At 37.3% G+C, this 144,179-nt stretch overlaps 9 protein-coding genes, 1 long non-coding RNA gene and 1 pseudogene across 15 annotated transcripts; 3 read left to right on the top strand and 8 right to left on the bottom strand.

Moving 5' to 3' along the window:
• The first annotated feature begins 17,528 nt into the window (after positions 1-17,528).
• LOC113274884 (protein RETICULATA, chloroplastic-like) lies at positions 17,529-20,542 on the top strand. The gene is made up of 7 exons (XM_026524297.1): positions 17,529-18,316; positions 18,398-18,496; positions 18,704-18,924; positions 19,115-19,184; positions 19,367-19,446; positions 19,535-19,599; positions 19,928-20,542. Exons 1-7 carry the CDS (start codon positions 17,699-17,701, stop codon positions 20,119-20,121), a joined length of 1,347 nt encoding a protein of 448 aa, XP_026380082.1. The 5' UTR covers positions 17,529-17,698; the 3' UTR covers positions 20,122-20,542.
• A 1,053-nt stretch (positions 20,543-21,595) lies between these two features.
• LOC113274886 (CASP-like protein 4A4) lies at positions 21,596-22,721 on the bottom strand. The gene is made up of 3 exons (XM_026524299.1): positions 22,240-22,721; positions 22,012-22,147; positions 21,596-21,887 (listed from the first exon to the last, which is right to left on the bottom strand). The coding sequence occupies exons 1-3, from the start codon at positions 22,491-22,493 to the stop codon at positions 21,702-21,704; spliced, it is 576 nt and encodes a 191-aa protein (XP_026380084.1). The 5' UTR covers positions 22,494-22,721; the 3' UTR covers positions 21,596-21,701.
• A 348-nt stretch (positions 22,722-23,069) lies between these two features.
• LOC113274885 (bifunctional UDP-glucose 4-epimerase and UDP-xylose 4-epimerase 1) lies at positions 23,070-26,185 on the bottom strand. Its single transcript, XM_026524298.1, has 8 exons — positions 25,637-26,185; positions 25,404-25,539; positions 25,212-25,313; positions 24,433-24,660; positions 24,250-24,331; positions 24,076-24,158; positions 23,870-23,961; positions 23,070-23,578 (listed from the first exon to the last, which is right to left on the bottom strand). Exons 1-8 carry the CDS (start codon positions 25,888-25,890, stop codon positions 23,494-23,496), a joined length of 1,062 nt encoding a protein of 353 aa, XP_026380083.1. The 5' UTR covers positions 25,891-26,185; the 3' UTR covers positions 23,070-23,493.
• Positions 26,186-32,244: 6,059 nt separating this feature from the next.
• Positions 32,245-37,100, bottom strand: LOC113274887 (transcription factor MYB3R-5-like). 2 transcript variants are annotated; one of them, XM_026524301.1, is made up of 10 exons: positions 36,959-37,100; positions 36,364-36,537; positions 35,661-35,730; positions 35,463-35,520; positions 35,249-35,343; positions 35,042-35,145; positions 34,744-34,872; positions 33,305-34,545; positions 32,918-33,060; positions 32,245-32,520 (listed from the first exon to the last, which is right to left on the bottom strand). In XM_026524301.1, exons 2-8 carry the CDS (start codon positions 36,492-36,494, stop codon positions 33,351-33,353), a joined length of 1,782 nt encoding a protein of 593 aa, XP_026380086.1. In that variant the 5' UTR covers positions 36,495-36,537; positions 36,959-37,100; the 3' UTR covers positions 32,245-32,520; positions 32,918-33,060; positions 33,305-33,350. The 2 variants fall into 2 exon arrangements, with proteins under 2 accessions (XP_026380086.1, XP_026380085.1); XM_026524300.1 differs by having other exon boundaries at positions 35,661-35,733.
• Positions 37,101-38,720: 1,620 nt separating this feature from the next.
• Positions 38,721-39,894, bottom strand: LOC113273591 (chromosome transmission fidelity protein 8 homolog). The gene is made up of 3 exons (XM_026523259.1): positions 39,732-39,894; positions 39,395-39,632; positions 38,721-38,972 (listed from the first exon to the last, which is right to left on the bottom strand). The coding sequence occupies exons 1-3, from the start codon at positions 39,879-39,881 to the stop codon at positions 38,908-38,910; spliced, it is 453 nt and encodes a 150-aa protein (XP_026379044.1). The 5' UTR covers positions 39,882-39,894; the 3' UTR covers positions 38,721-38,907.
• A 2,198-nt stretch (positions 39,895-42,092) lies between these two features.
• Positions 42,093-43,330, bottom strand: LOC113273592 (annotated as a pseudogene).
• Positions 43,331-51,803: 8,473 nt separating this feature from the next.
• LOC113273593 lies at positions 51,804-57,559 on the bottom strand. Of its 4 annotated transcripts, none has more exons than XR_003322500.1 (12): positions 57,414-57,559; positions 57,151-57,194; positions 56,462-56,543; positions 55,919-55,997; positions 55,582-55,806; positions 55,166-55,437; positions 54,691-54,976; positions 53,794-53,892; positions 52,972-53,066; positions 52,609-52,785; positions 52,476-52,523; positions 51,804-52,366 (listed from the first exon to the last, which is right to left on the bottom strand). It is a non-coding gene; the product is annotated as an uncharacterized LOC113273593 (long non-coding RNA). The 4 variants fall into 4 exon arrangements; XR_003322499.1 differs by having other exon boundaries at positions 51,804-52,182; positions 52,300-52,366; positions 53,794-54,976; XR_003322501.1 differs by having other exon boundaries at positions 51,804-52,182; positions 52,300-52,369; positions 53,794-54,976.
• An 11,798-nt stretch (positions 57,560-69,357) lies between these two features.
• Positions 69,358-71,973, top strand: LOC113273594. The gene is made up of 5 exons (XM_026523260.1): positions 69,358-69,441; positions 69,617-69,803; positions 69,920-70,040; positions 71,223-71,312; positions 71,423-71,973. The coding sequence occupies exons 2-5, from the start codon at positions 69,721-69,723 to the stop codon at positions 71,489-71,491; spliced, it is 363 nt and encodes a 120-aa protein (XP_026379045.1). The 5' UTR covers positions 69,358-69,441; positions 69,617-69,720; the 3' UTR covers positions 71,492-71,973.
• Positions 71,974-79,423: 7,450 nt separating this feature from the next.
• Positions 79,424-81,438, top strand: LOC113274890 (elicitor-responsive protein 3-like). Its single transcript, XM_026524304.1, has 5 exons — positions 79,424-79,625; positions 80,109-80,174; positions 80,482-80,608; positions 80,851-80,968; positions 81,119-81,438. Exons 1-5 carry the CDS (start codon positions 79,559-79,561, stop codon positions 81,170-81,172), a joined length of 432 nt encoding a protein of 143 aa, XP_026380089.1. The 5' UTR covers positions 79,424-79,558; the 3' UTR covers positions 81,173-81,438.
• A 119-nt stretch (positions 81,439-81,557) lies between these two features.
• On the bottom strand, positions 81,558-90,176 carry LOC113274889 (methyl-CpG-binding domain-containing protein 13-like). Of its 2 annotated transcripts, none has more exons than XM_026524303.1 (10): positions 89,979-90,176; positions 88,305-88,374; positions 87,328-87,410; positions 86,813-86,932; positions 86,550-86,639; positions 86,026-86,151; positions 85,756-85,851; positions 85,176-85,322; positions 84,832-85,057; positions 81,558-84,360 (listed from the first exon to the last, which is right to left on the bottom strand). In XM_026524303.1, exons 3-10 carry the CDS (start codon positions 87,403-87,405, stop codon positions 81,785-81,787), a joined length of 3,459 nt encoding a protein of 1,152 aa, XP_026380088.1. In that variant the 5' UTR covers positions 87,406-87,410; positions 88,305-88,374; positions 89,979-90,176; the 3' UTR covers positions 81,558-81,784. The 2 variants fall into 2 exon arrangements, with proteins under 2 accessions (XP_026380088.1, XP_026380087.1); XM_026524302.1 differs by having other exon boundaries at positions 81,558-84,366; positions 89,979-90,175.
• A 23,731-nt stretch (positions 90,177-113,907) lies between these two features.
• On the bottom strand, positions 113,908-114,492 carry LOC113272144. Its single transcript, XM_026522038.1, has one exon. It carries the CDS (start codon positions 114,490-114,492, stop codon positions 113,908-113,910), a length of 585 nt encoding a protein of 194 aa, XP_026377823.1.
• Between the last annotated feature and the right edge of the window lie 29,687 nt (positions 114,493-144,179).

Consider the following 144,179-nt stretch of genomic DNA (forward strand, 5'->3'; position numbering starts at 1 on the left):
TTGGTTAATAAAAGTTCGAGAACTTAGTATGCATACCGGTATACATGCTGGCTTGAGTTTCAAGTTCGGGGATTTAACCGAGTTTGGTGGTATGCGTACCCGTTCGCGTACTGGCAAACCCAAACTTAGTCCGGCCACTTAGGTATGCGTACCCGTATGCATACTTGAGTAGGTTATGTTCTAAAATCGGTTTGTTCATGAACTAATACATTTATAAGGGAAAAATCAAGCAACTGGGAAACCTAATCCCCACACCTCATGTGTGATACTAGTTGCGACTAGAGTCGATTATCCTTTAATCTTAGGTTTTTTTCCAAAACCCAGTAGGTTAACGACTTAAAGAATTCATTGGGATTGTGAAGCCAGACCCAACTATTTTCTCTGTAGTTGTGTGTTCTGATCTTGCTGTTTTCTATCGTATTGAGTACTATATTCTCTAAGATTTGCTCGAGATTTAATCTCTGATAGGCAAGATAAAAAGTAGTCACAAACATCTTCGTCTCATCGTTTGTGATTCCACAATATCTTGTTTCACTACCTTACGATTAAGATTATTGTGAGGTAATTGATATTTCTAGGCTGTTCTTCGAGAATATAAGTCTGGTATATCAATTTGTTCATGTTCACCTTGATTTATCAAAAGACAGAAGAAAACTCATAGGTATATCTGTGGGAGACATATTTATCTATTAAATAAACTTTTCTGTGTGAGACCGATTGGTTTATCAAGTCTTCGACTTTGGGTCGTAGAAACTCTTATTTGTGGGTGAGATCAGCTAATGGGTTTTTCCTGCATTTGCGGTTTCCTCGTTAACAAAAATTTTGTTGTCTATGTTATTTCTTTTCCGCATTATATTTTCTATATAATTGAAATATCACATGTTGTTCGTAAGTTCAATCAATTGTGAATCCAACCTTTGGTTGTTGATAGTATTGATTGACACTTGGATATTGGTTTTTGATACCGTCCAAGTTATTTTTATATTCAATCGGGCTCGCAAATTCCTATTTGTTTGATTGCATATTGAATTAAGGAATTGAGATATGACTCTTGGATATACTTTTCTTAAGATTGAGTCTGACTATCTAGTTGATTCTCTTGAAAGCATATTGGAGTTAGTCCATACAGATTGTTAAGAGAAATATTGGGTGTGGTTGTTAGACCCCCGTTTTTTCAAAGATAATAACCAAACTGGATATGTTTATTTTAGTTAACCTAAGGATTGGTCCTGCTGGAGATCCATGGGATCGGTCCAAGTAGTGATCCTTGGGACCGGTCCTAGTAGAGATCTTTTGTAAGGCATCGGTCCTATCAGAGATCCTGAGGATCGGTTCTAGTAAAGATTTTTGTTTAAAGGGATCAGTCCTAGGATAAATCCTTTGATTTTTTTCAATTACAAAACGAATTTTGTATGTCTACTTCCTTAAACTCATGTAGTTAAACACAGTCTTTGATGTATGAAATCAACTCGAAAGTTCAACATACTAACTAACAACAAGTTATCAATTAGTGTTATGTAGAATCTGGTACAACAAATTTACTAAAATCATGTTATATTTATTTAGTCTTTAACCAGTGTCATTACAACACAAGTTATTTCTATTTTTTTAATCATAATACTGAAGTCACTATCAGTAGATAATGGTAGAAAGTATGAGTAAATATGATGATCAGTACATACCTTTGTATATGAAGTCCTCGCAAGTATCTCCTTTATTCTCCAGTCTTCAATCTTCAATCTTCATACGTAGGTTTTCCTCAGAATCCTTGTACGCGTACGATAGAAGATGCAAGATCAGATCACACAACTACAAGAAAAGTAGTATCGGTCTGGCTTCACAATCCCAATGAAGTCTTTAAGTCGTTAACCTGGTTTAGAAGAAGAAACCAAAGGTTAAAGGAGAATCGACTCTAGCTTAGCACAACTAGTATCACACAGAATGTGTGGGGATTAGGTTTCCCAGTTGCTAGAGTTCTCCCTTATATACACTTTCAAATCAGGGTTTGCAATCAATGTTAGCTTAGTAACAAAGCATTCAATATTCACCGTCAGATGAAAACCTGATTAGATTCAAGCTAATATTTCTCAACCGTTGGATCGAAAACTTAGCTTGTTACACACAAATGAAATGTCCAATTTTGGGTTTACGAACCATTCCTAAACATTAATATTTGTTGGTTCAACAATAGTTAACCAAATGGTTAGCCATATGACTACTTTCGTATCAACCATATTCTTCTTCACCATAACTAGTTCAAATGACTCAAATGAACTAGTTAGAGAGTTGTTCAATTGCTTAGATCTTTTATAACTACACAAGACACAATCGAAGCAAAAACGGTTTGATTCACTCGAATCGGTTCATGAACTTTATAACCATGGTTTGCAAAAGCATCCCTTATTTTTAAATAAACATGATTTCAAGAACAACCGGTTTTAGATATAACATGCTCAAGTTCGCAGACTTAAGCTCATGGAAGGAGTTCACAAACTCCAGCAGAAATTCTCGGGTCGAGAACTTCCGCCAGTTCGCGGACTTGGCTCACGCCACTTCCATTTCTCTTGATCAACAAAGTTCGCAAACGTTGGTTCAAGGAATAAGGACTTATACATATATGTTTTTCCACAACAATGTTTATATCCTACCAATGGTTATGTAATCTAAACTCTCATTTCAATCATTGAAACATTCTCAGAGGATGGATATAACCGTTATTCACAGACCATTTTTCGTCAGAGCAATTTTCAAAGTGATTGAAACATAACATGACTTTCGTCACTAGGTAAATATAAATTCAGCTAAAGCGAAATCTTACCAACACATATTTCGAGAAATACATAGGCGAGATAAACTCGGCTCGAAATAGCAAATGTGCATAGTGAAAGTCTATATATCAAAACGACTTTTGTCTCAAGAGTAGGAGATAAAATAGATATACTTTTGAGTGACAGATAAGTTCAAGTTTCCACATACCTTTTAGTCGATGAAGATCCACCAGTTCCTTGAGTAGTCCTTCGTCTTGTATGATGATTTCCATGGAGTTCTTGAGCTCAACTACACTTTCTATCATAGTCCGAGACCTTTAGCTATGTAGGCTAGAAATCAAGACTTATAGTTTTGATCACTAAATTGACAAACATGCTTGAGATAGTAACGCATGCGAGTTCGACCGAGCAATGCTCTAATAATTTGGACTTCACGTTCTCCATGAAAAAATTAGTTGGTAAAATTATGGAATTTCTTATTAGCTTGGTAATATTAAGCATTTCTTCTAGCAATTTCTTCTCTTTTTTCTTTTTCTCATATAAAGAATTTTGTACTTACGAGTTTCGAACTCGGGTTATTAGTATTATCACCCAATAACTCTACCATGTACTATCGTCACATTCGCTTTTTCCATGTTTTGGGTGAGCTTTTCTAACATGTTTTGTGATGTGTTATCTAGCATTGCCTCAGGATAAAGAATATGTAGATATTAAACACTTGAGAGCCTAAAAGTAAATTTTCTTTACCCAGACGTATTTTATAATAAAAGAAACTTGAAGAGCTAGTAAATATTTATGATATTTGAAGGTAACTACATATTTTAAAATTTCTTTTAACCCATCTCTTTATCACAACCATCCAAAAACTTTAAGGTTTAAATATAATTTAATAATATATCCATATTTACTAAAAATGATGGCCAAACTTAAACATCAAGCTTATCATTCAAAGAAATAACAAGTTTAAAATAATAACCGGAATTAAACATCAAGCTAATCATCCAAATAAATAATACAATAACATTATTGTAAAGAAACAATTGTGACAAAAAATTGTGTCAAAATATGACTAGAGATTATCTATAATGAAAAATTGAAAGTTGAATAAATATTCAAATTAATTGCATATCAATTGTTAACATCTACATTGTATTTTATATATTATAATATTTCAAATTAAACAACATATAAGATGAATATTTTGATTCATAGAATGTGAAAAATTTGTGATCACTTGGATCCCCTATGACAATAAAGCATGACCTCAAGCGGAGCCAAAATTCTCCCATTTTTAAGTTCTTATGCGAGTGTGCGTCATCATTTTTTTATTGAATCTTGGATAAACATGGTGAGCCGATTTGGACTCATTGTTGGCTGCTCGGTTATTGTTTATTGGGACGTGCAAGCGTCGACTCTTATTATAGGGGTTGTTCGGGAGAAGCCACTCTGATGATGCTGGAAAATGATCTAAGCTATTTGTAATGTAGTTGCAGGAATTCCTACACTACACCCCTCATATGATTTCATTAATACTCAACTCATTTTTAGATTAACAATCTTAATTTTATTGATGAATCTTTGGACAATCTTACAAGAAAAGATAAAGGAATTAAGAATAACCACTGCTCTAGATTTTCTCTCTCCTATTTACTTATTTCTTACTCAAAAAAGACCTCTCCCTTTCCTTTACAATTGAACGACTATTTATAGGGAAGTACCTTAGTGGATGACACCTAATGTGTCCTTTATTTTCGGATATGTCTTGCGACATTCTCGCAACCTTACAAATATTAATCTCGCAAAGTCTCTTATTTTCGCAGAATCCTTACATTCTTCTCATGATTTTAGTTGACGTCGTTTATTATGTCACTTCTAAAATTGTTCTGCGACGCTGTTGTGTTGTTGATAATTTCGCTGAGGCATTATTGCTGCGAGATTCTGATCCTACATCTTTCCTCTTCTCATATCTTCTCTGCAAAGTAGAAAATGATGTGAGAAATGCCGCAACTGTTCATCTCTTCATATTCTGCATTTATCACACGTATTCTTTCTTCCATCTATTTCTTGACACGTCTTCTGTAACCGCTGCTTTTCAACTGCTCATGTCTTTTCATCTTAATGGTGTTTATTTCTTAGAGTAAAAAATCTTCTTTATATATTATTTTTACTCTTCTTTCCACTTTCTTTTTACTTTCTCTTCTCTTTTTATTCTCTCATCTCTGCAACTCTATTGTTCTTCCGTAAGTTCCGCTACTGTAATCCTTCCCTCTTCAATCTTCTTACTTTTTATTCATTCCCATACTTTATATTCAAATATGCCTCCAAGTGTCCATAAACATGAGAAAAACTTAAAAGACGTCCAAAAAGATCTTGTAGAGAAAGGTTTCACACTTTCTACCATTCCCGGTGAAAGTGCCAAATCAATTATTTCTATCAAACTTTTCTCTGATCAATATTTTGATGATCAATCAATCATAATTTCTCTAGGTCAAATTCTCGCAGGTCTCCCCATTCCTCTTTATGACCCAGATATTCCTCTGTTCTATGAAATTCTCGCTCACTCGGGATTTTCGCGAGCTATCTTCCAATTGAGTGGGGATTGCATCCGTCTGATGTTAGAGTTTGCTAATCGTGGTGCTGGTAAAGGATATCTGTACTCCAAAGAACTTAGGGATCCTAAATTCGCCAGACTTGGAGATAATTGCTGAGAAATACACAGTAGCGAGTTTCTTTGAAAATTATGAATTGATCTCCATGAAGAAAGAGAATACTCGCTGGGGTATTCGTTTGAAAAGGAAAGATAAAATTGATGAAGCTAAAATACTCATGCAATACATTGATTGGCATTCTGGTAAAAACACAAATCCTCGCCAATCCAAAGATGATAAATGGTGTGTTTTTCCCTTGATGCTAAAAGGACCTTACATTGCTGGGTCAAATATTCTTCCTGAGAATCTCGCTACCTATCAACCTTGGGTATTCTCTTGTCCCGAGAAGGAGAAAGAGGTATGTTTCTTCCAGTTTTGCTCACTTTATATTTCTTTATTTGTCTTTATTCTTTTGTTCGCTGACTCTTGCGACATTCTACAGATCCAAAAACTGAAAGATAGTTATAACAGGACTGGGAAGGCTAGTACCTTGTTAGCTCTTCGCTCATACACAGATGAGGTAAGAAATATTCTCTTATTTTTAAACAGTATATTGTTGCTTCCATTTCTTATTTCTATCTGTGTGTGAAGATTATTGCTGAAATAGAAGAACCTGCCAATGTTGCGAAGACTGGTGATAAAGGCAAAGGTGCTCTTCGCAGGGAAAAACCAACTGCTCCTCCTTCAAAGAAAATAAAAGTCCGTTCTTCCTCTCCTTCAAATATTCCTTCTCATGAAAACTCCGAGAATGATGAGGATAATGATGACCTTGCTGCAAATGAAGATTCTCCATCTGAATCTTCTATGGCTAAGCTCTCTGGCCTCTTTTCTGATTCTTTGCAAGGAATGGGAGATAGTCAATTCGCTAATACCTGTAAAGCTCTCGCTACAATTTGCGATGTTCCTTTGTTGGATGGTGATAATTCTCTTCGCGGAGTTTCTAGATCAGTGACTCCCAATTTCCTGCATTCTCTTAATAGTCTGGTATGCTTTCATCCTTTTACTTCTTCATTGTTGTAACTCAAAATCTCTTTCTATTTTAATACTTTTTATATTTTCTCGCAGGCTGGAAAAGCTTCTTTCGCTGTTGCCTCAGATCTGGAGAGGAGACGCGAAATTCTTGAAAAGAAGAATCTTCAATTTCGCACAAAGAATGAGGAACTGGAAGCTGAAGTCAAATGTCTTCGCGAGAAAAAGACAACTAGAAATTGATTCTTCTTCGTATAAGAACAAAATCTCTAGTCTTCAGCAAGCTAATAATCAGCTCTATGGTATGTTACTTTTCTCTTTCCCTTCATTCATTCATCCTGTTGTTTTATCTTATTTAATTGATCCTTTTTGCAGACATTTATGGTCTTTCTGATGAAGCTACCATTCTTCGTTCATTTCCTAATGCCTTGGATAATGATACCCTTCTTGAGCGTCTTAATAAATCTTTAAATAGTTTCTCAAATGATAAAATTTCATCTCTTTCTCTGAATGAACTAATCCAAATTTCGCCTCTTAGAAATTGACCATAGATCTAGTTTAGGCTTAGCCAACCGATTTAAGCGTCTCCTTCTTAATTCTAAAGAGAAAATCTGAATTGAGAACCAAAATTAGCGGTCTCATAGATGATAAGGATCGCATCTCTGATCAAGGTGCTAAGGCTTTGGCGAAATTCCAAGAGACCCTTCTTGAAGTTCAACTTGAACGAGATGAAGCTAACCGCAAGAACATCGAGCTCTGCGAAAGAGAAACCAAATTCGTTCTCGTCTTCTTATAAGTAATGAGGATGAATTCGCTTGGGCTGCGAAAATCTTAGACGATGCCAGAAAAGATTTAGGTGTAAATGTTAGTCTCCAAGTTGAGCATACAGCCTTGATTAGAGATATGATTTCTGACAGAGAAGGTTATTAACTGTTCTTCTTACTAATCTTTTGTTTCTTATGAATTTTCATCAAGTTATTAATTGATTGCCTTTTGCTCGCAGATTCTGAAAGTAGATATGCGAAAAATTGAGGAACTTGAAGCTGAAAAGAGGAACTCGCAAAGAATCTTTCTTCTCGCAACGACAAGTATTCTAGATTAAAGAATCAAATCAAGATCACTGTTGCGAACTTTAAGAATGATGCTATGCATTTTCGCAATCAAACTATTCAAATGGTTTGTGATGACCATAGTATTCCTCATTCTGATTATCCTTGTCTCTTGGAGGAGATCCCAAAGAACATTCCCAGTCTGATTATTTCTGATAGCGAAGCTGATGATGAAGAATCTGATGGTGATGAAGGTTCTGATGGAGATGAAAGTTCTGATGCAGACGAAGAAGGGAACAAGTCTGATGAAGATGATGAAGGATCAACTAAGAAGTAGTCTTTGTTTCTTTCTTTATCTTCTGTAATACTTGTACATTTATTCCTTCTTTCTGTATATTTGCGAATTCTTTTGGTTCCCATATTCCTTAATATATGAGTTTCTTTCATTTTGACCTGCATTCATTAAAACAATTCTTCCTTGCAATATTAATCAATATAATCATTAATTTTTGAATTTTTGTAAATCTATCATGGAGACAAATAACATTTTCTAATTTCATTCATTCCCATACTTGCCTCTGTTATTTGTATCCAAATGAGAGATTTTGCAGATTTTTCTTATTTTGTGCCTCAACTTCGCAGTTTTATGTATAATTTCGCAATCTTATGCGAAGTGAATTTTGATTCTTTTCAAAATCTCATTCCTGTGTGGTCTTATTTTGCCTTCCTAATTAAAGGTCTTATTATGCCACCTCTTGTCATTGCGACAAAATCGCAGGACGTTCTTGCACTTTCATGCAAAAACCCATTGATCTTGCCTTAACTTTTTCTTTTGTATTATGGCCTCTTCAGGAATGTTGCGACAATATGACAGGCCTAAATATTCTTGCGAAAATAAAGCCCCATGACATTGCCGTCTTGCGACGAAATCGCAGGACGTCTTCGCACTTTCATGCGAAAACCCATTGATCTCGTCTTATCTTTTTCTTTTGTATTATTGCCTCTTCAGGATTGTTGCACAAATATGACAAGCCTTAATACCCTTGCGAGTAAAAAGCCTCATGACATTTGCGTCTTAAGACACTTATCAGCTCCCTAATGGAGGGTGCCGCCCTTATCTTCCCCCTGGTTGCCCCTTCAAGGAGGCGTACTTCTACCATACAAGGTTAGCTCCTCCCATCCGTCTTAACAACAACCAGTTGTTTTCGCAGCCTCTTATCCCTTTTACCTATAGGGTTATGGTTACGAGACTGCACCCTAAGTGGGGTTTTCTTCGGGCCGAGTGCAGTATAAGCCAAGACTTGTCAAGAATGGCAAGGTACGCTTCAAACGCCCCTGGCACTCTTGACTCAACCGTGTACCTCGGCGCCTTGATCAGATTCTGCACTCCTTGGGAGAGTCCTTATTACCTTAGTCGCCCAACCTAAGTCATATGCTTAAGCTGAGAATCCAAGGTGCCTCTCCCGGATGGGCTTTATTGACCCCAAATCTCCATGACTCAGGTTCCGGTGGCGGTGTAGCCTTTCCCTGAGCCATGCAACAGGTACCCCCTTATATGACGTACTTTAGGTCTTACATTTGCCTCTTGCGAAATTGTATTCGCGAACTAGGGTGTACGCCATAAAGGTTCGCCCCTTTCTCTTTTGTCATTGTTCTCTGATTGTCTTTGTAAATTCATTATCTCTGCGAGATTCTCGCACATCATCATATCGTATTTGCATTTCGCAATCTCAATTTTGTCATTCAATAAAATGTATTTTTGAGAATTTTATTTATTGCGAGAGTGTCGCAACAAATCATTCATACATTCTTATTTTATTACCTTTGCATCCTTGCTTCTTTGTTATTTTCTGCTACTGCTTCCTTGGTAGTGGTATGTTCACATTTTTTATTCTGAGCTAGCATTAGTTTCGCAACATCTCTTCTTTTTCTTTCGATTGCATCCACCATCAACCTCTCACTTCTTTGTGTCTCTTTGATTTTGTCGCCAATTTTCCTTCTTGTTTGCTCTTCCTTCGCAAGATTCTATCTCAGTTTCGTAACACCTCTTTCCTTCAACCCAATCTCCCTTTATGATTCCTACACCGCTGGGGTGAGGGAATTTGATGCACTGGTGGAAAGTTGAAGCTACACCTAGAATCCCATGTAGCCAAGGTCGACCAATTAATGCATTGTAGGGTGATTCTACATCAACGACACAGAATAGGATTTCAGAAGATATTCCCTTCAATGGAATTCGCATAGTAACCTCCCCTTTAGGCTTGTTGGCAGTACCATTAAAACCATATATCTTATATGTTGATGGTATAAGATCATCATCTCTTCCTCCCATAGTTTTATAAGTATGATAAAATAAGATGTTCACAGAGCTTCCAGTATCGATTAGAATCCTATTAATTGCCCATGAATCTTCAGCTTCATCATCCTCATCTTCTTTCGGTTTTGGATTAATTTCTAATTTTACTACCAATGGATTATCATGTACCTCTTCACCTTCGGGGATTTCTTCTGCGGTAAAAGAAATAATTGTTTCTGCCATTCCTCTAGTGGCGAGATTTTCGCAATATTCATAATTTCTCTTCCATCGTTATCTCTTGCGAACACTCTACTCAAAACATTGTCATGAAAATCTTCAATTGTCTTGTATGAATGTACGATAGAGTGACAAATAGATTCTTTGCTTTTGCACCAACTTCTATGAAGAATGTTTCCTTCTTTTTCATCGTGTTTACTTTGTGATGTCTGGTGGTGGTGGCAATGGTTGAGATTGTGGGTGCCCTACCAAAAAGTGGTTTAGTTTTCCTTGATCTATCATTCTCAGAATAATTCTTTTTACATTTCTGCAATCATTTGTAGTATGTCCATGAAAATGATGATAAGAACAAAACTCATGACTTCTGTGGTTTGGAGGTGGTTCCGTTCCCATGTTCCATGGTGTTGGTATATTCTCCATCAAAATTATAGCTTCCCATATTTTCTCCACACTTGCATTTAGAGGTGGCATCTTGATTTCTTCCCATACTACCTTGTGACCTCCTTGTCCTCTATTATAGTTTTGTCTTTGACCTCCATATGTTTCTTGTGGTTGATCGAGTCTTTGAATCTTGTTATTTCCACCACGATTGTAGAAATTTATTTCTCCTTCATACTCCTCTTGATCTCGGCTTCCCATAGCCACCAGTTTCTGTTGATTGTTACCCGTCACCTTCTCTTGTTATACTTGCGAAGTATTCGCTACTGTGTTTATTAGCTTGGCTTGCATTCGCTGTTTGTGAGCTGGTGTTCGCAACTGGGCATGATTCCATTTCATTTTTCCTTTCCTCTAGAGCAATATATTCTTCTTGAAGTTCTCGCATTTCAGTCATTGTGATCGTATTCTTGACTCTGAAAATTTAGACATACAATAGGTTGGTTGCAAACATAGGATTGATAAATGATAATATAAGATATCTCTCATCTACACGGCCAGACATTTCGCTACACATGGTCCTTCATCTTTTAGTTAGGTGCTTCAAACTTTCACCAATCCTTTGTTTTAACCCAAACACGTCTTCAATACCAGGTCGCGAAGAATTATTACTTATATATGCCCCCAGGAATGTAGTCTGCAAATGATTTAAGGATGTTATTGTATTCTTTGGTAGACCTTCGAACCATTTTAACACCTTCCCTGTTAATATGGATATGAAATACTTTCATAATACAACATCATGATTTTCCCATTGCAACATGCACCTCACGTAGGATTTAATGTGTTGAATTGCACAAGTTGCTCCATCAAAAATGATGGTTAATGCGGGAAAATTGCATTTCGGTGGTATTCCTCCTAATTGTACTTCCCTTGTAAATGGAGTTTTCGCAGCTTCTTCTATAGCTTCATCCAATTGTCTTCTGCCTACTTCTCCTCTATTATTTAGCATTCCTCTCATTTCTTCTAACTCTTTCAAGATTTGTTTATTTACACCTGAATTTTGATTCATTGGTCTTTTTAATTTCACCTCCCTTCTTCTGCATTCATGTCTTTCTTCTCTCACGAAATTTTGCATTTCTTCTTCATTATCCTCATCTCGTCTTCTTCTGCGAGTCTCTTCTTCATCTCTATCTTGAATTCACATATGATTATGTCTCTGATTTTCCCCTTCATGATTTTGTTCATTTATTATTAATCTCATTCGCTATCTTTCATCCATCCTATGTATTCTATCATACTCTTCATTGATATTACCGTTATTCCGATTTTGTGTACGCCTTCTTTCTCGATTGTCGTGATTGTTCTGGCGAATTGTCTCCTGAAGCTCTTGTTCTTCCATTTTCGCTCTCAATCTTTCACATTCGCAAATTAAACGTGCTTGTTCAACATAATGTCTTTCAATTTCTTCTTCAATCGTCTGTTGATTTATTTGAGTTTCTCTTTCATGTATAATTCTCCTTCCTTCCTCTCGATTTCCTTCGCCATCTTGGTCATTTCGTCCCTGACGTTGTCCGTTCTCTTGATTTCTACCATTTTTACTATCATCAAAAGTTTCATTTTGTGGAACGTAACGATCATCAGTTCTTTCTCTATTTTCGCGATATTCTTCATTAGGATTTGATATTTCTTCTTGAATATTGTTTCCAGCATTAATTGTGGGTGAGTTTCGCCTCATTTCTCTTCTAATCGATCTTGAATATGATTTTGTAATACTTCTCGATCTTCTAATCTGTAGTCTCATATTTTCCATCCTCAATTCATGATTTTGTCTTGTTAAATTCGCACGTTCTTCTGCGTCGGCTCTTCTTTCTTCGTGTATTCTTCGTCTCAACGTTTCTAACGCTCCTATTTCCTCATCTCCATGAATTATTCCTTCATCTGCTTCTTGATTTCTCTCTACCTGTCTATGGTTTCTGGTTTGTTGCTCTTCTTCTACTTCTTCTGCTGAATTTGATTTCCAAGTGTGTATACTCACCCTATCATAATCTGTATTCCTCCCTTGTACTAGTGTTTGTTGAACTGGTGGTTGAATTTGATTTTCTCTATTACTTCTCATTCTAGTGGATTCTCCCATTTCACTTCTTTCCCTTCCAGCAATTCTCTTGCTTCTTCTAACAGTAGTTGATTGTTCTGATGTATTTCTTCTTCTAGCTATTTCTTCAATATTAACGAATTGCAAGAAATTATGTAAAATTCTTAATCAATCACTCCAAATCTTCACAAATCTCAATATTAATCTTCAATTTTTTCTAGAATAATCTTCAATATTCCCTGTTTCTAGCGCCATTATGTAGTTGCAGGAATTGCTACACTACACCCCTCATATGATTTCATTAATACTCAACTCATTTTTAGATTAACAATCTTAATTTTATTGATGAATCTTTGGAAAATCTTACAAGAAAAGATAAAGGAATTAAGAATAACCATTGCTCTAGATTTTCTCTCTCCTATTTACTTGTTTCTTACTCAAAAAAGACCTCTCCCTTTCCTTTACAATTGAACGACTATTTATAGGGAAGTACCTTAGTGGATGACAACTAATTTGTCCTTTATTTTCGGATATGTCTTGCGACATTATCGCAACCTTACAAATATTAATCTCTCAAACTCTCTTATTTTCGCAGAATCATTACATTCTTCTCATGATTTTAGCTGACGTCGTTTATTGTGTCACTTCTAAAATTGTTCTGCAACGCTGTTGTGTTGTTGATAATTTCGCTGAGGCATTATTGCTGCGAGATTCTGATCCTACATGTAAGTTATCCACCCCAACCACCCACACGACCATAAAAGTTATCTCTTTTGATATCCAGCATTTGGTCTCTAAATTAAACAAGAACAATATTTACAGCTCAACTGAGAAATTTTAAAAGAGCAATCAGAGTTTCAGCACAAGAATGACATTATCGTCAAACATATTACTAATAAATCAGTTCATGAGTGAAAGGTAACAATATTTTTGGCTTTATTCAGTTTTTCAAATTTGAAGATAATAGACAAATTAAAAATGGATTTTATTATTTCGGGTTAGGTATACGGGTACCAAAGGTTTTCTTATTTGATTTAAACTAGATTGATGTAGTTTTTGGTGGATATTTTTCATTGGTTACTCAAATTCGAATGAATTCATTCTGTTTTTGTTTCAGGTATATAATCAAGTCAAGGAAATCTTCTGATTTAAGTTGGATTGTTCAAATATCATTGGAGGAGAACATTCCAAGTAACTACATTTTGTCAAATAGTTGATTTTCATATTTGTAGTGTAAAATTGCAAATGAAGTGGTTGTGAGAGTCTTTCTAAATGACATTGGAATTGGTTTGTTAATGGAATCTTGAAAAAACAAAATAGTCCCCACAAATGAGGAAAGAAAGAAGCCAATTTTGTTGTATCACAGCCTCATGTGTGTTATCATTTTTTTTATTAATTGAATCTTGAAAAAACATGGTGAGCTGATTTGGACTCACTGTTGGCTGCTCGGTTATTGTTTATTAGGTCGATGTGCAAGCGACAACTCTTATTTCTGGGGTTGTCCGGGAGCATCCACTCTGATGATGCTGGAAAACGATCTAAGTTATTTATAATTTATCCACCACCACCACCCATACAACCACAAATGATATCTCTTTCGATTTCCAGCATTTAGTCTCTAGATTAAACAAGAACAACATTTCCATCTCGACTGCAAAATTCCATAAGAGCAATCAGAGTTTCAGCACAAGAATGACATTATCATGAAACATATTACTAATAAATCAGTTCGTGAGTGAAAGTAACATTATTTTTGGCTTTATTTATTTTCTCAAATTTGAAGATAATAGACAAATTAACAATGGATTTTATTGTTTCGGGTTAGGTATAAGAGTACCAAAGTTTTTGTTTGATTTAAACTAGATTGATGTAGTTTATGGTGGATATTCTTCATTGGTTACTCAGATTCGATTGAATTCATTCTATTTTTATTTCAGTTATATGATAAGTCAAGGAAATCTTCTGATTCCAAGTTAGATTGTTTAAATATCACTGGAAGAGAACATTCCAAGTAACTACATTAGGTCAAATAATTGAATTTCATATTCGTAGTGTAAAATGGCAAATGAAGTAGTTGTGAGAGTCTTTCTCAATGCCATTTGAATTGGTTTGTTAATATTCATATTCATAGTGTAAAATAGCAAATGAAGTAGTTGTGAGAGTCTTTCTCAATGACATTTGAATTGGTTTGTTATTGGAATTTTATGCAATATTTTGTAGGTTGAGGTTTGAACAGTAGATGGTTTGAAAACAATAAAATATTGATCTCAATCAATAATTGGCTCCAAATCTTTGACAAAAACCTAACCCGGCAAATCAAATAACTGAATTCGATGATGTAGACAAGATATATGGTTTATATATGGAGTTAACAATTTTGATAATATATTCAAATCCATTCCTCTATAATCAAAATGAATTCCGATAAACCCAATATACAAAGTAACGAATCCTAATATAAGAAGGGGAAAAACATAATATTTTCCGATTCATAAGGATATGGATTATTTTCTTTGTTTCTGAAATGAGTAAATGTAATAAGGTGTTGCATTCCTTTCCTCACATTCCTATCAATTAAATATGCTTTCTTCGAGAGAAAATTAGAGTAACTCTTTGATTCTTTTTTGTTGTTGATAAAAAAAACTTCTCTAGTAAAGTTTAAACCAAAAATAAAGGATTAATTATTAAATATTGATGAAAGTATCCCAAAATAGACCGTGAACTAGGAAAACTAATATAAGCAATAAATAATCAATCAATAATTCTTTACAGCCCACTTTTAAAACCCACGGTCAATCCCATCAGTGATGTGGCATTGACTCGGTGTTAACATATCCTAGGGTTTCGTTTTTTTTTCTCTTCTGCTCTCGTTCTTCTCTCGCAGCCAAACTTATTTTTTCATATTCTCCTTTACTGTATAAGTTTAATGGAGTTTGAGCACCAAATCAATCATTGTTAAAGTATAGATCAATATAGGATTAAATTGGTACAGTTGACAATGGTCCTCAATAGCAATAGGATCTACCCACTTCTCCTGAGTCATAACTCAAGATATTAACATGAACCTAGTTTAATCAAGGAATGCAGGGATGAACAAACACCGAATCTCGTAGAAACTTTTATGTTGATGTAGTCATGTTTCTATGGTAGCAATTAGTCATCTAATACCATTTTTTTCATCTCTCTATCTCCTTAGAAAAATAAGATACTCGAATCTCGTTCGCAGATTTGCTTCAACCCTGAAAAAATCTCCGGAAAAATCACAAATATCCCACAGAATTCATCTTCACTCGTAACTTTAGTTTCAATCTCACTAATCCGACAGAATTTATGTTCACTTATAACTTTAGTTTCAAATTTTCAATCCCATTAAACTATGATGTCCTCAAAGATGACCAAAATCAGCTAAATCTTCAAATCAGATAATTAACAATGTAAAAAACACGGTACCTGAAAAAAGCTTTCGGTGGAATGGTATTACCATTTATTAATTACTATCTTCAAAACACGTCGGAAGAAAGAGGAAACCTAAAAGGGATTAGTCAACCCACGTCATCGCCACATCAGCAGTGGGTTTGATGGTGGGATTTATTTGTGGGATGAGTAGAATTACTGATAATCAATACATCAAAACTAATAAATATACATAAATACTACCTATGTTAATGGAAAAGAAGTACTATCACTTTCCAGAAATGGAAGGAGTATATGCTAGTGTTTGAGCTTATGCAAGTAATCTTCGATATATATGAGAGAAAATAAAAAATAACCCGATTTAAAAAATAGGTTTAACTTATAGAAAAATAATAAAAAAAACGATAAATCACTTTTGAAAATAACAACAATAATAATAATAATCAATCGTAATTAATTACTTAGTGATCAGAACGTGTTGATTACGTGTTATAAATAACCATTGAGTATGAAAAAAAAATATGCATTAGAATACCTTTACGCTGCAACATATCCATAGTATTGATCTTTCCCTAAAAAACACAGTGTACGATCATGATGACAAATTATATTAGAAAAAGTCGCTAAAAATGACAATAATATATAAATAATATAAGAAAATTGATCAAATCAAAAAAAAAAAGCATAAGGACGGTTAACAACTGCATCCCAGTTGTAAAATACAATTGAGAAAGATAAACCATCAAAAGTAGAAGTGTGCAACCAAATGAACAAGGTGTATTTAACTGCCACAATCAGCTAACCGCTGCTTATGAGTTTATCAAAGAAACATTTGTTGTTTCTTTCATACCATATGCTCCACCAAACTTCAAAATGAAGCATTATTTATTTTTTCCAGGATTTTGCTTTGGTAGAACTCCGGTTCTAAATGACAGACTTCACTTATTTAAACAAAATCCAATACCGACCAAATCTCTTTAAAAAATACCTCCACACTTGAGAAGTGTGCTTACACTGTATAAACAAGTAAGTATTTGATTCTTGGTCAATTTCTTCCTTGACCATGTCTTTAAATGTAGGCAAACGCAACCACTCATTTCTAATAGTTAGCTAAGCCATAACAATTAGATACTGCAGATATGCAACATGCACTAGCCCTTGCCTAACTCGCAAAAACTAAGTATATGACAACACCATCGGCCTCATACTTTGGCCGAGACTCATATAACCACGACACATAGTGATTGTATCTTTTTAGATTCATAACTTAGCTATATTTAGAGTTTTTGACTAACACCTTGTTTGTTTGGGTCCAACTCGCGGTTCGAATCTGACTTACATGTTGTTTGTTATTTTTATATTTTTCTGATGTCTGACTCGAGATATGCCCGGCTCACACATTTGACTCAAAGCTATTTGATTCGGGTATCATTTTGTACCTAACTCGAAGCTATTTGACTCGGCTTATACCTACACCAATTAATAAGTTTTGAATCAGCCGTTTGATTCAGATATAGATGACTCAAATCCAGACCAGCCAGTTAAGTCCGGAAGAAAAAAGAAAAAAAAAACCGTAAGCCATGGCTCACCCTACTTGGATTCCAAATGAACCTTTCTCGGAAACCCATAGGCCATAGCGCTTTCAGCCTTGGCAATCTTTGCATTTAAGGACTCAACACTGAACAAACCTGAAGTACTGTATCCACTCTCTTTCTCTTCTCTCTCTAATTTTCTGGATAGAGAAAAGAAAACCCCAAAATTTTAATTTCTTTTGATTCGATCAGATCAGGGTTTCATCCTTTAATCACCCCCTAAAACACTTAATTTGTCGACTAAATCACAGAAAAATGGCAGTCTGTTCACAGAGGATTGGATTATCAAGTTTTGGTTCAGTAAATCAAACAAGAACAAGTCATATGATTGTCAAAGTTAGGGCATTTCAGAGTTTGAGAAATGGGGTTTTGGGGAATTCAGTAAATGAGGTTACTCTTAGTACTAGTTGTTTATACAATACAAGTAATGGTAGGCATATTGAGAGAAAAGAGAAAAATGGGTTTAGGGTTTGGAATTCGTTGCAGCCGTCAGATTCTAGTGAATCATCATCGACTTCACCTGTGATTGCGATTACGAAAGAGGAAGTAAAAGATGGTGTGGTGGTGAAGGATGTTGATGATTCTGAGGGTGTTAAGGTGAACCCAGCTGTTGATAATGGAAATGGTGGCGCTGGTAATGGGAAGGCTGGAGGTGGTGGGGGAGGAGGAAATGGGGGTGGTGGTGGTGGTGGTGATGATGGAGAGAATGAAGAGAATGGTAGAGAAGAGAAGGAGTTTGGGCCAATTATGAAGTTTGAGGAGGTGATGAAGGAAGCAGAAAAAAGGGGTGCAAGTCTTCCTGCAGATATGTTAGAGGCTGCTAAAACTGTTGGTATTCGCGAAGTTCTTCTTCTTCGTTACTTAGAATTGCAGGTAATGTGGTTCAATTGCGATTTTCACAATTGGGGATTTTTTCTTTATTTGATATGTATTTGTATGATGTTTTGATTGTAGGGTTCATCTTGGCCCTTGGGTTTTTTAATGAGGTCGTGTGCTATGCTTCGGAACCGAATGCTTGCTGATCCTGCTTTCCTTTTTAAAGTTGGAACCGAGGTTTGTTTACGATGTGTAGTCGTCTTTTAAATTCTTTATGGAGCTCTTTGTTAGACCCAGAGAGATATGTTTATGATTAGCCCCACAGAGGTTAATAATGCGGAGCGCCTGCATCGTGACCATTCAACAGTTATGCCTGCAAATTGATCATGCTTTTCTATATATCCTGGTATACACACATTCACACCAATTTTTTTGTTTCTGTAGATAGTTATTGATTCTTGTTGTGCAACCTTTGCTGAAGTTCAAAAAAGAGGCAAAGACTTCTGGGCAGAATTTGAGTTGTATGTTGCAGATCTTTTGGTTGGCATAGTTGTGAACATCGCTCTTGTCGGTATGCTAGCACCCTATGTCCGCTTTGGGCAAGGGTCCGCTTCACAAGGATTACTTGGACGCATGCAACATGCTTATGCAGCTTTACCTAGCAGGTGAGGGGAATCATGCTTTTGCATTGGGTCAAATTTTGTTGTGTTTTCTCGGATAAAAAGTGTCAGTTTGAATTGGATTTAAATGGCAATTTCGCCTGCAAGCTTAACGGTTAGATTTTCAGAATGTTATCTGTGCTGTATTATCGGGTATTGGAGGATTCTACTCATTTCCATGATACCTTGTTTGCAGTGTGTTTGAGGTTGAAAGGCCAGGGTGTCGGTTTTCAGCTCAGCAAAGAATTGCAACATACTTCTATAAGGTGAGTTTTTTCCTTCAAATGTTAATGCACACACACAGGCGCGCCCGCAGACTCCCTTTTCTATTTCTTTTCTTTTTCCATTTCAATGCATGGAAGTTGTTATTGCACGCATCTGTTGTCCCGTTGAACGGAAATGCTATCTTGTTTCTTTCACTGAAATTAACATACATGTCCTGTACTAGGGCCTTATGTATGGAGCTGTTGGTTTTGGGTGTGGTCTGGTTGGGCAAGGCATTGCAAACTTTATCATGACTACTAAACGGTACTATTCACTTGTGTCTTGACATTTCCACCATTATCATTTAGCTGATGGTTTTCTCTTTGCTAATTTTGTTTATTTTTGTGATCAGGAGCATTAATAAAGCAGAAGATGACATCCCTGTGCCACCTCTAATAAAAAGTGCAGCTCTTTGGGGTATGCTGCCACTCTGTTTTTCAGTGTCTTGTTTAAATGTTACCCTTACTGGATAGTGTTGTTCTTGTGCTGCACTTCAATTGAAAACTGAAGTAATTTTGACGTGTGGTCAAAGCCTACGAGGCTGTTGAAAACAAGATATCGACCCCAAAATAAAGAATAAAAAGTTGAGAAAGCCAAATGTGTTAAATCTAATTCGTATATTTTAAGGCTCGTGATACCATGAAATTGTTGCAAAAGATTTGAGCTGTTTGCTCCAATTTTTCAGAATTTTGGATCCTAATCTTTGTATTCTCTTCTGCTAATCACTTTGGGCATTATCTTTCAGGTGTATTTCTGGCAGTTTCATCCAATACCCGATACCAGGTTGTGAACTTACTGGAACGACTGGTTGAAACATCCCCTGTTGGAAAGCGGGTCCCTGCAGCGTCTTTGGGATTCACTGTTGGTATTCGATTTGCAAACAATGTTTATGCAGGCATGCAGTTTGTGGATTGGGCCAGGTGGAGTGGATGTCAATGAGAAAGCAAGTATCACGCCGCACCAGTGCTAAACTTTCTATCGAGTTCTTGCGCTGGAAATTCAGCACCAGAGTGTTTTCTTGCTCCTATTTAAGTTAACCTTCGGAAACAGAATGGATGTTAGTTGTGGTGCAGCATGAAATACTTCAGTAAAAACACAGGAAAACGTTAGATAGCTCAAGCCTTGTGGTTGAATCCTTGTAGCGCTATTTTGTTAAACCGGCAATCTACCTCTTCATTCAGTAGTTAATATACTTATATCTCTGGTTGGGATCTAGTAAACCCATTGAAATAGAAGTAGTTAAATGTTTCTTTTAATTTGATATGTTAAAGAAGATCGACTATGACCATTACAGTACAATTCAAGTTGTAGTATTTTCCATTTTGTTGTATGAGTTATATTCATGATCCTTCATTTAACTTTTTTAACAAATCTTTGGTTTTGTTTAGTCAATGAGGTTTGGTACAAGGCTTGCTATAGCCAAACCTGAAAAAAGCAAGTAATTCTGGTTTGCATGTAGTAACTGCAAAAATCACATGTACAAAAAGTCTCACATTGTCAACCCAGCATCATCTCATTTCCACCAAATTTTATGTATTTTTCTTTTCATTTTCAGTATGCATCGATTTTATGTATTTCTAGCTTTTATCGACACCACCAACAAAAGACAAGGTCAACTGATCTCAGCATAAGATCATTTCCAGACAATGGATATTTAGAAGACGAACACTCAAGGCTTGACAGCAAGGGACAGTTCGAACCTGGAAGCCTTATCCAAGGCCTTAGTGTCAAACTCACCAGAAAGTGTCAAGAAGGACTTGCGTTTGAGCTCGTGTTGCATGAGAACAGCAAGCTTCCCATGGTTGTGACTTGAGCCTGTATTTACTTTTTTTCTATGTAAAATTACCTATACCTATTTTACTGATCACAGATCAGCTTCACTTGTGCATTTTGCCAAAACGAAAAAAAGAACAAGAAAAAACACAAAATCACATCAACAACAACAACAAAAAATGGGATGGGTAAATTCGCTGCAAAGTTGCAGCTATGCACTGGTCGCTCGTCATCCCCGCAAGGAGCAAGCTCCGGGTTAAACTACAGATCCTGTACGCTTAACTCGATGCTGGTTACTCTGGTCTGGCGGAATATAAACCAAAGGAAAATGAGTAACCCACGCGGTGTGGGACTAAACTATTATAAGCTAAATAAAATACCACCAAATATCTGTCTGTTTTAACTTTTAACTTTCCTCCCGAGCACAGGGGTTCTCAAATTAGGAAAGGGATTTGTTTTTTTTTTTAATGATTTCTCTCTTTCGCACACATATTTGGAAGGATCAAGCGAAATGATCGACTTGTTCTACATCTATGAGTGTGTGTTTTGGTTTTGGAGTCGTCTTATTGACAAAGCAATTTTCAGTCAAGGACATGGTGAAGAATTCTTCAAATCTTCAGAGGTAAGAAATTACCAGCAGTAGTGTAAAATTGTATTGGATAAAATTGTTGATTGACGCCATACACAGAAGAAAAAAATGGATTTTAAGTTATACTCAATCCAACCTCTAGAAATGGAGGAATACATCACCAAATAAGTCTTTTACAAAGTTTGTAACCTGACTGAAGTGTAGAAATGGCGATTATAACGAACGTGATGCACGACATACTCGCAGACACAACCGCAGACTTCCAAACCGATGTTGTAGGTATAATTCGATGTATAGTAAGTACCAATATTGAAGATGATGAAATCAGAAGATAAGCCACCAACTGCAAGAAACCAAGAAATATATCAAAACCATATGGTATAATCCTGGTTTCTACTACTAATAGAAATTATATTCAGCACTTGGAGCATGATTTTAAGCTTGCAGAGATTTTGAATTACCCTCACCTGATCAAGAATGAAGCTGGAGTAATCTGACATCTTGTCAGAGATAAAACGTGCTCTATATGCAATGTCACATACTCCTTTGAAGAGTTGGTAAGCTGAGTAAATAGAAGCCAATATTGATACAATAAAACAGTACCTGCAACAACCAACCATGTCAAAAGTTCATACTCCATATTGGGCACTTTTTTGCAAGCCAAGCTCAAAAAGTAAGAAGATAGAATTACTTACGTTAGTTCAGCGGTATTAAGGAAAGTAGAAGGCTCATAATTTCTGTACTGAGGTGATGGAAAAACAAGACATATTGCAGAGATGAAAGAAAAGAGCAAGCCAGCAAACCGAAGAAAGAGATTTGCGTAACGAAAAGCGGGTTGAGAACTCAAACTCAAGGTGGTGGAACCTGCAACGGAGAACGTAAATGGCGAAGGTGTGGGCAAGGGTTCTTGAGACGGATAGAAGATGATACGCTGTGATTCCCCTGCCATTTACATTCCCCTTGTGTTACTTTCATGTATACATAATCAACCTATCATCATCAAAATGGAACAAATTTGGTTGATTTGTATAGTCTTCTTCAACTACTCCCTCAATTCATTGGAAATTTCCTCAGAGAAGTATGGCCTTTCAGTTACGGTAACAGACAAAAAAACTAAACTTGTAATACATGATGACTGAAGAAAAATATGAACATATCAAGACTTTTTCTTCAATCTGTACCACTTGTTGCCGTCATATCATAATGACCGACGGATTGTCTTACTTTTGGTGTATGATGCTTTAAAATGATTTAGGTTTTTGATGATATTTTAAACAAACTTTGTTAGGTGAAATGGTTGAATCACAGTGCAACTTTTCCTAGAGTCCAAAATTTCTATTGTAGTCAATGCATTATCTCAATGATGTGTAGCTTGCGTATGGTTTTTCATTCTGCAACGTCCTGCCAGTTGGATGAGTTGTTGCCTCTGTGGTAGGGTGTTGCAGTTGGTCCTGCAAAACTACTCATCCATGTCCTAATTTACCTGACAAATTTTTTTAACTGTGTACATGAGCTCTATGATTTATTGCACAGCATAAAATCTTGAGATTTACTCTGAATTTCATTAATAATAAATACATACAAGTTGGATGTTACAAGTCTAGAGGAGTAACATTGGAGGTAGGCTAGGAGCACTGACATTTTAGACTCCTGAGAATTCATTTCATAACATTGAAATTCTGGATACAAAGTGGAATATACACATTGGTAAAAGAACCTCATGCTTTCAGCAAAGGATGGATTAGAACAGTCCACTGTAAAAGTAGGAAAACTGAAGTAAAATCTTCGTGTCTTTTTATTTCTAAAAGGGTCGGTAAAGTTGGTCCAATACCCTTACCCATACATCATACCGATAAGAACGGAGAAAACGTTATTAGTTCCAAGTAGATATTTGACATTTATGTAGGAGTTCATGAAGGCGCATTTGTATCTCTTTATTTGATGTATCTTCAAGGTTTGCCTTGGTAACCCCATGGGTTATTGCTTGCCCAGTTCCACTGGTCTCTGCACATGTCCTCTATTCCATATTTTGCCCTGAAAACGGTATTTCAATGTTAGCTAATCACAAATGCAGAATAATCACTTTGAAGTTTCCATGTGGTCATTTTAGCCAGAGTCCTAATTCCCCCCTCTTGTAGGTTCTCACCTAAGCTTAAGATATTGTCAAAATGGTCTTAGCTAAAGATACTAAGCTCAGAGTTACATTTTGCTATAGACTAGTACAAGAAGAAGCTTGCATATGAATTCGTATGATAGAGCAAAACCACACAAGGCAGACAAATTTTAGGAAAGATACTTATAGGAGGCTTAAATGAACAAACTTACTTCCAACCAAGTTCTTTTTCAGCCTTCTCTGTAGAGGCATAAACTGCAGTTGCATCTCCTGGTCTTCGTGGACACAGCTTAATCGGGATTTTCTACAAAAAGATAATTTGAATTTAACAGATTGAAAAAAGACTACAATCTAGGTACGTCAAACAAGTACTAAACAACTAAAGAACCTAGATAGAGAATGTTGGGAAGACAGATACCTTGCCAGATGCCTTCTCGAATGCAGAGACCATTTCAAGCACAGATGTTCCACATCCAGTTCCTAGGTTGTAGGCGGTACAACCTAAACCAATATACACATCAGTATCATAACCGATATTTTTTCAAAAGATGCCTTTACATTGTCTATTTCAAGAGGGACAGAAAGGAAATACCTATATCCTCGGAGATGAAAAGCTTTTTCAAAGCAGCTATATGACCGTCAGCTAAGTCCATCACATGAATATAATCTCGTACCTATACATTACAGGATTCAGGCATTAGGAACTGAATTCTTTACAGAACTACTAAAAAAAATAAAGAATATACGGGAAACAAATCAATAAGTTCATTCTTACCGCACTACCATCCTTAGTGGGATAGTCATGACCATATACATTCAGCTCAGGCAATCTACCAACAGCCACTTGTTGGATGTATGGCATAAGATTGTTTGGAATACCCTTGGGGTCTTCACCAAGTTTACCACTCTGATGAGCTCCAACAGGATTGAAGTATCTAAGCAAGATAATTCTCCATTCTGGTTCTGCCTTTTGAATATCACGAGCAATTTCTTCAAGGAAAAGCTGAGAAAGGAATTTGAAAACAGATGAAGAACTATTAGATAGTCGAACTAAATACCAAAGGATGACAAGATATGTAAAATTCTCATTGAACGCAAAAACCCAACATTAGGATAAATATGGCTCTTGGTCTGGGAACATTTCCGACATCAAAAACCAAACCCAAGAACCATGTTTCATAGATCCTTTATACAAATAGGAAGAAATCTTGGAAACGCAGGATGGTGGAAGGTGTCAATGTCATATCCATCTCCACAGCAGCATAAATTTTATTCCAAAACATGTTTGGAAGATTAATATTAAGAAAGAACACTTTAGAAATTTGCAATTAGGTACAATCCTGTGACGAAGAAACCAAACTGTGTTGTTGCATGTTTTTTAGTTAAATGTCCTCATCTTCACAGTTGTGCACCAATTATGCATTCAACAGTAAAAATACAGCTAACATATCCTAAATTTGGATTAAATCCTACTTCTTACCAGAAACAACCATATCCTTCCATTTGATTTAACCATACAAAGAACATTAGGTAATTAGCTAGTCAAGACGGTACCTTGGTCCGACCGTAAGGATTCATGGCAACTAAGTTGAAGTCCTCAACACATGGAATCTTCTCCGGTTGCCCATAAACAGTTGCAGAAGATGAGAAAACCATCTAAAATTAGACAAAACAAACACCATATTAGTTGGTAATCACTCCGCTAAAAACATGATTTGTGAAACAAAAAACCTACAGAAATCTTACATTTTTGCATCCATATTTAGCCATAACCTCATAAAGATTAATAGTTCCAACCAAATTGTTATCAAAATATCGTCTAGGATTCGCAACACTCTCTCCAACAGCTTTAAGTCCAGCAAAATGAATCACAGCATCAAACCTGTCACAATTTTTTCACACACCCATTTCATCAAACTACTCATATTCATTCAAAAACAAAAAACAAAAATCAAAAAATCCCAAAAACAAAAATTTACCTGATGGTAGAAAACAATTTCTCAAGATCATCTTTAATCCTAAGATCACCAAGATGAAACTTCAATTTCTTAGATAATTCCTCCCCAACTAAACACCTAACTCTCTCAACAGCTTCTTCCACAGAATTATCAAGATTATCAATGATATGAACATTAAACCCTTCATTTAAAAGCTGAATAACAGTATGTGTACCAATAAATCCAGCTCCACCAGTAACTAATATAGCCTGATCAAAATTACAAGCAGAACCCATTTCTAAAAATCAAATTTTAACAAAACCCAAGAAGAAAGCTTTTCAAAAGAAGTTGAAACAGGAGAGAATTTTAAGAATTTGAGATAAGAAGAAGATATGAGAGAATAGAAGAAAATATATAGGAGAGTGGTTTGAGCAAATCAAGGAACAAAATGGATAAACATCATCATAAATTGTGTTCTGTTGTTGTTAAAAACAACAAAAGCGGCACAAAGTATGAGTTGGCAATAGAATTTCATTTAAGATTACTCCAAGAATAAAAATTTGTTATCATGATAAAAGTAAAATTGTTCTGTTTAGACCAAAAATAGTAAAAAGAATTGATTTATTTTTTCTCTATATAACTGTGAGTCAATTTGATGATAAAACAGACAGTGGTGGGACAAAGCTAATTTAAGGATACTCAACTCTTAACCGTATATTGAAGGCTCCAGAAGGGGTATGCCGTGCAAGGACATACACTTACAATCTGTCATTGCAAACTCTGATCAATGTGCACTTGCATCTTTAATGGTTGATGGATGTTGTCTAGTACATCATCTCTTATCAAAATGTTGACAAGGTTGTGAAATGATTGCAATTCTGTGTACGCTCTTTTGAAAGCGCGTTGATGAAAATGTCATTGGTTAAGTAACTAACAATTGGTCTGATATGTAAACACTCGTTAGAAAGTGTGCACAAAATTTGGTTTTATACCTTTAGATTGGTTTTTGCAGGAGAGCCAGTGTAGATAGTTGGTAGGCAGAAAATGGCTTCGGTAGAGCCTGTGACTAATCGGAGTTGCAGGTTGATCTAGGCATCAAAGGACTAACTAGAGTACTAGACTGGCTGCTGCAATAGGACATGTTGGGGAATCCAAGTTGCCCCGACCCTTTATCAGATGACTTATGGGAAAGTTTAATCTACAAAATCCATGATTAAATCAAGAAAATGAGATGACTAGATGAATTTTTTATTTTATTTGATGACTTAGCCTACTGACAAATTGTGGAAACATTCTGCTTTCGAGTTTAACACAAGATATATTATAATATTATGCTGTCACAATATATTCAAATGATTTTCAAAGTCACTCGTGAATCATGATAGGGAAAATTGGAAAAATGTCCCAATTCGGGGTGTAATCTTGAAAAAGTGCCCCAACGTTAAAAAAATGTTAGAAAACTACCCCACCGTTAGAAATAGCAATTAAGTCCACACGTGTGAGTTCCTACGTGCGGGAAAAAGACAGAAATATCCTCCCCGCTAAGATATTGCAATGTATGCGAACAATCCGACGGACTAAGAGGAAGACGAGAAGCACGCGAGTACCACGTGTGTGTGGGAAATACCTTAAAATCGCACTAAGAGGGAAGGGTCGAGCATTTTTTCATTATCGTTTTAGATATGAAGATGAAAAAAATACAGAACGTCGAGAGAAAAGAAAGAAAAGAGAAGATCAGGTAAGGTAAGGTGTTGATTTCAGATCGATTATAACGTTAATATTAACAGTTCACTATTAAGAATCGTTCACTTTACGTTTCAGTGATAAAAGCTCGAGAAAATGGCTGAGAAATAATTTCAGATGAGGAAAGTTGAAGAAGAAGACGATTGGGGTTGATTTGATCATCGAAACAAGTAAGTAAATATAACCCAATCCTTTATTTTGCTTAAATTCCATGATGTGTTGTGTTAAAATGAATTTGTGTATTCGTGATTGGGAAATTGAAATTGCAATTTAGGGTTTATTTCTGTAAATGAAATTGAAATTGTAATTTAGGGTTTAATCAAAAACAAATTTAGGGTTTTCTGTAATTGATGGAAGGAAGTGTTCCATGCTTACTATTGATAATATTTTTTTTTCTTTTTTGAAAATGATTTCCAGAAATTTCCTTAAGGTATTAATCACTGTCTCAATTGCCAAGCCGATTGCCTTCTTTTTCTCAAACTGTAAAAATGTTTGGTTTTGAATGAGCTTTCTGCATTTGGGGAAAACAAAACAAATAAACTAAATGACTGATAAGCAGTGGGGGGCCAACAAAGAAATGAATTAGGGTCCAGAATGTTGTTGTTTGATACCTTCCACTTGTGCGAATCTCCCTATGTCTTGTGTTTTATATATGTTATTATATCCCTTTCTGTAACTGAAAAGTTAAAGGAAAAGAAAGTAAGAAACGCAACTTCATCTTAATGCTTTAAAAAAAACAACTTGATCTTTATGACTGAGTGTATAATCTAGAATGGGGTTTAGTCGGATAAGAAGCTAAACAACTTGTGAATTGAAGACAAGAAAAAGTTCACTGACAAGAGTTTTTCTCTCTCTCAATCTAATAAATTTAATGGATATGAATCATATGATGTTGTCTCTAGTGTGATGAAGCTATGGGTTTGTTTGTTTTGCAAAACTAGTTTGTAACATGAATTGATTTTGTAATTCAGGAACCAAGCTAAGTCATTTGCCATTGAATCAACTACTTTTGTTTAAGCATGAATATTTGATCCTTATTTTAATTAGATCATGAAATGGGTGTGTTGATTTTGTATTCTAAGATATGAATTTGTGATTTTGATTCTTGGTTTGACGAAAATGATGAATAATGAGAGGAGAAAATGATGATTTAACTCGTGTATTAGGCAGCTCAAATTCTTTGATTGAACCGGCACTGACTTAGAAATTAGTGACTCAGTGCTTTACTTTACTCGTGTATTGGGAATTTTTATGGGCACGGGTCATAGTTGGGTTACCCCGTCTTCTCCGCCCGGACTCCTGCAACTTATTTCTGGTAATTGTTCAATCAATAGCTTTTAAATGTTGTATCTATAAAAATGTGAAGTAGAAGTCAATTATATTGCCTAGATATGCTGAAATTAACAAAAAAGAAGAAAATTAGTTTCAAAATTTGAAAAACTTGAAGAAGAAATCAATTGATACATGAATTTAAGTGTCAGATGTTTGTATTAAAGCAGATAAAATGGTTCAGTTGTGAGTTTTTTAATGCTTGTGGGGATTTTGACATGATTACATTGAATTTTGGTTATATGTATATCAGGGTAATATGGATAGGAATATTAAATTTGCTGTGAGCAATGGGAAAGACAAGTGCTACTGCTGCTGCACCATCTAACTCTGCTGCGCCAGCTGCCTCTGTTTCAAAGAAGGTTACTAATGCTGCAGGTCCTACTGCTTCTGCTGGTGCTACTGGTTTTTTTTAATCAGACTACAATGGCACAGTTAACATACAAAACCAGGAAAACAATATTAGTGCACCATCAGCAAAAAGGCAAAGAAAGCCTAACTCAAAGTATAGCTAGTTATGTTCTCTTTGTTCTAGTGGTGATATTTGTAGTTATGTTTATAAGATGTAAGACAATATGGTTATATTATGTTATGGTAGAAACAAGTTGACAATGTGGATGTTATGTTTCATTTGAACTAGTAGTGATAGTTATGTTTCAATTTCGTTGAATGAAATTCAATTTATGATTGCATATACGATTGGCAATTAGGTTTCATCAATAAAGTCATTTTCCTTTTGAATTGTTCACATAGTTTATTCAATTTATGGTAGCTTGTTTAATGAAAGGTTGGATGCAAAGATGGATCCACGTGCAACAATCTGGGAGGAAGGACATGAAAGCCATATCTCGAAAATAATATTCTAAAATGGTATTTTGTGAAGCTGTCACATGTCTTTCACGTGCGTGAAATCCTCCTCTTAGTTCGTTGGATGATCTGCATACGTGGCAAGATCTTATGGGAGGTGGGTATTTCTGTCTTTTTCCTGCACGTGGGAACTCACACATGTGGACTTAACCGTTGTTTTTAACAGTGGGGCATTTTCCCAACCTTTTTTAACGTTAGGGCACTTCTCCAAGATTGTACCCCAGATTGGGGCATTTTCCCAATTTTCCCATCATGATAAGGTTGATGAGCTATTTCTGTTAAAGCTGACATTTTGGAACCGTCATACTTGTGTATAGGTCGTTGAGTAAGACCATCAAATTATTCAACTGGGGTAATAAAGTCAGCGAGGTGAGCTCATTGCTAACTAAGCAATCGTCTTGTTGCCATAGGCAACACTTAAGCTAGTTTATCCCAAACCCACGATATATCTATCAAATGTGGAATCCACCTGAATAGCAACCGGGACAGGTGACTCATTGTTCATTTCTATGATCAACGTACCCTCTAAACTAGACAACATGCACTCATATTCCGTCATGCTTTTCTCCATTATATCACCAGCGGAAGAAGAAGACAGGATTTCAACGGCCTCCTTTGGAGTTAAACCTATCTGACGTTGCACAATATTGTGGTGGATGAGAACCTCGGAAGTGTAGCTCCCGTCTTCAAACAGAACAACAAGCTCATACTCTGAGCTATCATCAAAAGTAAATCTAGATAAACCATACATGCAACCCTGGATTTTAAACTGGGTTCGTGCTCCGGCATTATCCGCCTTCTTCCACTCACATTTTTTGAACAAATCAGCCAAGTATACGTAAGGCATCTCTTTCTGTTCAGGGGTTCATCTGTCTGAGTTGTCTTTAACAATTTCATCATGATATTTGGGTTCCCAAACAGCGATAGTAGCGACATCCGCCTTCTTCCGATCCCATTCTTTGATCAAACTAGCCATATGTGGAGAGCGCATCACTTTCTCTTCAGCAGGTGTTGAGGCCAAAAGAGGAGTAACCCCTGTTTGCGTTCTCTCGCTCATAGGAGGCTCGATTACTTCTTCAGCTGGTTTCTTGCGTGCAGTTTCCAAATCTTGCGCCATTCCAGCAGTAATAACAGTATTGATTAGGGTTAGGGTTTAAGTTTGAGGAAAGCTATTAGGGTTTAATGGTTTGCCTACTATACCATCTCAGCATCTCTACCAAATGTTTAAGGTTAGACATTTGAGTCCAATAATTTTATGTGTACACTCTATAAAAGGCGTTAATTTGATATTAATATTTTTGGTTAAGTAATTAGCGACTAGTCTAATACGAAAAGTTTTGTGTACACACTATGAAAGCGTGTTAATTTGACATTAAGTGTGCACAAATTAGGATACTAATATTATTATTATTGGTTAACTAATTAAAGACTTGTCTACTACCTAAAAACTCATCAGAAAATGTGCACAAAATTGAAGTTCTAATGCATTTTTTATAGCTATTTTCAATCCCGTTATGTGGCGATGAGGCTTCCGACTGAAACTCTTAGCAGAAGAGCCAGAATTAAAAAAAAAGGCTTCTTTGAACAATAATCCCCGAACCTTCCCCTTTATCAGATGACTTGTGTACAGACTAGGCAACTTTACCTGTAATCAAGAAAATGGGCTGTTTAAATGAATTTTTATTTACTGACAAATTGCAAAAACATTCTGCTTTCGTGTTTAACACATGTATATTATAATCAATAATCAAATAATTTTCAAGGGTCACTCATGAATGATTATAAGGTCCATGAGCTAATTCGGTTAAAGATGACATTCTCATATCCGTCATTCAAGTGTGTTGAGTAATATGACATTTTCATATTAGCCGGCAGCTCTCTGAAAGCATGAAGCCACCCAACTCCTAGGTGTTTTGAATAGTACATTTGATTTACAGAAAAAAAGAAGAAGAAGGTTTTACCTATTCACCACCTATGCTTTTCCTAACTGCCACCCACTCTACATTTCCCTTTCAATTGTGAACCAAAGTTGTTATGAGTAACCATAACCCAACCTGGTTATCTTCTTCCCTTTATAGTGTAAAGAGATGTAAAAGCCTCCCAACTATTGATATTACCATCGGCGGCCGCCGCTTCTGTTATTAGACGTAAACAATGGTGGTAGATGGGATGTTTATAAACTAAAACTCCATTAGTTCGTCTGCATAAGCAAGATTGATTCAAGAAACCATATTTGAATTCACCTCAAAATCTTTGTTAACTCTTGATTTATTGAAATCAAAAATAGAATAGGATCTCTCGAACTCTTTTCGGATACAAATCAAATTAAAAGACGAACATGATTATATATAGATCTAAAAACTAATGGCATGCGTTTCCTAGACCTACCCCTTAATTTACAAACATATTTGAGCACTGTGATCACATCCATGTTTATCATTTAAAAACTAAAATTTATGATCGACCTGAGGTGATGGTGGAGGGTTCCGGCGGAAGCATCGGTCTTAGGATTTAGGGTTGGACGAAAAATATTACGGAGTAGTAGTTGTTAATGTGGGTTTTTGATACTCACATTAAAGAAGGTTACAAAGTTTAAGTTCTTTTTACTGGAGGTGGTATTTAGGTAAAGTGTGGGTGGTGAATAGGTAAAACCAAAAAGAAAGAAACTGTAATAAGAAATGATGGAAAGGTAAAAAGATTGAGGAGGAGGATAACTCATAAAGAATAATCTAGCATCCTTTCTTTGCTTTTATTGTATTCGTATAAACGCAAAGATAAATATAAGGTTAGCAAAATAATTTATAATGTTAATGTCTGTACAAATTTACATAGATTATTAATAAAGATAATTCTATAAGAAATATAGACTACTTTTTGGTGTCCCGACCTAAAAAATTAGAACAGTAAACGTTTCTGCCCAAAAACTTTTGACCACCATTCCTTCGGAAAAGGGCTCGTTTGAGTCGTATACCCTGCGCTATCATAATCTGCCAATAAGAAAAGGAAGTCAGTAAAGCTGACACTAGTTCTAGTGATGTGATACTTTGCTTTTTGAATAACAGAATCGACACTAGTTACATCCATGTAAAGTGTTGCAAATCCTAAATCAGAAAATTACTAATGCCATCTCTTTTTGGAAGTTTGGTAAGACTATGAGCCGCCTTTAATGAAGTCGAAGGCCCAGATATGTTTGGGTTCATTTTTTTTTTATGAGAGACTTGAAATAACTACATTGAGGGGACCAAGATGGCACAGATCTAGCTCAAGTAAAGTAAAACGAAAGCCGAACAGCTCTGAGCAATGACTTCAAGAGAAAGATGGTTTTATTATAATATAGTTGCTAAACTTATGTCACGCTTGTGTTAAAAAAAAGGATAGACATACCTTCACTAGCTAATGGATGCTCTGCCGCTAGACAGCAAGTCCAGCATGAAGCTTTACCACATGAAAATTCTAGCAAGGGCAACAAAAATCCCGCTTTACAATAAATACCACGTGAAGGTGGATCCTCCTCGTAACAATGATTACTGAAATAAGAAAAATGAACTGTTAGATTTTACAGCATTATAAAGGTAGAACAAAACAAAAACCAATGGCTAAGATAAACAAGCTCTTCTAGCAAGTGCATGAGATAAGTGGCCTATACAAAACACAATGGCAAACAAACATCGAAAGCACACTACGTTTTTAAGACATTGCCAGCAGTAGTATTTACTTGACGACAGTTACATGTTAAAGATATCATGGATAACATAGACATAATTTACTTACCAAAATAGAAATTTGTAGTTGCAATTCGCTCTAGAATCAAGAATCACTAACTTCTGATTGAGCCCGATTTGATGTCTCTTGAAGACGTGTCTGAGTGCCTAACAGCTCTGGAGTCATCACATTCCATATCAAACGCATGTTCCAAGCGCACAGATTTTACAGTGGCAGCCGCTTCATGTTCCAAAGCATTTGGAGTCGAGAGAGAAAGCCACTTGACATTTAGAAGATCTCTACTGTTGAGATCTTCTCGACCACTATGTGCATGTGGGCTTGACTCCATAAAACCATTTATGTCACTGAAACCATGAGTTCTCACTTCTGGTGTGCAAGCGCCATCAGAATCACATGCATATGGAGCCCAGCCACATATCTGACGTCCACGTTTCCTTATGATGGAAGGGGTATTTTTGAAACTTTTTGCTGCACTCCTTAACACAGCTTCGGGACTACTGGCATCTACAGAAAAATTCCGCAAGCGGCTAGGTGGTGTAGAACAAACTGGACTTCTTGAATTTAGGAATCTACTATTTTCAGAGAGAATATCGCAACTCGTCAACTGGGGTGGTTCATAATACAATCCTCCATAACCAGTACCATCGTGACTTGGCGACGCGTTGAAGACTTTGCTTTGCCTACCATCATGATCTCTGTAATCCCCATGCTCAGATGCCACATTTGGGGTAGAACAATATTTTGCCCTTTTAGGAGTTTCGGGAAACCTCTTTGCAGTAGTAGCTGATTCATCCTCAGTAAAAACAGCTTGATTTTTTCTAGTATCAGAGGGATTTGGATCCAAGGAAAGAAAATGAGGAGGCGTTGAAGTAACATGCTCCGAAGGTTGCCCAGGTGGTGAAAGACTGAAAATGGAGAGCTTCAAATCTTTGGGAGGAATGCCTCCAGTAGCACTTCTATCAGCACCTTGGATTGGTTTTGTTGCAAATGCGACCTGTTTCTGCAAGGCTCTAGATTCAATGGTCTGAAAAGGTTGCATTTGTTCTCCATTTCGTCCACCATTAGAATTTCCAAGAGTTAAATTTACCAAATGATTTCCAGGTCTACTAACTGGTAACATTTTTGTATCAAAAGCATATGTTCGCCCAGGACCCTGCATGGTCGTATCAACCCTCACATTTTCATGATTGAGTACACCAGGATTTATCTTAAGTAGATCTGAAGGTAAATATGAATCCAATTTTTTCTTCACTGAGCAGTTCCAATGATTCTTTATCGAGTTATCAGCCCTGTAAATTTCAATGAGAAAGAAGGAGAAATGAGAAACTGGCAGTTACCTACATGCAAATATCGTCTATCATGTTTGGAAAACCACTATATATAATCTCACGACATGCATAAATCATGCACAATGTGATGGCTCCTTAAGCTTGTCTCAGTTTGATTTATGTAACTAGAATTTATAGACATCTTTGTGTGTATCTTACCTTCCAGGTAGGAACCTTGCTATTTCTGCCCATTTATTACCATAAATTTGGTGGTAATGTATAAGAGTCATCTCTTCCTCATGGGTCCAAGCATCTTTCTTTATAGCAGGGTTTAAATGGTTATGCCACCTGAAAAAAAAAAAAAAGACAAATTTTCAACTCACCAAAATCTAATAATGGAAAATCAAATGCAAACAGAATTACTACCCAAACCGAAAAAAAACACTACAGGATTAAACCAAAAGTTTTAGGGGATATCTTTTTAACAATCAAGAACAGGTAATATTAGGCTTATTACCTTTCTCGACATTGCTTGCCTATCCGACCTGGTAAAGACTGTGCTATAATAGACCACTTCTTAGAGCCATATTTTCCAACCAGCTCAAGGATAAGATCATCTTCCTGAAATTTACAACCACACATGGATTCAGAATCACAGAAACATGCCAGTACCTTTTTACTTTTTAGGAATCTAAACGATTATCAAAAAGATCATTGTCGGTACCTGTTTGGTCCATGGTCCTTTAACGAGTTCTGGATTAAGAACCTTCTGCCAGCGATGGAGACACTGAACATCAGTCCTATTTTTGAAACAAGTAGCTGCAGCAGAATAGTACACCATGTAATAAAATTAGTTAAAAGCAGAACTCTATGGGACTATAATAACAAAAATCTCAAAGCGACTAAGAAAACAGAATGACAGACAGATGAGTGTGTACCAATTTTCTTCCAATTTTTCCCGCCGTGCGTTTTGACTGCGGCAGTTAACATACTATCCTGTCCCCATCACCAAAATAACAAAAATGTGAGAGGTATTTTAACAACGGTCAACTAATTCTTACTCGCGTGCCAATGTTATATGCTTATGATGTAGCTAGAACATTTTCTTATAGCAAAAACAAGGCTTAGCCACTCACCTCTGACTCCGTCCATCCCCCTTTTTTCGACCTTCTGGTTGGACCTGTTGTCCTTTTCGATATCAGAGAACTGCTGTCATGAGAAAATTTTAACATTATATAATCCTGATATTAGTTTATAATCAGAAAATAGGATTAAAAAAATAAACAAAAAGTAATCATACTAAAGCTAAGTACTTTTAAGACACCACTCAGCTCAGTGATCAAGCAATCACCTCCAACAGAGAGACCTCGTTAACTCAATGTGCAAAAGGTAAGTAAAGTAAGGGTAACGGATATAACTAGGACACCTGAATGTAACTGCCAAAAGGGCATAAGTAGGGGTAAAACCCCCGATACATCACTGTGTTTGCAGGAGAGCACCAACTTCTCTAATTTTACTACTTCCTCATCCTACTAACTATATTATTCTAATTCATAGTATCTCCATAGAATTCCTGGTCTTTATTCAGTTGACTCAAGAAAGTCACTCATCCGTCTCTCAAGTATTGAATACCAACTAATTAGACAGGCATTTACATCCACATAGCTAGAGTAAAGTCAATTTGGAGCTCACAATCTACGCAGCCAGCTCCTCTAACAAGCTAACCTCTACTACTTGACATCCAACAATTTCACATTCCCATATGTACCGAAGCAATAACATCACAGAAAATAGCCAATAATGAATAACATATATGAATGAGGAGACATCAAATCATACCCTTTAACAAAGGCCGGCTTAGGAAGTGATGTATCAGAACTACTATCCGAAACAGACGAACTTGAAGGGGCAGCAGCCGTAACTTCTTTAGTCACACTTGAATTCCCCTCCTCTTGCTTAACATCTTCCATATTTATCCACCAAATTAACTCTCCAACTAATTAATAACCGAACCTGAAATTAACAACAGAAATAACAAAACTAACTTCAGAACACCGACACAAAACCCTAATTGAACTTCACCTCCTACATTAACTCAAAATCCAACTTTTTTTTTGTTTAAAAAAAAAACTAACTTTTAATCAATTCAAACAATCAAAACCCTAAAACCCACCCCCAGATCAATCCAAAAACACACACACCCCAGAACTCAAAATCACATCTTTTCCAAATCAAATCCTAAAATCAGTCCAACTTTTGATCTTCACACCCCTACGATGTACAAGTCCGAATCAACAAATCATCAAATCAGAACCAAAATCAACCCCAAAAAAAACTAGGGTTTTTCTTGTAACGGCTATAATAAGAAGCTAAACGTTGATAAAAATTTAAACAATTGAAAAAAAAGATTCAGTCTTTACACACACAAACTAACCTTGATTTTCAGGGTTCATAAACAGTTGAATAAGCGATTGAATCTTCTAAATCTCCTGGGGTTTTTAATCGCGGGAAACTGATGGAGAGAGAGCGGAGCAGTGAAGAGAAGAAGAAGAAGAAGATTTAGATGTGGAAAATCTGGAAGAAAGAAAACGGAAATAGTTAGACGGTTTAATTTTTGACCTTTTTAAACCAAAACCTTACGTTAGAAGGAAACAAACAGACGGGGACGGCTCTATTAACGGAAAGATTTCCTTCTTATCATAACGTATTTAAACGCCGTTGTTGTGTTTTCCGTCTACACGTGATTATATTAATATAATAATGAGGGTTTTTGTTGTGTTTCGGAAGTTTCTATTTTCCACCCAAAACCGTTTTTGGTTTTGTTGTTTGTTTGTCACACTTTGCATAAACCTTTTGTGTTCGTGAATGTTGGATGAATAGTGTTATCATGCATTCGAGTGTATAACAAAAAGTCGGTTTCAAGTCATTATATTTATTATTTCAGAGATGCATATACACACTTGAAATTTGGCATCATGATATAACTTTACTTACAGTCGGGATGGGCTCAAGTGATTTGAGGGTACTCTAAATCGTGAAATTCTTACACTTTTGCTTGTACAAGTTATTGAAAAGAATTGAAGATCTCTACATGACAAGAAAAACTTTATTGATCAGGTGATTGTGATTTCAATATGATATTTAAGTGAATCAGACGGATTCCAGTCCAGTTAGAGATTGTCAGATTGCAATGTGATACAGATTGAATAGTCTAAAAAATATGTAAAAATATTTTGTGGTCCAATTAAAATTTTATCTTAGTGCAACACAGGGAGTTGTCTTGATTAAGCGGATTTTTATTCTTCGGTGCACATAGGGGCATGTATCTAAGCATGTCGACGTTTAACCAGAAGTTATCTTACATGTTTACGCAAGACAAACTTTCCTCTTCATATGTCGGGAGTTCTAAACAGACCGAGAAAACTGAACTCCACCAAAATCGATATATACAGATTTGGATGGCTGGCCCTATCCCGAGGCAAACAAGGGTTCACTTTATCATGTCTATCGGTTTAGGCGAAATTTAAGTCTGCAGAGCATTGATGTATATGCTTTTTAAAGAAAAAAAAAATTGGAGTATGAAATGTATATTAAAAAAAAAATACTGTATATCTTGAAGTAAAATTTGACATTCTGGCTGCACCCAATGATATCCTTTGGTGTGCCGTGCACAACCCAGGAGCAGTTCAGACTCAAGACTAGTGTAGAAAACAGTAAGTTGGGTGGAAACAAAATTCCTGCATCTTTTCAAATAACAAACGTATCCTTTTCTTTGGGATTTTGGATGCTTTTTAACTCCACAACGTCTACATGACTTTGTTTATTATTCATATCTTTGTGGTTAAATGTTGGGTTGGGTGGACAAAATTTCAGTGACTTCCCCTGAAATCCACATTAAGAGCAGCTGTATTTCTTTGATTAATTTATTTATTTATTACCTGCACAGATATTTTAACATAATAAATATTTCGCATTTATTATAATGAAAATAACTGAAAAGTCTTTTTCCTCATCCCATTCACTGTCACCTTTAACAAACAAATCAATACTGATAATAATTGGAAATGAATGTTCGTATGATGACCAAATCCAAAACGGTAAATTGGAATCTTGATTCCGACTAGTAATTCCGGCCTAGTCGCATTCATGACCATCCATTCTCCGGTAGTTTTTATTGTCAATGTTGGTCATTCCAATAACACAAATTCAGTATGTAATCCGCAAACTAAACAACAAAATCAAGTAGTACTCAAAAACATATTCTCGGAAATGCCGATTACATGTTCGAAACTGAAACAAATCAAGTATCATGGTCACAACAAAGAAATCCTTCAACCAAAAGGCAGAAATTAACAGATATAAGAAATGTGATGAGGAGAAGTTTTATTGAACCATGGGCACTGTTGTTGTTGGACCACTCTTCTTCTCTTTTACCACTACTTGCGGTTCTGCACAAAAAATTCAAAATCCAGACATGAAAAACGGCTACTAGCATTGAGTGACTATAACATCTAAGAGATCCCAATTTAGGTACTTCCGACACTCTTTGCAACCATTTTGCATAGACATTTCGATAAAATTGACATATGGAGTGAGGCAAATAAACCTTATTCAGCCAGTCCAAAACTGCCGAATAACATTTTTGCCTCATCTAAAAAGCCGAATGACTGAGATTGAACGCATGTGGATTTTAAGACCACCAAAGACATCGTCTTAGTTAAAACTGGGTTCTGGTTCCCAAGAAGTAGAACCAGAACCCATAAATGGTTTCAGTTGAGTTCCTACCTTTGTTTTGAGTGTTCTTCATTTGGGGGTTTTGTCTATACTAGAAATTATACAAAAAAACAACGGATTAAAATTGAAAACTTACTTGAAATTAGGGGTTTGGGTCTGGTTTTAAACAGAATGCGATGCCGAATAATCCCAATTACTTCCAATTCAGTTTCAGTCTTTGGCGAATTAGCCTTACTAATATCTTCTTCTTCTTCTTCATCATCTGGAATTGATTCCAAAATAGTTCTCTTCTTCTTCAATATCAAATATGGTTTCTTTAGTTTCATCTTTGTTCCTGATAATTCATGGTATCCAACTGTGAAAGTATAATTCTCCTGAAAATCAAACAAAATGAAATTTTCAATACTGTGATTCGAATGAACTATCAAATTGGAATCAATATACATAATTATAGAGAGGGGAAGATATATAACCTCAGAGGAAGTACGACAAAGGATACCGATTTCAAGGTTTTGTATACGATCTTTGAAACACGGTTGAACTTCAATCATGCCTTGTATTTCTACGATTGCCCATTCTGGACAGTTTCCATCACTACAACTGCATTTTACTTCGATCTTCATTTTTAGATTTTTTTTTCCCCAAGAAGAAATAAAATGAAAACAAGGGTTTTCTATGGCGGTGGTGGTAATATAAACAGGATTCATTACTGTGGATAGGGCGGGAGATTTGAAACGTTTTGTAATTTTCCCGCCAATAATTGTAGTTGTACTGTTGTAGAAATCAAAACGGCCTGCGACCCGACAGGCCGACCGGCCCTAAAAAAATTAGTTCGAATTTACTGAAAGTTTTTCCAATGCAGTTATATGGAAAGACAAACTGTATGCAGCTTAGATTTTTTTTGAGCCATTGAACTCCATATTAAGTCATGGCCGTAGGGGTACCAATTTGTTTCCGGGTGTACCATTTCGAAGGGTAAAATCTTGGTACCTCTATTACTATTAGCAATCTAGCATTTAAGTGACCTTTTTCTTGATATTATATCTCAAAAATTAGTGTAAAATGTTCTTATGACTCGCTGATTCACCATAATAAAAAAAAAACGTTAAAATAAATAAATTGCACCATCATTAATCAATTTCCCCATAAGGCCTGAATCTAAATTCTGCTTAGTGACTCAAAAATGTAATAGGTGGCAAGAAACCTATCTCACACATTCATATTTGAACCCATAATTCAAAAAGTGCAGTGATACATAAAATCTGTCTCATGACCAAAATCCCCCTTACAAATCTATCTACATTGTAACCTGAATCTGCCTTGTTGCCCAAAATCTGCAATGTATCGTAAAATTAACCCATGACTTAGAAATTGTCATTTGTCTATAAGTCGTTCAATGACTCAAAATGTACAGGTTCTCCAAAATTTACCATATGACTCAAAACATGTCTTGCGAGTTTTGACCCGTTGTGATCCGTAATACGGTTAATGATCCCAATCACATAATAATTACATAAAGCTATGTACCACCCCTGATAACTTACAGCCAATAACTCACACGTTTAGCTTGCAAGACATAAGCCTATAATACTCATCAAGACGTTTGTCCCGGACAACCTCAACCTACAAGAAGAAAAAAAGCCTCGTCAAGTTGCAAAAAGTAGCAATAGAATCAATTCGAGCAATTGTTATGCTGCAGTAATTCAGATTCAGGGTAAAAAGGACTCACGTTACTGAACGATTTACAGGTTCTTACCACCCGAACTGTATGCATTCCATCTGCCGCAAATTCTTCAGGAATTTTGTAGTTCTTGACGCTCTGCAGTTCAAGATGTGTTGATCAGTTGCAAATTTGCATTCACTAAAACTAAGAAGATTATATTTGTGTACATGACAAATTTTAGCAGTCCCAAAGCCTAACTTACAAAGCCGGAAAACAGAAATGATAACATCGTGGGAAAAAAATAAGGAATCCAGACATATTTGTGACTTGGTGCACGAAGCTTATGGTCGTCGATGTGACTTGACCCAATAGTAAATGACCATGTAAAGCAATCAGGACTGTCAGAAATCTGGGGGCATGTAATTGATAATTATCTGAGCATATCACTGAGTGGAAGAAGAAAGAATCTATGTCGTTTGGGGCAAGGTGCTGAGCACAAATCTGAGGTGGCACTGTGGCAGTGCTGAAAATGTTACTTAACTTTATGAACAGGAAATTCCAAATAGTCATGACGATAAGAGTACGGGTAGCTTCTAGGTACCTACTATACACAATTCTAATTTATTTTTTATTTTCAAATGATTGAATCCATTGACACCTTACACAGGAGCGCTTCTAGGGAAAGGCGCCCAATGTAGAAACACTACCACTTCAACACCTCGACTATGCTTCAAAATATCATATGAGTAAACTATAATAGCAACACATTTTATCTTGGTCTGTGCAAGTCTACTATGTGTTCTGTTCTTCCTTGCACAAGTTGGGTTCAAATCTTGTGACCTGTGGGATCCTAGAGAAAAAATGCTGCATGCATATAATCGGCCGAATAAGATTCAACGAAACTCAGTGACAGAAATAAGAAACCAGTCGCTATGGACTTCATTCTTCTACTTGCAACAGGGAGTAACACTAATATCTATGTCTATGCAATCAGATCATAAAACAACCCCTAGTGGGTTCATTCGATTTGCTGTTTCAATACTAACAAACAACAACAATAGCAATAACAATTGCCACAAATTGAATTTTGATGGGAGCTATTTACGCACTAATTTTAAGCTAGTTGATTTGAAAAATAGCTGTTTCAACTGAGAACTAATATTACCTCCAATAATTCGGCGTTACAGGGATCATTAGGATCCCGTTCAGGGCCGCCATTGACAGTGAAATGGTTGCCTTCAAATACAAGCACGTGCTCATGATGTGGAACGTTAGCTAGTGAACCACTGCAATAATAACATGAAACCCAAACAAAGTGGTAAATCTAGGGTTTTGATATAATTTAACACTCAAGGGAAGGACAAAATTGATATGAAAATTGAAAGATACATACTCAAATTTGACATCCACTGACCCGCAGGTGTATGCTATTGAACCAAATGAAAATTCAGAAAAATCGATTGGGGTACTCGTGATGGAGGTGGATTTGTAGAAACAGATAATTCAGAAGTGGTAGATGCCATAGACTCCATTATTTACAGAAGAAATCTGGAATAAAAACAAGAACAATTGAACGCAGAAAGGTTTACCTTGGGTAAAAAGTGAGGCAGTAGTCAGAACTAGCCATTTCAACCATTTTAGTATAAGCCTGATTGAGCCAGTCCATATAGGCTTCAAGCTATCCTGAGAAAAGGAACTGCCAAATGATACATTTGCCTCAGCCAAAAATCCCCAATGATTTTCGAGGCAACAGGACATGTTCTAATGACTGATATTGAACACTTGTGGATTTTCAGGTCACCAAGGACATCATCTTAGTTCAAACTGAAAAATGGTTTTAGTTAGTTCCGACCTATATTATGAGTGTTCTTCATTTGAGGTTCTTTATACTACAATTTGTACCAAAAAGAACAAATCAAAATTGAGAACTTACTTGAACTTAGGGGTTTGGGTCTGGTTTTGAACAGGAATACGATACCGAATAATCCCAATTACATCCAATTCAGTCTCAGTCTTCGACGAATTAGCTTTACTATTATCTTCTTCTTCTTCATCTGAAATTGAATCCAAAATGGTTCTCGTCTTCTTCAATACCAAATATGGTTTCTTCAATTTCATCTTTGTTCCTGATAATTCATGGTATCCAACAGTGAAAGTATAATTCTCCTGAAAATCAAGCAAAATCAAAGATTCAATACTTTGATTCACATGATGTATCAAATTGAAATCAATTTATAGAGAGGGGAAGATATATAACCTGTGAGGAAGAAGTACGACAAAGGATACCGATTTCAAGGTTTTGTATACGATCTTTGAAACACGGCTGAACTTCGACCATGCCTTTTAACTCTATGATTGCCCATCCTGACAATTTCCATCACCACAACTGCATTTTACCTCGATCTTCATTGTTATATTTGTTTTTGGGTACAATATTGTGGAGGACAGCCCTCATCTGTTTTGTTGGGTGTCATAGTACAACAAAACCCTTAAGTAATTAAGGGTCAGGATAAGCCCACGTGTAGGTAGATCTCAAATTCTCATGCTACGGCTCACTGTTTTCTTCTTCTTTTTCTTCTATCTTTCTTCCTCCAAATACTCAAATTGAATCTGTTGATTGATGTGATACGTAATGGCTACTGGAACCATAACTATCGCATTACGTGTTTTACGTTCTCGTTTCGACGATCAGATGTATTTGTGTAACGATTCCAGATTAATATACCGTCCAGCCGGTGCCCCTGCATATTACACTGATTATAACGCAAAAGCTCAAACTATTGGTCAGTACTTCAGGTTACTGTTTACCCACGAGTGAGATTCTCTCAAAAGTCAGAGAGGACACAAAAACACATACTAGTTTAAGGAATTTTTGTGATTCGAGGAATTGTTTGGGCAAAAGGAAAAGAGTGTGTGAAATGGTTAAGCTTTATAGAAGCCACCTATATGTTCAAACCATTTCATAATTGGTTGTGTAGCAGCGGATGAAACTGGTCAGTTCAAAGAAGATAACTTTATTACAATTGACACTGATAATTATCTTGTGGAGGAGACAAATGATGTTTTAGGAGATGGTTATGCAACAGAAGCGATTAAACATCATTTCATTTGGGAAAAAATTGATTGGGCAACAAAGTCTTCAGGTGAAATAAGAACATTATTTGTTGAAGTATTTTCAACCTCACTACTTGATTATACCTGAATTATATTTCGCCAAACATAAAATTCAGTTTGAAAAAGGTGGAAGCTCGGAGGTGAAGGTTAGTGACCAATGTTTGTTACCTTCTGGGATCACTAAAGAAAGTGTGGCGCTGGAAGTTAGTGATCAATATTTGTCAGATTTTGGATTCACTAGGGAAAGTCTAGGCAAGCTGTTAAAACTTTGGTAAATTCTTTTCTTATCTTTATTCATAGTATTCCATAGATATTTATACATGACCGATAACTTGAGATTTAAAACATTCCTAAGACACGGATTTGAGACTTTCCTTATAAGTCTCAAATTCATGACTTACATGGACAATCCTTTCCTAATATATTACCACAATTTCCTAATATATCACTTACCTTATCGGTCTCAAATTAATGACTTACATGGACAATACTTTCCATAGACTGACCACTACGGTCTTGGAAAGTATTACGACATTTCCTAATATATCACTTTCCTTAATACCCCCCCTCAAGACGGAGCATGCAGGTCACAAATGCCCATCTTGGACAAAAGACCTTGAAACTGAACTCGGCCTAATGATTTGGTGAAGATATCCGCCAACTGCAACCCCGTAGGCGTATAAGAGGGAGAAATAATTTTCTGTACTATCGCATCCCTGATGAGATGACAATCCACTTTTATATGTTTAGTTCTTTCATGAAAAACGGGATTCTGAGCAATATACAACGCCGACTGACTATCACAAAGAAGACTTATTCCCTGTGTATGACAAACTCCCAAATCACTTAGTAATTGCTTCAACCACTTCAATTCACAAGTAGCTGCAGCCATAGATCTGTATTCTGCTTCAGCTGAACTCCGAGAAATTGTGTACTGCTTTTTGGTCTTTCAAGACACTGGTGAATCCCCAAGAAGCACAAACCATCCTGTCAACGATCGTCTAGTCAAAGGACATCTTGCCCAATCTGAATCACACCAGCCTTTTAAACTTAGACTACTATCAGAGCGCAACAAAATTCCTTGCCCAGGATTCTTTTTCAAATATCTAACTACCCGAAGTGCAGCTTCCCAATGTTCTTGTATTGGATGCTGCATAAACTGTGACAAAATATGCACAGAATAAGCTAGATCCGGTCTAATCACAGCCAGATAAATCAATCTTCCGATCAGTCGTCGATACCTTTCTGCATCACTCAGTAACGACCCTGTTGCCAAAGCTAGACGATGATTAGTTTTCATTGGAAACTCTGTTGGTTTTTCTCCTAATAACCCCGTCTCCATAATAATGTCCAATGCATATTTCCGTTGACAAATATAAATGCCTTGCTTACTGCGAGCTATCTCCAAGCCCAGAAAATATTTTAATTTTCCCAAATCTTTCATCTTGAAACACTGTCCCAAATATGTTTTAAATTTATTTATCTCCACTATATTATATCCTGCAACAATCAAATCATCCACATACACCAAAACATTTAGTTGTATCTTTCCTTTGATCATAGTGAAGAGAGAATAGTCTGAATAAGATTGCCGAAAACCATAATTCTTCAAAGCTGTTGATAGTTTTGCAAACCAACAACGTGGAGCCTGTTTCAAACCATACAACGATTTCTTCATTCTACATACCATATTAGGATTACCTTTCGCAAATCCAGGTGGTATTTTCATATACACCTCTTCCTCCAAATCTCCATGTAGAAACGCATTGTGTACATCCATCTGATGTACTTCCCAATTTTTAACAGCTGCAACAGCTAGAAAAGTGCGCACTGTTGTCATTTTTGCTACAGGTGCAAAGGTCTCTTTGTAATCTAAGCCTTCCACCTGATGATTTCCAAAGATCACCAATCTTGCTTTCAAACGAACCAAATTCCCATTTTCATCATACTTCTCTGTATATATCCATTTACTTCCTAGTGCTCTCTTGCCCTCCGGCAATTCTTGCAAAGCCCAGGTATCTTGTTCTTCTAGTGCTCGTATTTCTTCTTCCATGGCTTTCCGCCATCCTGGATGTTTCATTGCTTCTTTAAAGTTGCGAGGTGCAGAACCCGCAGTTATAGCTGCAAGAAATTTCTTATACGGTGTAGAAAATTTATCACAACTAACATAATATGTCAAAGGATACGGCGTACCTGAGGAGAATGATTGTGATGGATGAAGATGAGATGGACTATTTTCTCTAATGGTGTGCGTCACAAATCCCTTAAGCCTACTTGATGGAATTTTCGTACGCTTTCCTTTACCCATATCACCTTCTACTACGAACATCAATGCCCGGACTCATAAGTTCAGCAGATCTCTCTGAACTGCTACACGTTCTCCTTCAGTCGCAGTCACATCTTGAACTGCTACACCTTCTCCTGTTGTCGCAGTCACATCTTGAACTGCTACACCTTCTCCTGTTGTCGCAGTTACGCCTGGTATGCCTACAGCGTCTCCTGTTTGCTGTTACGCCTGGTACTGCCACTTTCTCCTGTTGTCGTGTTACATCTTCATCATCACTCCATTCAAACTGGATTCAACTGATCAGTCTCAGCTGATACACCAGTCACCTCGGTCTCAATAGAATGACCAGGCTGATCACTCTCTGTGCGAGTCGAAACTGTTGGCTGCTGCAACACAGATGTTTCATTCTTATATGGGAAACTATTCTCACAAAACTGGACGTCTCTTGACACTAGAAATTTTCTTTCATCCAAGTCATATACTTGCCATGCCTTTTTACCAAACGGATATCCAAGAAAAACACACCTCCTTCCTCTACTTGCAAATTTATCCCCTTTATTACTTTGATCATGCACATAACACAGGCATCCAAACACTTTCAACTGATATACGGAGGTTGCTTTCCAAACAATATTTCATACGGCGTTTTATTTTCCAGAATAGGTGTAGGAGTACGATTAATCAAATACGCAGCTGTCAATGCGCATTCTCCCCAAAACCGTATTGGCAAGTTGGCTTGAAATCTCAAAGCCCTTGCCACATTCAATATATGTTGATGCTTTCTCTCCACTCTTCCATTTTGTTGCGGAGTGCCTACACACGATGTTTCAAAAACTATCCCATTAGTCTTAAAATATCCACGCAATGAATTAAACTCGGTACCATTATCACTTCTAACAATTTTGATATCTTTATCAAATTGTCGTTTCACAAGAGCAATGAAATCAAGAAACGTTCGTTCAACTGCCGTTTTATTTTGAAGTAAATGAATCCACACACCTCTTGAAAAATCATCTACTATTGTTAAAAAATATTGTGCTCCACAAGACGATGTAGCCCTATAAGGACCCCATAAATCTATATGAATCAACTCAAAAATACAACTGGATTTACTTAGACTACTAGCAAAGCTACTCCTATGTTGTTTCGCTCTTGGGCAAATGTCACAAACTTCATTATGCTTCTTCAATCTACTCACACCCGGCAACTTTTGCAATACTTTTTCTGATGGATTTCCCATTCGTCGATGCCACAGCTCGTATGATTCTCCACTGACTGCCATAACTTCAACTTGAGGCACACCACAGAAAATATACAGTCCACCTTGTCGTTCACCCATTCCAATCACCTTCCTCGTCAACCGGTCATGTATAAGACATAAACTGTTAGTACATTGTACAGTACATACTAATTCATCAATAAGTTGTGTGACTGAAATTAGGTTACAAGTTATTTGAGGCACATAAAGCACATTATCAAGTCTCAAACCGCCCTGCAGAATAATAGTCCCTATTTTCTCAGATTGTGCATATTTTCCATCTGGGAGTCCAAAAGTACACTTCACAATATCTTTCACATCAATCATGTCATCTCTTCTACACGTGACATGATTTGTAGCTCCCGTGTCAATAATCCAATTTGGTTTAGTTTGCTTACCTTGAAATTGGGACGTATTTTTCTTTGCATTCAAAAACTCAAGCACCTGTCTGAGTTGTGTTGCGGTTACTCCCATCAAATCTGAGCCGTCTGATGAATATGCACCATTTGACTGCTTTGTCTCTGATATATTTAGATTATGTGCTCGAACTTGATTGCTCGTTCCTTGTCCTCTACCTCCTCTGCCATTCGCAAATCCACCACGACCTCTACCACCGGTTCTTCCACCTCGACCATATCCTCTTCCACTTCTAGGTTTATCTCCCCACCATTCAGGGTATCCAATAAGCTGAAAACAACCTTCATCCGAGTGTCCTTGTCTGCTACAGTGCTTGCAATATTTATTAGGATCATAAGTGTTATTGAAAGTACGTTGATCAGATTGTACCTTGAACGCCATCACATTGTCATGAACTTCCGGTGTGGCAGCTACATCTCCTCTTCTGAGACGTTCCGAGTTTATCATTGTTTGATATGCTACATCTATTGAAGGCAGTGGATCTCTTGCCAACAATTGTTCACGCAAGGAACCATAGACAGCATCTAGTCCAATTAAGAAATAATGTAGTAAATCTTCTTCTCTCAAAGTACTAACCTGTGTTGCAATATCACACTCGCACTTGCCACACTTACACGTTGGTACCTTCATATATGTGATCATCTCATCCCATATCTTATTCAATCTTCCAAAATAAGCAGCCACACTTTCTGTTTGCTTTTGTTTACACTCACTTAAAGATGTCTTTAGCTGGCATGTCCGTGTTCCACTTACAACACAGAACCGTCTCTTCAAGTGGTTCCATAATAAGTTGGCATTATCATAGTCTCCCAAACTCGATCTGAGTGATGGCTCCAATGTGTTGCTGATCCATGAGACAAGCATTGACTGAATTGCCACCCATTCTTCCAACTGTTCACTTTCTTTAGGTTCTTGGATTGTTCCATCAATGAAACCAAACTTCCTCTTAGCTATTAATGATCTTCTTATGGCTCTAGCCCATTCATCATAGTTATGTCCTTTTAGAACAACCGGTGTGATAATTATACCTGGACCATCACTTGATCCTAGGTGATATACTGGATTCTTCTTTTGCGTATCATAATCTATATTCTTGTCTTTGCTTGATTCTCCATCACCACCCATTCTTAATGATGATTTATTTATTTTTCAGTTTTCAACTGGCTCGTGATGCCATGTTAAAACTTTGGTAAATTCTTTTCTTATCTTTATTCATAGTATTCCATAGATATTTATACATGACCGATGTGAGACTTAAAACATTCCTAAGACACGGATTTGAGACTTTCCTTATAAGTCTCAAATTCATGACTTACATGGACAATCCTTTCCTAATATATTACCACACTTTCCCAATATATCTTTACCTTATCGGTCTCAAATTAATGACTTACATGGACAATACTTTCCATAGACTGACCACTACGGTCTTGGAAAGTATTACGACATTTCCTAATATATCACTTTCCTTAATACAAGCAGATATGCCTTCTTCAATATAGTGATACCGTGGACGACATGCTGAGCAAGCGATATATAGGTTATGATGGAGGAGAGCCCATATTAGAAACTAACATTGAAAATATATTTAGCGGTCTATTTACTAAGGAAGCATTATATAAGTTATGATGGAGGGTTCGTATTATAACTTAACATTGAGCGGTCTATTCATGTTGTGAAGGTTAATAGTATCGGATGGAATTATTCAGAGTTCTGAAAACTTATTTATTTATTTGTCTTTAATTTGTACAACATCTCATTTCTTGAAAATGTCATGTAAAGAACCGAGTTATTTCAATTATAATATTATTATGATAGATCTGTTGCTTATTATGTTGAATTAGCTATCTAGTTTTGTGCACTGGGAAATAAAACAGTTGGATTTCGAAGATCCTACAGGCCAGTCAAATAACAAAAAACAGTCCTCCAGGCCGATGTCAATGCCTGCAGTAGCAGTTTCAAGTCTTTCAAGAAGGGTGTACAGTGTACACAAAGAACCAAATAGAACATAAATAACCCATGTAATGAAATGAGAACTTGTAACCAATATATAAAACTGCAACATTGTTTATAAACACCATGACAAACCTTAGTTCTGTGAGTTCTACAACAAGTGGACAATGTAAATGTACTACATACAACCAAAGCCACAATCAATAACAGGGGAAAACCTAAACAACTCCAGAAAGCAGGTTTCAGATCTTTCCAGAGGAGCCCTTGCAAAATTGAGAGAGAGCTCTAAAAGCTGTCCAAGAAGCACAGTCTCTGATGCGCGCAGTGACGTATAAGGCTCGGTTGTGGCCTTCTTCGGCCATCATGTCTTCATCAGTGAAGGTGACACTGCCTACGGTTGGGTTGTTCGACTCCGTATCCGTTTTCATTAAAGACGGCGCCAAGTTCATGTCAGCAACACGATTGAGAGCCGCAAAGGTATCAGCATGTTGATCTTTGGTGAAGTGCAGAAGTTCACATAGGCTCTTAATTAGAAAGCCGGCCTCCTGTTCTGCAGGTTTCTCCGCGGTAGTGAAGCTTCCAATGTGGTGATGAGGCGAGTTGGAGAGGTCTATTCCTGGTTCAGTCGATTCCGGGTCTCGTACAAAGGCATTGCGATAACCTCTGTGGGTTTAGGCTCCTATATAAATCAAATATCAAGGAACAACACCAGTGCAGTCTGCCCATACTCTACAGAACATTTTGAATGAACACACCAGTCCAAATCAGGGAATGAGCTTGTTTTTTGAAGCTTAGCTGATTCTTTTGGTCGGGCGCGGTGCAGATAGTAATATCTTATCCAGCTCCTGCAAGAAACGGAGAGGAAATAGCCAATGGGATATAGAGGTAAAAACATGAGTAGCTAACTGTTCTGAATCATCGGAACTTATAAACAAATTGATGAACGAAAATTACGCCTCTTTGGAAAACAGCCAGATGAAAGAGGACGCAAATTTGTGAGCGAACTTATGTTTACAGCTAATGCAAAATCAACGGGTGAATTATAATCCCGCACATTGTGTAACTCTGAAAGATGCTGGTTCCATAAAAGAATGCTGATCTTGGCCTCTTTGGATATGCTTTGTATTGGGACTTGGTGATCAGGACACTAACATGGACTAACTTTTGGAGCACCATTTATTTTGTTGCTAATCACTAATTTGTAGGACAGTTCAGAAGAGATTAATAACGTAAACATGTAAAAAGCAACAAACATTAACTTCATCACAGCAAAGATGATTAGTGCACTCAATCAGCATTGTTCAGGGGGATAAATATTATGCTGGGAGTTGAAAAGATGAAGGTACTGTAGTTCTCTATGACAATTGGCGAGAGCTAAGAAGCATCTTTCTTTGTTCACAGCTATAAATATTACATAATAGATGACAAAGTGGTTATGATTCCAACTTGGAAAGGTCCTAGACAAAGTGGTTGTATCACAACTAGCATCAAAACTACTCTTAAACAAATCCACAATCCCCGGGCTTAGAAACTCGAATGACAGTTTCATAGGCGACACATCAATTGCAGGGTAAGAATCCCAACCTTCTGCTTAGACAAATTTGGTCGGACCTATACCACAGGTGCATCCCTAACTTTAGAATTTGAAGTCTCTTTATTTCAAAAACACTCAATCCAATTTAAAGCCTCCAAAAGAAGAAGGAACTGGCAATTTAGCATCCGAATTATGACAAACTGAATGACTAAGTCAAATGCTAGGTTTCAGTATTCATATATTCTTCTTTTAGTCATAATATGCATTAGAGCAGACCGCTTGAGTTCAATTGTAAATCCAAATATGAAGGTTAGTTAATAATCAATATAAACTACACTAGATATCCACTAGAGGAGTCCAAGAATATATGGATTGGATCAGTCCCCTGGTGCACTAGAATTACATAATAACTAAACAGAACGTTGTTGCTGAAAATAGTCAAAATTAAGAGCAAGCGGATTTTGCATAGTAGTTACTAACAGATCCTGCAGGTGACGAAAGCAATGAAGACCAGCAAGCTCCTCGCTATGACATGGATGAAGAAGGTTGACATAAGATAAAATTGACAGAAAAAGACCCAGGGCACTTCATACATCCATGTTTTTACCAGGACATTCCATGTTTGTATGGTGAGCTAAATTATCAGTAAATTCCGCAAGTCATCAGTTGCATCCAAAGCTCTTGCTTGGTGCAACTAGCTGTGAAAGACAGGAAAAACATGCCCGTTGATATGGGTATAAAAGTTTCAACTTTTATTTTATTACCAAATATTTGAGCATGCTGGATGACGGATACTAGTACTAGACTATGCCTACCCCAGATTATGCCTCCATAGTCGACCTTCATTCTATGGCAGAGTAGTAAAAATGGCATCCCACAATGCTGCTTTATCCCAAAAATCAGATGCCAAAAATAAGTTCTTACATGATACTCAAATATAACCAAGAAGAGAAAAAACATTAGCGCATCATCAATTTGTCATAAACCTCACCAGTTCGCAGATACTCGTAGGTCATCAAGCAAGTTCCTTCAGCAAGCTCTGCCAAACCAAAACTGGATCAGCAAAGTGTTTTCAACCTAAACTCGGTCGCAGGCACATTTTGAGAAATAATGAGAATATCTACCTTGAATCGTTTGCATTGTGTAGTCTGGATGAACACTACTTTGTGGTAACAAACCCTTAACCAACTCTCCTTTCATCAATTGGAGAAGTCTCTGGTGCTCAATGATGGCATCTACACACTCTTTTATCAAAAGGAGTTGCTGATTGGACGGTTGCGTATTGCTTCAAGGTAACTTCACTGAGAACAAATAAAAGAAACACACATGAATATCTGCAAAGACCATCTGAACTTGACATAAACTAGCTACTGGTAGCATGAGTTAAGGTGATGATGCAAGGATGAGTTACACTCCATCCCCTTCGAGAGGCTATACAAGAGTAGCACGTAGATTATGAAGATGCTCTTTGTGAATATGCTGGTTACCATTATTTTTCCTTCAGCTATGGACACAGTAGGATCTCCAGTACTTGGAGAATCACTACCTGCAGAGCTAGCTGATAGTTGAAGACTGGAGAGTCCTGCAAATGAAACATAGCAGTTAAATTCAAAACTCGCTAGCTAGAAAGACCCCCACCTTCAAATTCTCTTGAATGTACCAGCAAAAAGTCATAATCATTAGTATGACATCCAACTGAGACACATCAAAAAATTAGAGGCATGCAAATGATAAGCAAAGCCAAAGGAAACTAATTAAGTAATTATAGAAAAATAAATAGTGAAATATGATTGAATAATACACTTCCTTGTCAAATTCTACCTCTATAAACCCACTCATCTAGACAACCAGATTCCAAACATAGTATGGTAGAGTTCAATTCAAAACCAACTCTTCTACACAACAAGATTCCAAGCGTAGTATGGTAGATTTCAATTCAAGATCAACTCCTGTATCACTACAATTACAAAATATGAATGCACCCTTATGCGGTAATTAATAATACACTACAAAGAAACATAACTTTTCTCATTTTTGACTCAGTCTTGACAAGCGAGCTGCTAGGAAAGCAAATATGGCAGATCTATCTCAAATTGTGAATCATTTATTTGCAACATCATTAGCTGCTAGATATCTTCAGGTGAGGTAATAAACCAGAAAATAGGGACCGTTATAGTTCTGTGACTCTGCGAGAAGCAGCAGCAGGGACAGGTTACCCTCTATTAGGATTTAGGAGAACACTTGAGTTTCTGGACCCATTAAAAGATGTGCATATAACCATAAATTAATTAATTACTCAAGAAACTAACCTCTACATGGAAGAAGAGCTTATCCTTTTGTTCACCATCTGTGGTAGGGCTGGGACCATCTTTTGCAAGTCTCCTCCAGATGACAGTTCACTCCCATCTCTGTACAAAAAGTAACATTTAAAAGAGGGGATTGGGATAATAACCACATGAACTAGAAATACATCATTCTAATACGAACTCAGAAGAATTCTAAGATTAGGATCCGACCTCGATCCATGAAATCCAATCATTGTAAGACTTAAAATGCAAATACTATTCTTTCTGAATATGTTTTACTAAAACTAGAGTGACCCTGTACCAACTTTATGATACAGCTGTTACAACTTTTTCAAATATATCCAGAAGATGTGTAAGGAACACATTACGTATACCTCCGAGCATTGCCATCATCTTAATTCACTATATTGACAAAATTGAAATGAGTCAGTGTTCATTGAATAACATAAACCACGTAAAATAAACCTCGATTGTATTTCTGCAGATTTATTTTTGAAACAAATGAAGTCATCTTCTCATGCAATCTTTCGCCAGCCTATAATAATGTACAAAGATCAAAACATAATCCTCCTGATTTCCTACAAGAATATAAACTCTTAGAAATCAGACATACATCTGCAATATGTGCATGGCATAACTCGAGCCACACAGGACTATGATCCCCCAAAAAAACATCCTTCTAATCAGGTTCAACACCTGAGTTACTTGGAACCTAACAGCATATTCGTATCAGGATATGTAAAGTAAACCTCAAATTACACAAACATTAATAGCGCGTTCGGTTGGGAGAATTAGAATCCTAGGAATTCAACTATGGGGTAATCCAATTCTTGGAATTGGATTCCAAGGAATTTGATTCCAATCCAAAAAATTCATGTTCGGTTGAGATAATTCAATTACCTTTGTTATTACCTCGGAATCCAAATTCCGTTGCATCATTGGACCAATGCAATGGAAATCTATCATTTTAAAGGGAATTGGATTCCTAGGAATTGAAATTCCCAATCACATAGAGTTCATTTGCCCCGTTCGGTTCAAGGAATAGCAGCTCACATGTTTCTGACAGAGGCATGATGCTTTTGAAGTTAATACAGTTCCACACAAATGCGGCAAGCTTTATATCTCGAAATGTCATCTCTGCGGAACCATCAACCTTGGCAGCATGATACCAAACAAATGAAAGTTGCTGAAGAACGTCAACAAACAACAAATTGAAGTTGATTAAGTATCATATCCCTTAGGATGGTTAGAAATAAGTCATATACATAGCTCAACATTTGTTCGTTGTATATAAAAGGACTGCGGATATGTTATACTTAACATGCAGACTACAGTATTTGGATGGAATCAATGTACATAAATTTTAAATCCGTACTCTTAATGAAGCAAAGACTGTAACAATCCGAGATGCCATCGCATTCAAACAAGCCTCATGTGGGTAAGTGGTCTGCATGTTTTCCCCATACAGCTCCTCCAGCGCTCTCTCATTATCAGGGACAAACCCCTACAGGATAAATCACTAAACAAAAACAGTTACGAAAAGTGAAATAACCACTAGCAGCTCCCTGCCTAATATGTTACACATGACAATTATTTATCACAGGTCCTTGGTAAGTTAAGTTCCATTGCCAAGTACTCCAAACTCATCTGCAAGGTAATCAAAATGGAAACAAATCAATATATAGTATAAATTTCTAAACCAACAAGTTGATATGAAACAGCCAAGGGATATATCTCCAAGTTCCATGTCTCCAAAAGCATTAAAAAAATGAGCATAACAAGAAACTTGACCTCTTCCAATGCACCAATGTGATGTGAGGCCTTACACTCGTATATTCTTGATAAGATTAACCAATTCCTTCTGAATTGGCGAACTGAAGAAGGCGTTTGCCCGGAAACAAATCACTAAAAAATTAATTACTAACTCCAAAAAAAAAAAAGTTTCTGGAGATGTCCTTCATATACTTCTTGTACAATGGCCCCCTTCCCAACATGTCAGACAATACCTTAACAGCACTGCACGATGCAAAAAAGAAGAGTCAGAATCAAACTTGTCAACCCCTACAGATCATTTAGGCAATTCAAATGCATCGACGAGCAAATAGAATAATGAAATAAACAAAGTTACTTCTGTCTTAACAACTGTATGAAATATATAGCATCCATGGAGGGAAATGGCTGCCTTGGCTTGTGAAGATCTTCCACCACTGCAATTAACATTGAAAAGTAGTTTAACATTAGGGAATTCAAAGCAGTAAATTACTTGAAAACTGCTACTGCTACGCCCACTAGAGATCCCCCAGGCAACCAGAATGTAGACCAAGAACCATTTCCTAAGAATTTGCAGCATACAAGAAAGAACCTTTGACTACTCGAGTACATATAACCTAGAAGACTCTGGTATATACTTAGCATCAACTGCAGATCAGAACTACCAAGCAGAACTCAGATTACTAAGTTGCCAGGTTTGCCTAGTCGATTAAAAAATCAAACAGGTTGACCAAAGCTGTCTAGCTTTGGTACATAAACAAGCTCGAGACAGAGGCTTATAAATATTGACACCCAAAGTGTTTCAGAAACACATATAAAACCATTTGACATCCAAAGACATATGCCATGAGAGAAACATACAACTACATAAGGATTTGAGAAATGCATCCATGTTGCTTACATGAGACTCCTTTGTCTGTAATATCTGCCATGTTGCAAGAGCAAGACATCACTTTGGCTGTAACTTTGTACACGACGGGAACCTGCATAATCAATTAAATTGACAAAATGAGCCCACTGAGTAGTGGTCAAAGCTCTATGAAAATCAGCAAATCAGATTTTACGGTGTACAGATGTAATTCAAGGAGGTGTAAATGTATCAAATCTTATTGATGTTCATTACATACTCAGGTCAAATTATAGAAATTATGTTGATAAGTGATGATTGATTGACTTCAAATATATTAGCCAATGGCTTGCATGCCAGACTAATACAGAACCTTAGCTACCATGTTAATCACATGTATTTTTACTTTTGATGATTGGTAAACTACCCAATTAACTTACTGGGGAAATGTAATACCAACCTGTACAATAGTAAATAAGTGGGAGTGGCTATATCTCCTAAAGCTATAGACCAAGCATAACTTTCATTTTTCAACCAGAAAATAAAAAAAATCTGCCAAGCAGAGGATGTTTTGTTGAAAAACTATATATGCAGCAGAAATTTACATCTTGCAGATAAACTTTGGAGTTACCAAATTGTGTCAAAATACTATGTTTGTATTTGTGAAAATTTACATGATACAAAACATGGCCAATGTGAAAAGTATAGACAGTATGTTAACAATTGGTGAGAACGCAAAATACCTTCCAAGTTAATTTTGTCGAATGAAGCATTTCCTGCAGCAAAACTGTAAACAAAGATCCATAAATATATATACAATCCCAACTTTAACAAGGAAATCATAAATGGATATATCATAATCATCATGTATTCATTACAAGATATAACACAAATTTCTCAAAAATTCATAAAAAATTTCTGAGAAAAAACATGGCATGAGACATGGTTTGAAATTTCTTTGATGCCAAAATTGTGTTACCATATCAATCGATTTAACGAGGTTCACCTTAATTGTGTGTGAGGGAGTGTGAGGGAGAGCGTTTCATTAGATCGTTAGAGACATTAAATTCTTCTCGAAGATGAATCCCCAAACTTCTAGGGTTTATGTTGCTTTCTTGGCGGGAAGAAAGAAAAAAATGAAGTGAAAAGGGGGAATCAGGTTAGGTTGGAAATCTTGTTTAAGAGTGTGCCTATTTAATGCCTCCCTCCGCCTGTCTAGTAGAAATTAACGTTTAGTCCCAAATATGTTGGGCTTTAGACACTCTAGTCTTGCTCTCTCAAGCCTAATACTAGGACATCCAAATTCACCTTATTTTAGACGAGTCAAACCATTTATGAACGGTGCAGTCCAAAGTGTGTTTTTTTTATGACCGAAATATCCATAAAATAAAATCTGATATTTGCTCGTCGTAATCATTTTTGATGTCTTGGTTTCAAATATCGAAACTCGAGAAGAGCTCTCCTTGTACTCATGTTGAAGACGACAGTCATAAAAAAATTGGTAAAATCTCAGCTCGAATTTGATTCATGATCCGGTTTAGATCATTTTATTTAAGCTTCTAGAGTTAGTATAAGAATTTTTCACAGGGATTTTATTGGGAAAGATTGCATACCTTTTTGGGTTATTGAGCCTTGTATTTAGTTCGAATTAGACCCTCAATCCCAATTTCGAAATAAGTATAATTTCCTTAATTCCATTGCATGCCTCCCTGCATTAATATTCTGCATGGCTCTGGCACAACTGGCCCTTGCATGCCTCCAGTCATGAATAACATTGACTGGCCCTTACATGCCTCATGCAATAGCTGGCCAGTATGATGATTGCATGGTTCTGGAATTGCTGGCCCTTGCCTGCCTCCTGGAATGTTCCAGAAATCTCCTCTATGGTGATGGAACTAGCCAAGCCAAAATGATGCAAAAGATTGGCCCAAATAAGCTTACATGCCAAGCCTATGAGAGAAGTGGCCTAAGCCCACAGAGGGGTAAAAATATCCGCAAGGAAAAAAGAATGGGGCGTGAACATCCGGGACTACTGAGCTAAGTTGCCTCGCAGCACGCTGAATCAGGAGTACGGAAATAAGTTACACCATGGTACACTGAATCGGGACCACGGTATTAAGCTGCATCTGCCACACCGAATCAGATTCACGATACTAAGTTGCCTCCTGCTACATCGAGTCGGGATCATGCTATTAACTTGCTTCGTGATACACGGAAGAATTGATGCCGCTGCTGCCGGACGAAAATCAATCCAGCCGCCGGACACCACCGCTGTTGTCAACGCCGCCGATGGCCGTCAACCACCGCCGGGTGTACAAACCTTATGAGGCCTAGCTAGCTATTTTGTTTACTTTGTTGCACATGGGCTTGCACATAGAGTGGTTTTAGGGCCCAATGAACCATACTTAGCTAATAGGAAGAGCTATGTAGGCCTAAGTTAGCCCATTTTTGGTGTAGATTATTTAGGGTACAAACAGTTCTTATACCTTATAATTTGGCGGTTCTCTCTAGCCTAAGGGTCGAACATAACCTCTTTAATTTGGCCGTCATCGCATCTAGAGCCAATCTCATATTTGTCAATCGACGATTATTACCGGACTACGGAATATTGTTGAACTCGTATCTCTTAGCTATAGGCTCCTCGGGTTCGGAAAGGTTTTTGATCTTCAAGAAGGGGTAGTTCGTGAACAATGTTGGAAAGTGTTCATAAGCCCACACCTATACCAACGTGGAATGATACATATAAGAAGCAATAAATTTTGTTTCTAAGTTCATAATAAGAATTATGGAACATGTGAACAATTTACAAAAGAACATATTAAAAACAAAATTACCCGGAGTATAGTGAAATTCCCGACAAATTGATTTGTAACCGCCTTAGAGGCCCTTCTCATCTCCGCCATCAAATGTGTCATTACCACGGTGCCCCAAGAATAGGTAAAGACCTCTTCCAACGGATCCAACTATTGAAGCAGCTTTGCACTAACCCTGTTGCCACTAGCGTCAGAAAATACCTTAGTGCTCAAGATGAATAACAGGTACGCAGCGGCTGTATAAAAAATCTGTGCGGGGTCTCATCCATCCTTCAAACTTCTTCAGTTTGATAGTCTTTGTCCTTTTCGGAGAATGATGTCTATGTTGAATTGAAGCATTCTTAGGGTTTATCCAATACTAGAAAACACAAATTAAAACTTGCGTGTTTAGTCTTTCTAATACAATAAAAGAAAAATAAGAAATTGCATTTAGTGAATTGAAATTCCAATTTAGTTTCGGCGTAGAATTAAATTTGAATACAATGCCGATTTTGTATCCCTCTTTTATAGCATGTCACTACCGGCATAAAATTCGATTTACAGTGCCTTAACAGGATACCGCCATGGTATTCCTCTAAATTAGAACGCCGGCACTGCTTCCGGGTTATGTTTAACATCCAAGTCGGTTTTGTTTTCCTTATTTTTTTGAATCTCTGTAGAAATTTCCCACGATACCGGCATTTTATTTCAGTAATTTACAACGCCGGCACAGTCGTCGGCGTTGATTTTATGTTTACAATCAACGCCGGCATTTTGTATACAACTCAGCCATCATATTGTGTTTTAATTTCTTGTCTTTGTACGTATGTCTATAACGACAAAAATGAAGAAAGGAAAGGGAAAATATGTTTAAGAAGGAACACCTAAGTTGTCTCGGCCTCGACGTAATCGAAATGATCCGGAATGTGGTAAATTCATCATTCGGGAGCTTACGGGAGACACAAGCAACGGTGATGATTAAGAGTGGGAGAATTTTGTACTTCCTGAACCATCCCGAGCAGGTGGCTCATCCTCACAAGACTTAGGACAACCTGAAGTTGAAGCTAGTGAGAAAAAGGAAGAGAAACCACCAAAGCACCTTCCTAAAACCTATGACATGATTCCAGAACACAACGACGGCAAACAGTGGGGTCAGCCGAGAGATCGCAACTCTTATTTGACTACAAGGAATCTTGGGCTCGTTGGATCTATTCAACTTATGTAAGACGTTTGGATCTTGTTATTATATTATTTATTTATAATCAAGTGAATTTAAGTTAGTTTGGTGTGTTTTTATAATATCAGGAGAAAGCCTTCCGTGTTTGCCGCCATCAACAAATGGATGTATGGTCTTTGGAGTGGGAGTGTGATGTTGTTAGAGCATCAGTCTTAGCATCTGGAGTGTATCACGTGGTAGAAAATTATGTGGCCACTGATCAAGTCACGGCGAATTTCTTCTTGGAGAGATTTTTTGGTTCAACTGATACCATGCATTTTCCTTTTGGCGAGATGACCATTATCCCTGAAGAGATCATACTAGGTCTAGGGATCCTTGGAAAATCCGTTAAGGAAGGAGATCACCGTAAGAACCTAGAATGGACCAAAATATATCAGCTGACTAAAAGGTTGTTTGGTTGGGACGAGGCAACGACTAAAGAAAATATGTACGTGTCAAAGAATACCCTGACAAAGACTATCAAAGTCGTCAAACTCAAACAATTGTTTGGAAATATGAGGGGCAAGGAATTGAATCCCGAACAAATTCAGCAAACTGGCGTTGTTTATCTGTTGTTCATCTTAAGCATCGCAATATTCCCTGACGCTAGTGGTAACATGGTGCATATTAACAACATACAATACTTGGATCCCTTGGATGAACAACATACAATACTTGGATCCCATAACAAATTGTAATATATGAAATTATAAATATTAATACTGCAAAAATCATCTTCCAAATGAACTTTAGAATTTAAACAAATAAATCTAAAAATAGTGCAAGATGAAATCGTTGGAAATAGTAATGTGTACTCACAATAATGTCTATTCCAAACCCTAGTTATCCTTCTTAAGCAAAATAAGAATAAATTCTCTTAAGAAGTTTCCTAGACAAAATCAAAGTTCTTTGAGAACTTCATACCTTTCAATAAATCAATCATACAAGGTGTCGCTGGCTTCCTTGATTTTCTTGAGCGTGGATACCCCATGTTCGTGAGTTAGAACACAAACTTTACGATCAACAACACGAGCAAGTTTTCTAGCCTTAGCGCAGTCCACGATGAGCTTCTTCTGATTCAGTATCAGAATATTTTGATTAACAAGGATTCTGGCATGTCCATCTAAGAGATGGTTTATTTGCAGTTAAAGATTTGTAAACTCGACCTTTGAATCATCCTGAAAACGATTTAAATCCTTGACATAATCATCAATCCAGAAGTTGTGTTCTTTTCTTGCAAGCATCTTCTTTAGAACCAGCTCTTAAAGCGAATCGCGTCCTTGAGTGTCTTCCTCCATATCAAGATTCACAATCTCTTTAGATTTTGCAGAGTTCTCCATGATTTTTGTTAGGGATGGATCAACACAATATAGAATATATATATATGAAAAGCAAGATAAAAAAGACTCTTGTCATGGAAACCCTATTTGTTATCATGACTCAATAATTTAGAATAAATCTCTTCAAATTATAGTATGATACACGATTAACAGAATCAAAATACTCAGATAACATAAAAATGCATAAAAACATACGACTAATGTTGAATACCCAAATCATCATCCTTGCAACTCTCAAGATAGATATAAGGAAGAGATTACCTGAAGTCAGGTAAAGAAGTGAGAAGTAGCCTCACTACGATTTATGAGAGGAGGGTTGTATAAATCTTTTGTGCGTGTGTATTGTATATTCCCTTTTTTCCATCCATTATAACTTATTTCAGAGGAATTTGTCACAAACCTTTTCAAAAGTCCATCAGAGGGATTTTTCTAAGGACTAAGTCTAAGACCTCTAGATATTGGATCCAGGAGCGGAGAGTTGAAGAATTTCCATCTTCTTGAACTAGACTTGCCAGATTTATTTTTATAAGCACAGATAATGTGTTCATTAGTGGCACAAGAGTTTATACCATTAAAAGGAACTTGCAACATGTGATGATTTCTTGAATATAGATCATTCTTATAAGAATTCTGGTTTTCTGTAGGAAAGAGATTCACTGTACATGTCGTCAGACGATTTACTATGTTGACTGTAGAAAGAAGCAAGTTGTGAAGATCAGAAATTTGTTTATTTCTAGCAAAACAATGAAGAGCATAATGATTCTTTTTCCCATCGAAGGAACAACATCGTGGATTAGAAACATAAATGTCATGACTCATAACCTTTTCCGACACATGCGAATTTTGCACGTGTTTCACAATGGGTAATTCCTTGGAGGGAATTTTCTTCACGCTTGGTAAAGTCTTGTGAGACTCATAAATAGGTACAGAGGATGATTTATCATCAATACAGAGTTCTTTTTCAAGGTGTTAATTACACTGTTCTTGGACACATCGAAGATATGTAACAAGTTTTTATTTTTCTACACGGTGGCTATTTACTTCTGATGGACGAGCCTTGATTAAACGTTCTTCTCTAACTGAGTTATGTCTAACTGTGTCTTCAAGAAAACCAATCTTTTCACGCTGTAGAGAAGTTTCTTGAACCAATTTTTCTATATTTTTAAAAAGAGATTCAATAAAGCAATAGATCTCACGTTCTCTTTCAAGGGTTTTCTCGAATTCATCAATGAGCTGATTATTCTTTTCTTCAAGATTCTTGATTTTAGAACCTTGAAAATCAATGATATCAGCAGATTTTTTTAACGATCTGGTGAATTCCATTTCAGATTCTGACATGACATCAAACCTCTTGTTTTTCCCTTGGGATTCGGAGGAATCTGCTAAGGAGTTATCCTTTGAGGGAAGCTTAAGAAGTTTGGCATAATCAGAAACTTTGGAAGACATTGCTATGTGCGTGATTTGCAAGACACTTCTAGGTCTACAGAAATCAGATTGCTACAAACACAGACTTATAAGGTCTTAAGCGTGTTTTCCTGCTCTGATACCAATTGAAAAAGATGTTTTACAATCTAGAAGACTTCCCTCTAAAATGAGCCCTCTTGATGCTAACTGGACAAAAAATGAATATTGATGCTGCATATAACAACTTCAAGGCAGTCTAGGAAGTTGTTGTAAGAGATTCTGTTGTTATGTTCAAAGGTTGTGATACTAAATCTCATGAAGTTTTAAATCCCATTGAGGCCGAAACTAGAGTAGTCATGTTAGCTTATGAATTTGATGTGGTGACTGAGATGCAAAAAGTCATTATTAAAGGTGATGCTGAGAAAGTGATCAAGATGCTAAACGTGGAGAAAGCTCACATCCCTTGGAGATTGGTTCAGATTGTCAACCAAATCAAAGCTCGGACTAGGAAGCTCGCTGCTGTTAAATTCGTCTACATCAAAAGAGATGGGAATTCCACTACCAATACTCTGGCCAAACCCCAAGAAAATAAGTCTGTTCTTTAATTTGTTTTTAAAAATTCTTCTAGCTAAAAAAAATAAAAAAATAATTTTAACCGTCCATCGGATCCATATTTCAAGCGTTCCTGGGTCTATGAATATGGCCCATCAAAAAAAAAAACAAAAAAAAAGGAAAAAGTGACAACAAATTTTAAGAACTATAATTTTTGGCATACCAAAATCTTTTAAGGCATACTGAATGAAGACAAAAAAAGTTGTGAAATAGCAAAATCAGATAACCCCTTAACCCAAATTTTTTTAATGGCAAATCTGCCCTTTACGTATTAGTGTTAATAATCTTGATTAGTGATTAAATATTTTGTTTAGTGAGTAAAATAATTTTCAGAATTATAAGAGTTGTTTAGATGAAAAATTTGAGGAAAAAAAATCAAAGTTTTGGTTTGGTTAAGAAGGAGAGAAAGAGAAGGAGAAAGTGAGAAAATTTTAATTCTTGATTCAATAGAGGATGAGGAGGGTCACCATTCATCTAAAAAACCTAGGAAAATACATATCAACTACAACAATGATCCAGAAATGGCTGATTTCTTAGATTATGAGAATGATTTTACACCCACTCAAACTCAAACTCAAACTCAAACACAAACTCAAGATGATGATTTTTATGAGCCAAATCCTGATGATGAAGACATTGATGAGGAAACCAATGCTTCTAATACACAGGTACACTTATATCCTATACTTAATCTCACTTCTATAGCTCTCAATTATCAAAAGTTAGGTTTTTCGAATCATGGTTCGGCGAAACAGGTTGAGGTTCGGCTCACATCTATGAGCCGAATCTACCAATTGATGAACGGTTCGGCTTACTGAATCTGTTTACTGCATGCGCCGAACCTATAATTTCCAATTCCAACCCTTTTGCTAGACACTAGTTCGTCTTATATGAAAGTTTCATAGTAAGCCGAACAACATCTTGAATAGCCCGGAATAGAATCATTACTAATTCGGCTTACATATCCAAAATCGTATGTGCCGAACATAATTTTTTAATTTCTGGATTGAAATATTGTTACTGGTTCGGCACATATGGAGAATATCGTATCATCCGAAACCTCTTATGTCCAAGGTTCGGTACATAATATGATTATCGTCTGAGCCGAACATGAATTTGTTAATTTTTGGGTTAAAATATTGTTCGTGGTTCGGCACATATTGAGGATATCGTATAAGCCGAAACCTGTAAATGTTTATAGTTCGGCACATAATGTGATTATCGAATGCGCCGAACCTTGTTATTATATTCCCTTTCTAGTGTTTAACCTTGTGATATTCTTTGTAGATCGTGCTTGGACCCATGGAAAATCAACCTGATCCAGTAGACATAATTCACGAGGATACCAAGGATCACTAATACATGAAATTGAGGAACATCAACCTGATCGTGCTTGAGGAACACCAATACTGGGTTACACCAATAATGATTTTTAAGGCTCGGATTATAACTCAAATTATAGAAAAAGCCGAACCTGAAGGACAAATGATTCGGCGCGTAACTAACATTAGAGGATAAGCCGAACTCTATAAATTCGGCGCATAATTGTTAAGCTATTCATTAAAACATGAAATTGAAGGTGTCCATAACCCAATCCCAGCACCATTAAAAACAAAGTTCAGCACCTAAAAGCAAAGGTGTTTGCAACACCATAAAAGTGTACATAAAACTTAAGAAAAAGTGTACCATAAAAGTGTACATAAAAGGGCATTTAACCACGACCCCTCTTCTTAGTTGCATGACCACCTCTTCTTCCACCTTGGTCTTCATCTTCCGACGCATCATTACCGGGTTGGACGGTAGCACCACCTTGGCTTGTACCTTCACCAACTTGTCGAGACCTCTTAGTGGTATGCCTTTGCTCGGGTTCCTCGGGTCCTTGTCCTTTGTTGATGATTGCATCCCACTTGTTGATGAGGTATTTTTGTTCTTCCACTGTCATTGGTGTTTTGCAATCAAGTTTGGCCTTCATTTTTTTCAACATCTCCCTACCCGCGGCAACCTATTTTTTCATTTGTCAACAACTTATATCCATGAGGTTGAAGACATTTTTACCATAACTAATATATGAAAATAGTATAAAGTGAAGTCATTCTTACCATAATCTTGAAAGCCTTGACTACATCTTCGGAAGTAGACTTGTTGGTGATCTTGATTGGCTTCGCCTTCCCCTTATCAGCTATCTTTTGCCTTTTTATTGATAATGAACGGATGAGAAATTTGGTTATACCAATCCATATTGCCCGGATAATCTTCAATGGATCATCAAGTAAGGTGTTAACTTGGACGCATCTAATGTGTGATTGTTTAAATTATTCCAAAACTCAACGGTGGGATCAGGATCATACTTTGGTTCCCAAGATGAAGTGGTGCTTTTAGTTCCCTTACCACTCTTTGGTAACAACCTGAATTTCTCGTCAAACAAAGGAACCTTTTGGACGCATCCTAATTGACGGAGTACTCGCCTAGGATCGTATATAACATAACCACCGGGATACCACAATGGCCCATGATACATACCTACCGGCATATCCTCATCTTCAACAACTTCATCTTCTTCATCTTCCTTCTCATATGGTTGAAAAGTGACATCATCAACACCAAGACGGTCTAACGTCTCTCTCAAACTTGCCACCAACTTCTTTTTGTTCCTTTTCTTGGAGTCCTCGTACGCGTACCGTGCTGCAGTTGGCTCTGTATCAACATAATCGACATCTTTCTCAAATACTTTGGCCAAGTTCAAAATTGGGAAATGGTCATATATCCACACCTACATCCAAAGAACCACATTAAAAAATCAAAGGAATTGAATTGATAGAAACAAGTTTTACTTGGAAACATCAAAGTAAGAATAAAGTTTGCAAACTCAGAGAACTGTTCGGCTTATATGGATCAAGTATTATAAGCCGAACCAAGTAAGTAAAAACTTCGGCTTAAAAGATTTTATGGTTATAAGCCGAACCATACTCTGAACTCCCAAAAGTTACCTGGAGCAAAGTGAAGTTCCCTCCGATGTTTGTACTTGTCAACCTAGACGCGGTGGCAAGTTGGTCCAGCAGGTAAGCGAGCGTAGCCGTTCCCCAAGCAAACTTGTTACAAGTTTCAAGATTCTTTACCAATTGGAGATAATTAGCATTTACCTTGTTTCCGGTAGTGTCGGGAAAGATGTCTCTACCAAGAGTATAAAGCAAGTAGGCAGTTCCGGTTTGCTTCACTTTGACGGGATCCATTATCAACAAACCTTGTGTGACTCTTTCCTTTGTGTTCTCAAACTCCTTTTTCAAGTTAGTCAACTTGATCTTCTTATTCTTCTTATTTCTGCCACCTGGTATGCAAACGGTATCGACATCTTTAACTGATCGACAAAACTCCAACTCAGTTTTCTGTGAACCCCAACCAAGGCATTCCAGGTACAAATTGTATAGCTCATCCCAACTCATGTCATAAAAACCAGCATCCACACTTACACCCCTTGCTTTAAGGCCTGTAATCTTACTAGCCTCATCAGGAGTGATTGCCATCTCTCCAAAAGGTAATTGAAATGTGTAAGTTTCTGGACAAAAGCGCTCGGTAAATGCAGAGGCCGACACACTATCATATTCCTTATGTCCATAATTGATGATAGGCCATAAAGCACTGCGTTGTACGTAAGCAATCACCTCAGGAACCTCTTCATCAAGACTCCATTCCGCTGCCCTCTGGTGTCTCAATACTCGGACTGCACGGTTGTGATCAGGAGTCTCATAAATTTTCTTCGCCCAAGAATCGGCATAACCAATCAACACATTTCCTCCATCTTCCGGAAGACCATGAGGCAAACCATCTGATCGAGGTGTAATTACGTCATCTTCATCAGGAATGTGTAAACCAGTGATCCGTCGATCATCATCGTCCTTCTCTTTCTCGGGTTCTGCCACCTTCTTACCTTTCTTGTCTTTCTTGGGTTTTCCTTGGGGTTGTGTTTCTTGATGAACTTCTTGATTATCATCAACTTCTTCATCTTCAGCTATTCCTTCTTCTTGTCTTTCAATTCTTACTTGTTCAGCTTCTTCTTCTAAAATTCCTCCTCTAGCTCCCGCTCCCAATTTTTTCTTACCTCCTCCTCTAGGATCGGGAGTTTTATAAATAGAAGGTGTTACCTCCATCTTCTTCCTCTTTGTAGCTGCATTGGTCCTGACACAAGTATGAAAGTTATAAGACTAATTCGAACAACAAAGAGATTTGGAAATCCAAAAACTTGTAAGAAAATAAGAAGGCTCGGCTTACCCGAAATAACACATATGAGCCGAATCATGTCTTGAAATTTTTATTAGCTTACACAGAGAGTGGATCGTCTCATACCACAAAACAATTATAAGCCGATCCTATATATTCGGCTCACAACCGATACCGTCGAATAAGCCGAGTCTATGGTTATGAACTCAAACATGTATTCGGCGCAACATGATATCATATAAATAAGCCGATCCTATACACTTGTAAAATTTATGAAATTTTAACAATGATATTCGGCGCAACCCTAATACTATCGAATAAGCTGAATCTAGACTTATGAATTGAAACCTTTATTCGGCGCAAAACTAATACAACCATACAAGCCGATCTTAAGCACATGCAAAAATTCTGAAATTCAAACAACAATTATTCGGCACAAAACTAATACTACCATACAAGACGATCCTACGCACATGCAAAATTTCTGAAATTCACAAAACATATTCGGCACAAAACTAACACCATCGAATAAGCCGATCCTAAATATAAGTCTCTGTGTCACTAAGTTCGGCTCAAAACGGATTTAAGATATACGCCGAGCCGTTCATATGCACTTTCATGGTTCAGTTTCAAGAACAGCTCGGCGCACATCTAAGATTTGTTTTGCGCCGAACCATGCCCTGTAACCGCCGCAGAAACATGATTTTGACGAATTAAATCAATCAAACCAATCAAAAACATCAAATACGAGATGGGTTTGTAAAACTAACCTTCTTATTCTCATTTCTGGAGTTGGTTCTTCTTCAATCTCTTCTTCCGGTTGATTTTGTGGTTGATTTTGAGTTTCTTCTTCACTCTCTAAATCTTCTTCTTATTCAATGGGTTGTTCAATCGCTCGATTAGAACGAGATATTGGCTTACGGAGAACCATTATATAGATGAGTTTAATCGTCGACTAAATTTTCACGAATCGACGATTAAATTTCGGCGATGATACGATGAAAAAAAAAGGAGAAGCTGGGTTCGGCTGTGGAGGATGAGGAGGAAGAAGAAGGGGTTGAAACTGATTTTAGGTTTATGATTATAGATTTTTGTATTAAGGTTAGAGATAGATTAATAATTTACAGGATTTAAGGGCATATAGGTAATTAAACCACTCATAGGGTACCTCTTATAAGATCACCCAAGTTAGAACTAGTCATTTGTATGCCTTTAAAGTTTTTGGTATGCCCAATATCATGGTTCAATTTTAAACCATTAGATCTGGTGTCCCCGTGATTGGATTGCTCCTGTATGCGTGTCCCGTATTGTTCCCCGTATATATAAATAAGGAGATATGCTTCAGAAAAAAAAGTATATATAATATAAATACGGAGATAGAAGAAGCTTTCCCAATTCATCATCGAAAAAAGATTTAACCTCTCTGTCGATCTAAAAAACCCTCTCTCTGTCAAGGTAAACCTCTTTCTAGATCTGCGTTCAATTGTTTCAGATTCTAATATGCAGTTTTATCTGTTTATCGTGGGTTAGTTATGGATTTGATCCGATCCCCTTTTTGTTCCCGATCCTTCTGTTATAATATCAACTGTTTCATATCCCATGGCTTTAATTTTTCTTGTTTTCATTCCAGATTTCTTCTGTAGCTAATGGGGCCTGTGGAACGGGCATCTACCGCTCGCGATTTTTCTCGATTATCTGTTTCTGCAAATCCACCGCCATCATTGCTTGAATGGGATGATGAAGAACCAATCGATTTTGATGATTTATCATTTGGTTCAATATCGTACACCTGCGGGGTCAGTGGATGTCAAATTTGAGTATGTATCTTTCAACTTTCATATGATTTTTTTTCCTTCCCGTAAGTGTTAAATTATATCAAAACCCTAAATCTGATTTATCACTTTGTTCTGGTTTGATATTATTATTGCTGCAGTGGTTCACTTGCTAACGTTCCACATCATGAGCACGTGCTTGTATTTTATGGAAACCATTTCACTGTCAATGGAGGCCCTGAACGGGATATGAATCATCCCAGTAACGCCAAATTATTGGAGGTAATATTATTTGAAACAGCTGTTTTTCAAATTAACCAGCTTCAAATTAGTGCGTAAACAGTCCCAACCAAAATTCAATCTGTGACGATTGTTGTTGTTTGTTAGTCTCGTTGTTGTTTGTGAGCGGTAGGGTTGGCTGATGCAGTGGGTTTTAATATGCGTTCTTTCAGATTCATGATTCAAATATAATCACCGTGTCTTCCGATTGCATAGACATAGATATTAAAATTCTGCCATTATGCTTGTATGATGTTAATAACAGACTGTTTTTTTAATTTGTAATAAAAATTAGAGACTTCAGCCACTGATGTAGTGTTACTCTCTATGCAAGTAGAATAATGAAGGACATAGCCACTAGTTTCTTGTTTCTATCACTCGGTTTTGTTGAATCTTATCCTGCCGACTATGCAGCATTTTTTCTCTAGTACCCCACAGGCCACAAGGTTTGTACCCAACTTGTCCAAGGAAGAATAAAACACATAGTAAATTTGCACATACCAATAGAAAATGTGTTGCTACTGTAGTTTACTCATATGATATTTAGAGGCATAGCCGAGGTGCTGAAGTGGTAGTGTTTTTACATTGGGTGTCTCGCGCTCCTGTGGAAGGTGTCAATGGATTCAAGCACTTGAAAATAAAAAATAAACTAGAATTGTATGTAGTACCCTGAAGCTACCCATACTCATATCATCATTACTTATTCACTTCTTTAGTCGGCCAGCTGGAGAGAAGAAAAAATATTATATCTTCTTTCTACTTCGCGAGTGAGGCAGTTGTGTTTGGAATTTCTAGTTCATAAAGTTTATATAAAATATTTCAGCACTACCACCCTAGATTTGTACCCAGCGCCTCCAAAACAACATAGATTCTCTCTTCTCCCACGTAGTGGTATGCTCATATAATTATCCATTACAGACCCCCAGATTTCGTGGAAGTAGAGAGACGTTGGAGATTTTTGACAGTACTGAGTTATTTACATGGTCATTTACTATTGGGTCAAGTCACATCGATGACCATAAGCTTCTTGCACCAAGTTACAAATATGTTTGGATTCCTTAATTTTTCCCATGATGTTATCATTCCATCATTAGTATAGTTTTTACTGCTAAAGTTTGTCATATACAAATATGTAGTTTTTGGTGAATGCAACTTTGCAACTGACCAACACACCTGAAATTGCAGAGCGTCAAGAACTACCAAATTCCTGAAGAACTCGCGGCAGATGGACTGCATACGATTCGGGTGATAAAAACCTTTAAATCTTTGAATAACGTGAGTCCTATTTACCCAGAATCTGAATTATTGCAGCGTAACAATTGCTCGAATAGATTCTATTGCTACTTTTTGCAACTTGATGAGGTTATTTTTTTCTTTTCTTGTAGGTTAAGGTTGTCCGGGACGAACGTCTTGATGAGCATCATAGGCTTATGTCTAGCGGGATGGGGATGTGAGTTGTCTATTGCTAGAGCATGGACAATACAAGATGGCATCCCAATTAAAATTCTTACTAAGATGTTTTTTTTCTTTTGCTAAAGTGTCTGCGACATTGTTGGCTGTTATAGGTATAAAAGAAAAACCCAGAAAATTCCCTCAGAATAGCTTGATTCTGCCAGGAGATTGTTACGGTCACCTTCCATGCCGAAAAAGAAAGATTAACTCCTTCGCCCACTGAGCCGCATAGTACTTCTGCTTCTTCTGGGGATTCTGTTGTAGCAGGCGCTGTTTTCCCTTGCTCAAATTCACTTGTATCATCTCTCAGAATTAAGGAAAAAAAAAGGGTTTATTCTTTGATGTCCGGCTGCGTCTGCGTTTATTTTGTGAGTAGTTGTATCCGGTAATTTCCAATGCTCTTTTGGTTGAGATTGTGTTCCTGGACTATGTCTCTGGATTTCTAATGCTAGTTGAGTGCATGATTTTTGTTTTCTTTGAAAAGCCCTATTGCATCGTTCCTTCCAAATGAGCCATATTTTAGTCAAAACTATCTCTAACGAAATAATGTTACTCGGTTTCTCTATCCAAGATTTACAAATATCTAAAAATGGTCCGCGAGTTATAATCCCAAAGGTGTCCCTATTTATCCACAAAAAACCCATCAAAACAAAAGTAACACAAAAATCCCATCAAAACAAAAGTAACACAAAAACCCCAAAGAATTTGATGAAACCAATTTTGAAATTTGGGGTTTTTATATCAATTTTTAAGAATTTGGAGTTTTTGTATCAATTTTGTTTAAGATGGAGTTTTAGTGGATCCCAACATTTGAATGGGGTTTTTGTACCACAAGTTTGGTCACCTTGGGTTTTTATGACTAGTTCTGATCTAAAAATGATAATAATTATGGTATTGGACTAATAGCTCGTGATCAGACAGGAAATTGATAAGGCATCAGCGGGATATTCTGCAATGGAGGACTAGATGTTGAACAAATAGAGTGCTTGGCGTTCAAAGAAGCGGTGTTATGGGCCAAGACTCTTAAAGTTAACTATGTTATTTTCGAATCGGATTGTTTAAATGCAGTCAAGTCCATTAGGAAACAATGCAGGCATGCAACTCATAGATTAGCCTGGCTAAATTGGGAGCTATGCCACTTAATTGGGGCCTATAGATTTCTTCATCCCAAAAAGAGAATGATAAGGGATGTCTAAATTTATGGAAACTACCAAAATTATCATCAAAAAAAATATTAATATTACTAAATTATCCCCATCAATCCTTAATAATAAACCTAACTAATTAAAATCAGTTTTCATTCTAACCTAAAAAGCGATTCTTCATCTTTCTATTCCCTCTTTTTCCATTTTTTTGAAACAAAAAATCGTTGATGATCGACGATCCAAAAACGATTAATCGTTTTGTTTCTTCTATAAAATGTCTAAACCATCAAGAATGAAACATCCTACTAACAAGAATTATTCTAGTGATAACAATCCTGGAACTGTTGAAGCGATTCGCAATAAAACGAAGGAAGTGCTCAAGAAACAAGAAGCGCCTCGTATCACACAAGAAGAGGAAATGAGTCGAATCATGTACTTTTCTGTCAACACAATCCTCTAAACTAGGTTTTAGTAACATGCAATAGGTTAGAAATCGAGAATTTTGAAATCAAAATATTTCAATGTTCACAGAATCAGATTACGTTAACGGGGAAGTAACCCAATGCTTGTTAGAAACAGATTATGTTCTTCAACTTATAAACCGATTGTTCTGTATGTGAAAAGGAATTGGGGAACGTTAGTGTATAAATAGCCCGATTGTTGTAGCCAATATTCCAAGAACTTTATTTTTTTGGAATCGGATTACAAAAACCTATTGTATAGTCTAGAATCGGACTTTATATGTATATCGAGTAAACCGATTTCTGGAATCGGTTTGCATTAGCACTTTCAAAAATCCGATTGTAAATTTATATGTTAGGAATCAGATTTCATATGTATATCGAGTAAATCGATTATATACCTTGACTTAAAAAAAATGCATTCTACAGGAAACAAAAGCAAGCCGAAAAAAAATATAAGCGGAAACATGACCTTGTTACTCCTAAGGCTTTGCGACCTCGTCGAGAAGACGGTAAAAATTTGAATGCTTCTCACCGAAACCAAAGGTCCACGGGGAGTAAAGCTAAAGGGATCATCATCAATGACCCACCACCTCAATGGGAGCAACTAACACATGAAGAATATGATTCCGATAAACCTACTGAACAAGAAGGTGGTGACAAACAAGTTGAAGAAGAAGAAATTCATGAGGAAGTTAATGAGGAAGAAAGTGGTGGCAAGGAAGGTGATGAAGAAGAAAGTGATGAGAGTGAAGGTGATGAAGAAGAAGGTGGGGATGAAAATGATGAAAAAGAAGGTGATGATGAAAGTGATGAAGAAGAAGGTGAGAAGGAAGTTGATGAAGAGATAAAAGAAGTCGTTCAAGAACAAGTGCAAGAACAAGACCAAGGAGGAGACGCTAAAGAAAAAGGTAAGAAGATAGAAGCTCCAAAGAAGAAGAAAGGTGGCCACATTCCCGACCCGCTGAAGATGTTTGCTCGCGACCCTGATGATCCACCTTTAGGGATACCCGGTGATGGAGGACAGGTATTATGGGGGTGACAAAGGAAGTTGGGCCTCCTTCATTTACAATACCATAGTAAGTACCTAAACCTTATGCTATGTAATGTAAACATTATTATCCGTGTAGTGTTTTGATTGTTGTCCATCGTGGTTGTTTTGTTTTATAGGATCACAAGGATGTCGTTCGTCGTATGAAGCCAGGAACTTCAGTGAGTATGATGAGGCAATGGCCACTTATAGAACCAAAATCCACCCTTGGAGAAGTTCCGGAAGTAGTCAATCTAGTCAATTCTACGGGGTTGGTACCTGCGGTCGACGTTTTGGATCTTGGTTACGACAAACGTCTCTGTTCCGCCTTTGCCGAGAGATACTACGGGGAAATGGATACTTTACATCTTCTGTTTGGAGAAATGACGATAACTCCAAATGATGCGAAGTTCATTATCGGGCTAAGCATAGAAGGTAAATCCGTGAAGCACAAAGGGTACGCGCAAGAGCTTGATTGGGACAAGATTTATGCGTGGACTAAGGAAGTGTTCCAATGGGATGAGGAGAAGACCAAGAAGGAGATACTAGTAGGCAAGGCAAAATAGAGGATATTCCATCTTTCGAGGCTCAGGGACAATTTTATGGGAACAAAGGCGCTTCGCGTGAGGGAAAAGAGGTGACGCCGCAACGTATCATCGCCACGGCCAAAGCAAATGTCCTCTACGTCTTGGGAGCTGTTATCTTCCCTGACGTTTCTGGTGCCCGTGTGAGCGCCAACTTTATCCAGCTGTTGCAACCATTTGAAAAGATTCAAGAATACTCTTGGGGCACTGCCATCCTTGCACACTCGTTTAAGGAGTTGAGAAAGGCTTCTGGGGCTCAAAGGAAACAAATCGGAGGGAATATGGCTTTTCTGCAGGCGTGAATATATTTGCACTTCCCAATATTTGCTAAACGGGCTTTTGAGAACAAGGAATGGGACGGAGAGCATTATGGAGACAAGTACACCTACAAAAGTAAGTCAAAGAAACAAAAAATGGATTATCTGAATTTGACACGGCAGTTAGACAACTTGACGACGAATGATGTTGTCTTTGATCCTTAGAAGGAGGCTTTGGCTAAAGGAAAAGGAAAGAAGGTTGGGTGCCCAAAGCAAAGTTCGTATTCTGGCCCTTTGTTTCATCCAAGAGGATATGTAATGTACAACCCAACGAGAGTCGCAAAACAATGCGGTTACGTACGGAAAATCCCAAAGGTGCACAAGATGTTCAACATCAATGAGACAAAAAAATAATAATTTGATAATGATATTGCCATTGTTCACAAGCCTTTCCCATCATGTGATTATTGGGAAAACAGAGCCTTTCACAAATATCCTTTGGATGGTCCATCTCGAACAGATGACGAGGCAATTCCGGGTTACATGCCGTGGTACCTCAATGTTTCGCATACTCGAGTGATACGAGTATATGAGAGGCCCAAGATAGAGGACAAAGATACGGCTCTCGATTACTTGGTGCGTATTGTTACTCAATTACGATTTTGTTAATGGTTTTAGCATTATATATTGAATGTTTGTTATTTAAAATTGAAACAGAGAAGAAGAGTCAGACACTTGATAAACCAAGCAAAGTTAGAAATCAGGGAAGGGAAAAATGTGAAGGCCAATGAAAAGCTGATAGATGAATTGAACGGTCTCGAAAATGTAGAAGCTGGTGCAAATTTTGGGGAGCAAGATGATGATGATTATGAGGAGGAGGAGGATCCAAAGAAGAAGAGGACGTTGTTACACCCCCCCCCCCCCCCCCCAAAAAAAAAAAAAAAGATGTATGAAGGTGCATCAAGCAGCGCCCAACCTGGTAAACGAGGACGCAGTGGATGGGGTCGTGGTGGGGATGTTCATGAATGAATCGTTATATTCATGTTTATGTATTTCAGTGTGGATAATTATGGAGTCAAAACTTATGTCTTGCCTTAAACTTATTGTCGAATCATGTTTGGTTATACTCCTAGTTTATGAATGACTTAATCTGGTTTCTAGTTTATGAATGACCTATTGTGTGTGGAAAAAATGAAGGATTCTGACATTCTTTCTGTCAGAATCGGTTTATATATAACTATATGTAATCCGATTCTGACAGTTTCCCAAAGGTTCAGTTTTATAATCGGGTTATATCTACATCTATGTAATCCGATTGCTAAGAAGAAAAGTTCTGTAACTTTAACAATCGGTTTATATGTATAAATATGTAATCCGATTTTTAGGAAGAATAGTTCTGTAACTTTGAGAATCGGATTACATGTGCATTACAAAAGCCCGATCTGTTAGAGGCAAATTTATATGATTTTGTAAGGACAAAATTGGTTTATGTGGTCATATATAAAATTCGATTGTTTGAATTGAATTCAAAAAAAAAAAAAATATCCGTTAAGCCTTTATCTATATAAGGACAACCTCTTTGAGGCAATCCCACATCACACACTTAGCCTAGAAAATGGAATGGGAACCGTTTGAAGATTTGTGTCTGGTTAAATCGTTTGCTAATACGTTCCGTGAACGTCCGAATGAAATCTATTCAATGTTTTGGAAGAGAGTTAAAGAGTTCTTTTATGGGCGTACCGCGAATCTCAATAACCGAAAATGGAGAGACATGACTTTTCAATTCAACTACATAAAAGGCGCAATGCGAGAGTATGTAATAGTTAGAAATATGGTGTACCACTATCATCCACGAGATCGTCTTAGGGAAAAAGTGAGTAATGCGATCATTTTTATACCTATGTCAACTACACTAGTTCACATACTAACATATAAGAATTCATTGAATTTCAGCTGGAGCGTTTCAACGGGCTATGGAGAATTCGTAATGGGAAAAGAAATTTCATTCACCACAAAGAATACACGACGTTGTACCGACGTGCTCGGAGGTTCATTGACGAGCATTTGATGTGTCAAATTTTCCCGTACTGAATCCTACATATGTAGTGCGCTAATTTCCTAAACTATGTAATGAATATTTTGTTTCTGAAAATAAGGCATAATCGGATTATATAGATATATATATAAAAACCGATTTTAGAAATCGGTTTATATGGGTATTGATCAAACCCCGATTCCGGGTTTACATCGTCACTTGGAGAAAACTCAACCCAGAATCAATTTACAAATGAACTAATATAAATCGATTCTGGATCGAGTCTTTTGAAAAAAAATTAAAATTTTAGAAGTGTTGATTCATAGTTGATCTCAGGATTAACACTAATTGAACAAGGGCATATTAGGCATTAACGAAAATAGTGGATAAGGGGTTTCCATGAATTACTTTTTAGTGACCCTATTTTGTCATGTAGTTATAGGCCCCAATTAAGTGGCATATGCCCCAATTTAGCCAGGTAAATTAGCTCACAAAACTAGAACTGAAAGAGCTTCTTTTGATTTTTGGAATACCATCCCTGATCCACTATCTCTTTCCTCACCTCTCTTTCTCTGCTTCTTAAACGAAAAACTCGTCGGCGGATCCTCCTATTCTGCTCAGATTGGCTTCATTAGGAGAAGATCTGGGCTGATTCCTTTGTTTTATTGCTTTCCAAATCTGTAATATCCTCTCTACTGTAATTTTTACTCTATTTTCTGACTTTTTAGTTTCCTGTTTTAGTAGTTTAAGTTTACTTTTGTTCTTCCTATGAGGAATGGCCTCTCTGGACATTCTCTAGAGGTTTTCTCAGTTTGTTGTTTATTTGGGGCTGAAACGTTCATGATTGGTTTGGATCTTCATCGTCACGACGACTTTTCCGGCATGTGCATGATTTTGAAGAAATTCAAAATTTGGTCGTATCAGTTAGAGAAAAAGGTTGGGTTGTATTGGGTGACTATTTTATCTTTGCAGTGATGAAAAATCAAAGCTTATCATCTATCTCAGTGTTGTTCTACAAGCAGAAAGAGGCATCAACAACTAGTTTTTGTTTGACATCATTTTCACCTAAGCTTTTCAGTTTGGGATTTTCCTTTGATGGTGCAGATCGGTTTTTAGTTTATTTTGTTTTATCTTTTGGTGTTCTAATTGTTATAGGTTTGTCTATTGACCTAGTTACAGTTAGGTGTTGTTTACTTTTGGATGTTAGTTTTAGGCTTATGCTATTTTTTATCCTTCCTTACTTAGTTCCTGTAATCCATGATCTTGTGACCTTTTCTTGGGTATCTGGGTTCGTTGTTTCTCATCTGATGGTTGCTATCCTCAAGAGTAGTGTTGATCTATGTCTTTTCTGGTGGGAAATAAAGTTGTGTTGGTTTCTCCGGCACACTTTCTTTGTACCATCCTTTGAAGATGGGATTCAAGATGAAATTTGTGGTATCTCTTCTTTTGGAAGAGATTTCGCTCAGATGGGTTTGGTTATTAAAAAAATTGTTGTTCTTCTGAGCTGTGAATCAAGTCTCATCGATTCAAGTTCTCCCGTAAAGGCGGGTGGTGCTGTTGTTCTACTGTTACGGTTTGATTGTCCGGTGGAGATTCTGGGTACGGGATTCAGGTTACGGAATACTGTTTGGAAGTCACTTAGTTATAAGCCTTGTTTTTGGGTTCTCATTGTAATTTCGGGGTTTCCCTGTTTATTTATTAAAAAAAAGGACTTTTGGAATACCATCCCATCTTATTTGGATGATATTATAAGGGATGATGAAATTAGTCTGATGTTATGTAATTTTTTTTTTTTTTTTGGTACAATGGTGTTATGTAATTCTACTTAAATAATATATCTGCTTCCTGTTTCGGGGGTGGGGTGGGGGAACCCTATCCAAAATCACTTTTTCACACTATGTACAGACTTTGATTTGTTGGGGTGCCAGGTTTAGTGGGGGTGTACCAAACCAAGACAAAAATTGTTTTGTCTTATATGACAATCTGTTTTGTCTTATCATAATTTTGGTACACCCCCACTTAATTTGGTACCCCTATTAGCAATGTTGTACAAAACTCACTGGCCAAGCTAACTATGCCATGCCAACCAAATTGATCAAATTACCCTAGACAAAAGACTCGGCCAAAAATAACAACATTACTAATAGGGGTACCAATTATCTTATTTGGTTCTTGGTACACCTCCAAGCAATATGGCACCCCATTAACAGCCATGAAAAATAAATAGTAAAATGTAAAGCCCCGGCCTCGCTATCGGATGAAAAATGACCTTTCCGTTGACAAGAACATGACCAGTCAAGGTCAAGGAGATTCCATAGTCCCACCCCAGTAACAGTTGAACATAATGGACAACGGGGTCCACCATCGTGACTGCCAGTTTCAAAAAGAAGGAAATGGAAAAGGGAGGACATTATTTCCTATATAAACAGGCCAAAGCTGCAATTTTGCAAAAGTTGTGAAGAAAAAACTTCTGCAAAATTTGTCTTTTCAACAAAGCGGAATTGGATAAAATTATATTGAATCAAAGACAAACTTTTGCAGAAATTCATTCACAAAGATGCCTTCAGGAACATTGGATGTAGTTTTGATCAGTGCTAAAGGTCTTGAAAACACTGATTATCTATGTAAGTTTTTTCTTCTTTTTTCCCATCATTTTGATCATTCTGAACCTTTGATTTCCACATTAGATTTTATCATTAGATCTTGATTTGTTTGTGAGATCTGTTTCTTGCTTTAATTATTTTGATCAGATCTAATACTTTATGTTATTGAATTTTGATGGGATCTTTTGAGTATTATTGATTCAATGAATTTAGACTTTTGGTCTTTGGTGGTTGACTTGCATAAAGTTTGATCACTTTTCCAAAAAAAAAAAAAATCTTCTCAATTATGCTTGTTGAATACAGAGTTGATGAATTTGTTGTCATGATCAAAGGCAAAATAGAGATAACACTTTGATATTTTTTCCTGAAAGATTCGAATGTGAGGATCCATAGTTACATTTAAAAGTGTTTTTTTTGGCATCAAGTAGACGTGTGCTGGAGCTTGATTTTATTTTAGTACTTGGTTGCCTTGCTTATGAGATTCAATTGTTTATAATTGAGCAGGTAACATGGATCCATATGCTGTCCTAACATTGCGAACTCAGGAAAAGAAAAGCAGTGTTGCTGCAGGTAAACTTCCTAGCCATCTAGTTTTCCTTTGTGCTCTCTATTTCATTTGATCGTAAGTCACCTAATTGTGGATTCTGTGTGAGAATGTAAAACATCCAAATGAAATTGCACGTCTGTGCTTTGAGGCCGTAATGTGATGGAACTATAGATGTTACAGATTTGGCTATCACGACTCATCTCGTGGAAAACACTCCCTAATAATTTTCAATTCACCACTATGATTACAATGGTGTCGAGATTGGATTTGTTTTTTAACATTTAGAGGCCATGGGTTATAATCCTTTCTCATTTTTATTTGATGATGCAGGGAAAGGTTCTGACCCAGAATGGAATGAAAGCTTTGTCTTTACTGTCTCAGAAGGCGCATCCGAGCTTGTTATCAAACTATTGGATAGTGATGCTGGTACTGAGGATGATCTTGTTGGAGAAGCAACGTGAGTATTATCTTTGCATGTGCAGTAAATCATCAATGTAAATCTTATACATAAAATTTCTCGACACTAATTCTAAGTAGGATTTCCATCAATTATCTATAACAATCAAAATTCATGAGTCAAGAGATATCTGCAGCTGTTCGCATGGAATTATGAATTCTTTGTAGTATAATTGTCACATATATAATGAAAATGATCATGGTTTCTATGTTGCTTCTGAAAATTTTATATGCCCCTTGCAGCATTCCTCTGGAACCGGTGTTTGAAGGAGGAAGTGTGCCAGAAGCTGTTTACAATGTGGTGAAGGACCAGGAATATTGTGGGGAGATTAAACTCAGCCTTGTATTCAGATCTGAGGAGGTTCTCTCTCTGCATATCTATTTCTTTCTACTAGTATAAGATTGACCTGCCTGTTGTGTATGCTTTTTCCTTTTGGCGAATTATCAAATACTTTTCAAGCGCCTGGTGCATTGTGCTTATATATTGTTTATTTTCTATTTGCCATTGCAGAGCAGGGGAGTTGGTGAAGAGGAAGAGACTTATGGAGGCTGGAATCAGTCTTGATAGAGAAAGAGTCTGCACATATTGTGCATTGTGCATTTTCTTCCTGTCCAAATAGATTTGATCGTTTGATGATACTGTGTGCATTTTCTTCCTGTCCAAATAGATTTGATCGTTTGATGATACTGTGTGCATTTTCTTTGGGTTAAAAACTCTATCTTGTAGTGCTAACTATCCGAGGAAGAACTTGTTTGAAAAGCGCCTATTGATGCTGCTTCTTTACTCCTGAGTTCATTTATAAGAAATGATTTTAGCAACAATTGATAGTCTTTTTGGATCGTTCTTTTTTCTTTGCTGCAATATTACGTTTTTGATGAACCCAAATGATATTATACTTGATCTAATTTTGCCTCCAATGCACACAAATGCGACAATTACAAACTTATGCTTGGCCAAGACAAGTAATAGACGTTAAGTGTGAAGTGTCTGCCTCAAACTACAACAACTCGCAGTTCGCTACCACAACAGTTGCGTCAAGAAATATAAGAAAACATGGTTAAGGATGAAGCTCCAAAATGATACTCAATAGTTCATCTGAAACACCCTTTTGTCATTTGTACATATTTTCTTTTCCTACATTTGATTTACAAAAAAGGAAAGACTATTCTGTTCACTTTACCTGTTTATGGAGTTTTGTCCATTACCAGCAATATGTTTTTGCTGGAACCCATTCTTTGCTCCATAAGTTGACCTATTTGCATTACCTTGAGCTGAAAACCCTGGACTCTTCTGCAACTGAAGCTGGGACGCTGACTTTTCAGGTGGATCAAACCTGAACTGATTGCTAATTTGGCAAGACCCATTTACTCCATTGTCTCTTGTATTTGGGGTTTGACTTGGATGGAAATAATCTTGAATTGTCAAATCACCTTCCATGGGAAAATCCCCTGTAAGCGTTTTGATTGCAAACTCTAAGCATGGATCAGGCCAGGAATCGCCAAATGGCAAGTTCAACGAACATTCTGGTTTCTCTTTGGTCTTCTCCATGTCTCTAGCTGTGCAGGTTGCTTTTTCACACTGTGACTGGACTTCAACACTTCCATTACCTACAAATATGGTTTTGGATCCCCCTGTAAGTGTTTCAAATGCGAATTCTAAGCACGGATCAGGCCAGGAATTTCCAAATAGCGAGTTCATCGAACATTCTGGTTTTCCATTGGTCTTCTCTGTGTCTTTATCTTTACCTATTGCCTTTTCACAATCCAACTTATCTTCTCCACTTTCCTTACCTGCAGATATGGTTTTGGAATCCCCCGTAAGAGTTTTGAATGCAAATTCCAAGCATGGATCACGCCAGATATCTTCAAATGGCAAGCTCATTGAACATTCTGGTTTCTCATTGATCTTCTCCATGTCTCTATTTTGATGGATCGCCTTTCCACACTCCAGCTGAACTTCTCCACTTTCATTAGGTAAGATTTGGGGATCCCCTGTAAGAGTTTTGAATGCAAACTCCAAGCATGGATCTGGCCAGGAATCTCCAAATGGCAAGTTCATCGAACATTCTGGTTTCTCAATAGTCTTCTCCATGCCTCTATCTTTATGGATCTCTTGTTTACACTCCAACAGAGTTTCTCCATTTTCCTTGCCGCCACTTAGGATTTTGGTTTCTCCTATAAGAGTTTTGACTGCAAATTCCAAGCATGGATCACGCCAGATATCTCCAAATGGCAAGTCCATCAAACAAGCTGGTTTCTCACTGATCTTCTCCGTGACTCTATCTGTATGGATTGCTTTTTCACACTCCAATTGCACTTCTCCACTGTACACACCTTCAGTTATGGTTTTGGGCTCCAAAGCAAAACCAATTCCGTTTACCAGCTCATGAGTATTTTCCGTATTTCCATCTATATGATTTGTTCTTTTACAGTCTAACTGAACTTTTCCACTTTTTTTACCACTAGTTAAGGATTTGGGTTCCGAAGCAGAACCAATTCGGTCTACCAGCCCATCGATCATCTCCGCACCTCCAACTTTACGGCTTGTGTTTTCACGCTCTAATCGAACTTCACCACTTCCCTTACCTCTAGTTACAAATTTGGGTTCCAAAGAACCAATTTGGTCTTCCAGCAAATTGGTCTTCTCAGTGTCTCCATCTTTATGTCTTGCCTTTTCACACTGCAATCCTCCACTTTCCATACCTCTGGTTAAGATTTTAGGCTCTACCAGCTCGTGAGTCTTCTTTGTGTCTCCATCTTTCTGGTTCGCTTTTTCACACTCCATCTGAACTCCTCTACTTTCCCTACCTCTGATTGCGGTTTTCGGCTCCAAAGCAGAACCAATTTGGTCTACAGGCTCTAGTACCTGATGATTGGAATTAGTTGCTTTACCTCTAGTTACTTCACGTAAAGATGCCACCACACTCTTTCGACTGCCAATTTCCAAGTCAAGCATGGGTTCAACTTCAACTCCAGACAGTCGTTTAGAAGCCTGGAGAGGGGAACCGGATTCTTCTTTAGTTTTGCTAGTTTTAACATGATTTCTTTTGTTTTGTCTTTTTCCGACCCTGCATTTAATTTCCTTCAGTTGCTTCTTCGGAGAGTTCTCTTGAGCAAGTGAAGCTGTACCAAGGGTTTTTCCACAACGTAGCAGTCGGCCTTTATTTAAATCATTGGAGTCTGGAGAGATCTTTGGTGCAGGTAAAGCTGTACCATGGGTTTTTCCAGAACGTAGCAGGCGGCCTTTCTTTGAATCATAGGAGTCTGGAGGAATCTCTGGTGCAGGTATAGCTGTACCAGGGGTTTGTCCAGAACATAGCAGTTGTCCTTTCTTTGAATCATCGGAATCAGGAGAGATCTCCGGTGCAGGTAAAGCTTTGCCAAGGGTTTTTCCAGAACATAGCAGTCCGCCTTTCTCTGAATCATCAGAGTCTGGAGAGATCTCTGGTGCAGGTAAAGCTGTACCAAGGGTTTGTCCAGAACATAGCAGTTTCCCTTTCTTTGAATCGTCGGAGTCTGGAGAGATCTCTGATGCAGGTAAAGTTGCCACAAAGGTCTTTCCAGAACGTAGCATTCGGCCTTTCTTTGAATCATCAAGTGAAGCTGTAACATGGGTTTTTCCTGAACGTAGCATTTGGCCTTTCTTTGAATCATTGGAGTCCGCAGAGATCCCTGGTGCAGGTAATACTGTATCAAGGGTTTTTCCAGAACGTAGCACTCGGCCTTTCTTCGAATTATCGGGACTAACAGTTTCTGAACCTACAAAACAGGAAACTTTAATCCAACGCAAATGACCTCAAATAAGGTAGTCTAAATTGTGATGCTAAAAAAACCCTTTCGATTAGACTTTTCATATACCACATACGAGAAATGGGAATCCAAATGGCAAAACCACTTGCCGCACTCAACATCTATTTGACTGGTTATAAAACTGGTAACATAGTTCAAGGAAGCAACAAAACGATTACTGATGTAGGATTGACCTCTACGCTAATTATCTTGTATTGCTTCAAGTTATTCTAGGAGAAGTTTTACAGAATACAGCCAAATGCTCAAACAACTCAAACTAGAATGAGGGGCGTACTGTATATCTTTACAGCCAAATGCTCAAACAACCCAACTAGAAAGAGGAGTGTACTGTACACATCATCCTCATGGTAATAATGGTTATAAAAAGAAGAAAAAGAGAGCACATATTTTTTCCCCTTCAAAAAGGTTACGTACCTTGAACTGAGGCATGATTCGAGATTGGTTCTTCCTTAATTGCAGGTGGGTCTTGCATCTGGTTGCTGTCCACTGTCATTTCATTCGAGATTGGCTCTTCCTTAATCGCAGGTGGGTCTTGCATCTGGTTACTGTCCACTGTCATCCCATTTGTACTCTGGCCTGTGAAAAGGCATCTTGTCACTGTACTGTCTTCTACTTTCCGCCGTTTGGCTGTATTTGATGGCTAAGAAAGAAAAGAGAGAAGGATATAGTTAAAGGCAAAAAAAGATAAAGACATACTATTCAAAACAATAAAATGAAACAGTTTTACTGCAAAGGTCCCGCAGACACAGCGTACTTACAGAGTCGTCCTCATCTGTTAGCTGCACGGTGTCGGAGACTCCATTATTTGGTTTTGATGCATGTATTCCAATCTCCCCTGTAGCTAGATAGCGAAAAACATCCTTTCTTGAGTGGAAAATGTATCCGGTTACAGGATCTATGTAATACTGTGGCAATTAGATACCAGTTACAACATGTTTTGCCGATGAAATTAATTTACACATTTGGTTGTATATGAGCATATCAACAATAAAAGTGCCATATTAAATAAGTTTAATTTTCCATGCTTCCTGACCAGAAAAGACACTAGATTATGGCAACTTAAAGTTCTTGTTGTTACAGATTCCATGATTTCATTAAGTGGAGAGGAAAATATTTTCACTCATCAAGGGGGTACTGGTATCTTCACTACATCATAAATTTATCACGAAATGGTAAGTACGCTTAATGTTAAACTGCAAAGCGGGTGTCTGCAGCTAGTATGAATGAAGGAACGAAACATAACCGATAAAATTCATAGAAACTGCTGAATATCATACAATCTGACAGACACAGAAGGATGCTATTAATGAAGAAAGTAACATTCAAAGTTTTCCATACCGAGTCTTTTCTGGATTTGTCCGACTTTCTGACTTTCACTCCTGAGACCCATCCGGCTGGTAACGCGTCCCCTGTATCTTTGCATGGAGTTGTAGCCTAGAGGATAGATGAAAAATTAGAATGTCTGCATATAATTAGGTATATATAACAGCAAAATAATCAAATGCAAAAATGTGAAAAGGTAACATATAAATATACGAACTTGGCTTGTGTAACAGGAAAATAATCAAATGCCAAAAATGTGAAAAGGTAACATATAAATATACGAACTTGGCTTGTGGACACATCAGAGCCTCTTTCACTTGATCTTGAGCTGTTGCTGGGATCTTCAATGTTGAGAAACTCAAACACTTTTTTCCTGGCGTTGAACTTCTGCCCGGATGGAGCAATGTACCGCTGCATTAACAACAAATTATATTTTTTATCCATGAAGAGTTGACTACTTTATGACGACAACAAGAGAGCATCGATCAAGTCTCTGGCAACCCTTGTGATGCTTGACTATACCATAAGATAAAAAACAAAAAGAGAAAATGAAGGGAAACCCCAAAGTAGAACCAGGTAATGGAGGATTACCGTAAATTACACACATGGACGATGAAAATTAGTCTAAGGAATTTGGTTATCTATGAGGTAAAGCGGGTAGAGGCAAATTTTGCATACAAAGATTCTGCGAAGCACTGATGAAAAATAGACCCAAAGGTGGTACAATGAAAGGTAATCAAAGCATGACCAAAAGTGGTAAATCGATTAACAGATAAAGGTAAGTTGATATGCAGAGAACATGTACGTACCTTATATGTATCACCATTTTGTTTCGGTCTGATTTCCACTATCCAACCTTTTGGCAAGTAATCAGGTGATTCCTCTGTTTTCCTCGCAAGCTAGTAAAGTCAAACAACACCGACACACCGTACTTTAGAGAAATTTCAGAATGACTAGAACTAAGAACAAAGAAACTGGCAGATCAAATCCATTGGCATCTTTTCAGTTAACTGAGCAAAGTTAAAAATCACAAGAAGCTAACTGCAAAGAAGTATCAAATAAATATACGAACTTTGCTTGCAGCGCCTCTTTTACTTGAACTTGATCTTTTGCTGAGATCTTCATTGTTAAGATACTCAAACACTTTTTTCTTGGACTGGAACTTCAACCCGGAGGATGGAGCAATGTAAACCTGTATCAACATCCAACAATATAAGAATTTTATCCCGAACAGTTGACAGCTTTATCACCAAAACAAGAAAAGGCAATGAGTTAGCATTTGGTCTTCCTCTTGTGGCGCTTGACTACACCATAGAAGAGAAACAAAAAGGGAAGGAAAGGAACAAAGGAAAACCCCAAAGGAGAACCAAGTACTGAAGGATTACCCTAAGTTACTCAAAGGAATCTAGAAATCTACACAGTGATGTCGCGGAGCTAAATCACGCATACAAAGATTATTTGAAGCACTGACGAAAAATAAACCCAAAGGTGGCACAAACTGAGGTGATTAAAACATGGCTAGAAGTGGTAAACAGAAAGGTGATCAATAGATAAAAGTAAGTAGATATGTGACAGAATTGTTGGTACCTTATATGTAGTACCATTTTGTTTCGGTCTGGTTTCCATAATCCAACCCTTCGGTAAGAAGTCTGGTGCGTCCCCCATTTTCCCTACAAGTTGGTAAAATGAAATACCGCTGTATCTTAGAGAAAATTAATGGTGAATGAAATAAAAGAGTACAGCGATTGGCAGATCAAACCCAATGGCAAACTCCTTTCATTGAGTAATTAATAATCTAGGCATGCTTTTTCTAAGTTGGCTTCTCTCATATTAGTATAATACTTCAAACGACACAAACTGATAGCTTTTGTCTCCAACTATTGTAACTTATTATTTGATCGATGGCTTCTATCTACAACTGTGATTGTATCATTTTTCCTCAAACTTCGTACATTCTAACTTCCTTACTATGATGCAAATTAAATCATCAAAAAGTGTTGCAGACTAAATGAGTATTAAGCTAACATATTGTGATCATTTATAACCAACAACACATCCGCATCTGTCGTGAATCAATAATCGATGTATTATGTTTAGCAAAAGTAGTCTTTGAATAATATGAATTTATTGAACTACATTAACCCACTTGAAGAAGATCTAGCTGAGTAAGAACCTTGGCCACCAACCTAAAAAGGACATTCATGGACATTTGCCCTACCACCCTGGTCAAGCAACCAGGCACTCTGATTGAAAAACAAACATCTCACACAGATGGAGGTGAATCATAAACACCACATCAGCATCGTAAAAACACAAGTAGATAAAGAAATACTGAGCACAGAATTTGTTATACACAATATCCTTGCTTAGATAATGATAACTGCAGGCACCTTAAATAAGGAATGTTTATTATGGCAGTTCATTTGACATCCATTTGATCCATAGGGGCATACAGTTTCACTATCGTTGAAGCTAGATAAGAAAACCAATGAATTCTAACCACTCCTACATTGCAATTTTATGCCCTCAACAGAAACTTCTCAACTCTCGAAAAATTAACGTACCTGTCTCCACGAGCCACCTTATTAAGAAGGCCAGCCAGATAAATCCTCTTTGTTCTTGATCACAACAACTCTGGAATCAGCAAACAGCACAATGAAAAAAGTATCAAAGGATCATCCTCAAAGAAAAAAGGACCTAATTCTTCGTCTAATCAACTGATTGAAGGTAAACATATGTCGCAACACGTTGAAAAAGCAATAGCTAGATTTCTTTTGTATGCAAATATATTATTAACTTATTATGAACATGTATGATGCAAGAACGAACACTTTTCCTAATAAACCTTATCTATGTATTTAGCCGATCATCTACATCAGCATGCAGTTAAGGAGCTATCAGATATAGGAAGTATATAAGCCAATTTTGAAGTGTCTTTATACAATCAGTTCCGAGAAAAACGGCAGTGATTAAAAGAGAAAAGGAAAACAAAATGACTGCATGAGTTCCGTTACTTTCCGTTACTACAGCCAAAAGTACGAAACTCATACTGAACATAATATTCCCACTTATGGATACTGGTTTAGTTTCGACGGGATAATAAGCTCACAGTCAACAAGAAAACTTCAAACAAAGTTTCCTATCAAAACAAGAAATTTGAGAACCATAAAAATAAGCCGCCTTACAGTGGGCAGTAATACTATGCGGGGAAAAAAACATGCACAAAAACATCCATGTGTTCATGTATACCGGTAATAGCAGAAACGACCAACTTTTCCAAGTGGCAGGCCTGATTCGGAACTTTAATAAGTCGTTATCTGTCAGAGATAATAATCTCCCAAATGGGATGAAATCTTTAGTAATTATAAATAAGCAATTTTCTTCTCTCAGCGCAACCGAACTTTCCTAAAGTAAAGAACGAACAAAAATCCAATCTACGTGATCAAATCCATATAATGCCATCATACCACAATGTTAACAGGGTTAGTTTGTTAACCGGCATATTTCACAAGAAGCATCAAGGATCCACAATTTCCGCTTATATCAATCCTAACGTACATGCACATCTGTTCGGCGGTCAACACAAACTAGGAGGAACGACGTAAGATTGTCATGTGTTTCCTATACTAAATCCTCCCACATCCGCGGAACAAAACTTTTATCCTAAAAGACTAGTGAAGTATTTACCAGAGCTATTCCATCCTAAAACAAAGAACAAATCTCCCCTCTCAATATCATCAAACAACAACAACATCAATCAATATGTCCATTTATATATATCCAAGGATCCATCATTACAAACACCCAATTTTGACATGCAACAGTTGAATTTCACTCAATTAACATGCATGTCTCATAACTAACCCTAAATCATGACAATCACTAACAACATGCATCCCTCAATTGATTCATCAACAGAAAACTCTCAATTAAATAAACACTTGAACACAAGACTAATCAAAAACCATGATTTGAACAGATCAAACAAGTAATTTAAACAAATCTAGCTCAAATATTCCTCTTCATAAACATAAAATCAGTAACCCAGTACTACTAATAATAGAAATGAATCAAATGATAAATTCTTGTCTCTAATCATCAAATACAAACAAGAAACAATCACAGTCTTTATCAATCCAAAACTCAAAAAGAATTGAACTAAAAATGAACAACAATCACTATCAATCAACCCTAAAATTCTCCAAAAAAAAATCTGAAAAAAGAAGCTGAGAATTTACCTAATCTTTGTAAGATACTTTGGAGAAGATGAGAATGATTTGAAGGAGATCACTATCTGATGTTTTCTTTGTAGAGTGATTTGCAGTGAAGCTAATTTTGGTAAAGATCTGAGTTTTTCTGTTATGTGATTGAGATATGAATAATTGCTTTGTGTATAGTATATTTTTCAACCCAAAAAAACTACTACTAGTTTCTCTCTCTGTATTGTCCACAGCCGTTAAATAATGAAACTGTACTACTTTCTCCCTTGGGCATTGCATCAGGCAACAAAAGGAACTCAAAATTCACCACCACGTGTTCCGGTATACAAGTGTATTACTACACGTGAAACGTGTCGGACTTCTTGCTAAAATATTAAAAACGTATAATGGGCGGATGAGAGATCTAACCAAGATGGGCAGTAGAGTCAACTTTTTACATGAGATGTGATCTCATCGTAAAGTTGGATAAAGCATTTTTGCAAGTTGTATTTTACTGGTTAGGGTGCCGAATTCCATATATGACGAATTAAAAATGGCTTTTCTATATCATATTATGTCTGAGTATTTATTAGTAACCATGATTATTGAGATGTATTTTTAAGTTTTATAAATATGTGTATATCTAGAGTGTAAATGTTATGGATTATCAGGTTGATCGACAATACGTTGCGGATTTGATATATAACTTTGCCGGTTGGTTGGAATGAGCATGCTAATGGGTGTAGACTGGTGGTCCTCTGGTCCTGGCTTCCATGGGGATCAGCTCTCTCTAACTGACTATCAAGGTGTAAGAAGACAATTATATTCCTAAGTGGTGAAACAGGGGGCATCACGTGATCATGAAAACGTAATCCTCGAAGAAATCAAAGGAGTAAATGAGCAAAAAGATCCATTATTTTCACCGCGGCTCAGAATTTCTAACCAATATAAATTCACCAGCAAAGATTGAGCGCCAGAAGGCCCAGCAGAAGTAGTCTCTGTCTTTCTGACCAGGCAGTTACTTTACAAGTAGGTGAACAGAAAAAGCACTCTCGGAGCTAATGTCTATATACAATAAAAAAAATAATTTCAAATGAGAGCCGAATGTGGATAGGATCTGGCTTTCACTCATCCTATTTGTTCCACTCATGTTAAAGGGGCGGCATGATCCATTAGAGGGTCGGCAACTTAATAAGATAAAAAGAGTCATTCCATGGTAATTCATGCCACCTTTTATCAAAAAAGATATGGAAATGACCAATTAATCCTTATTATTAATAATCAAAATTAGTGATGATAATCAAGATTAGTGTTGATAATTAATTTTCACTTATAATAACTATAAAATCAGATTTTTAGAGTTGAAAAAAAAAGTTGTAAGGAGAAGAAAAAAGACATTTTTGTGAAACCCTAGAATTTGATTCACTCAACCAAAATGAGTGATTCCAGTGACAAATTTGAGATGGGTGAATCTCTAAATTAGTTCCCATTAGCTTTTTGTCGCTCAAAATTATCTAAAATACGTAAAAAAATCGAAACTTTTAAAATTTCAGAAGAACTTACGGTTGGAATTTAGCTTGTTACCAACCGTAACTCTCAGTTACGGTTCCAAAAGTATCGAATACCAACCGTAACTGGTTCAATCTGGGGAAAACCCAATCGTAATACCAGTTACGGTTGGTAGAATGACAACATATAGCAAATGTAACAAATTACGGTTGGTAACTAATGAATCAAGATCAACCATAATTAACCTACGGTTGGTAAGATTATTTGAGTTACAAGTCGTAACTCAAATATGGTTGGTAACAGTGATGCAATTACAAACCGTACGTAAAAAGAAAATGAAACATCCAGGACAACTTACGGTTCGTAACTTAAATAACGAGACCAACCGTAAGTAATTTACGGTTGGAAAAAAAAATCGTAACTAAATATTTTATCTCAAAATCAAGAACTTACGGTTGGTATTTGAGTTAAATGAACCGTAACATCAACCAAATCTATAGTTACGGTTCCAATTGGAGTTATTACCAACCGTAACTCACATGCAACACAAAAATTTCAATTTCAATTTTGATCCAAAACCCTAATTTTTGATACAAAACTAACTTAAATCAAACACAATAAACAAAACTCTAATTGGGTCTTTTCGAAATATAGTTTTCAATCAACGATTATCAATTTTTCAAATCGCTGATTAATCGAGGACGATGAAAATTTCCATTTTAATGGAGGAGGAGAAGAGAAGAGAAGATGAAAAAAATCAAAAAAACTGTTTTGATTTTTCTGATTCCATTAGGTTAAAAATAAGAGTAGGGTAATCTGGTCAATTTATATCCCCTATAGGACATCCCCTAACCAATAAGAGGGACATTGGTATCACCCTTGCCGCCCCTCCAATGGACACATGCCGCCCCTTTAACAGGATTGATTTGTTCACGAATGTGGGTAGCGTTTGAGCTATATAGTATTTGGCTTTTACTCATCCTATGTAAGCTGCTGTTGATGCACGCATCACGCGTTTTTTTTTGTTCGACAAAGAGAAAAATATATATATATATATATATTAAATTGTGGATACATTATTAGCTAGTTTTACAGAGAGAGCTGTTGATGGAACAAACCACCATTTTCCAGGATTACAACTTCTAAGGACAGATTTAGCCAAACAATCTGCCGCCTTATTACATACTCTAGGGACATACACACAGGACCAGCTGTTATGACTATTACACATCTTAACACACTTATTTAACAGAGGAGAAGATTGCCAGTAGGGAAGCAAACCTTCATTTACAGATAAAACTACATTCTTACAGTCAGACTCAAAGATGACTTTGTTCCAGTTGTTTTGTATTGCCCAGTGCATAGATTCTAGTAAGGCCCAACTTTCAGCCTGATGAATATGATTCACTCTTCTAAGAACTCCTTTTCCTGCAACATAAGAGCCTGTAGAGTTTCTTGTTAACATAGCAATTCCAGCCACATGAAAATGCTTATGAAAAGAAGCATCCACATTGATTTTTAAAGAGTCTGGTGGAGGAGGATTCCAATGATATACATGCTCTACATGATGTCTAGTATGTGATGCATGAGTACTGTTGACAATATCAGCGAGATACTTAAAAAGAGGCAGTAAAGCAGAGTTAGAGTTAACAATTTCTTGCTGAAATTGAACTTTACACCTGTATTTTCATATATGCCAAATAGTTGCAATCATTCCATGTAAAGAAGGAGTGTCTGAAGTAAAGTTGATGATCGAATCTGTTGGCCACGAAGCAATCCATTCTTGAAGAGTAGAAAACTGTTGAACATAATTAAAGTGCTGAAGTAGACAATCTTTCCATATTGCATTAGAAAATGGACAGGAAAAGAAAACGTGATTGATATCTTCTATTTGCTGAGTATTACACAGGATACATATATTATCATCTGCAGTTGTTATGTGCAAATTCTCTTTCACAGGAAGTGCATTATGTATAACCTTCCACAAAAAGATCTGTAATTTGTAAGGAATTCTCATTTTCCAGAATTTCAACCAAAAAGTAGTGCTTAAAGTAGTTGGTGTTGATGGAGAGTTAATATCACATAAATGATGGTAAGTTGAAGCAGTAGAGAATTGCCAAAATGAAGTAAGAGGCCAAATTAGTTTATCCTGAGTTGTCTTACCAGCCTGATTGATAATCTTACTGCTCCAACCTTGAATTCTTGCAGAAATGTGCTCCACAATAGGCCGACAATTTTCAGTTCTTGATCGATGCAGGAGTAAAGGTATACCTAGATATTTTTCGCCAAGACCCATAATCTTCACATGCAAAATGTTAGTAAAATGATGCCGAAGAGAAGGGAAACATTTTTACTAAAGAAGATAGTGGATTTTTGGAGATTCACTACCTGACCAGAAGCCTTAGAAAATTGATCCAAAATATGCTGCAAATTTCTAAGATAAGACGAAGAAGCTTCAAGAAATAATAAACAGTCGTCTGCAAAGAAAAGATGGCTCACCTCCATGCTATTTTTTGCTACTTTGATTCCTTTTAAATTTCCTTGTAAAATTTGAGATTGAATAATTCTTGAAAAGGCTTCCATAATTATAAGAAATAAGTAAGGTGATAGTGGATCACCTTGACGAATTCCACGTGAAGGATTGAAGGAAGAAGATGGTCTCCCATTGACAAGAAGTGAAATGCTTGCTGTGGTAATACATTGTCGAATTAGCTGAATCCAGTCTTGATGAAATCCTAGCTGTAGAAGAATATCAAAAAGGAAAGGCCATTCGAGTCTATCGAAGGCTTTAGACATGTCTAACTTGAGACCGATAAAAGAAACTTTGCCTTTTCTTTTTTCTTCATAGTATGAATGATCTCATGTGCCATGTTGACATTGTTTTGAATATGTCTGCCAGGTACATATGCACATTGTGTAGGGGAAATGAGGTTATTGAGTAATGGTTTTAGTCTATTAGAGATGATTTTTGAGATAATATTATAACTTACATAAACTGATAGGGATATTCATTGGATGTTTGTGGATGTAATGTTTTAGGTATAAGAACTTGAAAAGTCTGGTTAATCTCTCTAAGAATAAACTTGTGAGTAAAGGAATGTTGAACCATTGATATTACCTCTTTACCTACAGTAGACCAGCATTGTTGATAAAAAGCTGCTTGGAATCCATCCGGCCTCGGTGAATCCCATGGCTTGATTTGAAAAACAACTTCTTTTATTTCTTGTTCAGAATGTATTTGGAGAAGTGCCCTGTTATCTGCATCTGTAATACAATTCTGAAACTGAGATAAAATAGAAGTATCAGTGGTTGGATGAGTAGTTGTTGAAATAGCTGAGAAGTGTTATAGGAGAGTATTTTCAATCTCTTCTCGAGAATCATTCCAAATGCCAAAGGAATCCTGAATTACATCAATCTGATTTCTTTTCTTGTTGTAATTTGCAGTAGAATGAAAAAAAGAAGTATTCATGTCTGCATCATGAACATGAGTTCGAGCTTTTTGCATGTAGAAATCTTTCTGAATCGACATCCAATTCTCAAGAGATTTAGTGAGATTAATGATGATGGGATGAGAAATGAGCATATTTAAGCTAGTAAAATGATGCATCTCTTGATGAATTTCTTGAATTCTAGATTCAATATTACCAAAACAATGTTTTTTCTAAAGCTGAAGTCTTTGTTTAGTGTACTTCATTTTAGTGGTAAACTGATAAGAAGGGGAACCTAAAAAGGTTTTGGGTCAAACTATCATTAATACTGCTAGAACATGAATCTTGAGAAAACCAGCATCTGCAGAGACGGAATGGGCTATTTCTTGGGCCAAAATCTCGACAAGTAGATAGTAAAATTAGAGAATGATCTGAAGCAACAAGTGGAATATGCTGAAGAGAAGCAGTAGTATAAGCATTCATCCAAAAAACATTGGCTAAAGCCCTGTCTAGCCTAACAGCAGTATGAGCATTATCAGTTCTGTGATTAGACCAAGTTGTGGCGAACCTGGAAACCCTAAATCAATTAAACCTAGTTGTTGGATAATAGGTATAATTAACCTATAGTGCTGGTGAGAAGAAGTATGTGAACTTTGTGTTTCTGAATCATTCATTGTGAAGTTAAGATCTCCAATTAGAACCCATGGCAGATCTACATGAGGTTGCATTTCTAATAAATAGTGCCATTGTTCTTGATTTTCAGAAGGATCGTGAGCTCCATACATACAACTTCGCAAAATATCAGGATTATGAGAATGAGTACGCACAATGGCATGAATGTTATGTCTAGTCGTATGCATAATCTCAAGGTCAACACCTAACTTCCAAGCTAAAGAAATTCCACCAGACAAACCAACAGAAGATGCAGTCCAAAAGTGAGGATATTTAAATTGTTGTAAATAAAAATGCATCTTAGACTCCATAGTTTTAGTTTCTGATAAAAAGAAAACATCAGGGTTGTACTTATGGATACAAAATTTAAGATAGTCACGAGTGGAAGGGTTTTCAAAACCTTGACAATTCCAAGAAAGGATTTTCATTAAAGGAAAATTAAGAAAGCGAGATAAAAATAAAATGCAATTAAAAGCTAGAGTAAAAGTGATATCCAGTACTTGTTGATCTGCATCAGTGAGATTTCGATTATAAAATCTAGTCCTTGCAGCAATATCTGAATCTGTTGGCTCAAAATTTACATTGGCTTGAGGTGCCCAATTTTCAGGTTGATGACTTGTAGAAGCTTGAGCAGTGACATTTTGATGATTACTTGTAGAAGCATGATTGCTAGTGGTAGCCTGGTTTGTGTCATCATCAGATAGAGCAACATTGGCTGTGTTTCTGCTTCTTTTACGACGGTTGAAAGTACGACTAGTCGTTCCAGAATTAGAGCTTGCTGGAACCAAAGCAACCTGAGCATGAGACATAGCCCTGTCAGCTGGTGCAATTGAGGAGTCCGATTGAGAATTTGCAGCCGTAAAGTAGGAAATTTGCATTCCATCTAAGTGGCCACGCGTTACCATAACCATAGACACCTTTTGTCATTAGTCTTCTCAGACCTACCCAAAATGCTTTGAGCAGTCCCTATCAACGACAAGTCGTGAACAAATTTTAGTTGACTCTAGAAAGGAAAGTATTAATTTGGTCTATGATTGCATGCTCCATAAGTAAGACAGAAATTCAAGATAGGACTGGAGGTGTCAAAGTTTCATTTGTGAACTTGAATCAGCAGTATATTTAGGTAAATGATGTCATGACGAAGACCAACAGAGTGAACATGTCAAAAACATCCTATGCTGAGAATTGAATCAGATGAAGAAGGTTTGTGGTGAGCCATTGTTTTGGGGTTCTCTGTTGCGTTTAAATTTGAATTGCTTGGCTGATTAAGAGTGTTTGGATCTTGATGGTGACAATATAACGCAGTGTTTTAGAGTAGCTGGGTTAGTTACAGTTCCTGGGTTCAGACAAAGATAAGAGTTGACTGTACTACTTTGTAGTATTGAATGCTCGACTCTTTTGAGTAGTTTGAGGTAACTCTAAAGGGTTTTGGAAAAAATACAATTGCATATATTTGGGGTCTTGGGGAGAGGTATGAGCTGATTAAGAGTTAAAGGTTTGTTTGTACAATGGATTGTTTTAGTCGTATGATTTGGATTTGACGTTACAGTTATGTTATTGTCCTCTAATTGGCCATATCTACTTGAGTAATTCAAAATATTGTTTATGGTGTTGGAAATTTTATGGTGTATTGCTCGAGTAAAAGGCATATTTGAAACCAGAAAATCTAGCACCTATGCGGCTATGCCACAACACAACTGGAACCAAACCGTAATTGGCAGGCTCCGCAGTCTAAGCAAAATAATCATGGACGTTAAGAAAAATCGGAACCTAAAGACAATGGCCTCTATCCTTGCTGGCTTGGTACAGATCTCTCCCACCCACTCCCTGGACATTCTTGTGAGCCAATCTTGAATGGAGCTAGTATTTGAAAGTCATTATCCCGAGCATTCAAATCCAGACCTTAAAAAGTCCAGCAGTTTGTTGGGATTCTTGGGAAAGACATGTTACTTATCTCTTAGAACGTTGTTCAAGTTAACCATTTTAGTTCGTAGTATTTTGAGTGAAAGATGGCACCGGAAAAACAAGTGGCAAAAATTCAAGCAGCAACAAGTTATATGCCAATCCATTCTACTAGTAAGTCTGGTATCCATTAGTAGCCATGATCTCCTTTAGGGTTTTTTTCCTTTTCTTTTTAACATGATTTCATCTAGCCTGCAAATGTTATAAATCACCGGCTTAATCGACAGTGCAGTGTGCTGTACAACTTTGCCGGTTGGTCGTAACGACCATGCTAATTGGTGTGGACTTGTGGTCCTGGGCCCTGGCTTCCCTGTGGCACAGAGTATCAGCTCTTTTGAACTGACCATCAAAGTGTGAGAGACGACTATATTCCTAAGTGGTACAGGAGGTATCAGTCACGTGATGAGGATGTAATCATCGAAATAATCAAAGGAGTGAGAAGACAACGGGGAATCAAAATTTCAAACCAATATAACTTCGAAATATGCCTGGCACGTGTTGTATTATTATTGGCGTGACGTGAGGTGATGAATGCGAACCGGTGTAAATAAGGAAATGCCACCCGGTGTAAACCTGTTTCCTAGCTGAAGGAAACCCGGATTCCTAGTTGAAGTTACCTTTCTCATCTTGTACAAATAATACCACATACATAAAGAGAGTTCATACCACTTGAAGAGTAACATAATGACTCCTACTTCCTCTCCTTAATTGGTTATCCTTGGTCCAAAAATGCCAACAATAGTTGGCTACACCACTTTAACTAAATAACCACTGGTTAAGGTTAGTTTTTTGGTTTTCTTCCTCCCCAAACATAAATATATCGAAAGGAATAACAGCGAAGCGAAGCAACATTAGAAAGATAAACACGGCTGTATAACAACAAAACTACAGCCCCTCCGAGAATCGTCTTCAGGGAAGAATTTTAGATATGCACAAAAAAAAAAAATTAGCCCACCCAGACATAGAATCCTGATTCGGTCGCTGGTAGATAGATTGAATGAGATGAGAGATTTCAGCGAACTAGATTCGATTTATGGCCGTGCTTTCGATGATATAGTGATATTACAAGGAGATGATGATATTATGGATCAAAAAGAAGAAGAAGACGTCACAAGTCATCTGAAAAAGATCATTGTTTTAGATGATGCCGAAAATTGTTCAATTTGTCTTCATCGATATATGAATGGTGGTGATGGTGATGCCGTGGTTTTGAAGTGTTGGCATGTTTTCCATGAGAAATGTATATTGGAATGGTCGAAGCGGAAACCTAGGCCTGTCAACGGCACTTAACGTAACAAATAATGGCTCTGCCGCTACCGTTGCCGTTTAAATTAGCGGTTAACCGTTATCCGTTAAATGCCGACGGAATTGTAAAATCCAAAACCATTGCCGTTACGTCGGACTTATCGGCTAACGGTTAATTTTCCGGTATTAACCGGTATGTCACATCCACTTTTCTGCCTCCACCTCCACCGCCAAGGGTGCCTACAGTCGACGCTTATGCCGTGAGGAAAGGTAATAATCCTTATGCCAAACCAATGAGTGACGTTTGTTACCGTTTTATACAGCCGGGACATCACTCCAACGAGTGTCCAAAAAGGAGTCAAACAACACTTGTCGAGGGAAGTGGCAGTAAGTCTACAGAACATAGCGAGGAAGATGAAGTAGTTGATCAAGTTTACGTTGATGACTTGGAGGGGAAATGTTCTGGTGGTGAGGAAGGTGCTGCAACGTGAATGAAGGAAAGGAAAGGTACTCCTTGCCTTAAAAATAATAGAAAAAACCCAAAGAAACAAACTATTTGAATTTAAGGGCATCATTCTTGAAAACGTTTGTGACTTTATTATCGAAAGTGTGAGTACTGAGAATCTTGTATCATGGAAGCTTGTCCGAGAACTCGGTTTTCCAACGGAGCCACACCCCCATCCTTATCGTGTTGGCTGGATCAAGACTAGGTTGGAAACGCGAATAAAAAGAGTTTGCAATTAAACTCGAAATAAAAAGTACAAGATAACCCTAGTTTTCTAATCGAATGAAGATGATGATTATGCTCAAATTGAAAGGAAGGAGATGACCCTAGTTTTCTAATCGACTGAGGGGTGAGTTTTTCTTCTCTCGTTTGTGAGTTGAAGAACAGAAGAAGATGAAAATCATGTTCATTCGAGTATAGTATAGATGAATGTTACACGTGCTAGGCACACGTTAGCGGTTAACGGAACTAAGGCTAACGGAAATAGGTCTTTCGTTGCCGTCACCGTCGGATAAAATTAACCGCTACATTATCGGTAACGGATAACGGATAACGGATATAATGGAACTAAACGTAACGGCAACCGGGTAATCGGATTCGGCTAACGGTTAACGGATTTCCATTGACAGGCCTACGGAAACCTAATTGTCCCGTTTGTAGACATGATATGCGGAAAGAAAAACACCAAAGTCAAACTTGATGACGGCAGAGAAGGCATGGTATCCGATTTCAAAAGTCAAACAGATTAACAAAAAAAGTTAAACGCCCGAAAGCAACAATGACGGCACTGTCCTAAACTGGGGCATCGAACAGTTTCCAAGAGTTTGACTTCTTCTTTATGTTTTGTTTAGGTCAAAAGAAGAGCTTGGAAAAAATTCCGCTATGGACTCAAAAGGTATAATGGCAATCGAAATTTCATTCACGAGTTTCCATGACAAAGACTAAGATAGTTTTGTTGTAGAGAGTGAATATGATAAGAACCGTTTGGAATTACGTGGTTGCTATGTTTGCCATATACATACGTCATAGAAAAGTTCATCACATTATAGTGACGTGAACTTTATGTAATGCTACTATGTAGGAGAATGAATGAGCACTAACGACTTGCCTGCAAGCCAACGCACAACCACCTGACTAGCATCGTTTCTTGAATAACATTCATATCAATTCCAGCCGGTGCCTGCGCTATAACCAAGGTCGACGTTATTGCTACAATAATCTGTAGAAGTATTATCACACTAAAAGCTCGAAAAACTTTTTTTTTTGATCGGTTAAAAAAATAATAATAATAAAAAATAAAACTCGAAAACTTAGAAGTGTAACTATGTATGGTTCACTGGCTAATCTCTATGCCATGCTGCTTAGCCGTGCTCTGAAGGCTTATGACAATGTTTGGCTGCTATCAAATATTGATAACCAAGAAAATGATGAGGCACAGGTACTATTTCAAGGGATTGAGCTGCCGCCAGTCGCCAGATATGACTCTAATGCCATCGCCAAAGGTGATTATCAAGAATTCAACCTTCATCTACGTATATGAATCAAATATGAAGAACTTAATTTGCATGTGCCATTTATGTTCTAAATTAAAGAATATCAAAGAACCAGAGAGTGTATCTTGCTGGTGAAAGGTTAAACTCTAAGTTCATGGCGCTATACACGTCACCACACGACTGAAATTGAAAAGAAAAGGTGGGCTTATATATCAAATAATTGAAGATTGGATTTCTTTGGATGGCATATCATATCATTTATATGTCAATTTGAAACAATCCTCTTAATGGGGGTGCGGATTTCATTAGAGGGGCGGCGGGCATTAGGACAAAAAGGGTCATTACATGGTAATTTGAAGTGTCCCTAATATAAAAAAAAAACTGAAAATGACTAATTAATCCTTACATAGTTTAGTTTAGTGTTGATAATCTAGTTTAGTATTAATGATTAATTTTCATTTATATTAACTCTAAATCAAAACAAAATCAGATTTTAGAGCTTAAAAAAAATCCATTTTTTTACATTTTCAGAGCTAAGTACGGTTGGAATTGTGCTCATAACTAACCGTAAATCTTAGTTACGGTTCGTAAAATATGAACTACCAACCGTAACTGGTTAAATTTGGGGAAAACCCAATCGCAAAACCAGGTACAGTATATACGGTTGATGAGTGCTAAAAAGTGCATATTTCTATATATTTCTCTTGGCATTTAACTCATCTTTTGTGCATTAATTCTACATTTTATCCCATATTCTGTATTTTCATTGTTTTCAAGAATAAATATTTTTCTTACTTAATTTTGCATTTTTAGGTAATAAATAAAGTTTGGATGAATAGCAGAGCGGAAAAGAGCAGAAAAGTAGTGAAAAGCCGGGAGGAATTACACAAGGAAGCCGCGAAGAATGTTGTGCACAAGACCAAAAGGCTAGAAGTGGGCTTGAAGAAGAAGAATTGTCCTTAAAGAAGATATGGGCTTGGCATACCCAAGGCCCAAAACCCTTACCCAAACCCATTTTCTATATCCAAACCCGCCTCCATTCTCAGCCGTTAGATCGGATCCATCTCATCATCCAATGGTCGCTTCTTCATCGTTCATCAAAATCTGAAGTCCCTGCAAAACACCATAGTACCTAAATTCCAAGCCTTCAGATTAGATCACATTTAGATCCTGCGGTCGCTTCTTTGCCTGCGCATCAAACCTCGATACTTCCGATTAACACTACAACACCTAACTCCATCTGGTGTCGTTAATTTTGTTGTATCTCATAATCCAACGGTCGTCACATACCTCTCCATCGTAGCCGTTCGATTCAATCTATATGGGATCATCCAACGCCTTCCACTCGTTGTTCATCAAACTCCGCTGAACCTGCTTCACACCCTAGTCACCGAACCCTATTACCCAACCAAACAGACCCTTCTTCTCCATCGGGTTCTTCCTCTCTTCTTCCCAAATTCTCTGCAAAACTCCCTTCTCGTCTGCAACACCACCTCCTCCTCTGTCTCCTCTGCCGCAACCATTTCTATCACTGCCACCACCTCCATCAGCTCCGTCCTTCCCCCAAAACCCATCCCTCTACTAGCCTAGACATTTTACAAAACTCGCACCTCTTTCTCTGAACCCTAGGGTGTGGGATTTGTAAAACATCTCGAACTAGTATTTCAGAGACGACAAGAAGCGCAGGAGAGGAAGCAGAAGACAAGAAGAAAACCTGGGTCAGAGACAAATTCAGATCAAAATCAGTGGGTAATTTTCAATTCAAAAATTTAGGGATTTTCAAATTAGGGTTTGTAATTTAGGGTTTTGGTTGTAAATTATAAATAGGAAGTGATGTAGGATGTTAAAGGGTGTTCTTGGTTAGCCGAGACACCCCCTAATTGGGTTAATTTAATTTAATTTCACTGTTAATTTTTAGGGTTCTTGTTTTGCAATTTTCATTCACTGTTTAGTAGTTAAATGTGTGTTGTTCCTGTTAAATGTGTGTTGTTTAAATGTGTGTTACTGTTTTGCCATTGTAGTTTAAATGTGTGTTGTTCCTGTTAATCATGTTTAGTTCCATTGTAGTGTTAATTATGTTCTGAGTTCACTGTTGAGGCTCAGATGAAACCTTAGTGCACTAATGAATGATGAATTGCTAGGAAGGCCTGTTTTGCTTGAGTAATGGGAAGAAGTTGGTGCTCTGATATGCCTGTGATTGATTGTTCTGTCAAAAGACAGTCAATGCTAGGGGCAAATCAGTGAGCAAGCTGATTCTCTTCCCATTCTAGTTGGATGCTTAAGTTTTTGCATTGTTTAGCTAGGACACAAGGTGGATTCTAAGCCTTAGCTTAGCCACAACTGCAACCTCCTCTCTGCCCTTGGCTCATAGCCTTGGTTTACTTCAATACCATTGCTTCACATCATCTTCACTGCCACCTTTCTTTTACCACTTTCTTTTGTAACTTACTTTGCTTCGTTGGCACTTCGCCACTGTTAACAATCACCATTTCACTGCCATTGTATATGCTTCCATTGTTTCATTGTCTTTACCACTGTCACTTTAGTGTTTTTGTCTCACTGTTTTCTTATTCACTTCATCTGTTTTCTTTCTCTGTTTCTTTTCTGTTTTCATTTCACTGTCACTCTTTGATACACTATATCTTTGTTACTCTTCACTACTGTTTCTTTACCTTCACTGTTCTTTCTTTGCCATTGTTTTTTTTGTCCTTCCTGGTTTGTTCTCTGTTTCTTTGTCATTGTAGACTGTTAGGTTAAGGCCAAAAGCCCAGCTCATTGCTAGGGTGAAGCAAAAGCCCAGATCACTGTTAGGGTGCCCAAGGCTCAGTTCAGTCCATCTGTAGTCCAAAGGCCCAAAGCCCAGTTCATTCTTATAGAATAAGGCCAAAGCACAAACTCAATCAAGAGCCCAGTGCACTTCAAAACCAAAGCCAAGCCCACTGTGCCTAGAAGTTACCAAAGCCCAATAGCAATTTAGAGCCCAAATAGCTAGAAACTCCAAACACCCCCAGTCTCTGTGGATCGACCCGTACTTGCACGAGCTACAACTGACGACCGTGCACTTGCGGTATTACTGTAGGCCCGTTTTCATTTCACTTCAATTTTATACGCTTTCCCGGGTCCACCAAGTTTTTGGCGCCGCTGCCGGGGACTGGTGCTGTGTTTTTCTTGTAGTTTTCTTGGCTATTTTGCATTTCACTGCATAGCATTTGCATCTGCATCTGCTTCACTTCATTTGCTGTTAGACCTGCTGTTCTGAACCAGTTTTTCCTCTGCTGGGACGCCACCAAGGAAAAGAACCAAAGCCCAACTGGGTTTTTGCAACAATATCAGAGCAGCTGGGCTGTGCTTAAAAGGTAACCCATTTAAGAGAACCCGAATTGTGGGCTTCCAATTTTTAATTGTGGGCTTGTAATATTAAAGCCAATTTTTGGGCTTTTTATTTTCTGTTGGGTTTGTAATTAATTTTTGTGGGCTTGTTTGTTTAATTTGTGGGCTTGTATTTAATTTTTGTGAGCTTGTTTAATTTGGACTTGTATTTTGTATTCTGGGTTTTTAAACCCAGCTGAGCTTGTAACCGATCACGCTAGGTTAACTCGTTAGTGGGCCGAGTACCCAAATTCTAGGCCGAGATTTTGGACTCAGTTTCACCAAACGTTTTCAAACCAGCTGAGCCAAAGCAAACACAAAACCAAACAGTGGGCTTGCTCCCATTCAAAAACCAAATTTTATTTTCTTTTTTAAAAAAAATAAAAATAAAAAAACCAAAATTTTGCTCCTAATTCAAAAAAAACCAAAACTTTTCTCCCATTCAAAAACCAAATTTTACTTGCTCCCATTTTAACAACCAAATTTTTCTTCTTTAACCCATTAAAACCAAACTTGCTCCCAAAATTTTAAAAAACCAAAAATCTCCCACCAAAACCAAATTTTTCCCAAAAATCCAAACCCTTTAAAAACCAAATTCTGAGCTTTGTACATAGTTACTTAGCTTTTGAGCCAATCATGTCTAGATTTTGCCTGCTTCGGGGAGTGGAAACAAAACACTTAGAGAACTTGCTTACGGGCCAAATTCACATTGTGATCCTCCCCATTCCATGATGTCAATAGTTATAGGAATTATATGACATTTTCAAAGTCCCGAGCCGCAATACATGAACCTAATACTATTCATACATGCATCATTCATCGCAACGTGAAAATGAACATTCTGCTAGAGCCTCACTCACACAATCATCACTTATGGATCAAATAGAAGCTCGAATCACAACTTTAGAAATGCAATCACATGAGGAATCTGTCACATCTAATTTTCTTAGGCAACCTGAAATCTATGCATGTTCCCGCATGTGGTAGTTTAGACCACCCTGTTGAGAATTGTCATATTTTGCATAATTTTAGGCAATCTAGAGAAAATCCAAGGTATGAAATGCCCATAAATTGTGAGAATGGTAGTCATTGGGACCATAATCAATCCTTTGAGGGTTGCGATCAATATTTTGTAAACCCTAATGACCATGCACACATGTACCATTCACCACAATTTGAACATGAAGAATTTGGTACTCCCATGAATTTAGACTCCACCACAGAAGCTTTAAGACTCTGCAAGCAAGACTATGATAGATCTACATCACGAATTCATGCATATTTAGATCAGATTTTGCTTCACCTACAAAAGGAGGAAATTCATGAGGAAATGTATGTTGTCCCTAATGAAGTGTCTAGTCCCATTCATGTAAATAATGTTGAATATGAACCTAATTTAGAGGAACATGAATCGACTAATGACACCACCACTGTTAATGAGGACCAATATGCATGCTACCATGATGATGATTATGATGATTATGATGATATGTTAGAAGAACATGAAAATATTGTGGAACCTGTTGGTTCAAAAACATATGGCTTCTCGCCCTCGACCTTCATGCATGTTGTTCTTTCTAATACTCATTGTAATTCATATGATTTTGATATTGACATGGGATTCGTACAATTATTCTGTGAAGATGAGCATGACATAGGAATAGTTGAATCTTCTGTAGACACTAATATGCATGAAAATATATTTGATGTGTCTGATTCTCTACCTAGGTCACATTGTGATATTTCTCCTGATTTGCCGATGCATGAGAATAATTTTTGATTGTTGATGATCTTGATTTGTTGATGATTGTGAGCATGTTGTGACACTTGTAGAAGACTTAGGAGATGTTGATGTGATTAGTAATGATGTGCCTATCGTCCTACATAAGTCACAATCTGATGGCCTTCCACCCAACCTAGATTTGGTTTGTACCCATATTGTCAAACCGACTTTTCTGAGAGTCCCTAATCTAGGTTTGGAACTGTGTGCTTCCCAAGTCCTCTTGGACTATTTTGCTTCTAAGTATAATACATTTGAGGAACCACAGTTGGAATTAGCATGTTTGCCCGTCCCTAGCACAGTTCATTTCGAGCTAGACCTTGTGCATGATGAACCCCCGAAACTGCGCGATTTTGTTTTCAAAATTTATCTTCTGAAAAATCCAGGTTTGGGGGTAGCTCATTTTGTTTCACAGCTTCACTTGCATGCCTATCATATTATTATTGTGTGAAGCTGTTGAAACCTCTACACTTTGTCTTTTGGGTTGATCCTCAACTCTTTAGATTGTTAGTGTATGGTGAATTTTTGTATATAATCCAGTAGATAAAATTTCTTAAAAACCTTTTTGTTCCTTTTGTATATATTTTGCTAATCCAATATGATCTCGGCTGACATATGTTGGATTCTTGCCTTGAATAACGGAGTTCTAATATTGCTTTCGCCGAAATCGGGTATTTCTTTCCTTTTTCTCTACTCAACATGATCCTCTTCATATGTTGTATTATAATTTTGTTCATATTTTGAAACATTGAGGACAATGTTTAGTTTAGGTTTGGGGGTGAAAAGTAGATACTTTGATAATATGCCATAATTGAAAACAAGAACTCCTTCTTTTTGAAAAAAAAATAAAAAATTAAAAAAAAAAAAAAAAAAAAAACATAAAAATGGAGCTCATTTACCTTGAAATGTTGACTCTTGTGCAAATATGTAATTATTAGGAGTCTTAGTCTAGATATTTAGGCACCCTGATTCTAGCACAATTCACATAGTGATAAGAAATTTGCACGCGCACGATCTACCAATACATGTATAGCCTCGATCTTCAAGGTGTTTGATAGGAAGTCACGATTGCCAATCACTTTAGAATACTGAACGAAACTTGACTAGCTTGTTCTTTGGTTGGTTGGGATAGAAGGTGGAGGTTACATTAAGAAAGACAACCATCGAATTTAACTGGGTGCATCAAAAAGGGCTACCTCTTGCAAAGTGTCATGTAATCTTTTGTTTCCTTTTGTATATGTATCAAAAGTGTTTCTTTTCAAAAAAAAAAAAAAAAAAAAAACGATGTATATATTCAGAAAAAAAAAATATCAAAAAAACAAAAAAATCAAGTATTTATCAATTCCATCTCTCTTGTTCCAAAATAAAAGAGAGTAGTCAATGTAAATAAGAGTCATGTAAATATCTTTTGTGTTTCATTGTAATAAGCAAGGAAGGGTGTATGCCATTGATGTACAACGCGAGTAATTGTGAAATACCTCCAACTCATTCACAATTCTCGTAAAGTCCGGACAGCTAGCTAGATTTCGACCTTGGTTCTTAGCCTGAGAAACTATCTCTTGGTGATTAGTAGTCATAACATCCGATCTTTCTTTACACATGTGTAGATACACTTTACACTCTTATCACATGTCTTTATTTGTTATCAGTGCTAGGATTGTGCCTTCGATAGCTAGATTGACATCTCCATTTTGCTGTGAGCTTAACTGACTTGCACATGTCACATTTGATGGAATCTGAGCTTATATTTTGACCTAGAACTTTGTAGGTACGTTCTAAGCAAACCTTCACGAGACTTCAACTCGTCCACTAGGGACACTTAGTGGTTTAAAAGGCTTAGTGCATACGCTAAATGCATTCGAGAGACCAGCGACAGTGGTATAGGTAGGATTTCCTTAGTTTTGTTTTACTTGAGGACAAGTAAAATTCAGGTTTGGGGGTATTTGATGAGTGCTAAAAAGTGCATATTTCTATATATTTTCTTGGCATTTAACTCATCTTTTGTGCATTAATTCTACATTTTATCCCATATTCTGTATTTTCATTGTTTTCAAGAATAAATATTTTTCTTACTTAATTTTGCATTTTTAGGTAATAAATAAAGTTTGGATGAATAGCAGAGCGGAAAAGAGCAGAAAAGTAGTGAAAAGCCGGGAGGAATTACACAAGGAAGCCGCGAAGAATGTTGTGCACAAGACCAAAAGGCTAGAAGTGGGCTTGAAGAAGAAGAATTATCCTTAAAGAAGATATGGGCTTGGCATACCCAAGGCCCAAAACCCTTACCCAAACCCATTTTCTATATCCAAACCCGCCTCCATTCTCAGCCGTTAGATCGGATCCATCTCATCATCCAATGGTCGCTTCTTCATCGTTCATCAAAATCTGAAGTCCCTGCAAAACACCATAGTACCTAAATTCCAAGCCTTCAGATTAGATCACATTTAGATCCTACGGTTGCTTCTTTGCCTGCGCATCAAACCTCGATACTTCCGATTAACACTACAACACCTAACTCCATCTGGTGTCGTTAATTTTGTTGTATCTCATAATCCAACGGTCGCCACATACCTCTCCATCGTAGCCGTTCAATTCAATCTATATGGGATCATCCAACGCCTTCCGCTCGTTGTTCATCAAACTCCGCTGAACCTGCTTCACACCCTAGTCACCGAACCCTATTACCCAACCAAACAGACCCTTCTTCTCCATCGGGTTCTTCCTCTCTTCTTCCCAAATTCTCTGCAAAACTCCCTTCTCGTCTGCAACACCACCTCCTCCTCTGTCTCCTCTGCCACAACCATTTCTATCACTGCCACCACCTCCATCAGCTCCGTCCTTCCCCCAAAACCCATCCCTCTACTAGCCTAGACATTTTACAAAACTCGCACCTCTTTCTCTGAACCCTAGGGTGTGGGATTTGTAAAACATCTCGAGCTAGTATTTCAGAGACGACAAGAAGCGCAGGAGAGGAAGCAGAAGACAAGAAGAAAACCTGGGTCAGAGACAAATTCAGATCAAAATCAGTGGGTAATTTTCAATTCAAAAATTTAGGGATTTTCAAATTAGGGTTTGTAATTTAGGGTTTTGGTTGTAAATTATAAATAGGAAGTGATGTAGGATGTTAAAGGGTGTTCTTGGTTATCCGAGACACCCCCTAATTGGGTTAATTTAATTTAATTTCACTGTTAATTTTTAGGGTTCTTGTTTTGCAATTTTCATTCACTGTTTAGTAGTTAAATGTGTGTTGTTCCTGTTAAATGTGTGTTGTTTAAATGTGTTGTTTAAATGTGTGTTACTGTTTTGCCATTGTAGTTTAAATGTGTGTTGTTCCTGTTAATCATGTTTAGTTCCATTGTAGTGTTAATTATGTTCTGAGTTCACTGTTGAGGCTCAGATGAAACCTTAGTGCACTAATGAATGATGAATTGCTAGGAAGGCCTGTTTTGCTTGAGTAATGGGAAGAAGTTGGTGCTCTGATATGCCTGTGATTGATTGTTCTGTCAAAAGACAGTCAATGCTAGGGGCAAATCAGTGAGCAAGCTGATTCTCTTCCCATTCTAGTTGGATGCTTAAGTTTTTGCATTGTTTAGCTAGGACACAAGGTGGATTCTAAGCCTTAGCTTAGCCACAACTGCAACCTCCTCTCTTCCCTTGGCTCATAGCCTTGGTTTACTTCAATACCATTGCTTCACATCATCTTCACTGCCACCTTTCTTTTACCACTTTCTTTTGCAACTTACTTTGCTTCGTTGGCACTTTGACACTGTTAACAATCACCATTTCACTGCCATTGTATATGCTTCCATTGTTTCATTGTCTTTACCACTGTCACTTTAGTGTTTTTGTCTCACTGTTTTCTTATTCACTTCATCTGTTTTCTTTCTCTGTTTCTTTTCTGTTTTCATTTCACTGTCACTCTTTGATACACTATATCTTTGTTACTCTTCACTACTGTTTCTTTACCTTCACTGTTCTTTCTTTGCCATTGTTTTTTTGTCCTTCCTTGTTTGTTCTCTGTTTCTTTGTCATTGTAGACTGTTAGGTTAAGGCCAAAAGCCCAGCTCATTGCTAGGGTGAAGCAAAAGCCCAGATCACTGTTAGGGTGCCCAAGGCTCAGTTCCGTCCATCTGTAGTCCAAAGGCCCAAAGCCCAGTTCATTCTTATAGAATAAGGCCAAAGCACAAACTCAATCAAGAGCCCAGTGCACTTCAAAACCAAAGCCAAGCCCACTGTGCCTAGAAGTTACCAAAGCCTAATAGCAACTTAGAAGCCCAAAATAGCTACACACTCCAAACACACCCAGTCCCTGTGGATTCGACCCGTACTTGCACGAGCTACAACTGACGACCGTGCACTTGCGGTATTACTGTAGGCCCGCGTTTCATTTCGCTTCAATTTTATACGCTTTCCCGGGCCCACCAACGGTTCATCTCGAATTTTAATTATGAACCGTAATTGGTGACCTTTCTGAACTCTGGGGTTCCAGGGTTATTTACGGTTCGTAATTCTGGTATCGGCATCAACTGTAAGTTCACTTACGGTTGAAAAAAAAAACGTAACTGAAGAAAATTCTCAGATATAAGAACATACGGTGAAAGCAGTGTATCTATTACAGAAAATTCTCAGAGAGAGATATGATTCATTACACAGTTAACAACTATTTAGACAGTATATTTATACAGAAAGAGAAAAGTAATGTATCACTCGTGTGAGATGAGAGTGTGAGGTACAGAACATACACAGCTATCCTGCACGTGTGACAGAGAGAGGGAATATGTGATTCAAATCCTTAACCTGCACTGTTGTCTTCTGTTATCTTTCACCACTACAAGATATGCTATTATCCCCCCTCAAGCTGATGGGTGATGCAACCACATGAAGCTTGTCTTTGAGCATAGAAAATCTTGGTGTTGGCAATCTTTTGGTGAAGATATCAACAATTTGGTCAATAGTATTGACATAGAAAACATCCAAAGCCTTGGATTGAACCAATTCCATGATGAAGTGATAGTCTAGATGAACATGCTTCATCCTAGAATGCATAACAGGGTTTGAAGCAAGATCTATGGAGCTAATGTTGTCACATCCTAACCTTGGTATACCAGGCAGAGAAACATGAAGATCCTGTAGAATATAGCAGATCCAGACAAGCTCAGCAGCACTATGAGCTAGAGTTCTGTACTCAGCTTCTGTGCTGGATCTTGCAACAGTTGTTTGCTTCTTAGAGGACCAGGAAATAACATTAGAGCCAAGAAAAATGCAGTATCCACCTGTGGATCTTCTATCATCCATACAACCAGCCCAATTTGCATCTGAGAAACCCAATAGAAAGTCACTGCCTTTAGTAAAACGTAAGCCAAATCCCAAAGTTCCTTTAACATATCTTAGAATCCTCTTTGCTGCAGCCATATGTGAACTTCTAGGATGCTTCATATGTTGACAGGCCGGGTTAACAACAAAAGAAAGGTCTGGTATAGTCCATGTTAGATATTTCAGAGCACCTACAAGAGATCTGTATTCTGTAGGATTCTCAAGAAGTACACCATCATCCTTTGATAGTTTAGTTGAGGTAGAAATAGGTGTATTGCAAGGCTGAGCACCCTCCATATGATATTTGAGTAACAAGTCAACAACATATTTGGTCTGAGAGAGAAACAAAGGATCTGCATTTCTTGAAATTTCTAAGCCCAAGAAGTAATGTAGTGACCCTAAGTCTTTGATGGGAAACTGTTGTTGAAGCTCAGAGATAACAAACTTGAGAAAAGAAGCAGAAGGGCATGTTAACATTGTGTCATCCACATAGACTAGTGCCACAGTAAGTTGACTTCCATCTTGATGAACAAACAATGAAGTATCTGCTGTAGAGTTCTTGAAATTAAGAGAAAGCAGAGTAGAGATGAGTTTAGCATACCATGCCCTTGGGGCTTGCTTGAGTCCATATATAGCTTTATGGAGAAGACACACATGATCAGGCTTGGTTTTATCCACAAATCCAGGAGGCTGAGACATGTAGACAGTTTCATTAAGCTCACCATGAAGGAAAGCATTGCTTACATCAAGTTGATGTATAGTCCAGTTATATTTCACTACAAAAGATAGAATAATCCTTATTGTAGTTGGCTTGGCTACAAGACTAAAGGTCTCATCAAAATCCATCCCATGTTGTTGATGATAGCACTTAGCAACAAGTCTTGCTTTGTGTTTGTGAATACTTCCATCTGGATTATGTTTTATTCTAAACACCCATTTGCATCCAACTACATTTTTCCCTTCAACTGGTGGAACTAGAGACCAAGTGCCTGCATTTTGCAAGACTGTGTGCTCATTGACTGAAGCAATCTTCCACACCTCTTCTTTATTAGCTTCAGTAATATAAGAAGGAACTCTTGACAGAAAAGCAACATGTAAAGGATGTTTAGTAGCAAAGTAGGACTTAGGTGTATATATTCCATTCTTACCCCTAGTAGTCATGCTATGATCATTCACTGTTACTTTTGGAGTTAAATCAGATAATGGAATGGATAGAGAAGTAGAGGGTGGAGGACAAGCAGTAACAAGAGTAACATAAATGGACTCAGTATCAACAGATGGAGAAGCTGATTGATTGAGAATAACAGTATAAGGAAAACTAGACTCATTGAATGAGACATGCCTAGAGATGTAGATATTGTCAGATACAGGATCATAGCATCTGTAACCTTTTTGTGTCAGACTATAACCAATGAAGATGCATTGTTTACTCCTGGGTTGGAGTTTTTTTGTTGTATAAGGTTTGAGCCAGGGGAAGCAAGCACAACCAAAAACTTTTAAAAAATTATAGTCCGGTGCTCTATGAAAAAGCATTTGAAAAGGTGTTTTAAAAGAAATGGATCTTGTTGGAAGCCTATTAATGAGATAATTGGCTGTCTGCAAAGCTTCAACCCAAAAAGATGTAGGTAGTCCAGATTGAAATAGAAGAGTCCTAGTAACCTCAATTAGATGCTTGTGCTTTACCTTAGCAACACCATTCTGTTATGGTGTGTGAGGGCATGTCAGTTCATGAGTAATGCCTTTAGAGGAACAAAATTGTGCAAGAAAGAGATTAAGAAATTCACCTCCATTACCAGTTCTAATAGTGATGACTTTATGAGAGAACATATTTTCAAGTCTAGTGACTAAGGCAACAAAAGAATGTTTAAAATCAGACTTGGAAGATATGGGAAGAATCCAACAATATTTAGTAAAGTCATCAATAACATTGGCATAGTACAAAGCACCACAAGTGGATGAGGTATGACATGGACCCCATAAATCCATATGTAACAATTCTAGTGGTTTTGTAGCTACATTGCTTGAAAACTGAAAAGGAAGTTTATGAGATCTACAAAATTTGCACTCAGTACAAGAAAATGGTTTATTAGTGACATTTGACAATTGTAGTTGATGACAAATTCTTTGGAGAGTTTGGAATGTTGGGTGACCAAATCTTCTGTGAAGCAAAGCATGATCTGTGATTGTGGGAGCATGATGAGCATGAGGGGTTTTGCTGAAGGATATATGATAAAGACCATTTTTATGTGGTCCTTGGAAGAGAGTGTTCCCAGAAATGAGGTCCTTCACAGAAAATCCATGAGAATCAAGTGTCAGTGAACAATTGTTATCAAATGTGAATTTATGAATGAATAGCAGATTATGTGAGGATTGTGGAACAACTAAGACATTGTTGAGAACAAATGAATGATCATTAGAAATTCTATTAGAGTGTCTTGTGTAATAAATGGACATACCTTCAACATTTGCTGTGTGAATAGCCTCAGCACCATCATAAGGTGTCACCTATTGCAGCTGAGTAGAAGAATTTGCAATATTGATTATTAGCTCCATTTTTTGCAATCCATTCATATGTGTCAAAGATATCAGCTGCTTCTAGCATTGCATTGAGATTAAATGGTGGAGGTCTGCCTTGATATGAGAAGTTTAACCTTTGGGTACAATTAGGTGCAAGATGACCATCTTGTTTGCGTAGCTAACAAGATTCTTTTTCAGGTGCTGAAGAATAACCTCTACCAGAAGTAAATCTGCTGAATATGTGGGGATTGGGATATCTGCCTGCATTATATCCTATGCCTCTAGAAGAATTTCCCCTATAGTTATTATATCCTCCTCTAAAATTACCTCTATGAGCAACAAATGCCTTTGCATCTGAAGTTTCAAATGTAGTTTTGTGCCTTTCACTGATAACTGTCTCTTCACTTAACAGATTGTTGTATAGTTCTACACATGTGACTGGTGGATTTCTATGACGCATTGCAGTAGCGAAGGGAATGTAATCTGAATTTAATGCTTTGAGAGTGACAACAACTAATTCCTTGTCTGAGATTAGCTCTCCAGCAGCAGCTAACTGATCAGACAAAGACTTGATCTCATTAATCAAAGATGGAATAGACTTGTTACCTTGAGTGAGTGATAACAACTTTGTGCATAGTTGAATACAGTGAGTTGATGACGCTCTAGAAAATCGCTCTTCAATACTAGACCATAGTTGATGTGATGTTGTGGATGTTGAAAAGTAGGCAATAACAGAATATGAAATTATTGAATGAATCCACATAATAATGGTGGAATGTTCATCTATCCAATCTAGATAAAGATTATTCTCAATTCCATTAGTTTGATTACGAGCTGAAGTATATTAAGGTGGAATGGAAAAGATTCATCCAAATAGCGACGTAATTTGTATTTTTGAATAACTGGATTTATCAGATTCTTCCAAGTAATGAAATTATCTTCTTTGAGTTTGAGGTGAACAAATCCAGTGAGTTGATTGGTGTGACAGGCAAAGACACACAGAAGCTTGCAAGTATACAAGGCCAAGTTATGATATAGAAGGTAAGCAGGGGAAAGTCCACAGGGAGTGGGAGCAAACTAGAGAGAAACCTAAGCTAACAATGGAGACATGGCACTATGGCAGTGAGCAAAGCAAGGTAATGTGGCAGATTCAAAGAACTAAAACAGTTACACAACAAAGCAGCACAGCAGAATAACAATAGCAGGGAACCAAGGCTATAAGCCAAGGGAAAGGTGAGGATTGTGCACTGATTTCAGTGCACAACAGCTACAAATTGCAGGAATTTAAACAAGAAAAAACAGGCAAGGAGAATAACTGATCAGGAAGCAAAATAGAACTGAATAGAGGTGACTGCAAAGGGATTGGTGGTTAAACCAAGGCTTAGGATCCACCTTGTGTCCTAATCAAATAACATGTTTCTAGGTTGAGTTTGATCCTATGCATACATCTAGAAATAGAAGAATACTAAATTGCTCAATAGTTTTCCCCTAGCATTGGCTGTCTTTTGACAGCACAGCCAATCACAGGCACTATGAGCATTGGTATCTCCCATTTGCTCAATCAAAACATACATCAGGAGAACTATCCTAGCAACCTGTCAATTGACAGTACACAAGGCTTCAACTGAGCCTTAGCTTAATGCTATTTAGCTCATGCTAACCATGGATAAAGCAATAACATTCATCATATGTGATAATTTAGACACAATTAGCAACATTTAAGATAACTAAAAACATATAAAACTTTCAACTGTTAACTGATAAGCAACTGAAATTGAAATTCATTAACTAAAAAAATGTCTCAATTCTCTACTGGCTAATCCAGAGAGATACACAGTGTCTTTCACACACACCACATAATACCAATTTATACCCCCCCATTATCAGTTTAGGGTTCACATCCCCTTTTCCCCAAAAACAGAAAATTAGGTAAATTTGGTTTACCTAATTTTTATGAGATACTCACTCCATCTCGTCGACCCACTCTCCAATTACTTCTTCTCGTTCATCTCCTGCTCCAATTGCTGCTCTAACATCAACTTATATCTTCAATTTCTCACCTAGGGTTTCAGTGATGAGAGATGAGAAATTGAGGAGATTAGTTGATGAAAAAGAGGTAAAACGTGATAGTGATGATGGGTTTTTGGTTATAGGTATAGTAGAGTGATTGGTGGCGTAGATGGTGGAGTGATTTGGGGAGAAGATGGTGGTGATGGAGACGGACATGGTGGTACTGTTGCAGAGAGGGGGGGGGGGGGGAAAGATGGTGTCGATGGGGTTTGAGGAAGGGTGTGTTTGGAAATGGGTATAGGTATTAGGTACTAGGGTGTTGAGCAGGTGTAGAGGATTTTGATGTTTCGCGAAGCTGGACCGATGGATGGGAAGATGGTAGGTGGATCTGACGGCGATGCGGAGGCAGGCGATGAGCGACCGTCGGATGAAGAGATACAACGAAACGAACGGTACTTGATGGAGTTAGGTACTGTAGTGTAAGGCGGAGATATCAAACTTCGATGCACATCAAGGGAGCGACCGTCGGATGCTTCTGAGAACTGATCTGACGGCTGAAGACGCAAGCGGGTATGGATTTGGGTTTGGGAAATGAGTTTGGGCTTGGAAAACCTTGAGCCCACTTCTTCTTTAAGAACAACTTTCTTCTTCTTGAGCCCATTTCCAGCTTTTTGGACGTGCACTCCATTCTTTGTGGCTTCCTTGCGTAATTTCTCCCGGCTTTTCACTACTTTTCTGCTCTTTTTGCTCCGCAAGTCATCCAGACTTTATTTATTACCTAAAAATGCAAAATTAATTAATAAAAATATTTATTCTTGAAAACAATGAAAATACAGAATATGGGATAAAATGTAGAATTAATGCATAAAAGATGAGTTAAATGCCAACAAAAAGGGATAAATATATACAATATTTGGCACTCATCATTGATTTAATGGAATTTTATAAAAAGAAGCAGCTGCAGTTGGATTTTCCATTTGTGAAAGTAATGAAAGACTTGAATTGATTACGGTAGTGAAGAAAAAGATCAAGAAAGTTGAAAATTGCAGCAAAAAAAATTGTAAAGAAAGTAGATCTGAAAAAGTTAATCAAGAAAATGGATTCTTGATAAAAAGATACGGAGAAGAAACATTGAATCAATACCTCTCAGATTCAGACGATGATACACTTGATGACGATCTTCTCAATGAAGACTTTGGATCGAAGAAAAGTAGGTTGAAGATGAACACTAATCTTGCTGCTCATGATACCATGAAAGCAGTGTATCTATTACAGAAAACTCTCAAAGAGAGATATGATTCATTACACAGTTAACAACCATTTAGACAGTACATTTATACAGAAAGAGAAAAGTAATGTATCACTCGTGTGAGATGAGAGTGTGAGGTACAGAACATACACGGATGTCCTGCACGTGTGACAGAGAGAGGGAATATGTGATTCAAATCCTTAACCTGCATTGCTGTCTTCTGTTATCCTTCACCACTACAACATATACTATTATACGGTTGATAATAGTTCAATTACCAACCGTAAAAACATCAAAATCTCCAATTACGGTTCGTAATTGAGTTAAAATCAACCGTAACTCACATAAACCCATAAATTTGAATTTCAATTTTCATCTAAAACCCTAATTTTTGATAGAAATTAAACTTAAATCGAACAAAATAAACCAAACCGTAACTGGGTTTTTCAAAACATACCACATATAAGTCATTACACTACACTTGATTAATTTTCGAATCGTCGATTAATCGAAGACGATGACATTTTGAGTTTTAATGGAGGTTACAGTTGATGGGAGGAGGAGAAGAGAAGAAGAAAGAAAACAAAATTTCAATTTAGCTTTGATTTAGGTTAAAAAATGGGGAGGGTAATCTGGTCAATTTACACCCCCTATAGGACATTCCCTAACCAACTAGAGGGACATTATTATCACACTGTCGCCCCTCTAATGGAATCTGCCTACCCTTTAACAGGATTGATTTGAAAGTACTTGAGTTTCATGAAATTTTTTACCTTAGTTGATAATGATGGGAAGACTGTGGAGTGTGAGCCATCACAAAAGCTTCATTTTTCATTGCTTTGTAATTTATATGATAAATTCTTTCCGACCTAATATGCCATTTAAACAACAAAACAAAGTATTAGATAGAGTTTGAAAGAATTAATCAACAGTAAAAAAAACTAATCAATTACTTTTTTTTGCATTTAAAAACGATGAAATATAGGTAAGGATAAAGGAATTGATCATTAAATTGATGACGAATGAGAAGGAAAAAAATAAGATTTGAATCTAAAATCAAAAGGGGAGTAGTTTTGATTATTATTATTAAGGAGAGGGTAATTAGTCAAACTTTCTACATATTACATATCGGGCACCCTTGACCCACTATTATGGTTGGGAACAAAACGGGTGGCCACGCATATTTTTTCACCGCGGTTCAAAATTTCTTACTAATACAGTTCAACCTCGATAAACGAATGTTCGATAAATGAATAACCTCGCCAAATGAATAATTTTTTCCGGTCCCGACTTAGGCTAATGAGATAAATGAATAACCTCGCTTAATGGATTAATGAATAAAAAAAATTGAATCCTTAAAGGCCCTATAGAAATATAAACGAATAAATCACTAAATTTCATATGAAAAAAATATATTAGAACAAACAAAAATACATAACTAGTAAATTTTACATAAAAATATATGTAGAAAGAAACCAAAATGTGAAGCTAATTCTTCATCTATGGTTGATTGTCTTTTTCTTCCATCCAAACTGAAATGCACCGCATACTTAATTTTATGTAATGCTTGCATAAATTCTAGAATATTTTGCTCATGTTGTAGCAAGTATTTTTTTTTATGGTGATCATCGCTTGAAAGGCATATATTGGTGACACATTTGGTATGATGCTACTATCATCTGGCTCAGGAACATTCTCATTATATATTACTGACTCAATAATTTCTTCATCTGTTGCAGATCGACGCCCATCACATTTCTATAACGTAAATTAAAGATGACACCAGTTATTGGTTATCTTTCTTTTATGATATTGGTTATCTTTCTTTTATGACCACTGAATTATTGATAAATTTTTTGAACAATACCCTTTAGGTACATTTGTACATCTTCTCTTATGCAGTTTAACTTCTAATTAAGAAAATATTGTATAAATAAATAACTATTCATTTATCAATCAATAAATAACCCCGCTAAACGAATATTTTTTCTTGGTCCCGGGGTATTCATTTATCGAGGTTAGAGTATATAAAAATTTGTCAGCAAAAGATTGAGCGCCAGAGTTCTCTGACTTTTTGACCACGCAGTTACTTTGAACAGAAAAAAGTAGTCTCGGGTAATAATTTTTTGTTTTTGTTTTCTTTTCTTTTTTTGTGAAAATAATTTCAAATTAGTGCGGATAGGATATGGGGACTTCAATCCGGAGCTAACAGTATAAAAGTGAAACACCTAAAGGAAGTATTATGTCTGTTTGGAATGCGCATTATTGAGCTTGACTTAACAAATGAAGTCTTTTATTTATTTATTATTATTATTATTTATTTATTTTTTTATAGAAAAACTTAGGCCAAAAGAGAGCACCTAAGGCTGATACAAAATATTGGGAGCTGTTGGGATAGTCATCCTGCCACTATTGTTCTTACCATATAAAACAACATTAAAAGTATCCATATTTTGTAGTCTATGGATTACTTTGAGACTTCGTAGAATAAAGGTTACAGGATTGATGATAGCTTCATTGTCTTCCTCTTCATTGTTAGTTCTTTGATGATAGCTTAAGTGAAATCTTCCTTTAACAACATTGTGGTATAGCAACTTGAAATGAATTAGAACTTCCATGGCTTCAGCTTGTATTTATATGTTAGTTGCTGCATTCCTTTAGCCCATTCAAAAGCTAAGTCTGCTCCTCCTGTTGCTCCCCCAACTTCAGAGTGTCCTGGATGTCCTCTGGTACCAATGTTGCTTCCTGCAAAATCCATAATAGTTAGTGCAGAGTAATATATCCAATTTTCAGGGTCCTGCAGAGTGTAAATTTTGATGATTATTCCATGATCCGCGGTAGAGAACTGATTCATATTGTAGGGATTATTTTGTTATCCATAGATGAATCAGAGACCTCAGAATATAGAGAGAAGGTATGCATAATATGCTCTGACATATGATGAATTCTGTTTTGGTTACATAAATGTTGTTCTATGCTAATTGATGTCTGTTTTGCATCTGGCTGAATGTGCCTGAAGATCAGATCACACCTAGCTTTCCAGATGAACCAGCATGTAGTAACATAGATGTTACTATTTTTACTTGCCATCCCAGATTGAAACCAAGAGTTTAACCATTCTATGAAAATTGTAATATTATCAAATTCAGTGTGGTTTGAACCAATAATTTTCCTCCAAACAAATGAGACAGCTGGACAGTTGAGAAACATGTGTCATTATTTCCCCCAGTTTTGCAAATGGCACAAATAGGATCAATGTAACAAAGTGAAGTTACTTCCGTAGGATTGGGCTCTAGTATTTGGCTTTTACTCATCCTATGTAAGTTGCTGTTGATGCACTCGTTAATTAAGTATGTCTCAGTGTAGACATCTTTTTTCAGTATTATTCTCGTACAGAGACCCGCCCTTAAAGCTTATTGAGCGGTCCCCTTCCTCCGAGAACAAGTTTAGTTGACTAAAAAAAATAAAAAAGTAGTAAACAATTTGGTCTACAATTTCATGCTGTATGATGCCAAATCCATGATGGGCCTATAGGTGTCAATATCGCCTTCCCGAATTTGAATTAGTATTTTAGGTGAAAGGATGTCATCCCGAAAGACCAAGAGAGTTAATGCAGCAGAGTGAACATTTTGCAGCCTGTTTTAGAGCATACAAGAAAATTTTAAGGCATACAAAAGGATTGAAATTAGGCCCATTCCAAAAATTAGATGTCTCTTTCCCGTCAGCCGTCAGGGCATCACTGTATCAATCAACCAGTTTGAAAAGCTTGTTCGCATTTTTTTTCGCCGAAATGGAAAGGCGTTTCTTTTAGATGTAAGTGATAAGAACGGTATGGAGTTACGTGGTAGCGCTATTTTCCTACATGGAACTTTAGTAGATAAATTTCAATTACATTATAGCGACGTATTTGATAACTTTATGCAATGCCTATAGGAAGGACAATGAGTGACCACTAACACTTGCCTAATTGTTGTTGCCCTCTCAATTGGTTGAAGGCACCTCTGGATTTCTAAAGAAAAGGGGGGCTTTTCTTTGCATGACATGTTATTTCAAGTATATATTGATCCGAAAGTAAATATTTCAAGTACATATTGATCCGAAAGTAAATTTGTGAATAAACCCCGTTTCATGAAAAAGTTCACATTAGTTGTTAATGATGGGCAGACCATGTAGTGAGAGCCATCACAAAAACTTCACTTTCCGTTACCTTGTAATTTGTATGATATTCAGTGGCTAACAAACTGTGATTGTGCAATTATTTCTCTAGATTTTGTGTATAAAAATACTGAGATGTTAGTAGTAAGATGTGAATTTTTGGTTTTGGATGGTAAAAACAAAGATGAAAGAGTTGGATTTCATTTCAGATCATAAAAGACTTTTAAGATGTTGGAGTAAACTGTAAAGCGAGAAATTATATCTTCAAGAAATTAAATTTGTTAATTAGGTCAGACAATGGTTTATTAGTTAGAATGCAAGTGTAGATACTAGCTTGCATTCAAAGAAACACATCTTCCAAGAGAATACAGGGTTATTTAGAAAAAAATTCCTCCAGAACTAATAAAAACTGATCCAGATTAAACAAATCTTTCAAGAAAATACAAGAGTTATCTAAAAAACTTGCATTCATAATTTTCTTTCGTGGTTAATCATAATTGAATAAAAATTAGATATAGTGAATCCAGATTTGTTTTGTTACAATCCGGAACTCATACTAACGCAGAGAACATTTTATAATCTCTTAGAATTTTGAGCTTACTATTAAGTTAAAGACTGCATTGCAAGAACAACAAGCAAAACTCAAGCAGCGATACGAAAATACCAAACCATTCTATCAGAAGTATCAATGAAGCTCGAACACGTGGATCGTCTTCATTATCTTGGTTTCTACCACCCCAGAAATTTGTACCTATTACAACATCATCTTCAATTGCTGCCAAAGCTCCTGCAATCAAACTTTCAAATGAGACATAGAGATTTCAAATATCACATAACTGGAGCGTCCAGACTTCAATTTCCTATGGATGGTTTGTTCTTCTTGTCGTTGTTGTGAAGTTCATATGTATATATCAAAGGACAAGGGAACATGGATCAAAGCGAGGAGACCTCCAATGTAAAAATTAAGGATCGGGAAGGTTTGCTACCGGATACGTTCTGTTGTTAAGCTGACACCATTAATAATACTACTACTTCTACTTCCATCACTCTTCCTACACAACTGTTTACTTTCTCCGATCAGGTGGTATTGTATTGGTTTGACGGGTACTCTTTTATATTCTACAATTTGAAAAGAAAACATATCAAGGTGATAAAGGGCACAAAAGCAACCCTTGGTGTAAAAGATGAGGATAATGCGTTGTGCAAGTACATGGATTATCAGTTACACGCTCAAGTGGAGAACCTCCTGTCTCCGAATACCTTAATGCCTCCAGAGAATTCTTTTGAATTTAATTATTATGATGATTTTTTATCAGTTTATAACAAATAAGCTTGAAGCATCGCTAGTCACCAGAAGAAAGTATATAACTGATTACAGTTTATATTAGTATATTTTGTTCTATAATACAACTTGCATAATCGTTCATATTATTCAAAATATTACTCCTTCTGTTTCAAAATAATACGTTGGTTTCATGTATAATTTGTACATGAAACCAACCTAATTTTTTGAATCGGAGGTAGTAAGTTTTTAATAGGGAGTTGTGTTTTTATCGATCTCTTGTAGAGATTTTTCTCAGTGACAATATACAATCACTAACATATGTTTGCAAGGTTTTAGATGCATGGCTAGAATATGTGGGGATATGCATATTTACAAATATTTTTCTCGTCGTTAACCTTAATTGAGTTTTTAATTGCACTCGAACCTTCAAATGATCTAAATTTGATGTTGGGTTTTGTAAATTTTTGATGCTTCATAGTTGTTCGACTTATTTAGTGTGTTCAATCATTTTAGTTCTTCGATGGTATAGTGTTGAGTGTGTGATTATTATCTTGGCACTGCAAGAACAACTTGCAAAGTTCAAACAACAACCAGGAAAGAAAGGATCTTCATATACCAAAATTTTGAAGATTGGATTTCTTTGAATGAACGATGACATACCATTTCATTCATGTATATATTATTTCCAAAGTAAGTTTGTTATTTAACAAAATCGCTTCATGAAGAAGTTCACACTAGTTTGTCAATGATAGGCAGACTGTGGAGTGTGAGTTATCACAAAAACTTCATTTCTCATTGCCTTGTAAATTGTTATATGATATTCAATGCCCAACAAACTGTCATTGTCCAATTATTTTTTCCTCTACAATTGTACATAAAATACTGAGATGTTAGAAGTAAGATGTGGATGGTAGAAGGGGAAAAATAGCTGGATTCATGTCATATCAGACAAAACGCAGCTAAGATGTTAGAGTAAATTGAAGTGGGATAAACTATGTATTAAATAATTATTCCTTTTCGATGCGATTAGGAATTTACGCTTACAAAATATTTGGTTAAACTCGATCTGGATACAAATCATTTTTTAGTTTGGCTGCAAAAAAGAAAAAAGTCTTATAGAAGCTAACCTGCATTCTAAGAAAAAAATCTTGAAAATCAAGAGAGTATGTTGACATATATTTCAAATATTAAATGTAGCTAATCCAGAGATTTTGGCTCTTTTGTAAACTCATTGTATTATCAATTTGAACTGTACAATGGATCATGTGAGAGACATTTTACTGTTATCTCTTATTCAATTTAATCATTTTAGTTCTTTGATTGTCTAGTATTGAGTGCATGATTGCTACTGCATAATAAATTAGCTAGCAAAATTCAAGCAACAACCAAGAAATGTGAATTAGTTAAACATATTAACGAAAATATTTATTTATTCTCTACAACAAGTTAGTTCTTTTGTCATGAAATTCCTACGTATTAGTGGACTTGAATTAATATTTGGGAAAAGGATGTCATGACAAAGACCAAGAGAGTTCTATTGTAGAGTGAACATGTTGTATTGGTGACTATAGGTTTCATTCAATATTTCACGAAATTTCCACAGTACGTTTATGAATAATGTTACATCTCAAAAACAAATTTTGATTGAAATTAACCCCACTAGATAGAAGTATCCCATTCCAAAAATTAGATGCTTCTCCTCTATCAGAAGTATCAATGACGAGTTTGAAAGGCTCACTCGACGTTTCTTAGGAAGATACGGAAACATGTTTCTTTCTTTGAGACATGATCGACCTTTGTTCGAAACTTTGCTTTAATAGAAAAGATCATTACATCATAGCGGCATATATAGGTAACTATATGTAATTCCTGTGGAGTGTGAGCCATCACAAAAATTTCATTTTTCATTGCCTTATAATTTCAATGATATTCAATGGTTAACAAACTGTCATTTTCCAATTATTTTCTCTAGGATTATATGTAAAAAAAATTGAGATGTTAGAAGTAAAGTGTGAATTTTAGGTTTTGGAATTTGGATGATAGAAAGGAAGAAAGAATTGGATTTAATTTTAGATCAGATAAATAAAAAACAATTAAGATGTTGGAGTAAACTGTAAAACGAGAAATAGTGTCTTCAAAAATAAAACTTGTTCCGAAGCCCAATAGTTTCTTAGACTGAAGGCAGTGAAGTTTACATGCACTGACTCGCATTCTTAGAATCGAATCTTTGAAGATTAAGAGTATAATTATATTTTGAAATAATTTTCTCTAATAGCAGCCTACAATTTTTATCCATAATTGAATGAGATCATTTGCATTAGATCCTCATATTCCCCCTATTTGTACATGAGAAAATGGGTGATTTGCCCAGAGTTTCTTAGAATATGATTGTATTGGACGAGTAAACCATTGGTCTGGGTTAGATGGGTAGAAAGAAATTATCAAAAAAAAACCCGACTATACTACCCTTGTCTGTTTCTAAACCTACATATACATAATCAGTTTCACCCCACCTTCTCAAACACATCGCCAGAAATTTTTTTGCCACCTTCTTTATCATTAACATCACCAGAGACTCCAGTTCTATTATATCAGAATTTCTTCACCACTACCACCACCATAAAACATCAACTCTTTATTCCATCCACATCCACCACCAACACCAACACCACCACCCAAGAAACCCTCGTCAATTTCATCTTCACAAATCAACACCGTCACGACCTAATCGAAAGTTTCTATCACTACCACCACAAAAAACCCTAGCAAATTATTCTTTTAATCACCACCACAAAGATGGTAATTATTATTTCTATCTGCTAATTTTAGGTTTTCTTTGATTTTTTTTTTTTTTTTGCGATTTTAAAGTTGATTTTCACCCTAATATTCTAACATGCTCAATTTTAGGGCAATTTTACATATTACCCATTCACAATTGGACGAAACTGGAATCATCCATCTAAGTTCTAAATCTGGTCAAAGTTGTTGTGAAATTGGTGTGTATGTTTTGAAGTTGTGTTGAGTTGTTATTGGTAAACCAGTGTTAGTATAAAATATGATGAAATCAATTTCATCCAGGTCTAATCAGCAGTTTCAGCAGGCTTAAACTCGAACTAAACTAGTTTAATCCGGGTTTAATATGTGAGATACATTTATTTATGATAGGATGTAACTGCTTTCATCCAGGTTTAATATATAGTGCACAAGGTTTCATCCAGGTTTTCACGAGGATGAAACTGCTTTCATCCAGGTTTACATGTGTTGTACATGGTTTCATCCAGGTTTATACTATAATGAAACTGGTTTCATCAAGGTTTAATATATAATAAACGATCAATGAACTACTATCTAAAATTATTGTAGGAAGTAAAATCAGGAACAATAACGAAGAACAAAGTGCATGCGTGACGTGGAGTGATATTGGAACGAAGAATATGCATGACAGTCCCATAGCTAGAGCAGCCACAACTCTGTTGAAATGATTGGACGCGATGAATTGGTAAAAAAAAACTGGCGTCATTATGGGCTACCCTGAAAGAATTAGGGGCGACATAATAAGACAAAATAGGTTGAAAATACTTATATGTCCCTTCATAATCGGTAGTTTAGTTTTTTTTTTATCTACCGATTGTGACTATGTTCTTCTCTTATTTGAGAAATCCAAAATTTTATTGGTTTTGAAAAATTTAAATTTGGGGATACTACCACAATCGGTAGATAAATAACATCACGATAGATAATAAACATCACGAAACAACCGATTGTGCAAATAGAGAAATTCAAAATTCCATTGATTTTTGAAAATTTTGAATTTGGGACTACTAGAACAATCGGTAGATAATGATGTACAATCGGTAGATAAAAAATATCATGAGTCTACCGATTGTGAAAATAGAGAAACTCAAAATTCCATTGGTTTTTGAAAATTTTGAATTTGGGACTACTACCACAATCGGTAGATAATGAACATCACGAGACTAGAAACTACCGATTATGCAAATAGAGGAATTCAAAATTCCATTGGTTTTTGAAAAATCTGAATTTGGGGCAACTACCATAATCGATAGAAAATTAACATCACAAAATTACTATTTTAACTACCGATTATAATTTTCGTAACACAAACCAACATACATCGATATACACTACCGATTGTAGTATTGTCTACCGATTATGGTAGCTCCCAAATTCGAAAAATTTGAGATCTTTTCAAATTTCAATTTTGGGGCAACTTCATAATGGGGAGACACGGTAAATAAATACCCTCTGATTGTAGGTTATTTCAAAATAACAAAACATTAAAACTACATATGTACATATTACCCTCCGATTATCCTAACATCTACCGATTATGGAGGGAAACTACCGATTATAGTTTTATTTACCGATTATGAAGGGTATAATTGCCATTTCGAAAAATCACCGATAAGGGATGACTTAATTTTAGGTTTGGGTGACCTTTTTTGTCTTTTTGTGTCGCCCCTAATTCTTTCAAGGTATCCCCTAATGACGCCAGGAAAAAAAAAGGTTTTTGTGGATATTTTAGGTAGACAATTTTTTTTGTATTTTTATTTTTCTGTGCAGATTACCCAAAATGGTTAATAGAAAAATATATTTTTAATTCCCTTATATTTAAACATTATCAAACTTTACATGTCCTTTACATCCAAGAATTATTGTTTTAGGATTAATTGACCAACTTTTTGTTTGTACATTCACTGCATCTCCTAGAATATTCTTCAATTTGACATCTTAGTTCTTAATATTTTGAGTTAAAGACGGCACTGCAAAAACAACTTGCAAATTTTAAGCAACAACCAACTTTATAATGATATAACTGATGCCTTCTGCTTGTGCACATCCATTTTGTCCGACAAGTAAAGTGATGAATGTATTGAGTTTCGACTGATGCGCATTATGATTGAAATGCCAAGCAATGCATAAATTCTATGACAATAGAATTTTCGGACTGCGTTGCGTTCACGAATAAGAAACTAAGCCGAATGGAATAATATCCGTTTCAGATGAACTTATAGAGAGAGTAGAGTTTTTCGGATATGGAGGCACCATATGAGAAAATGTTCGTTTAGTGAACCAACATTCTGGCTAGGTAGTCACTATGGAAATAATCTAAATTCGAGGTCGGGTTTTGTAAATTTGTTGATGCATTATAGTTGTTTGACCTATCTAGTGTGTTTCTCAATGCCGGCGTGTTCAAATTTGTTGGAAGATTTACCAATACCGTTTGTTCGCTGAGCGAAACATTTTATTCTTCGTAGATTTAACACAATCTCAACCCTCCTCCCGCCGTTCCGGCTCCTTTGGCTAGGTTATTCATGAGGCTCGCTGGTAGGTTAGCACAACAACCTGTTCAATTAATGTAATAGTATGTCGTTGGAGCTTAGCTTGTTAGGCTTCCAACTAGGTTCATGTAATAATATCTATCCAATAATAATAAAAATTTAACACATGGATTTTACTTTTTGTTTTTTTAGCGCATGGATTTTACACACGCTAAGAATAGACAGCTAGAATTTGGAAGTGTAACTACGTATGTCACCACCCGATCGAATTTGTAAGGCGATGATTTTTGTATATCAAAATTTTGATTTTGAAGATTTGATTTCTTTGGAAGACCAATGACATACCATTTCATGTATATATTATTTCGAAAGTAAGCTTGTGATTGAACATAATCGCCTCATGAAGAGTTTCACATTTGTTGTTAATGATGGGCAGACCGTGGAGTATGAGCTATCACAAAAACTTCATATACCATTGCCTTGTAATTTATATGATATTCAATGGCCAAAAAACAATCAAAGTCCAGTTATTAGTTCTCTACAATTGTATAAAAAAAAACTGAAATGTTAGAAGTAAAATGTGAATGTTAAGTGTTGGCTAGTAAATAGGAAGAAAGAGTTGGATTTCATTTTAAATTAGACAAAACACAGCTAAGATGTTGGAAGAAATTGAAAAGGGATAAATTGAGTATTCAAGAATTATTCTTTTTCAATGCGATAGAGAATTTATTCTTACAAAATGTTTTGTTAAACTCGTTCTGAATACAAATCGTACTTTAGTTTGGCTGCAAGAAACGGCTAAGCGTCGTGGACAATAACCCGTATTCTAAGAAACAAATTCTTGAAAATTAAGAGAATCTGGAGTTATGTTGACAAAATTTTTCAAAGATTAAGCGAAATTGATCCAAACATTCTCTTTTGTAAACTCATAGTATTATAAATTGGAACTGATACAATGGATCCTGTGAGAGACGTTTTACTGCTATCTCTTAGAATTTTATTCGATTTAATCGTTTTATTTTTTTCGATGATGGCGCTGCAAGAATAATTAGTAGAATTCAAGCAGCAACCAGGAAAATGCAATCTATCAAGTATCAATGAAGCTTGAGCAGCAGGGTTTTCTTTATCATCGAGGTCTCTTTACCACCCCATAAATCTGTACATATTTCAGCATCATATGTATCCAATTGCTTATTGCTGCCAAAGCTCTTGCGGTCCCAATTTTCAAATGAGACTTCAACATATTGAATACTGACAATAATATCCGGAAAGTACAAACTGGGCCTCCATTGAAATATGTCCAATTTAGCCAGCATATTTGTAAGAGGGATTTCCCGTTTAGTCCACTAAACCCGACCCGGGTTAGTGGCTAGTCCAGCGGGATTAAACATTTATCCTTTAGTCCAAAAAGGTTTAAACATATGTAAAGTTACCAGGCTATCCTCACTCACGCTTTAATCGTTTCCTCCCACTACTTCCTTCTTTATTCTTCTCTACAACTTCTTCGTTATTTCTTCTCGATCAACAGTAATGAAAACTGCAAAATCAAAACAGCAAAAATAAACTAAAATATGATTAGGTTTAGAGCAAAAATAATCAAAATGAAAAATCAAATTTTCAAACCAACCAAACAAACTGAAATGTTAAAAAGGAAATCATCAAACAGACAAACAAAAAAATCAAACAAACTCATCAAACTGTGCATATTGATCAATAATACATATTGAAAAAAGATTGAAGAAAACCCTATTTTACTAAAACCATGGAGAAATTTACATTTGGTGAATCCTGGTAAAAACAAGATCGAAGAATACAAAGAATACACAAATACCACAGTAGAAGAAGAGAGTACAAAATAAAGAGTAGAAGATCCAATTGTACATATTGATCAACAATACATATTGATATGTACCGAAGGAAAATATGTATTGAAGGAAAAAGTATGATTCAACAGTACATATTGATCTAATAGTACATGTTGATATGTACTCATGGAAACCATGTACTGAGGGGAAAAGAGCACAAAAGAAAAAAAGAGTAGATGATCCAACACTACATATTGATATGTACTAAAGAAAAATACGTACCCAAAGAAAAAGAGTGGATGATCCAACAATACATATCCAATAATACATATTGATATGTACTGAACAAAAACGTGTATCAATGGAAAAGTATATGATTCAATAGTACATATTGATACAACAATACATATTAATATTTACTCAAGGAAAATATGTACAGAAGAAAAAAAAGTACAAAAGAAAAAAGAGTAGATGATCCAACAATACATGTTGATATGTAATGAAAGAAAATATGTATAAAAGGAAAATGTTGATGATTCAATGTTCTGAATGAAAATATGTACAAAAAAAGAAAAACAATTGGGTTATAGCAGGATCGTACAAAATCTCCCAATCTTTTTTATACGAACCTAAAACCCAAAACAATTTGATCAAAGATAAAATTAACAAAAAATTGAAATCAAAACTAACCGGAGACGAAAGGAGTATTAATCTTCACTTTAATAAACTAAATCATATCGTTTTGAATGGACTACCTTCGTTTTCAATGTTGAATAACAGATCCAGACGAGGAAATAGATTAAAAAGTTAAGAATCCCAATATTGATTAAATCCATATCTCTCTATTTTTTTTCTTCGCTGATCTATTAATGGAATGATATCTTGTTCTTCTTTGTTGTTCTTCTTCTTCAATTGAATTATATCTTCTTCTTCTTTGTTCTTCTTCTTCATGAATCTGCTCTCGGTCTTCTTCTTCTTAATCGATTCAGATCTGAAAAATAAAAATAATATGCTTGACGTGTTTTTATGTTAGGTATTGATTGGACGGAGGGACAATTACGACATTTATGAAATACACATAAAACACCTTGCACGTATGCTGGACGAGAGAATAAAAAATCTGGTCCAAAAGCATGTTTTTGGACCAGCGAGTAATTGTTTTCTGATGATGGACTACAAAGTAACCGGTTCTTCCTATAGTGGATTAACTAGTAATTCCTAGTATTTGTAACCCCATGAAAAAAAAAGAAAAAAACACGACACATGTCATCTAGCAAGTGGACAGAGGTATTTTAGGGTCTTGCGGAGGTATTCTAGGATCTTAAGATTTCCTAGGACGAGAAGAAATTTACAGATCGTCTGAAAGATATTTTACTTACCTAGCTCTTGAGTTCAAGATGTCACTGCAAGAACAACGGGCAAGATTCAAGCAGCAAGAACAAGAAAAATGCCAATCAACTCTATCAAAGTCCGCACCGGGTTTTGCAACAGCATTTTCAATTGCTGCCAAGGCACCTGCAGTCAAGTTTTCAAGTGATACAAAAAGGCTTCTACGTAAAATAAGATCCCAATTCAGTAAAATACTACTAGATATCCCATTTAAGCTATGTTTAAACAATGAAGCCCAAGAATATAGAAGAGCTCTAGCAGTTTGACAGACTGATTCAACATTATTCGATTTAATCATTTTAGTTCGATTTAAGCTATCTCTTAGAAATTTATTCGATTTAATCATTTTAGTTCTTCGATGGTCTGATTAGTATTTTGAGCTAAAGATGGCGCTGAAAGAATAACTAGCAAAATTCAAGCAGCGATCATGAAAATGTTAATTTACAGGTTTTCCCACGTTCAACACAGGGTTTTAAAATCTAGTATTATTTTCAATGTTTTTGATAAAAATGAGCTCATAAACATTTTGTACTATATTTCTTAATTAATATAAATCCCTTTTACATAAAAAAAAAGAAAAAAAAAGAAGAGATTAAATGCATTAGATCCTCATATTCCCCAATTTGTACATTCACTGCATCTCATAGAATATTCTTCAATTTAACATCTTAGTTCTTGTTATTGTGAGTTAAAGACAGAACTGCAAAAACAACTTGCAAATTTCAAACAACAACCAGTTTTATAACTGATGCCTGCTGCTTGTGCACTTCCATTTGGTATGACAAGTAAAGTGATGAATGTATTGAGTTTCGAATGATGTCCATCATGATTGAAGTGACAAGCAAGGGATAAGGACAATATAATTTCTGGACCATGGAAAGAGCGAATATGGAAAAAAAATCCCGGTTGCAATATCTATGAAGACTTGAGAGTTTAATTGGGGAGATGAAAGGCTTAGTCGAATATGGAATAACATCCCGGTTGCAATATGGTGGTGCATATGGAAAGAGCGAAATGCTAGAATCTTCGACAACAGAAAGAAAACTTTGACAAGCCAAACTAGAGATATCAAATTACAAGCTTTCTTTTGGGCCGAATCAAAGATAAGGATGTTAGGGCTTACGGCAAATATAGTGATCTCTTTATGGGACTCCTTGTATCGGTCTCCGTAGTTTTTTGTGGTTTTTACTTGGTTAGCCGAATCCCCTTTCGGCTCCCCTTTTTTGTTCGGTTGTAATCTTTGGGTTGAGGTACCCCTCTTAAGTGTCTCTTTTCAATGAATTCTCTTTTCGACTGATCAAAAAAGAAAAAAAATTCTGGACTGAGTTGCGTTCACGGGTAAGAAATTAAGCCGAATGGAATAGTATCCGTTTTAGATGAACTTATAGAGAGAGTAGAGTTTTTGGGACATGGAGTACCACATGTGAAAATGTTCATTTAGAGAACCAACATTCTGGCTAGGTAGTCACTATGGAAATAATCTAAATTCGAGGTCGGGTTTTGTAAATTTGTTGATGCTTCACAGTTGTTTGACTTATCTAGTGTGTTTCGCGATGCGGGCATGTTTAAATTTGTTGGAAGATTTTACCAATACCAGATGGATTTGTCGGAAGACTTAACGTTTGATTCTTCGTAGCTTTAGCACATGGATTTTACACACACTAAAAATCGATGGCTAGAACTTGGAAGTGTAACTATGTATCTCGTTCGCCGGCTAATCTGTATGTCATGCTGTTTACACCGGTCCTGAAGGCTTATGACAATGTTTGGCTGCTATCAAATTTCGATACTCAAGAAAACGATGGCCTATGCAGCTATTATTTCAAGTGATTGAGCTGCCGCCTGATATGACTGTAATGAGATTCCGAAAGCTGATTGCCAAGATGTCAAATTTCATTCACGAATTTAAATTAATTTTTTAAAAAACTTAGTGCATATGAAAATTGCCACAGTATCCACTTATGATCTAAAATGTAGAATGCTACTAGAGAGTGACTATTCGTGCCGTTACATGTCGGCACCCGACTGAATTTGTAAAGAAAGGATCTTTATATATCAAAATTTTGAAGATTTTATTTGGATGACATACATTTCATGTTTATATTATTTTGATGAAAGTAAGTTTGTGATTCAACAATATTTCTTCTTGAAGAAGTTCACATTAGTTGGTTAATGATGGGCAGAATGTGGAGTGTGAGCCATCACAAAAACTTCATTTTTCGTTGCCCTGTAATTTATATGATATTCAATGCCCAAAAAACTGTCACTGTCCAATTATTTTCCCAACAGAGTTCCGTATAAAAACCTTGAGATGTTAGAAGTAAAATGTGAATTTCTGGTTCCGGATGGTAGAAAGGAAGAAAAATTATTTTCTCTACAGTTCAATATAAAAGCCTTGAGATGTTGGAAGTAAAGTGTGAATTTTTGGTTCCAGATGGTAGAAAGGAAGAAAGAGTTGGATATCATTTTAGATCAGATACAAAAACACTTGAGATGTTGGAGTAAACTGAAAAGGGATAAATTGTGTACTAAAAAATTAGTATTCCTTTTAAATGCAATGTAGTACTTGCACAGCTAAACTTACAAAATGTCCCGTTAAATACTGGAACTTCTTCTGGATATCAACCGTTTTTTAGTTTGGTTTTGAAAATTGAGAGAAGAATACCGAGTTATTTAGAAAGATTTTTCAAAGATTTCGACTCTTGTGTGAACTATTATACGTTGGAACTAATGCAATGGATCCTGTAGAGGCGGAGCTGTTAGTGGGGTGGGTGGTGCCATGGCCCCACCTAAAATTTTAATATCTCGTACCTAGTGTTACAATACTGTATGTACACCTTTTATCATCCACCACGTGTACAGAAAGAGACACGTGGAAGGCATGCAAAACAAGATATCAAAACATGATAGCAAGCATCTCATCAAAAGATGCCACTGGTCAGCAGATCCGACGGTCAGGGACAGAGGATCACAGAGGTATGATGGCTCAGAGGAGCACCAGATAATACCCCTTGGGTGTTATCATACCCAATCCCGAGGAAGATCTCAGATCAACGGCCGAGAGGAAGTTTTGCTGACACAGATGTGACCATACAAAGAGACACTTGTCTGACACGATCAGACATCCATCTACCCGCATTAAATACCAAAGAGATATACACGTGTCAATCAGCGCGTGGAAGAGGCGAGGATAATCCTTCGTATTCAAGCTCAGGCCACGGCATATGCCGAAGACCTATGCGTAATGGGCACAAAGCACAAGAAGATAAGATTACAACGGCACCTCAGAAATGGGACCCACGTTCCAACCCTATAAATACCCCTCTCCACTAAGATAGAAGGGGTTGACCAAGTGAGAGCAATTATAGGAGAATACAGAGAGAGAAATAGGAAGAGTAAGTAATCCCCCTACTTCCGCAGACCTATGTATACTCTAAAGTCATTCGACTATCTTTGTAACCATTCAATACATAGTGAAACACCAACCCCGTGGATGTAGGTCTTAGTGCCGAACCACGTAAATCTGTCTTATTTACATTTCATCACCTTACATTCAGCGTTAAACTTCATATGCTTTACATTTATACTTGATTCTTGGTTTATTCCTTTATACGAACATTATTTATGATAATATTCGACTAGACAATGACAAGCCCGAGGGCTTTGAGTCGATGAATCGATATAATCATCCCCGTTACGCATACGACGTACAATTCTAGAATTAGGATGTATGCGAATATTGTTTGTGAACACGTGGATGGTTTCGTGATTTATGTGTTCACAATCTGGCGCTAAAAACAGGGACTTTGTCCCGGTAAAAGATTTATCTTATCCTGTGATTTCACCTTAAACGCGCATTATGGTTGTGCCCTATTCTGGGTTCAGCGTGCTTTCAAAATATTTTTTATTCTGGGTTCAGCGTGCTTTCAAAACCCTTTTTTATTGTGGGTTCATGGTCTTCATTTTCACAAACACCATTTCAAAGCAGACAAACCCACGACTATCGATCACAGATTTGCACATGATGCGTTTTCCTTTAAAAACTAAGACTTAATAATCCAGATTCATGAGTTCTCGCGACGGATCTGCCTTTTCAAGAGTTTTCTTTTCAAAAGTAGTCTGAAAACAAGGTCCATGATTGTTTATTAGAGGATTTGTATTGCAAAAACTAGACCGATGAAGTCTTTACATTTCTCTTTTAAGGCCCTTGGGCAGCTCATTTCCTTCTATTCCAATAATCTTGCGGATACGAATGGCACTAACCCGATCCTCGTGGATATCTTTGGTTCTCTTTATTTATTCCCCTATGCAGAAAAGATTAAAAATGGAAAAGATACTAGAGGCAGGAAAAACCAAAGCCTCATCAAAGGAGACACCGAGGATTACCCCGGTCATGACCCGAAGCAGCAAGCAGAAAGGAGACAAAGCTAAAACAGCTACTCAGAGGCAGGATGCTGCGGAAATCACCTCACCTATGAACACTAACTCCATTGCAGCCGCGGCTCTCAAAGCAGCCACGAAGACTGTTGCGGCCCTCACAGAAGCTAACAAGACTTTGGTTTCAAACCAAATCCATCAACAAAAGAAGGGGTGGCAGAATCTATGACACATCAGCCCGCACATCCACCAGTCTTCGGAATGCCGTCAACCAACGGTCAGAATCAAACCATACCAGTGGTTTTAGTACCGCGGGTGGAAGCTCAACCGAGGGGACCAAACTTGGAGATACCAACAATTGAAGCTGATCCTCGGCCACCCTTAATACACACAGTAGACGAAGGGGGAACTATGGCCGTAGGGGTACAAGCCGGAACTCCCAATCAGGGATCAAACCAGTCCCACCGACTGATGGTAGAGCTCGAAGAATTGAAAAAGAGCCAGCAGGTCTACGCAGATGCCGTAGCTCTTCTGGCCAGGGAGAACCAAGACTTGAAAGATAGGATTGCCCAAAGCACGAAGACTAGCCAACAACTGGACGAAGCAAATTCTAAAGCACCAGAGCCTAATCGAGACCGAAGAATCATCCTAGCAAACGCCGCCAGGGGAAGCAGTGCATCCGATCCGGAATATGCCGCCGAAGACTTAGACTATTATGACAGTGAAGTTCGAAGAAAGAAACGCTCAACTGAGCATGAGAACGTGGGATATTACCGCGCAATGGAGGAGCTGCGTGATGAGATGATGGCTGAGATCAGGCAGTTAAAAGCCAGACAAGGCGGAGGAAGGCTTGAAGAGGTGATGAAAGAAGCTAACTCCACGCCCCTAACTCATCGCCTGGCAAATACCCCCATTCCGTTAAAGTCCCTGTCCCAACTTTTGAATGCTATGACGGATCCAGTGATCCCGCGGCACATATCCGGTATTATAATCGTATCTTAGCCCGATGGAGTCAAAACGACGCCGTCCTCTGTAGATATTTCCCATCAAGTCTGAAGGGATCGGCTTTGTCTTGGTTTGACAACCTGCCACCTGATTCCATCAACTCCTACGATCAACTCGCAGAGAAATTCTTGAGAACCTACATGTACAACAAAGCTGTCAACACCGGAATGGATAAACTTTTTTCTCTGGCAATTGGTTACAAGGAGAACACGGGAATACACCAACAGATGGCACAAGATTGCCAAGCCATAGGGAGTGTGGATCCCGTAGTAAGTATCAACTGCTACAAGTGGGGATTAGACCGAATGAGTCCACTATTTGTTGAGATCCACGGAAGCGTACCTAAGACAGAAGGAGATCTTCGAATAATTATTGAGAAGTACGCTCGTCTTGAAGAAATCCAGCGTGAGAACCCGAGGGCACAAACGCAGAGGTCTCACCGTACCAATTCCGCAGAACAAACCAGCGGGGCCAAAAGAAATAGCTCAGTGGAACGGCCTCACGAAGATAGGAAGGAACGAAGAGATGAACGACGAAAAGACGATCGAAAATTCGAAGATCAGGTTTACACGAAGCTCAATGCTAGCTACGCTCGGATCTTGCGAGAGATCAAAGGAAGGGAAAATTTGGAGTGGCCGTGGTCTAAGGGAAAACACCCCCAAGAACCGAGAAGTCTAAAGATTACTGTGAGTATCATTGCTTCAATGGACACCAGACCGAGAAATGCAAAAACCTCAAAATAATGATCCAAAAATTGATTGATGCTGGCGAACTCAAGCAATACATACGAAAGGAGGTCACCGAGGACAGATCCAAACAAACCAAGCAAGTCCAACTTCCAGAGGGAAACCGCACAATCAACACCATCTCGTGTTCCGAAGCCGCAGGGCCCTCACTTACAGCGCAGATAGGAAAGAGGCTACGAAGCAATTCGAAGACCACTGCGAATTATATAAGATTGATGGCGTAGAGGTGGACGAGCACGAAGAGTGGATGGACGCACCTATCATCTTCGATACTGAAGATATCGAAGAAGATATGGAAGACCATAACGATCCCTTGGTCCTCACACTACCAGTGGCCGGATGTAACCTCAAAAAGATCCTCATCGACGGGGGAAGCTCAGTGAACGTTCTATTCTACGACGCCTTCAAACGGATGAAGCTCCATGATGAACAGCTAATGACCTCTTATTACACCATCTACGGGTTCAACGGAGCGCCCACAAAGCCATTGGGAGACATCGTGTTGCAGGTGAACGGGCCCATGAAAGTAGAAACACGATTCAGCGTGGTTGACGCCCCATCCCCCTATAACGCCATTATTGGACGAAAGTGGGTACATAAACTCAAGGGAGTGGCAACAACTTACTACCAATATCTCAGGTTCCCTACACCCGAGGGAGTGATGGAAATCAAGGGAGATCGGGTCTCTGCAAAAGAGTGCCAGACCACTCAGGATCGTATCAACAACGAACAGGAAGAGCAGCGAAAAACCCAAAGGATCAAAAATAAAGAAGCTGCGAAAGAAAAGGCCATAGACCTGTTCCTCAAGGAAACCACAAGGAAGGGCTTGACAAAGATGATAATGTCCTTAACACAGAGGCAAGTACTTCAGCAGCCAACGAAGGACAGAAACATACCAAATAGCAATTAAAGAACGTCCCAGTCCTGGGGACCCGAAGCCGGTGTTCACACCAGTGGAGCCCGTAAAAGAAATCAACATAGGAACGGAAGAAAACCCGAAGATGATCAAAGTAGGGACCATAATGGACGAAAAAAGAGAAGATTCCTTAACCAAATTACTTAAAGAATACGCGGATGTATTCGCCTGGAAGTTAGGAGACATGCCGGGGATTGATCCGAAAATAATCCAACACGAGCTGCGCATCAAACCAGGCACGCCACCTTTCAGGCAGAAAATAAGAAAAGTTGCACCAGAGTATCATAAGGCAGTAGAAAAAGAACTTCGGAAACTACTAGAAGCAGGCTTCATCAAGGAAGTCAAATACCCTACATGGATCTCCAACATGGTCGTCGTTCCTAAGAAAAATGGGGTTAGGATATGCATCGACTTTACTAACCTCAACAAGGCATGTCCAAAGGACAGCTATCCCCTAGCATAGATCAACTGGTTGAAGCAGTGGAAGGATACGAAGAGCTGTCATTCATGGACGGATATTCTGGTTACAACCAAGTAGCCCTGGCAGAAGAAGATCAACTACACACACATTCTACACCCCGCATGGCCTTTATTGCTACACTAGAATCCCTTTGGACTTCGAAACGCAGGGGCAACGTACCAAAGAATGGTCGATGCTATCTTCAGGCCATGGATTGGTAGTACCCTAGAAGTCTACGTTGATGACATGCTCGTCAAAAGTAGGCTGCGCAAAGATCACCACCAGGACCTGAGAGATATTTTTGAAGCAATGAGGAAACATCACATGAAAGTAAATCCAGAAAAATGCACTTTCGGTGTCACCTCAGGGAAATTCCTCGGATATCTGGTAACAAAAAGGGGTATTGAGGTAGACCCCGCGAAGATTCAGGCCATAGTGGAAATGCCATCTCCGAAGAATTTAAAAAAAAAGTGCAAAAGCTCAATGGGTCCTTAGCAGCCTTGGGCAGATTTATTGCCCGATCCTCGGACAAATGCAAACATTTTTTCAATATTCTCAAAAAAGGGAGTAAGTTTGAATGGACCGCAGAATGCGAAGAAGCCTTCCAAAGAATCAAGGAACACCGGGCTTCAATTCCAATCCTGCAGAAGCCTGATCCTGATGAGGTTTTGGCATTGTACATAGCAGCGACAGAAGACGCAGTTAGCGCAGTGTTGGTCAAAACCAATACGATAGAACAACCTATCTATTATGTCAGTAAGACCCTCAATTCTGCGGAAAGGAATTACACGAAGATCGAACAACTCATCCTGGCATTGGTATGGGCTACTCAAAAGCTGAGAACCTATTTCCTAACTCACTTCATCCGCGTCCCATGCAAAGCACCACTGGAAGCAGTCCTCAAAAGCGCGGGAAAAGTAGGTAGAATAGCCAAGTGGAACACCCACCTGGACCAATTCAACATCATTCATGAAATTCAACATTCCCAAAAATCCCAAGTTTTGGCGGATTTCTTAGCAGACCTCCCCTGGACAACGATGAAGAGATTAGGGGAATACCAGAAGCCGACGAGGAAAGCAAGGATCCAGTTGATGTCCTCGAACCCGCGAGTCAAAGACAATGGGAAGTCTTCGTTGATGGTTCCAAAAATAAGGAAGGGGCAGGAATAGGCATTGTCATCACCACCCCAACTGGAGAAAGGATCGTACAGGCACTCAGGTTAGAATTCAAAGAGCATACTAATAACATCGTCGAATACGAGGCAGTCGTACATGCCCTCCGCTTAATAATAGAGATGGGGGTAACTGATGTAAGACTGACAAGTGATTCGCAGCTTGTCATACGGACAAATAGGGCTCGAATACAATGTGTACGACGACACCCTCTCAGCTTACATGGCCTTGGTCCAAACATTGGCATCACAAATTCCGAACATCAAGTTCCGGCACTTATGCAGAAGGGATCTCAGGCACGCGGATGCCCTAGCATATATATCATCCATGCTGAAGGACAAGAGTATCGAAGCTATCAAAATAACAAGGGTATACGAGCCTTCGATTGCATCACAATTTTCCTTTGCTACAAATCAAGATACAGTGGAAGAAAATATCGAAGATCAGGTGGGAGAAGACATCCGTGACGATTTTGACGAAGAAGATATCCTGTCAAGAGCAAATCAAGACGAAGATTTCAACAACGAAGATGATTGGAGAATGATGATCCATGCGTTTCTCAAGGATGGAACCTTACCCGCGGATCACAAACAAACCAGGAAAATACTCTCCAAAGTAGGAAGATATGATCTTCGGGATGGGATCCTGTACAAGAAATCTTTCCTCGGACCGTTACTACGTTGCTTATCCAGGAAAGAGGGGCATCGAATTCTAAACGACATCCATTATGGTGACGCAGGGAATCATAGCGGCATGAGATCACTAGCCGACAAAGCAAAAATGCAAGGATATTACTGGCCCACAATGATACAAGATGCTGCAAGAATGTCCCGACGATGTGAAGAATGTCAGCGTTTCGCCAAAAAGATACACGCACCAGCAACAACGTTGAATTCTGTGGATAGTCCGTGGCCATTTGCAAAATGGGGCATAGATATCGTTGGGCCTTTCATCGAAGGATCAGGGAAAAGACGATTTTTGATAGTAGCCACGGACTACTTCAGTAAATGGGTGGAAGCCAAAGCCTTAGCCAGGATCAGAGACGTGGACGTGTTTACTTTCATATTCCAAAACATTATTTGCAGGTTCGGCATACCAGCGGAAATCGTGTCCGATAATGGTAAACAATTACAGGGGAAAAACATAGACATGCTCTTCGACACTTTCAAAATAAGGAAAAACAAGTCCACCCCCATATACCCTCAAAGCAACGGACAAGCGGAAGCTACTAACAAGACCCTCGCCCTTATCCTCAAAAAGCAATTAGACGAACACAAGGGGCGATGGTGTGAACAGCTACACAATGTATTATGGGCATACAGGACAACACGAAGATCTGCCACTGGGGAGTCCCCATTTCTCCTCACTTATGGAGCTGAAGCAGTCATCCCAACAGAGATCTCATGCCAACCACAAAGACCGAAGCATGGGAGAAAAATCTCACAACAGACATGATGTTAGAGAGACTGGACGACCTGGAAGAAGGAGGGAAGCAGCATTGCAAAAGATGGAAAATTATCAACGGAGACTAGCGAGAGAGTACAACAAAAAGGTTAAGCTTCGAAATTTTGTAGAAGGGCAGTATGTGCTAAGAACAATCCCGCAGTATCAACGAGAGAAGAAATGGGGAAAGTTAGCACCTACATGGGGAGGACCTTTTATAATACACGACATTGCGGGAAACGGTTCCTACTATCTTCGCAATCTGAAAGGCGAGGTCCTCCGGCACCCTTGGAATGCTAAATGGCTCAAACCGTACTACCCATAGGAGCAGCGCAGCTTTGCATCTGCGTGAAGAATACCAGAAGAAGAAGGCAGCGTAACCGCTTTACATGTTTCTATCTCTGGACGAGGAGTAGCAGGCCTCAACCTATCAATCAAACAAACTTTTTGGGAAATCTTCAAGCAAACGAAATGGTCAAAAGGCCCGCTGGATGAACGCATGTACATTACATAATAAATTAACAATATTGGGGAAAGTAGTTAATCTACAATCTCTCAGGGCTCCCCTATCAGTGTCTATGAGTGTAAGACCAGGGGGAAGGCACCCAGCAGAAAGAGATACCCAACCAATTTTAAGGCAGGGTCGACGGAATGGGTGCATGTAAATATTTTCAAATAAGCATTCCATATCCTAGAACTGCCTCGGCCCCCACCGTTTGGGAATCCTCTGGCCCAGGATTCGCCAGCGGGGTGACAGGTCTCAAGACGATCACGAAGGTATTTACCTTCGGTGTCGCACCCAAACACTCTCAACTTTTTACAAAAAGTTATTTCTAGTTTAACACTTCACAATACTTAAAATAAAAGATGAATTGATAACGCAGGTATGCCAAAAGGATGATCCATTTCATAAAGAGTTGATTACAAGATTCAGCAAATAAGATAAAGCAGGAAACACATCAAAAAATGATCCGAAATTATATAATCAACAAGGATCAACTTTCTATGACTAATAAAAGAAATCTACTTGGACGATACAGCTCCATCAACAGGGTTGTCTCTGCGAGATGAAGGTACGCTACCACCTGAAGAGGCCCAGAAGAACCAGGCAAGGGCGCGGGAAGGGGACGACGCGGATAATTCTTGACAAGACCATGTTCGACTTTAAGATCAAGTTCAATCTTATCTAGGACTTTGTTGGTCTCTTCAGCCAACTGACATCGAGCTTTATAAGTGATAACAGCGGTCCGCTGGTTGGCCTGAGACAGCAATGCAGATAGGCGTTCCGCCTCTTTGGAGGCAATCTCCGCTGCTTCCTCACGAGACGCGGCCAACCCTTTGAAATAGTTGGCTTGTCCTTCCTGCTGCACTAAGGCAGATTGAGTTTTTTTTAAGCTCATCATTTGCTGCGTGAAGCTGTCCCTCGAGTGCTGAAAACAAGAAATACCAAGGGGTTAAAACGAAGAAATAACAGAATCACACTCGATAAAACGAGGTTATACCTTCGACATTAGCCGAAGCCTCTTCATACTCATTACAACTGCGTCCCGAGCCTCATCAAGAAAGTCATATTCGTGGATAGTTTCTTATAATCCGTTTGAAGGTTCGTAAGAGCAAATTGACTCGCGTCTAAGTCTACCTGCTTCATTGAATCCAAGTGACGAAGATGGTTGACTTCGTCATTCATCTCCCCCATCCTTTTATGGAGTCGATACACATTCACTTCAAGATCTCTTTCAGACTCCACTTGGCGAGCAACATCAGCTCGAGACGCTGCTAGGGCTTTACTAAGAGCACCAACCTCGCCCTAGCATTATCTCTTTCCTCGGAAAGACGCATACTATCCCTAACCCCGGGGCCTAAGAAAGAACGAGCCTGTTGTAACTCTCCTTCCAAAAAGCGCACTCTAGCCTCTAAGTCCGAAGCATGTTCTCGAGCATCACGCAGGTTGTCACGCGTCCATAGCAGCGTACCATTAAACAACAACGGTCATGATTGTACTTATTTTGCATATCAACCATCAGTGTTCGCTTTTCACGCCACTCAGCTGTTAAGGCGTTGTGCTCATCAGCACGAGCATTCCACTTTACGGCTTCGCTTTTCAACTTACCCACCAACTCTGCAATGGGATTTCTGTCGTTCCCTTTCTTTCCGAAGCCATATCAGCTCGGGGACTCCACCCACTGAAGATAGGGTGGGGAGACTCAGACAGAACACCAAAATACATAGGGAATCACGAGGAGTGAAAGATCCGTAAAATACGAACCTGTGAAGAGAGACATTTCTACGAGCTGCTCCAATTCGTTGCGGACTATAGCAAGTTCTGAACGAAGACTCTCCTCAGCGTTACCCAGCTGTTCTTTTCCTTCAGACGGCCCCTCAGTTCATTATTTCCATTCAGCCGCAGACAGTTCTCTTCTCTATGACGAAGCTTGGCCTCCAACTTTAAAGACTTTGCTTTAAGAATTGGTATAGAACATGGTTACAATGTTCGCTCCTCATCATCTATGTCACAAAAACAACATTATTATACCAAGGGATCGATATCACGAAGACACAATGTTCGGATATCATGAGAAAGTACAAGGATTTACCTCTAAGACACGCTGCTGGGGAAAACCGTATTGGTACCCATCAGCTATGGCCATCATATCAGCAACAGAGGAGGGACCACTAGGTTAGCTTCCGAAGCTCTCAGATTCTTCTCCCACATCTCAGCAACGCGGACTTCAGAAGACAATTGCATCATCGACGAGTATAAGCGTCAGAATTCTTCTCACCGTGACCACTGGGGCAGGGTTAGGGACGAACATCAGGTTTTCTTCTTAAGCCAAGCCAAAATGGCATCTTCCCTTCAGGCATTAGCGAGTAAGGGAAATCCTCTGAAGGAGATCAACCGCAGACTTCCCTTGGCGTTATCTCCTCACCCGCGCAAGTCTCGACATTACCACCTCAGCATGACCACCTGCGTTCAGCTGCTGACATGGTCCTTCTTTGCCAATTCCCAAGCACATCCCAATCATCATTTGGGGAAAGCAATGAGAAGTCTTCGGCAAGACCCATGGCAGCAGCACACATCAAAGGATTCCCCCGCGGAATATATCCTACCGAAAGAAAATTCAGGGGAAATAACGG

The sequence above is a fragment of the Papaver somniferum genome, chromosome 4, assembly GCF_003573695.1.
Source record: "Papaver somniferum cultivar HN1 chromosome 4, ASM357369v1, whole genome shotgun sequence".
Classification (NCBI taxonomy): Eukaryota; Viridiplantae; Streptophyta; class Magnoliopsida; order Ranunculales; family Papaveraceae; genus Papaver; species Papaver somniferum.

What these genes read in the sequence shown, in the direction of transcription:
- LOC113274884 (XM_026524297.1), top strand. Translation starts at nt 17,699, where the DNA reads ATGGCAGTCTGTTCACAGAGGATTGGATTATCAAGTTTTGGTTCAGTA. An exon ending in TTCGTTACTTAGAATTGCAG is followed by an intron (nt 18,317 to 18,397) that starts GTAATGTGGTTC and finishes TTTTGATTGTAG; the next exon opens with GGTTCATCTTGGCCCTTGGG. An exon ending in TATGCAGCTTTACCTAGCAG is followed by an intron (nt 18,925 to 19,114) that starts GTGAGGGGAATC and finishes CCTTGTTTGCAG; the next exon opens with TGTGTTTGAGGTTGAAAGGC.
- LOC113274886 (XM_026524299.1), bottom strand. Translation starts at nt 22,493, where the DNA reads ATGGCAGGGGAATCACAGCGTATCATCTTCTATCCGTCTCAAGAACCC. An exon ending in CTTAATACCGCTGAACTAAC is followed by an intron (nt 22,148 to 22,239) that starts GTAAGTAATTCT and finishes TGGTTGTTGCAG; the next exon opens with GTACTGTTTTATTGTATCAA. An exon ending in CCAGCTTCATTCTTGATCAG is followed by an intron (nt 21,888 to 22,011) that starts GTGAGGGTAATT and finishes GGTTTCTTGCAG; the next exon opens with TTGGTGGCTTATCTTCTGAT.
- LOC113274885 (XM_026524298.1), bottom strand. Translation starts at nt 25,890, where the DNA reads ATGGGTTCTGCTTGTAATTTTGATCAGGCTATATTAGTTACTGGTGGA. An exon ending in ATCCTTACGGTCGGACCAAG is followed by an intron (nt 24,661 to 25,211) that starts GTACCGTCTTGA and finishes TTCCTTTCTCAG; the next exon opens with CTTTTCCTTGAAGAAATTGC. An exon ending in CCACTAAGGATGGTAGTGCG is followed by an intron (nt 24,332 to 24,432) that starts GTAAGAATGAAC and finishes TGTAATGTATAG; the next exon opens with GTACGAGATTATATTCATGT.
- LOC113274887 (XM_026524300.1), bottom strand. Translation starts at nt 36,494, where the DNA reads ATGGAAGATGTTAAGCAAGAGGAGGGGAATTCAAGTGTGACTAAAGAA. An exon ending in GAAAAATTGGAAGAAAATTG is followed by an intron (nt 35,344 to 35,462) that starts GTACACACTCAT and finishes ATTCTGCTGCAG; the next exon opens with CTACTTGTTTCAAAAATAGG. An exon ending in AAGGACCATGGACCAAACAG is followed by an intron (nt 35,146 to 35,248) that starts GTACCGACAATG and finishes TGTAAATTTCAG; the next exon opens with GAAGATGATCTTATCCTTGA.
- LOC113273591 (XM_026523259.1), bottom strand. Translation starts at nt 39,881, where the DNA reads ATGAAGATCGAAGTAAAATGCAGTTGTAGTGATGGAAACTGTCCAGAA. An exon ending in TTTGTCGTACTTCCTCTGAG is followed by an intron (nt 39,633 to 39,731) that starts GTTATATATCTT and finishes TTTGATTTTCAG; the next exon opens with GAGAATTATACTTTCACAGT. An exon ending in ACCCAAACCCCTAATTTCAA is followed by an intron (nt 38,973 to 39,394) that starts GTAAGTTTTCAA and finishes TTTTTTGTGCAG; the next exon opens with AACCGCAAGTAGTGGTAAAA.
- LOC113273594 (XM_026523260.1), top strand. Translation starts at nt 69,721, where the DNA reads ATGATGAAGAACCAATCGATTTTGATGATTTATCATTTGGTTCAATAT. An exon ending in GTAACGCCAAATTATTGGAG is followed by an intron (nt 70,041 to 71,222) that starts GTAATATTATTT and finishes CTGAAATTGCAG; the next exon opens with AGCGTCAAGAACTACCAAAT. An exon ending in CCTTTAAATCTTTGAATAAC is followed by an intron (nt 71,313 to 71,422) that starts GTGAGTCCTATT and finishes CTTTTCTTGTAG; the next exon opens with GTTAAGGTTGTCCGGGACGA.
- LOC113274890 (XM_026524304.1), top strand. Translation starts at nt 79,559, where the DNA reads ATGCCTTCAGGAACATTGGATGTAGTTTTGATCAGTGCTAAAGGTCTT. An exon ending in GATCTTGTTGGAGAAGCAAC is followed by an intron (nt 80,609 to 80,850) that starts GTGAGTATTATC and finishes TGCCCCTTGCAG; the next exon opens with CATTCCTCTGGAACCGGTGT. An exon ending in TTGTATTCAGATCTGAGGAG is followed by an intron (nt 80,969 to 81,118) that starts GTTCTCTCTCTG and finishes TTGCCATTGCAG; the next exon opens with AGCAGGGGAGTTGGTGAAGA.
- LOC113274889 (XM_026524302.1), bottom strand. Translation starts at nt 87,405, where the DNA reads ATGGGGGACGCACCAGACTTCTTACCGAAGGGTTGGATTATGGAAACC. An exon ending in AAAATGGTACTACATATAAG is followed by an intron (nt 86,933 to 87,327) that starts GTACCAACAATT and finishes ATGTTGATACAG; the next exon opens with GTTTACATTGCTCCATCCTC. An exon ending in TAACAGATGAGGACGACTCT is followed by an intron (nt 85,058 to 85,175) that starts GTAAGTACGCTG and finishes TTTCTTTCTTAG; the next exon opens with CCATCAAATACAGCCAAACG.
- LOC113272144 (XM_026522038.1), bottom strand. Translation starts at nt 114,492, where the DNA reads ATGTGGATTCATTCAATAATTTCATATTCTGTTATTGCCTACTTTTCA.